The following is a 110791-nucleotide window of genomic DNA, read 5'->3' as shown; positions in this document are numbered from 1 at the left end:
CTTATGAAACAGGCATCCTAAACTCCTATTTTCCAAAAAAAAAATTTGGATTAACCAAAATTTCGATTATCCGAAATCACTTTGGTCCACATTATTTCGGATGATCGAGACTGTACTGTACTGCAATCGATTGCTGCAAAACCTGGCATCATCTGAGAAAATATAAAAGAATTATTCTTTCAATACGAGACATGCCTGTCCATTAACTATTCAAGAATTCGAAAGACAATACTACCCTATATTGTATCTGAATTAATAAGGGACTATGAATGCAGTCAGTTAGTTTATTGTGTTTATTATTATGTGTTGTGTATGTGCAAGAGTTGATACTCTTTGCTTAGGTATGTGTATGTGCCATGTGCGAGCAATGTATAGTATACAGTATGTATCGTATACTAAGTATACAGTAAAGGGATTCCAAACAGATTGTGAATGGGAACCGAGGTACCATAGTCTCACTCACTCTGAAACGCATGCATAGTGCTGTCGACTTCATACTCCCGGCTAAATAATTTTCATGTTTAGGGGATGTTTGGTCACTACTATTCGTCTGAATGGTGAAATATAACTGTTCATTTATTTTTTGTGCAGCTTCAAAGCATCTGGCAAGAGTTTTGGCCCATGGAAAGTGTCTGTTACTTATAATATATCTTCAGAATAATATGCTTTGAAACATATAAAAATCAGCCATCTGAAAATAAGTTAAGTAACACTTATTTTAGTTAACTTTGCTACCTGGTATCTGCCCAGGTGTCACTAGGCAAGCTCCACAAGTTCGCAGATATTCAAAGCGCATGAGACTCTACTGAGATCCAAAACTTTCATCTGTGTGAAAATAAGTTATGTCTGGACGCTCTGGGATCTTACTCTATAAGCATAAATTCGAAAAACTCCTGGACCAGAGAGGAAACACTGAAACTTATACTGGAGACTGGTGAAGAGATTTGCCTACTGTTTAATAAACATAAACATAGTCCGCCAGAAAGCCTTCAAACAGATATCCGCCTGGAGAATGAAACTCTAGAACAGGTCGAGCAGTTCAAATACTTGGGAAGCTTCATAAATACTAGTGCTAACCTAGACACGGAAATACAAAACCGTATCAATTCGGCATCACGGGCATTCTGGAAGCTAAAGGACAGAGTGTTTCAAAATCACGACCTCAATCTGAAGACCAAGACAGCTGTTTACAAAGCAGTGGTCCTCCCAACGCTTCTTTACGGAAGCGAAAGCTGGACGCCCTACAGGCGACATATTAAACAGCTTGAACAAACGCAACAACGTCATCTAAGACAGATAATTCACATTGGATGGTTCCACAAAGTTTCGAATGCAGAAGTCTTGCAACGCGCGAGTTGTACAACAATTGAGACTCAAGTAACGAGACTCAGATGGAGCGGCCATATTCTGAGGATGCAAGACACAATACTCCCAAAATAGCTCTGTATGGCGAATTGGCAGAGGGAGCCCGAAAACCAGGCGGCCAGTATAAGCGGTTTAAGGATATACTAGATCAATCGCTGAAATCGGTTAATGCCAATCATAACTGGGAACAACTAGCGTTAGACAGGTCACAGTGGAGGTCTTTGGTACACAGTTATTATGGAGACTCGAGAAAGATACAGCGGCGCTCAGATCTGGTTGGTGACCATCCATGCCCGGAATGTGGTAGGATCTGTAGGTCACGGTTGGGTCTCTACAGTCACAGGAGGGCACACAGTCGCAATTAGCCCTGAAAAATTATTAGTTTGATCGCATCGATAGTTTTATTTTTGAGTCTTTTTGTAGATTTATTCTCGGTAACGGGATACCGAATGAATGAATGAAGGTAACTTTTCAAGTCTGTTCGCGCCTTTTATTCTCTTTTGTTTTCCTTTTTTGTTTTTTTTTGTAGATTCATTCCCGGTAACGGGATACAGCAATGAATGAATGAATGTTTGTCATTGCCAAAGAAAGTGGGGCCTTCTGGCTGTTCTTTGTGATGCTGGTGCAGAGGCAGTGATGAAACATATTCTGTTCACCTGTTGTAGTAGCCTTACAGTGTTAAGGACAGCACATCTAGGAAACATAACAACCTCATTCTTATGATGACAAAAACTCCTCTCTGTCGAGCTGTGGCATTTTTGTCTATATGTTTATGATCATTGGACAACAAGGACTCAGTTCAGTCCAGATAGAGGGAGAAGAAGATCCCACCTAGCCCTCCCAAATGCACCTTAGTGATTTCCTCATTTTTTCTTGGTGAACATCAAGAGTAAAAGTAAAACGATTGGCGACGACTTCCGGTCGTCCAGCAAGCGCCACCAACCTTCGATTATGATTACCCACGGTCGAAACGAAGCCAAACACGACGGAGAGGACGTATCGATTCGGCGAAAGTGAAATGATCGATTCGCATATCAATATGTACAGGATAGGAAAGATAATGCGGATTAGTAAAAGTTTAGCGACTTAAGCGGATACCGCGCCAAGTGAAACCGAGTGGGGAACCCGAAACATCGCGCCAGCTAAGCCGCGTGTTTCAGTTGCTCGTGAATGCAACAGGTGACCGAAGTTACTCAGCAGTGTCTTCGCGCTTAACCGCTCTTACGGAAACGACAGACGGCAAATTCGATAACCGTCAAAAAGTGTGAACATTATTGTGCGGTTTCTTAGCGTTTATCGAGACTTTGTGTGGTAGAGACTATTAGGTTTCCCTTATTAGGTTGGTGTTGTGAATACTGGAAATATTGTGTGCGTTTAAAAATAGTACTTATCTGTTGCATTAGTGGATAATTCAATGAACAACGATTGTCGTCGATTGTGTGAATGATCGATTGACCATGGATTGTTGAAAGTGCAAACAGATGAGGATAATAGACAATGAGCTTCTTTGAAGGTAAGTTTTCCTACGAAGCACCATGCATTCTGTATTACATGAAAAAATTCACTCGAAAATTTCCGATACGGTCAGGTATTGAGTTGCGCTCAATCTACGAAACTGATTACTCTGAATTCTAGGCACTGACCTTTGCAGAGTTCGAAATCCAATTAATGATCTGCGGTTTTTGTATCGTTTTCTGTGTAGCATTTCGTTTTATGAGTAAAAAAACGTTAATTGTTCATATCATAGTAAGGAGACCGGCACCTTATAATTTAATGAGGAATAGTTGAACAACAATGATTGAAACTAAATGAAAAAGACCAACCCATTTCGAATGAAAAAAATGTTTCGCCAGTAAACTTTCGATACAATCATAATATGTTAAATGAATACTTCATTTTACGCGCGTTTACGCAACTCGCAATCAGTTCATCCAGATTATAAGCACTGACCTGTAGCACATCCGAAATCATTTGATTTTCATCTCTTTACCGGTTATTATGATTTTTTCCGTAATATGTCGAGATACGTCAATTTTGAATAGTAGGAAGACATCATCCACTATGTCAGGGCGAAAATACTATCATAATAAATATAAACTAATACAAGGAATAAGGTTCGGGTGATACATCATTTTGAAGGTTTTTCTATTCTATTCATGAATATGAATATATTGAAAAATTTCTGTTAAGCGCTCATTTCGGTGAAAGAAGCTTGTTGGAAAACATGGATGAAAGTATATCAAAATTAGTCGAGTTTGTGAAAGAACCCAAGATATTGGAATTGTTCATAATTTGCTTTTAGACAGTAACTAAATTCTTAATCAACATTTTGTGGCATTCAAGTTGTGATCAATAACGACAAACTTCTCAAAAATATCTTGGACATAGAATATATTGTCAGTATGCACCTGATACACTACACTTATTTGAAGCTGGCGCCTACTTAATTCAAAAACACTATTTTGTTTTTTGAGTTCTGAGTTTCGACACATGCTGGATTCTGATGAAAAAAAAAACAAATTAGTGGCACTAACACTTTTCACAGTTCTGGTGGTATTTTTCAATAAATGGGATACGGTTCTAGGTTTTAGAATTGTTGGAAAAGTTCTGCAGGAATAGAAAAAGAGAAAAAAATCAAAACGTACTTGGATACTAACATTTCGACACAAAACTAACAAATATTTCAGTTCTCCTAAGAATTGATATAGAATAATTCAATAGAAAAAGGATTTTTCCAATTTTCAGCTATAATAAGATCAGAAATTCGAAAAATTATTTCCACTTTGGGCAAATATTAATCTCAGAAAAGTTCTGAAATGGATTCATACTCGGGTTCATATTATAGCTGATAAATGGAAATGTTTTTTTTTTCCATGCCACTACCATAAGTTACTCAGAACTTCTGAGATAAATTTTGCGTGCTTCGAAATGTTGGTACTTCGAATTTCTCTCGGAATTTCTGACCGCATCAGAGCTGATAAAATGATAAAATCGTTTTTTTCAGTTGAACATATACATATTGTGAAACTCGCCGAGTGCCAGTTAGAACTGTGCTGAAATTAATTTTTTCTACATTCGTAATGTTGATTTTTCGTATTTTTGACCTTTTTATCGCTAGTTTGGTTTAATCAATAAAACTCAGAACATGAAAGAGACCTGAAATATCCTTCATTTTTTTTTCACAATAAGGTTTTTCCAGAGTCAAAAATAAATTTTCCTTTATTTCTACAAACCTTTCTTCAACAGATGTTCAAGAACTCCAGAATTCCTTTTTTGTGTCGGGAAATTCCACCAGGACAAATGGTACCGCGTGAAGCCATCACAACTGATTTGTTTTTTAACGAAGTCCAAAACTGTTTCAAATCTGCCCAGATCTCCAAAAAAATTATAGTATTTTTGAAAAAGTAGGCGCCAACTTCACATACATAAGTAAATGCTACAGAAAGTGAGATAAAATGTTGAACAAAGATTCCATCTGTGTATTTAGAAATGAACAGTAGGCAATTTGAACATCTTATTCATTTCTTCCATCACTACCCATAAATTTTTTTACACCGAAACGAAAGCAAAACAGAAATTTTGCCTTATTTATGTAAGCTGAATTGCAAAATCTTGTAAGTGATATATCACTCGACCCCTATTGCAATTTGAAATTCTTGAGGGGGTTGAATTCCCGTTTAGGGGATCGTTGTACACCCACCAATTAAAACATGCATTCCTACGGAAATATTCTTCTTGACTCTTTCATGGGTGTTTTGGGAATAGGTACAGCCTTAAAAAGTTGTCATTCTGTGGATAATCACTAAATTGTATTCAGGAAAATGCATTTCCGGAAGACTAAGGAAAATCAGAAAAGTTTGTCATAGTCCTATATGATATATTTTCTGGCAACTAAGACTAAACTCATTTTTCACTTCACAATGAATGCATCTTTCAGTGAAGTTTTTTTCTAAATGAAGAAAAACATAAAGGTGAACTCGAGGGTGAACTAGTTCCTGAATATGGAATAAAGTCACATTTCGAAATGTCGAACTCAAACTCTTGTTGAATGTAGCTTACGGCACTCTCACTATGTAATTATTGCCTTTCCCATCCTATTCCATAACTGGAAGAAAATATGGAACCTCCCATAAAAAAGACCTATAGTAGATCGAGGAAGTACAAAAATAATTGAACATTCAATAATTAACAGTTGCAATCGTTAAAAACATGTAATTAATGAACTGAAAACATAAATATGAACGGAACCATTTAATTAGTGCAGGAGAACAAAGTTCTTCGAGTTGGGAGATCTATACAGAATCTGTTCACAAGCGGACAACAGGATCACATTTCATAGAAGTGAACTATTATGAAACTACCAGGTTATTCAATGCTTATCCACGGTTTCCATAAGTCTTCGTAGCATGTTAGAAATTGGTTGATGGTTATTTCAATTAAGGTTTTCACAGAACCTTTAGATACTTTTTGTGGAGGTACCTCATCTGGAAGTGTGGTTGAATTGCAAAAGGCTGTGCACATAGCTCACCGTTTTACTTCGAATTCTCAATTTCTGCATTCACTTGTTACTTCGATACTCATCCCACACAAAATGGACTAAATGGAGCCCCACACTTGACATCACTCTGACCTTGCATCTATTTCAATCATAGTGTGAATTTCCAATGCGAAAAATTCATACCGATTTTTCCAATAATTTTCCCCGATGTTGATTGTTGTACATATGGTACGAATAGTCAAGTTTTTTCAACGAAATAAAAAAGGTCATTTAAATAAAAAAAAACTTGAATAGGTGTAATGATGGTCAGGGCTATCGGAGCAATATACGAATGACAAATGTTTCAAAGGCCTTTCTATTTCAGGAGAGACAAGGTTGAGTAGTTTAATTGAGAGCGATTTGGGTCAATCAAAATTATTTATAAGGCGAATTTCAAGTGAAAACAGAATCGAGATATCATAATCTACCTACTCTTGACATTCGAGATCGTTTGTTGTATTCGATTTATGGCGATCGATTACGGAGATGCAAACATAAATATGCATTCGTGGAATGATGATGCAGATAACCTTTCACCATAAAGAATTAATTCAGATCAAAGTTTCATCATATGTTGAAAAATTTTATCATAAGTTTCATCCCTTTATTTTTAGTCCATATCGATACTTGTAATAGAAGGACTGTTGTATATGGTGTCCCCATGAAATGAATGCAACAAAATTTTGCCATATTCTCGAGCTAATATTAATAGACCCCTATTTTTGATTTTTTCCAGAGGAGGACTCCTCTTTCGGAGTAACAGCATCCGGAAATTCGCCCTCAAAAACTTTTTTTTCTCTTCATCTCAGAATCTGGTCGTAGGAAAATCACTGAATTTGATACAGAGGAGTTTCAATAGTTTCATGATAATATGCAAAATCTGATGTCTTCGGAACCACTAAACATTAAACAGATATTTGAATTACTTGAAAACTGTTGAAACGTTAGATGTTCATGCAATTGAAAAAACATTCTTGAAATTTATTCATTCATTCAAGTGCAAGATTTTTGAGAAAAATCTAAAAATGTGATTAACATCCTTCCTAGCAAAATTCGAAAATAGGGATCCCTCAATGTTGTCTCGAGAAACGGGGAAACTGAGTATTATTGCATTAATTTGTTAACCCTGTAGACTGGTACAGGAGGGTACTGGGTGTCCAAGGTAAAGTGTCCCTATATCTTATTGTGGAAACTAAAGGAGCTAGAAGGAAAAGTTAAATACAAAACTTGTCTGTAATCGATTGAACTTTTATTTGTTATAACTCACCTTATACAGGGTGCTCCGTTTTTTCCCTGTTGGTATCAATCAACGGCTTTGATTTTTTTGATTAATTCAATTAACTAGATTGGCTAATGAATAAATAATAATAATAATTTATTCACCATGAAAGACAAAAAGACTCTTTTACTCATAATCAGTACCTGCTCCCAAAAAAATTAAATTATTTCAATATTAAAGGGACACTCAACTCAGAGATACATTTTTCTAAAAAAAATCAAGTAGTTGTCTGACGACACAGAAGAAAAGTCAGAAATACACAATTAGATAAGTGCTAGTTTCCATAGTTGCCATATTCTAACAGCTTAATTAATTTTATCGTTGAGTTTTATGGGGAAAGGCACTTTTTCGTCCATATTTTTGAAACTATTCACTTTACAGAAAAAGTTTGAATAAATTTTTTCCTCATTTTAACAAGTTCTACATGATGAACAAGAAAAAAATATAGGTTACCATTTGAAAAAATTAAGTTTTGATTGAACTATGATTCTATTTGAATTTTTAACTCTAATTCTTGATGATCCGGTATATCAGATTGCTGAAAGTAGAGATGTAAAGTATGATACAATATGTTGACAAGAGATGGGCACAATTTGGTTTTGGTACATTCATTAGAAAACTAGTATCAGCTATTTTAGTGAGCACCTATAGCTGTCAAAATTTTAGTGAAAAAAATCCCAGAATCGATGCTATATAGGACCATGGTTGTCATATCAAAGTTACCTTAAAATTTGACAAGGAATTCAAAAGTGCAATAATATACAGGCTGTTCCATTTAATGATAAAGTTGATACCAACAGGGAAAAAACGGAGCACCCTGTATTAAGGTGAGTTATAAAAAATAAAAGTTCAATCGATTACAGACAGGTTTTGTTTTTAACTTTTTCTTCTAGCTCCTTTAGTTTCCACAATAAGGTATAGGGACACTTTAACTCGGACACCCTGTACTATTCTTGTTTCAATTTTACGTTCATCCCATTAATTCGTTATTGTCACTTTAATTCAAGTTATTTTCATCCTTGAATAGGAAACCGAGTCAATCTTCTTAAGCTATCAAATGTATAAAAACCGGTTATTTGCCTGAAATTATTCTCCGATCTGTACAAGGTGAGATATTGTTTCATTTTTTCGACGACCTTCATTTGCGATCTCTTATTGAAGAGATACTTCGGTGGAGCAGTAAGATACAAGGTGACCGCAATATAATTGATCTTAGTAATTACGAACAATTACCAATTCGTACTCAACGACAATTCAATTCAATTGTATTCTAATTGGGTGGCTGAAATACAAGGGAGTATTGTAAAACATTTATGTTTATTATGATGCTCATTAATAGGTTTCAGTAACATTGAGATCTAATAGGAATTTCTCTAAAAACATAGAAACCAAATATGGTTTTCCTCTTCATTTTCAAGAGTTGTGAAAATGACAGTAGTTCATTGTTTCTGGAAAATTCAACTAGTAGTCATTCAAAAATTAATTCAAATCCAACATTGCTATATATTTACACTTTTCACTGATCCAACCATAGATTAACTCTATTCAATTAGTCTATGGATCCAACAACCCCATCGTGCTATCGTGAGATCTTCAAATTGCACATAATATGTTGTTATGTAAGTATATCCAAACTCAATGATATGTTATCTAGGTGAATAGTATTCCCTCCAGTAAGACGTCCTCTTTTATGAAGCAACACTTTTCTCTATAAATATATACTCTTATCCCTCAGCATCGACTATTATTTCTGAACTAAATTTTCAATTATGAAAAGAGATGATTTTGTGAATTTAATTTATTCTATTTGCTCGTCTATTTGTTAGAAGTATATATTGTTCATTTTATTCTCGAATAGGATATGATATTCGGACAGAAACTTCAGAAATGGAAACAAAATTTTCGTTCATCCTATCGAATTGAAGATGTCGTCATTCCAGATAAAACAAGAAGATTTTTCATTTTGAAACGTTTTGTGAAATAGGCCCTCAAACCTGAAGTTTTGCAAAAGATTGTTTTCTACGCGTTTGATCAAAGAGTGCTTTTACATTTGTTTGCCATGAAAAATAAACGGAACATCTATTCAGGGAAGTTCCAATTCCATTTAACCGCTTTTTTAAATCATTTTTGCGAATTTATTGTCAATAATGGTTCAGAGTAGTCGTTTTTCTGAACGATATTATCTAATACACAACTAGGTGAGAATTTGAATGAACCCTTTGAAATAGCTTTAAATTATTTTCGGAATATGTTGTGAATAATCTACTGATTCGTACATTTTTAGGACCCAAATCAGTACTTGAAACTTGAAATACAAAACCGAGTACCTACAAAACTTTATTCGGATTGACTAAGGAATTGATATTCGTATAATTGTCAGTCAGTATTCAATGAATTATTTGAATAAACTGTTTGCTCACCGGTTCTTAATATTCTTTTTATCGACTTCAGTTTCAGAAAATGTTATGTTATTTCGATGAAATAACGCAAAGGGTAGGTGGAATAGAGAACGACTTAAGCAATGATTGGGCATCTATACAGACAAAGTGACTTGTAGGATTATAAATAAGTATTATGATTCGAGCTATATCGGATGAATGGCAAAAAAAACAAACGAAAAATCATAAATATATTAATAATATTAACGTGAGTTGCTACGAAATTATAACATAGATTTACTCTCATCTGATATTTCAATTTCAAGTACATATGCACCTAACATTAAAGATTTTGAAGATATACTCATTCCATATGGTAATTCTGTCCCCTAAATACATGGTGAGTATTTAACTAGTACAAATATTTTAAAAGTAAATTCTTGAGGTCAAATACCATTTTTTCCGATTCGGCCCTGATTTGGATTAAGTTTTCATAATGAGCCGTGCCACCCCTGGAAAAACAAAAAAACCTTCAGAATAACTAGCTAAATTTGTGGATCTTACAGAATTGTATTCAGTCGAATTATCTAATTTTTTAAATTTCACAGATACTTTTCAATTTTTGAACATCAAGTTACTCGAAAACGGCGCATTATACGAGAAAATATGAAAATACTCATTTAACAAAAAGTGGGTGATATCTTGTGTTCGAAAAAGATTCATCAAATAAATGAAAAACTTTATTCCGAAAATTTCATTTGATGAAACCGTTTGTCAGATATATAGAACTAAAAAAATTTTTATGGTTTTCAACTGCCTGTATTTTTCAAACCGAGTTTCAAACCCAGCCGATTCGAAAAAAATGGAATCTTCTGTTAAAATATTTGTCAAAGACTCACCCTGAAGAGTTATCGAGAGCTCGATTATTTATCCCAGTTTAATTTTAGATGTCGATTTTTCACTAATGAATAATGAACTGTACTGTAGTACATTATATGCATAAACAAATACATGCAAGAACCTGCAGTGGTGAAATTTCATTTCACCATTGATAAAATTCGAATGATATCCAAGTATGTATTATCAATTATTGAGTTGGCATCTTTTTATCTATAGTTCCAAGAAAATAATCTATGAGTGATCATAACTTTTAAGGTTTTTTTTCACTCCGATTTATGAATTGATTAATATATTTAACTTCATATCACCCAGGCACTTGATTATACAGGGTGATTCCGGAGGAGACCGTCAGATTTTAGGAGAAGTTAGAAGATGTTTGGTTTATGCTGAGTTTATGGCTTCTTGGGGCCTCTATTGAGACTCTACAAGGTGATTTGTCCGATTCGACCTTTACCAATAACTATAGTTCTCATTTAATTTTGAGGAAATTTGCAGTGTAGTACAAAATGAATGAGTATATTCAATAACAATAACTCGTTTTTCAAATTAACCGGTTTTTATTGTTATAATTTCAGTTTAATTGTGCAGGTGCACATCTGTATTATCGGATGAAATGTCGGGAAGAAAATATTATTCATCCCTCAGAGGTGAGGAGGATGTGTGGTATGATAGAAAACTGACTACATGATGTCCCAAGTTCGAGTGCCTATTAGGCGTTTCTGGAGAACTGGACATTTGGGATAAAGATATTGTTCGACATCATCTACTGAGCTAAAATATTCTGGAAGTCTGAACACTTCCCTCCCAGTTATATACAGGGAAAGAAAATAAATTAAAAAAAATATTTCTATTGTTTCGTTTCTGATATCATAGGGTGTTTAATTCAGAATATATTTCGGTTCAAATCGTTGTATTCGTCTAAATGGTTTTTCAAACTTTCGAGAAAAAACTAAAAAATAACGGAAATAAGCGTATTCAGTATTATATTCTTAATTTCTATTCGAAATATCTTGAGCGCAAACCGTTTTCACATTTTTGAATTCGAAGAAAGAGGAAATATCGCACATTTTCTGCATTTTGAAAAACTTGCCACACGGTGTTCCGAATTTTGTGTAAAGAATTGGGACGAAGCTTTGCTTTTTTTCGTCACCCTAATTTGAAATGATTGCGTTGAATTCTGTGAAGAAAGATAATTATAGTGTTCTAATATGCCAATATTGTTTAAATGAATAATTCCTGAGTTATTTGGGATATTCTGAATTTATGTCGTACGTAGAGCACAATTCACAAAATCTGTTTCATATCAATAATCTATGGTCATACAAGATAAATTTTCCCAATAATCCACAAGTGACAGACCTCTTTTCTCAATTCATTTATTCGAAAAAAAAAACGCAAAATACAGAATTTTAATGAATGAAACAAAAATTTCAGATAAGATTATTAGATCTGTCACTTGTGAATTATTGGGATAATTCTCTCCTATGACCAAAAATTATTGATATAAAGCAGATTTTATAAATTTGACTCTACCAACGAAATAAATTCTGAAAATCCTAAATAACTCAGGAATTATTCATTTTAGGAGCATTAACATTTTAGAACACGCAATTACTTTTCTTCGAAGAATCCAACTCTATCGTACAAAAATGGGGTTCTCATTTTAAAAACGAAAGTTATGGGCGAATATTGATCCCAATTTTTGATACAACATTAGGAATACTCTTTGACAAGTTTTATTATTATTAATATTATTATTCATTAACGGCAGTAGACGGTGGGTAAGTATACAATATTTCCACTTCAAAAATATGAAAACGAAAAAGAATAGGAACGAATGCAACGATTTGAACAGAAATAAATTGAGAATAATGATAATAATAGATATTTATTCTCATAGAGAGTAAAATTACATGTATAGAGAATACGTCAATAAATACAGAGAGATTTTAAATTCATAAGATAACAAATGAACAAGGAACGTTCAGATATTATGTTGCAAGGAATTCCTGGACAGTGTAGGGTTTCATATCAATAAGTAACTCATGTAATCTAGATTTGAGGATGAGAAATCTATCTATAATCTGTATTTCTTTAGGTATGTGTAGGGGTGTGATACTCATATATTCGACATTTTTTTCAGTCAGAGTGAGAGAGTGAAGAGAATTGAATACTCTATCATATCAGAAACGAAAAAATGGAGAAACAAATTTTTTTCACTCCTTATATAATCGGAATTGCATAGGCTCCAAAAATATTTCAGCTCAGTAGAGAATTTCGAACAATATCATAATCCCAATTTTCAGATTTCAAACACATATGTTCAGATTTGCAAAAACGTCTAATAGGCACTCGAACTTGGGACACCCTGTATTATCGACAATATTAACCTGTACGATTTAAAGGAGTGTGATTTTTCATTTGTGTGTCAAATTCGAAATGCTCTATGGTCTATTGTCAATATATAATATCTCGTTCTCAAGTATAATCAGAATCCTACCCCTATTTAATTGAATAATTTATGGAATTCTTGGTCCTCAAATACGTAATACATCGGTCTAGAAGCTAGCGAAATCAAAAATAACTAAGACACACAGTACGAATGAAAAAGTTCCTATCGAGGTTCCTATAGATAGGGTATAGGAACTTTCTAGTCGGGTGAAATTCACCTGTCCGAACAAATATACCTCCATTTCAAGGCTCCCATTGTCTATGATGACTCAACGGATCACAAGTGAATACCATTGAAATAGGGCCCTTACAAAGAACCCATGAATTATAAAAACCACCTGCGAAGGTCGGTTAATCGGCATGCAGTTCCGGTCGTCCATTTCCTTCAATGAAGGATTCTGTAATTGTAGCGACAACGACCAGACGACAATTGTAACTGCGTATATAACAAATCATGATGGTAGTCGAAGAAACTGTGAATGCTTGTAGGTAGGGTAATAGTCCTTAAGTGGGAAATTATGTCTTTGATCATTATTTATGGATCTCCAGTTATTATTAGCAGCAGACATTTAAATAATGATACCTAACCGTGGAAAATTTTAAGGTTGGGTTGGGAACATTTTCGATGGTGTGGTTCTAGATCATGACAGTTTCATAGAATAATACACAGAGAGGGTGAATATTCAAATGTAAAGTTGCGATACTTATAATTCATTTAAGGGTGTATACGTCTCTTCGGGAGTTTTTTTCTCAGAAAGTAAAGATGAACGTGGCAGGTGCTATTATACAGAATGATTCATTGGGAAATGCGCATAAGTAGAGGTAGATGGACAAGGTACTTCTAAATACTAATGACTTATAGTTTATGGATCAATCGTCCTTTGTAACCAAAACAGAGTTATTTATTAATTTTCCCCTGTTATTCAACTAAGCATAACTCATGAACAACCCTTATACATATTTGGTCTCTATGTTCTTTGGCTACCGTATCGATTAACATAATGAAGAAGCTCAGTCCAGGTCCGGACTAAAAAAAAATTATAATTAGGTTTCAAGTCAAAGCATCATTCTGTATATGTGTGCTTAAATTTCATTTAGAAATTTAGAACATAAAGAGGTATTTGGTATTTGATATTTCCGAAAAAAATGTTCATTTATCAACTTCAGTCAATTTAAACGATAATGACAAAAAAATTCAAATCAAGGTCCCCAAATAATACTTCTAGAGATTCATAAAATCAACAACTACCTATTAATTTCTCTCCTGATTTCTGGATCTTTACCTTATCAAAAAAACGAGGAGACATCTATTTTCTAAAATGGATTTTGATTTTAAGTTGTGAGTAATAATTTAGAAAGTCTTTCATGTAGAGCAATAAAAAAGGGTTATGAAATTTTTTCACGTATTCAGTGTATTTGAAAGTTAGTTATTGATAATAAGGATTTGTGCCATAATCCCAGCCTTATTGATCAATATTATGGAAATAAGAAACATTTGATGATCAAGGATTAAAGCTAGAGTAAATCATTTGGAGAAAAGGATTAATTTTTGTTTTGTTTTGTGAAACCTTATCATCAACCAATCTAGATTTGACTCAGTATTCCGGAAATCTTGATCGCTAATTATTTCATTGTGAAAATTTTTCTCGAAATCCTTTCTCATTTCAGAATATTCTCGAAATATACATATATCTGATATACTTTTTTACTGCATTGGTTTGCTACTATTTTATATACCTTGTTTTTCTAACTATTGAATTTTGAACTATGGAATTTCGAAGGTTGGTTTTCTCTTTGAGTATTTTTTATTCTATGGGTTTACGCAGTGCTCAACTCTTACTGCTTCATAGTTCGTAGGTTAAAAGAAGTGTGAACCTGTCAATAACATTAATCTCACTAACTTGCTTAGCTTAATTTTCAAAGTAAATGAAATTTAGTGAAAAACAGTTTATATCGAGTTTGTGAAGTAGCCACAAAATGCATCCTTTTTTAAAAGAGTCTATGAAGAATTTTCGAGAATATACTACTACAACAACAACAAAAATAGTCTAACTGATAAAACAATGATGATGTACATCAAAAAAATTTTTGTTTTCGAACAAGATTTAGAAAGAATAAAGTGTCTTTTCAATTGAATTTCAACACCGTGTGAATTCGAAACGAAGCTTTTTTGGCCCATTAGTTGTTCAAAACAAATTTTGTTATTTCCAATCCATGGTTAATGTATGGAGGTTTTCTTTCGACATATTCTGTATAACGTATAACTAAAAAAAGGTCCGAGATGTCGAAACGAATTTTGAATGGGATAGGAACATTTTGACCATATAAAATTGTTCCCTTTCACATGTGAGAGGGAACAATTTTTTAGGGAGCTCTCACAACTCAGAAAGATTTATATGAAAATTGTGATGTCCAAGAATGTCAGTGAAAAATAACACACAAACATCTTTTATTTACTTAGAAAAATGCTTGAACGGGTCAATTTTCATTTCAAATTACACAACTTTTCATGCACAATTGAGAATATTGTCATGCATCCTACACTGTAATACTTTTTGGCCCAGAAATGTATAGACCTTTTGTTGTTGCTGAGGAGAATTCGATCTTTGATGGCGAGCATTTCTCTACAAAATAGTAACAACCAAAGATATGAATTTTGTGCGTTACTTTTTACTCACTCTTTATTGAAGTCCCTTACCAAAATTATAATATTATGTTTCCCATGCACGAAATTATCTGGTCATCGAAAACAATTCATTATTCTTGACAATAGACACAACGCCTACATATCCGTCATGTTATTAGTCAGTATTTCCTCCCTCGCTCGGCTTCTTCTAGGTGTCCATATATTTATTTCCTTATTGAATGAAAATTCAAATCATTGTCCATTGTATAATACTAGTATATGATTATAATGTCCTCATCTGATGTGACACGAACTCTTCATGTTCAGATCATTTTTCAATGGAATATTCGTAGATTCAAATGAATAATTCAATCCTGATCGGTATGAATATTCGATCTCTTAGAAATAAACCAAACCAAATCCATACTGAATTGCAGTGTATTTGTGACAAAAAACTTATGTTGAATCTCGAAATATATTCTTCACATCAATAAAAATTGAATAATATTTGAAAGTATCTTCACCTTTCGTCTAGATCCAACCTTTTACAGACAATGCAGTTCTTCGTCAGAAATTATATTCTTTAACCAACCCAATGCCAATAATAATTACTCTAATCGAGTAAACAATATTTTGTAGTATATGGGAATTTTTTCATTAGAAAAATGTTTTTCTGAAAAAATGAGTGGTTCCACTCAAGTCCAGCTGTGTCTATTAATAATGATTACGCAGGGTGTGCAAGTTATCTCTGGCCCCATTCCACAAAGTGATTCTACTAGCAATTTACGGGTGTGAAGGCAGCAACGGTTTTTTCATTTTCGCATTTACCATACAGATTGTAAAAATACCTGTTGTTCGGAATTTTTTGATATGAATGTGTTATTTAGAACATTATAAACACAGTCTATAGGGTGAAATAATTTGTGCATCGAAAACTACCCCCACCAACCCCCCGAAATTTAACTATCTTGATACACAGTGAAAAAACCCCGTTGCTCGGAGTTTTTCTATGAAAATGGGTTCTTACCCACATACTGAACACGATCTATATAGGGTGAAATAATTTGTGCATCAAAAACTACCCCCCTCCAACCCTCTGAAGTTGCAATATCTTGATACAGTAAAAAGTGTGAAAAAAACCCGTTGCTCGTAGTTTTTTGGTGAAAATGGGTTGTTACCAACATACTGAACACTATCTATAGGGTGAAAAAATTTGTGCATCAAAAACTACCCCCCTTCAACCCTCTGAAGTTGAAATATCTTGATACAGTAAAAAGTGTGAAAAAAAAAACCGTTGCTCGTAGTTTTTTGATGGAAATGGGTTGTTACCAACATACTAAACACGATCTATAGGGTGAAATAATTTGTGCATCAAAAACTACCCCCCTCCAACCCTCTGAAGTTGAAATATCTTGATACAGTAAAAAGTGTGAAAAAAACCCTTTGCTCGTAGTTTTTTGATGAAAATGGGTTGTTACCAACATACTGAACACGATCTATAGGGTGAAAAAATTTGTGCATCAAAAACTACCCCTCCTTCAACCCTGTAATGTTGAAGTATCTTGATACAGTAAAAAGTGTGAAAAAAAAACCGTTGCTCGGGGTTTTTTGATGGAAATGGGTTGTCACCAACATACTGAACAAGATCTATAGGGTGAAATAATTTCCATTCCCATCAAAAAACTACGAGCAACGGTTTTTTTTTTTTTCACACTTTTTACTGTATCAAGATAGTTCCACTTCAGAGGGTTGGAGGGGGGTAGTTTTTGATGCACAAATTATTTCACCCTATAGATCTTGTTCAGTATGTTGGTGACAACCCATTTCCATCAAAAAACCACGAGCAACGGTTTTTTTTTCACTTTTCTTACTGTATCAAAATAGTTCAACATTAGAGGGTTGGAGGGGGGTAGTTTTTGATGCACAAATTATTTCACCCTATAGATCTTGTTCAGTATGTGGGTAAGAACCCATTTTCATAGAAAAACTCCGAGCAACGGGGTTTTTTCACTGTGTATCAAGATAGTTAAATTTCGGGGGGTTGGTGGGGGTAGTTTTCGATGCACAAATTATTTCACCCTATAGACTGTGTTTATAATGTTCTAAATAACCCATTCATATCAAAAAATTCCGAACAACAGGTGTTTTTACAATCTGTATGGTAAATGCGAAAATGAAAGAACCGTTGCTGGAAACCGTTGCTGCCTTCACACCCGTTAGCAATTTGCAACAAAAAAGTTCCTCTATAGGAACTTTAAGTATGGTTCAGATCTTCCGTTGTTGAGTTATATGCTGTCTCTTTTCACAATTCCTCCATTCGAAACAAGGTTACAAACTATAACTTTACAGCAAAAAAAATTAGACCACAGTCTTTAGGAACTTTTTTGTAGTGAATTGCTTATAGAATCACCCTGTTTTGGCCAGAGATAATATGCGTACTCCTTATTCGACATCTACCAGATTGAGGACCGAGATATACAGGGCGAGTCTTTGACTCGTACAAATATTTCAACAGTAGAATTATATCACTTATACCATTTTTTCCAAATTGGCTCGGATTAAAAGATACAGGATGTTGGAAAACAATAAAAAGTATAATGGAATGATCACGCCTAAAGGCAATGAATTTCAATAATAAGGATAAATTCAGATGCATACCACCCGCCGATATGAATATCAACAAGTGTTACGATCTGAATTGAACTAGCCAATTTGCCATCTTCAAGGCCTCAAATGGAGTACACCCCATCGAAGAAAAGCAGATGCTGACCACGGTTTCGGTCTCATCTGACCTCATCAGAGCAACATAGAATTGCTCTGGGCGTACTCCATTTGGGGCCTTGACGATGGCAAATTGGCTAGTTCAATTCAGATCGTAACACTTGTTGATATTCATATCGGCGGGTGGTATGCATCTGAATTTATCCTTATGAATGAAGTGAATTTCGCAATATAGTTTGTCATTTATTTGTTGAATCGCCCATATCTTCCAGTTTTCTCATTTAACCATAAAAATACCAAATATTCGAAGAACCCAAATCTTGAAACTAACTTGGACGCTATCTAATGAATAGCTGAACGTTCTATAAATTAAAATTATTCCTCATATTTTCTCGTGTAATGCGTCGTTTTCTAGTAATTTGCTGTCCAAAAATTGAAAAGTATCTGTGAAATTTAAAAAATTGCGTACTTTGGCTGAATACAACTCTGTTTAAAAGGTCTACAGATGTGAAGTGTCACAGATTTAGCTAGTTATTCAGAAGGTAATTTTGTTTTTCCAGGGGTGGCACAGCTCATTATGAAAAATTAAAATGGCTATATCTTTTTATCAGGTATAGGAAAAAATGGTATAACAAAAAAGTGTTTCTTTCGGCCACAAGAATCTACTATCAAAATATTTATACGATTGAAAGACTCTCCCTGTATATTGACGTGAATTCGAATGAATTCCTGAAGGGAAACAAAGATACTGACCTGAACAAGTCAGAAACCGATACTTGAGATCGAATTGAACTTGGAGAAGATTTTTGACGTGAATATGAGTAAACTTGAGCATTCGATACATAATCGTTCTCATTGTTCTTCGTATTCGTCGGAACCAATTGCCAACGACAAGGCCATTTGAAAGGCTAAATTGATAGTTTGCTCCAATTAGTTTCAAGCTGAAAGGAAACTGAAATATCATCCATTATTGTTCTTGGTGTTTAATCTGATATTTTCAAAGAGCAATTTTGGTCGACAATAATGAGGATGCATGTAATCAGAACAAAGAACTGTGTGGGAGAGGAGAATCACTGATATATTGAATACTGAAGAGATAACGGATACAGTCGAAGACCTTACTGGTTCGTCGGTTAGATCTGGACGTTATTGAGGATGCATGGTACACAGTTTTCGCGATTGTTTAATCAGAATTCACCATAACAGGACCTGAGTCTGTATGCGGAACGCGAAACGCATAAAAGGTTGGGTTTTAGAGAACTGAACTGAAAAATCGTCAGGTTTATTATGACGAGAAGGCTGATGATCTCCTACATGGCGAAAAAACACACAAGTGCAATTGGATCTGGTGGTTTCCATGGTATCAGTTTTCATGATTATGCCTGTTCTAAGTTACGTTGAAATAAGAACATCTAGTGATAGTTTCGATAATTGATTCATATTTATTCAATACTGATTGAATTGCAAAATAATGTGTTGAAACTCCACGATATGTTTCGCTTATTTACTTCTTGCAGAGACAAACTACTTACCTTTTCGCAAATTCACTAGCACCTGTAGTATACAAGTTCAATTTGTCGACTCTGTAATTGATATCGTGAAAGTGGTAAGGTAAGGGAAATATATTTGGTGGATCATGAATATGTTCAATTACTAGGATGTATTGATATCTAGTTAGCCTAGACCAGTTCCATGCATAAAGAAAATATTGCGTTAACATAGCAACGAACAATAACTCATTAGAAGTGTCAGTGTGAAGTTTGAGGTCAAAAAAGTAAACTAGAGTTACGCAATAAACTGAAGGAAAAAAGATGTCCACCGAAATTGTGAAAATCGTAAAATTGGAGTATCGAGCTGTATTTAAAAGGGTTGAGAGGTAAGCAGATTTACGAAGATATGCTTGATGCCCTTGGTGATCAATGTCCTTCGTGAGCGACCGTGAAAAATTGGACTGCAAGCTTCAAAAGAGGAAAATTTTCCATTGAAGGTGATGACCGATCGGGAAGGCCAGTTTCTGTGTCAGTCCCCGAAAATATCGATGCAGTTCATGACATGATTTTATCAGACCGTCGAATTCGGTTAAACGGATATCTGAAGCACTGAATATTTCATACGAACGCGTTCATCATATAGTTCACGTCAATTTGGACATTGCTGCAAAATGAATTCCCAAATTTTGAATGTTGACCAAAAGCGTGCAAGGGTAGAAGCATCGCGTTCTATCTGTGCTCGATTTGAAAACGATGTATACTTCTTAAACCGAATTGTTACTATGGATGAGACTTAGGTACATTTCTACGATCCAGAAACAAAGCAACAATCGATAGAATGGCGGTACTCTGGTTCTCCAAGACCTAAGAAGTTTCGTGTCAAAAAATCTGCTGGAAAAGTTCTTACTTCAGTTTTTTGGGATTGCCATGCAGTAATCATGATTGATTTTTTGGATAAGTGTTGAATAATGACCGGAGATTACTATTCGACGTTACTGACCACTCTACGCGAAAAAATTAAAGAGAAAACAAGCGAAAAGCTATACAAAGGTGTTTTGTTTTTGCAGGACAACGCCCCTGTACACAAATCTCATTTGCCATGCAAAAAATTCGTGATTGAGGGTTTGAATTACTAATTACTAGAATACCCCTCTCATTCAACAGATTTAGCTCCATCCGAATATCATCTCTTTCCTCAACTGAAAAGAATTTGAAAAGGTCGTCAATTTTCTCTCAACGAAGAGGTAATAAAAGCTGTGGAGGTCTTGTTTTCGGAGCAAGAAGAAACATTTTTTTTAAAGGTCTAGAGACGTTGCAGGTTAGCTGTAATAAGTGTATCCAAATAAGAGGAGAACATGTTGAGTAATAAAATATTTTGACATTGAAATTTTGTTTGATTCTATAGTAGGCTAAGAATTTTTAATATATCCTCGTAGAAGCAGGAAAGAATATTGTTACGGTTGCATCTCATCTACCTAAACTCATTGCGTGTTACACATACCATCTCCAGAGGTGATTGAGGGTGGACAATATAGGCCAAAGAGGTGTTAGTTCCTAAACTAAGGCACCATTTGACTATCATGAGCTCAAGAACATGCGATGTGGGATCTGAATCAATCTGATAACAGGAATAGATAGAATACAATGAATTAATATAGAAACACAATTTTATAGAAAACTTGTTTAGTCTAACGTAACAATTCTGATCTAGCAAAGCTGGTATCAAAAGCTGGTTACAGTTTCAACCAACGTTTTTCTATGCATTTATGGGTATGTATTGGCAACCACTTATTCCTTCTCAACTTTACTTGTTTATGATTGAAGAAGTAATAAATAAATTAATTGGTATCGGGTCTCACTCAAACCACTTTTTGGTGTCGACAATCGCCTACTACCTGAGGCAAAAAGTCGTCGTGGAGCAACCAAAATAGGCATGCCTACAAAGTTCGACCACTTCGACTATGAGTCGGATGCTTTCTACATCTTTGGTTATGAAAACGGATATGGTATTGTGGATCATAATAGTCATCATTTTTCATTTACCATGTTCGGGTTGATTACTTGTGGGCATTCATATTTCATTGGGATACTATTTGTGGTTTTAGTCGAATGGATAGTACGACAATGGTAAAAATGAGCTTTCACCGGCCGTTTGAAGGAGATTTTCGTTTTTTAATCATTGTATCTCCCTCGGGGTATCTTGGGCGATTAGAAGTGAAAGCTTTTATGACTGCAGTGATCGTTGAAGTATAGAATACAAGAGGTGTATATTGTTCGAAGAATGTTTATTATTACCTTTCCTCCTTTTTCCTTGCAGCCTGAGGCGCCAGAAGAATGCGATGAGAAAGAAAATCGCACAAGTCGACCATTTTTTTTCTGTTAAAATATGCGCTCAGAAAATATTTCAACTATACTGCATTCACTTTTATTTTAGCACTCGGTTGGCAATGGAAATTTGACACATTTCACTCTGTATAGTACGAAAATGTGCGGTTATGAAGCTTGTCAAAACATTTTTGGGTTTTAAATCAACGCCATGTTGCCCGTTCTACGTAAAAGTTTCTGTTATTACGTATTTTATCACAATGTCGAATCAATTCAGAAAATATGTGACGAACATAATTGAAGTTTATACAAACTGATTGAAGGCATACCAAATCCAGTTATTTGCGTGGAAAATACAAGAGATCAGTATAATATCATAATATGCACTAGCTCGAGGAGAGTTAATGTTCGTTATCTTCTTTGGCTAAAGTTTGAAAACGTTACATCAGTTGTAGATTTCAAAAATATTAACCCGAAGATGAAATGCATATGATGCAGTGGTTGGGAATGGGTATCTCCCGAAGGAATTAACAGATAATTACAAGAATGTTGAATTCTTCAACAAAAATAATCTTGCATCAATGTAAGTGAAAAGAATCAAAGTTTCAAGTCAAGATGAACTTCACCGTTGAACAAAAATTTCACATGAATAAACAATTAACAGGACAACTGGCGCGTATTTGGGGCTGTTCATCTTAATACATTGATATAATAATAATGACTAGTTAATTATTGGTACCTTGAGATATTCACAATGTATAGGACAAGTCAAATGAAAAATAGAAAAATCAATTTTCGGGAACTTATTCTACGATGACATTTGTCGAAAATCCTGTAGTGAACTTTTCGCATTAATTCACTCAAACATATTAATAAAATTCTCAAATGCCACCACTTTTTTGGGTCTCCCAATAGAAGGAATTTCTTTGTCATCCTCTTCATTCACAATCTTTCTGATTGTGGAAATATTCAGCTGAAATATAAGTCGTTTAGATTCAGATGAAACATTATATAAATTCTCTTACATTGAATATGTTCGCTACCGTCTGACGTATTGTGGATTTTAGAATATCAGGGTATAACTATTTGCATGAGTGGATCTGAAACCCTCTCCCTTTTTTCAATCACTTTCGGCATTTTCGTAATTGACGAATCCAAAAATCTAGACGCCCTCTGCCGACTGAATTACGAAACTACTTTGTCAGTACTGCAAATTCAAAACAAGTTTAGTTCCTTATGTTTTTTCTTATCTCACGTTGTCCAACAAAGTATTATAATTATTATTGGGAAAAGTTATATTGGGATTATTGTCTGGGTTTCTGAATACAAATATTGATTCCGAAAAAATATTGGAAAAGGTATTTATACCAGTGCTTTCAACTGGCAGGAGTTAGGTTAAACGATTCTTCTTTGCGAGAGTTTTCTTCTAAATTCAATTGACGATTTAAAAATACAATTTCATAATTTTCATACTTCCAAATGAATGCTTTTTCTCATCTGTAGAACTTGTTCCAGGAGCTGAATCATATTTATGTCTCTTGAGATTTCAGTATGAGGAACACCTTTATCATAACATGGAATTGAAATACTTTAAATAGAAACTTCACAAACTCAGTATATGCTTCCTCAACATTATTAGCTAGGTTTAATTCAAGAATCTGTGAAATAATAGGATTATGTGTCTAGATACAGTGGATCACCAATATCATCGCTCGATTTTATTCCACAATTCATCCTTATCAAATGGAATATTTCCAAAGAATGTTGATCTTTCTTTACGAAACTAAATCAATCAATTTACTTCCGATAAATATCTTGATTTTCTAGAAAAACTCTGTTAGGCCGTACAAATCTCGAAAAGAGTACTGACAAACGTCAAAGTTTGTTTTCATTTCGCAGCGCCCTCAACGGTAATTGGATTCGCGAATTAAAATTGATATAAGTTGTGGCGTTATGACATTAACGACATTTCATGAGTGCCAACCTTACTCCGTTCTGGTTACAAAAATTTGAGAAAATTATTTTATGTCCAACCGACTGCTAAAATAAATCTGAATGGAGTATACGTATCAGTTTTTGTCTCAACTTCGTCGCAGATACTGGCAAATAATAAACCAAAGAATATATTAATTCTCTCTGGATCTTGAAATGAAAATAATGCTAAGCCACTTGTAGTCTTGTGAAAGAGTAAGGCAGAAAATTAAAAACAAAAAATATGCACTAATTTCTTGTCGAAAAGAAAATAGTACTGGCTGATATGAATTTGGAAAATCCAATAGCTACCATCTAGTATACTAAACCTAAAGAATCACTTTTCCTTGGTTATTGTTGGTACAAAAATTTTTTTATTCTTCGGTTCTTCACTCCAATTCAGGAAGCATTTCGAATTTCAGCGTTCTCACAGAAACTAAAACGATATTGATAAAATATAAAAATTGCGTTTTCTGTGTGATGAAGTTCTGCTCGCACAAATAAGAAATCTTTGTTTAACTCTCCTTGATTTCACCAGCACGGTGTTTTCAGTGCTTAATTCAATAACCTATTCAAATTGTTACGGTAAGATGAATAGGATACACATAGAGATTGTAAGCAAACATTGAACTGTCTGAAAAAACGACACAGTTGGTGATTTAGGAAAATGGAAATCTCGTACTTTCTACGATTTATTATCTGAATTACTTATCAGATGTCGACAAGTCTCGTGTTTGTATGTACATACTGTGTTAGCAAATGAATGAGTTTTCCCTGTCATAAGAAGGTGAATTCATAAAGTGAAGAGATTCCATAAAAACATCCAGATCTTATAGCTACTTTCCTATCTTTTCGATAAACAATTTAGTATCATATACTTGTTTTACTTTTTTCCGAGCTTCCGAATTGTTGGATATTTTGGTCTTTATTGACTCTCAACGGTTTTGACTTTCGCCAATAAATATTTTGGAAATTCTCACACCCAAACCCATACATTTTCAAATGATACTAAAAACAACAACTTGAATACTTTGAAATATTCAAGTATTCAAAATGTATTCAAGTATTCAAAATTAATCATCCTATTCAGAAACGAAGTTACTTCAATTATATATTGGTCGTGATTCAAAACAAGCTTCTGTGGCTTATGTAGGCTTCGCCGGAAAAAAAAATGCAAATTAATGGCAATTTTATGAGAAAAAGATGTATTCCAAATCGACAAGTTAGGCATCACTAACCTTCCATAAATTTATTTCAGGAATATTTACTTCAAGAAGTTTGTTTCGATCAGATACCAGAGTATGTTTAGTTGATATTCTTGTTTTTAGAGAAGAATGAAAGAATGAAGAGTTCCATAGAAAAATTTTATGATGAAAATTATATGAGAAATTCTAGATTTGAATGACAAAGAAAAAAAATTGGATGAGGGAAAATTGTAATTCTCCGGAAAGCTACTTGGTTGGTTGCTCGTCTGAACTAAAGCATTCTACTCTTCGTGGCATACTTTTGATGAGACAGTTTATGAAATTTTGGTCCGAATATACAGAGTTAGAAAACTGCTTCAGATCGTTAATCGGTTGTACTGGGAAGGACAGTTTCCTAGACATCTCTGTTCAGACATTCTCGATGCAATTCATGTCTGGAGAGCGAGATGGCCAGTACATCCGGTGAGGACGGTACTATTGTCAATTTGAATTAAATTTTCACTAATATCTGCCAATATCGGAACGATTATTGATTCAATTATCATATGGTTATATCTATGGACAGTAGAGAGAAGGAGAACGATCGCTGCTTTGAGACCACATATTATTTGTCCCCTAAAATATGTAGCAATAGGTAGTTCATGTTTTTGCCAATAGCGCTGGTGATCACGGGATGGCGAAATTTTGATTCAAACTAGTTGATGTTGGCTGAGTGAACTGTTTTCTACGCGTATGGTCCGTATATACACATTTGGTAACCGAAAGTTACCAGAGCGGTTACTCTGGTGACTGATATTGAACCAAATTGTCAGGAATTCAACATATACGGACCGCCCACTTACTAACCAGAAGTAACCAAAGTGTATATACGGACCACAGCCCTGATGACAGATGGTGAGAACATTATTATCTTCGATTTTTGATAAGAGAACAACATATGACCACGGTGAAATGTTGAAGCATGCGCTAGTGTAAAAAAGTTTTGGTATCGGAAAAAAATGGAGAAGAGATAAAATTTCAGAGTGAATTTTTGAGAGAAATTGGAAAAAACCCTTACCACAAAAATCGACTCAGAATTAATTTGTGTGTCAAAAGCACTTTCACGATGAAGATATCAAAAAAAAATTTGGATTCATTATAAACGAAATCGAAATTGTCATCCCTCGTGAGAAGTGATGGACTCTTCTGAATAAGAATATGTAACCAATAAAACTACATGGTTCAGAGGTAGATATTTTTGAAGAATTTTTTTGGCATAAAATAATACAGGGTGTCCCAAAACAATTGAATCAAACGTCACACCACGATAGAGTAGACCAAATGCTATTGAATGACACCAATATTAGTTCACCGAAAATGTACCGTTTCCAAAATAATCAGATTTTATGAAAATACCAAAAATTGCAGATTTTCGAACTATTTTTTTCAATCACAGGGCCAGTTTGTAAAAATGTTAGAGGTTTTAAATCATATTAATCCTAAGGTTATTGTTTTATCACACCTAATTAAAATTATTTCAAGTAGTTAATCGAAAACCTGAGTAGGTAAATGTGAATTGAAACATTTGTTTTTTCTACATAATTTTTATTACTCAGAATACACCCTCTATAGGGGTAATAATATGGGCAAAAAACGCTGTCCTCAATCACAAATTGGCCCTGTGATTACAAAAATAGACCGAAAATCGGCAATTTCAGGTTAGGTTATTTTGGAAACGGTACAATTTCGCTAAATTAATGTTGGTGTCATTCGATAGTATTTGATCTACTCTATCGTGGTGTGACGTTTAATTCACTAGTTTTGGTACACTTTGTATATGGTTTATAACGGTTCTCAGCTATTGGAAACAGAATCTACTCTAATAAGTGATAGATCTGAGATTGCTACCTTTTGTTGTCTTGATATGTTTTACTCCTCACTGCGAATGTATAGGTATATTTTGAAGATTACATTAAACCAACTAAAAATGATAAACATATGTCGGTATTATTTTTTGATCAGTGATTTCTTCTGAATTTCATTGATGTCGTCATTTATTATGAATGAATAAAGCTGATTACTTAGCCCCTTTTATAATATGAATAATAATATATTCATATAATTGAGAAAATTCATATTTATTATAGTTTTGAAGGAACTTATCTGGAAAATCATCAGAAAAAACTACGATAACACATAACCTAAAATAAAATAAAGGCTGTTTATTTCAAATTGACGCTTGAATCCCCACTCCGTATCGTACAACCTAGCTATCGCAGCGACTCCTATTTTCCCCGTTTTTGGAGACACATTTTAAGTATGGCGATCGTTCTCCTTCTCTATACTCTGCATAGTCATATATTTGGCTGGTCATACCAGCTTTATTCAGAACATCCAACTCTGTGCAACGTTCAAACAAAGGCCACCCGATACACATGGAACCTTCTCCAAAAAATTTTTTATTGTTTCTAGTCGAAGTGTCACGAAACGTTTTCACTGAGATAAAGGTTAAAATTCAAACAAAACACAGACAAATTTCCTTCATTTTCAAATTTCTTCTTCTGTGGAAGCTCATCAATAAGCAGACATTTTTACAGACAACAGACAAATTGCGGAAGATAATAATTAAATAAATTAACCGAAGAAGTGCCGGTAACTTCATGGGAAAGAAGAATGATTCCTCTTGCACCGTGCTTAATGGTATATAAAAGTCTATAGTTTTATGTGCGTCGACCGTCAATTTGTCACACACGCTGTCAAGTAGAAAGTTTCGTTCTTAGCCGCCTATCCATATCTCCGCAACATAATGTAATTTCATCATTACGACGCTGTAATGGCATCGACTCCGTCCTTTATTTTGAGATCCACCATGCGTTTCAACTAGGAACGGATTACTTTTATTTGGTACGAAATTCGATATCTTCCAAGGTGTATTGATACCAGTATTTTATTACTGGCACCCAATAACGTTTCTTCATTTCGTAACTAACCAACTGTGACAGATTGTTTATCATTTGTCCTTTCACTCTTCGAATGTCTGCCAATATAATCAAACCTTCTGTTGTAGAAATGGTTTTTTTTTTTATTCAAACGACTTCGATAATAAGCTTCTTTCACCAGACGTCCTTGATTCTGTAGTCTGATGTGAAGTCATACTAAAGGAACAGGTGCCATTGTTCGCACGTTGTAACCGATTCGGATTCAGGAAATTTCATCCACGTAATTCTGAGCTTTCCTATTCGTCGGTAGATAAAAGGAAAAAGGAAAATGATTTCGTCTTCTGATCGAATATATCAATTTTCTTTATTTCTGTGGCTTCAATCAGTAACCATATACTTATCACTGAAAGATGTGAGAGGATATCCCATTCTTCCACGAAATTTTCAATTCCATTTCAATCGAGAGGGAACAACTTTTCCGCTCTCGGCATCCCCGTAGCTGCTAGGTTCGTAGCTGCAACCTCCTAACGGGGTTGAGCACAACCCCTTGTTTTTGAATAGCGATGAGAGGTGTTGCGATACCTCATGTTGAAGATCTTATCGAGTACTATCTGATCCCGAAATTTCACTTCATAATGTTCATCTATGACGAAATGACAGGTAAAAATTGGAAGAGTATACATACTCACTTTCCAATCGATTTCCTACATTTCCATGTCCGAAAATAGATGAATTAAGTTTTCGTTGGACCACCCTGTATGTTGTCAGTGTATCATGTCAGTATGTGTATCATGTTGTCAATATGTGGATGTCATCTGGATGACATAGACATAGAGAAATGGATTGATCAATACCAGTATGAAATGGCTGTTTCATAGAAAGAGAGAAATGATCGTCAGACCCATAGACTTTAGTCTATGGTCAGGCCAATACCTGTTCCTTTTTCAATAAAAATTTTGCAAAGAGATAACTGGCTGCTGGCTGGCCTGATGTTCGGTTTCTCCCTTGAAACATAGATACAAGGAATGGAAAATAAACATTTGTTGTTGTCCAAAGACTGGAGTGAAATAGTTGCTTAGTTTCGCCAATCACAATTGAGATAGTTTGACCTGGCATCATTCTCACTTCAATTTTCCGTACAAAAAGGTAGGAATTATATAAATTTATTTATTTTACGCCACTGCCTTAGTGTCGCGCTAGACAGAGAAGCCTAGCATGTTTGTACCACAACAAATACATTCATAGCACGTCAATGTCCATTCCATGTATTTATGTTCTAAGGTTTCTCTCTGTCACTTTTTTTGATCTCATTTCATGCACATATGGAAAAGGAATGCTCAGTCCATTTCTCTATATCTATGCTGGATGAAAATGAAAAAGTATTGCCAACAAACAAAATAGAAGGAGAAAATCTCTCAAGATAATCAATCATTAATAAAGCTATGGAATTCTGAAGGTTGATATATCTCACATTTCTGATAGTTTGGTATTTCTATGTAGTTTCTTTTTAGGTTCATTTCCACACATCTTTCAGTTGACAATATTTATGGTAACATTTCGAATAATCCAGCGTTAGTCCCTGTCGTGGTTTCAGGACCACATGGAAACCATTTGATAGGTTTTCTTATGTTTGGATGTGGGCTTTTTTTCTCAATCTTTTACTATGGAAGTTGCAGGTTTACTTTATCATCTTGCCACTGGACAGACTCCCTGATAGCATTTATAATTGTTCAGACAGGAGACAACTCACTCAATTGCTGGAGGAGGAGACCACTTAATTTTTCGGATCAAAATTCAAAAATCACACACCTATGGGCCAAATGATATCGCTCTTGATCTGAGCAACAATCCCGTTAAAAAATATGAACCAATATATCTGATTGAAATACACTGCGCAAAAAAATTAACGAACATTCTGAAAATCTCAATTTTAATGAAAGTAAACTCTACATTGACTTTATAACTTATTTTTTATGTTCTATCGGGAAGGTTTTGAACGAAACAAGACACATTAAATGGAAGAAAAATTCAGGATTTCACCGAATCTTATGTGAAAGAAGAGAAATGAACAATTTTCAAAATACTGAAATGCTGATAAGCGATTTAATACTTGGTATTTCCACCCCTTGCGTTAATTACAGCTCGGCAACGACGGTTCATACTCAAAATGAGTGATCTTAAAATGTTCTGATCTAATCCTTCCCAGATTCCTAAGTCATTAAGAGTAGCTGGATGATTTTCTGAACTTCTCAGCCTTCTATTGAGGTTGTCCCAAACCTGCTCAATCGGATTGAGATCTGAACTTCTTGCTGGCCATTCCATTCGAGAGACTTCAACCTCTTCAAGGTACTCCTGAACGATGAGCGCACGATGGGATCTGGCATTATCGTCCATAAAAATGAAATTTTCACCAGTGTATGGGGCAAATGGCACTACATGCTCTTCAAGAATGTTCCTTATATACTTATCAGCATTCATAGCTCCATTATCAACTACCACTAGGTCTGTGCGAGCAATCAAAGATATTCCACCCCATACCATAATCGATCCTCCCCCGAAACCAGTAGTATTCAGGAAATTGCACTGAGCATATCTTTCATGTGGACGTCTGTATACAAAGGAACGTCGATCACAATGGTAGAGGCAGTATTTAGACTCATCTGTGAAGAGAACTCTTTCCCTATCGGCCTCTTCCCAATGGATATGCTCTCTCGCAAAATCCAAACGCGCCCTTCGATGGGCTGGGGTAAGAGCTGGGCCTCTTGCCGCGACACGAGGCCTTAAATCATATTCTCTGAGGCGATTTCTTATTGTCTGAGTGCTCATTTGCACCTCATGAGTTTGCTCAAGCTGAATTTGAAAGAGGCGGGCGGTTGCAAACCGTTGTCTCAACGAAGAAACTCTCAAGTAACGTTCTTGAATGGCAAGTTGTTACCCGTGGTCTACCCTGTCTTGGTCTTCGGACATTCATACCTGTCTCCCTGAATCGCTGCAACATTCTGGACACACTTGTATGGGAAACTCCAAACCTTTCTGCAATTCTTGTGTATGTCCACCCTTCTTCTCGCAAAACTACCGCTTGGGCACATTCCTCTTGGGTCAAATTGCGTGTTTCGCGTTGCATAGCGATCGAGTGTAGAAAATCAAACGGAAGAAAAACTATTGATCACTATATAGAATTGATCGAGAACAACTGATTCTAGAATGGAGCCAATACATTCAAAATCTGATAATATCATCTTTTTTTTATCCCTGCTGGGAAAAAACATCTGTATTGAAGAAAACCGTTGAAAGTGGGATAACATTTGCATGCATAATTCTGATAAAAATAATTATCATTGAGAACTCCTTCAGTTGTAGAATAAATTTGAGATTTCCATAATGTGCGCAGTGTAATTTCTGTTCATGTGATTCACAGATTATTTTGTCGCCTCTCTGAACCCACATTCTTCGAAAATATTTGACATTTGACATAAGCACATGAATGGACTGCGTTCAACGACATAAAATCGATACGAAAATCAGATGTATTTGTTCTAGAAATTAGCATTTGCCACTGGAACAAGAACCTATATTGAGCACACAACCAACCAACGAAGAATTGCAGTCCACCAACTCGCGTATCTTACGCAACGGCATGTATTTTGAATAATTACATGTTTCGGGCAGAAATCAATCCTACTAGGAGGCACTCGTGCTGTTCTTCCTCATATTTTATACAAATTAGGTCAACTAGGCAAATTATATCTTTCTCAGAAGATCGTTCCTCCATTTACATGCTTAGAAGGAAGCTCCTTCCCGCCGAAGCATTGCGATCGAATTGAAATATATAATTTTGATGAAATTAGAGTCTGAAGTAATGCGTAAATAGAAGATATTCTCCTTTCTGATAATTGTGATGGTATTTCAGAATACACTGTCGGTTCTTTAGGGGCCGACCATGTGAAGAACATTGCGAATTGCAAATATTCTTTGCAAGGCTTGGATTCCGCTAGTACTACTGATTGATGACAGCTGCTGCCAGATTCAAGGAGCTGCATCCTACACATCCCTAAACAACTTCAACAACAAAAAAACATGTGTATCAGAGACAGTGTCTCTGCTGTGTATTTTAGGGAAAAATTCAATTCTTAACAATAAGAAGTTGTAGAAACTGCGCAGAAACGCACAGTATGTTAATGGGAACTAGGAAGGTGGTGAGAATCAGCAAATCTCAGCTAATGCCAACGTTTCGCAAACATATATACTTCTACATCTTCATGAACACACGTTTGCGATTCAAAGGCCTTTTTCTCCACATGAAAGCTTGTTAAGTCAAGGAACTAATGAAGACCAAATGAGAACTCTCACCAGTCATCACACCTGACAAGAAATATTTCAACATTTATTACTCTATTAACTGTATTGGTTTCGTCACTTATCAAATACGAAATGAAGCAATTAATAAGGAAAATTAAGCATTCGATTTACACATTGGTACTCTTTCAGGCTAACATGGACGTAAACTCTTTATTTTAATTGATTGTTGAGCAAGTGAAAATGGATATAGGTACCTATGTTGATGTTCAGAAATAGATTTGGTAGTGGTGATCTCATTTGTTGAACGGGCGTTGCTATTCAACAGATCGAAGTTAAGGAAAATTTCAATTTTACAAGTTCATTCTTATCAAATTTTACCAACCTATTCGACCAAGAATAGATAACTTGGGAAATCCAGCTTCAAATTGTTATTTGAATTTGAGTACTCTTCCGAGAATCATTCTTTCGTTTTTCAATGATAATATAAGATGCTTGATGCGTGAAGCTCTTCCGGGAGAGAAAAAGTAGTACAAAGGACAAAACACTCATTTGAACATATCTGTATTATCACGTCTCATGAATATTCTATGTGAAATAATGATATTATGAATTATTCAACGCCTTTTCACTTTCTTTCATTAAGTACTCACGTGGACTTGATGTATTTCCTGAAGATCTTCACTTAAAGACTATGAATCTTCATCTTTGGACAAATTTTTGTACAGGTGGCTCAAAGGTTTCAGCACTATACTTTCTTTTACAAGGGTGCATCTGAAGATATTATTAATCGCAAAAGAAATGCAAAAGTTGATAGAGAGACAAGTAGTAACAACGTTTTTGCAGAAAACAGCACGAACGGGTCAATTCTAATTTGAAATACCTACGCAACAAAATAAGGTTGCCTTCTAAAAACCTCAACTGCCATGCATTTACCCTTGTTAAAGAGGCATGACAAATTTCCCAATCAGGTATATAGAAGTTGCGTAATTAAAATGAGAATTGACCCGTTCTAAAATATTTCTACTGATTATAGGTAAATAGCGAAAAAATAATTTTAACGTTACTTTTTACTCCAACGATTTAGATGCAGACAAATTCGAATAAAGTTGATAAAAGCGTGTTCATTTCCTGAAATATCAGTCGATAAATAATATAGTCCTTTGTTATGAAGTTTTACAATAGATAACATTGGATTCATTAATTCTCTAATATTTCAAGAGTATATTTTTGAAGTCAAAAGAAACACTTTTTCTTTTACCATTTTTTCCGAATCGGCTCGGTTCAAAAGCTACAGGCTTGAAAAATCATACAAAAATGTTATTTTTACTTTTATCCTACAAACGGTTTTTTCGAATCAAATTAATTTCGAAATATAGTTTTTCATTCATTTGAAGCATCTTTTTCGATTCATACGATATCACCCACGTCTTCCATTTTTCTCTTTATAACCATTACGTACTATAAAAATACCGAAAATTCAAACAACCCAACTCTATATATAAGTATTCTACATATTTTCTTCTATAATTCGCCGTTTTCGAGTAATTTGATGTTCAAAAATCAAAAAGTATCTGTGAAATTTGAAATTTTTTTTACTTTGGCTGAATACAACTCTGTGACACTACAGATGTGTAGTATCATAGATTTAGCTAACGTGCGTTCAAAAAAATTCGTCGTCAAGTAGGCTATGGAATTTTGAACGTCGATATTTCGTGCCTAAACGTAATTCTTAGCTCGTGCTATACTATTAATTTTCCAGGTGAACTGTCATTTTAGCATTTTGGATTGTTGTTGAATTAAAATTATCAGCAAATTATAAAAATGGTTTTTACGGACGTGTGAAAGGCTTTTACTATTGAATCCTACTTCAAAATTGGAAAGAAAATTGAAGGAGAATGGAAATATTCTGTTCCGGCGACTTCATAGAAGCCTATGTTGCTGTAGATTATTAAGTATGAATTTTTCCATTGTACTGTTTTGCGATGTGTTGACGAAACAGGTTTGTTCAAACAAAAAAGGAAGTGGTCAACCAAAGAAGAAAACTCCAGAGTTCAGCAATAATGAAAACATCATGACAGAAGCTTGACAAACCTCTGTTTAGGTTTTATCTCAAGTGGCTGGAGTATCCGTTGGCATATGCCACCCGATTTAAAAAAAAAATATCCATTTGTTTCCATAAAGATTGACATGTTATCAGAAAACTGAAAAGGTTGTGATTACCTAACCTTGTAGCATCCAAGAAAAATTGGAGTTCAGTATGCATCAGTCAAAGGCAAAATGTGGACCTACTTTCTTTTATGGAACTTTAATAGCAGAACGTGATGAAGGAGATCATGCCTTTTTAAATCTGCATTGAATTTTAATAAATTGTCCAATAGCTATTTTTATGTAATTCAGTTCTTTTAGTTTAGTCATGGATTTTCAGTAATGACTGAATCAATTCAATACCTATTTATAGAGAATTAATAAACATATTATTGAGAATCTTACTGTGATTTATTCATTTGACTGAAGTTAGCTAGAACCTTTTTACAAAAAAAAAACATAATATCACGATCAATTCAAGATTCATGTCTCTTACGTATGAAAATAGTGGACGGATAAAATTTTTACGAAGAATTTTTCTAACTGCCTCAGATTGTTCGGATTCTTGTCATCTTACTCAATGAAAGAAATGCTTTTCGAAAGTTGGGTGAAATCTACAGATAACTTTTCCTAAAAAGTGAATTTCCGTACAAAATTACGATATATAGGTTAATGTCATCATTGTTTACATTTTGGGAAGATGAAGTAATTCAAGGAAAGACATACGTTCAGCCACCGAACATCAGCCTTCAAAATTTCATAGCCTACTTGACGACGAATATTTTTGAACGCACGTTAGTTACTGGAAGGAAGGTAATTTTGTTTTTCCAGAAGTGGCACAGTTAATTATGAAAATTCTTTTTAACAGTGTCGAATCGGAAAAAATGGTATGAAAAAAAAGTGGTTCTTTCAACCTCAAGAATCTACTGTTAAAAATATTTGTACGAGTCAAAGAATCACCCTGTGAATGTGTTTTTATATTCTATACTCTTGACATCTATTTTCAAAATATACTTAAGGGTTGAAATGTGGGAATCTTCTTGCAATAAAGAGATACATTTATAATTGAACAATCCTCCTAAATTTTTCAACTGTTGTATACAAGGTGTTTCCTAATTTAATGTCAATATTTATGGGGGTGATTTTTGGGCCTATTTTACGAAAAAAAAAAAAACTTTATATGAACATATGTCGTAAACGTCTTACCTTTTGAGATACAGGGTGGTAAAGTTTTCCTAAATAAATCATTCATTATTAATATCTACAATGCCACTTCAGATATTTCAATGTAATTTGTCATACATGTACTATGAATCAAGAGGCATTTTTTAATGTATCACATTGTTTTCAATTTACACCAGTAGCGTTCGTACGTAATTTGACCTACCTATCTTGGCAGACATTGATGATACGCCACAGATTCTTCCTGAAATAAAAATTATTTTTGAAATTCCCAATCATTTCTTACCAAAGTTGATTACTCGACTTTTTTCAATCCGATTCACGGTTTCCGCTCAAAAAAATAAACCCGTTTCTCTACATGATCATTAACAATATCGTTGATGCATACATATTATGACGATATCACCATGCAGAGACATACGTAGATTTATTTTTTTTAGTACATGTATGACAAATTTCATTGAAATATCTGAAGTGGTATTGTAGATATTAATAATAATTGATTTATTTTTGAAAACTTTACCACCCTGTATCTCAAAAGTTAAGACGTTCACGACATATGTCTCTATGAAGTTTTTTTCTTAAAATGGACCCAAGAATCACCCCCATAAATATTGACATTCATTTAGAAAACACCCTGTATAACCCCAATGTGATAATGATCAATTCAAGCAGAGAGGAATTAAAATGATATATCACGTGCTCTGAACTCAACATAAAAAACTTATGAAGGAGTCATTGCCATTTTACCCACTATTACGGAGACTTTCCCATCTATTACTTCACTTTCGATGCGATAAAGGCAAATTAATCATTTCTCACCTGCTCAGGTGCTCTGCAGGTGCGTATTTGAAATGCCATCACCGTCAGCAGTACCATAATGGATTACTGCTATTACGTTAACTTTGAATTTTATCATCCATCAGTAGCCTTGATGAAGGCTGTGGCTCTTTTGATTTTTTGAAAAAGTTTTGTTTTCAACATTTGAAGTGACCAACCCTGATTTATCAGAAATAGTTCATTTTGGCCAAATATCATTTTTGGTACCGTAGATTCGGGTGACTTGGGACGATTGTTAAATTCAAATTATCATATTTTCAAAACGGTGAACTATTTTTATCCGAAAAAGAGGTTCGAATATGCTTAATGACTCAGACTATTGATTAGGATATATACCATGCTTCAGAATTCGGATATAAATTTTGAAAAAAAAATATATTTGTCCGAAATCACCCACCGATTTGGGAGGCTTGGGACACAAGTTGAAATCAATTGATTTCTCAACTTTCAAATGAAATAGGTGACGGTGTATAGTTTTGAAAAATTAGAATTTGTGAATATACAGTTGAAGTTCGGTAAGGAAAGTGAAAGTAAATGGTAAACCCCTATGACAGCGAAAGTAAATATATTGCAATTCAAATGTAAAAAACTAAACAAAACAAGGGAGCTTTGATTTCTTTCATTCTTTGGTGATTTCTTCGCGGAAATAACGTAAATAATAATATCCTGCAAAAAATCGGCATATTTCCTGCTGCCAATGAGCCGCTTGTATCTATTCGGCATTGTCCCAAGTCACCCTACGAAACAACAAAATAAATGAATGAGATCCGTGTTGCCGTTTGATTTGTAAACAACCTTGTTTCATGACATACCTTATATCCCAATATCCCACGTATCCAGAAAAAAAATTACATATGCACAAACTGAAACAAATGTACCCGCTTTCACTCTCCTGAATTCGTTAATTTTTCCTGTCAATTAAAACGCTCTGATCACGGCAAACTCAACAGGAATCAATTGTTAAACTTACCGAAAAGACGCTACACAATCTTATAAGTTTGTCCGTTCACTCATAAGTGGTAAGAAACAAAGAAATCTGCAAGGGGCGTAATTGTTCCAAGTTACAGGACTGTCGCAAGTCACCCGAATCTACCGGTACTTGAATTAACATACATTCTTTCACGAACTATGTCCAAACAAAATTGGGATGAACTTTTCATCCCTGCTTATTCTCCTCGAAAATATCTCGAAAGTTTTAACATTAATTTTGTTGATTTCATGTTGATCAAACTAGAGATTATGGTGTTACGCAGGATGCATAAATAAAATGAAGAATACATTAGGCTGTTGTCATGCTGCATGCTCCCCAATGTGCGTTGAATATCTCGTGAAGAAAATCGTATTTTTTGATGTTCAGATCGATAAGATTAAGAACCGCGTGCTCAGGTAACTGGGTCATCATCGATGAAGACTGCTTATGGAATATCATGAAGAAATACATGTTATGAGCTTGTTCATTTTAGTCTAGTGTTTGTATTTTATGGTCTGTTGTTACGCAGAATGAATTCAAATAACGTAATTCTTGTTTAAAATATTCAGGTCGTTCTTCTTAGTGGGTAATGAATTATTGCTTAGGTAAATCTCGATTATGAATCGGAGAATATTTTATGTACCTATTACACCAAAAAAACATCCTCGGCATTATATTCGTCATAGAATCAGAACGATAATAATTACATAATATTCATGAACATGAGGTTGCGCACAAGTCAGCAATTAATTATTATTTATTATTAATTGAACCTGTAGAAGCATTTAATTTTGGTGATCAATTATTTATAGTAGTAAAATTTAAGGATAAACAAATCTTTAGGTCAGTTGTAAGTGATATTCAAAGATGAAAAACTATTTTTTATTAATCCTTCAAGACCTAGAGTACAGGGTGAGCAGAATTCTATGCGATTGAATGGCACGTTTCCGACCCTGATTTTCGAATGATGGAAAATAGCCAAAACCGTATCCCTCTTCTTTTTTTTTTGTGTTCAAGTCTTTTTTCGGCTTTGAATTGGTGCCTCTATTTCATAAAGTTTCAGTGATATCGAAAAACAAATGTTACATTCTACAGAAACTTTTTCATTTAGAATGCAGTGGCGTAGTTCCATCCATTTTTCCTTACGGTTACAGAGCTCACATTCACTTCCATCGAATCTTGACACCATGTGCAGTGTTTGTCCTTGACTCCTACAAATATTTTTATAGTAGATTCTTGAGGTCGAAAGAAACACTTTTTTCCTTTACCATTTTTTCCGAATCGGCTCGGTTTAAAAGATACCGGCTATTGAAAACCCATTAAAAAAAATATTTTTAGTTCTATCGCACAAACGGTCTTATGGATTACATGAATTTTGGAATACAGTTTTTCATTTATTTGGTGAATCATTTTCTTGATTTTCCAACACAAGTTATTTCCCACCCACGTCTTCCAGTTTTCTCATTATGACCATTAAGTACCATAAAAATATCCAAAATTCGAAGAACCCAACTCTTAAAACTAAGTTGGACGCTATCTAATGCATATTTAAACCTTTTGTAAAATAAGTGTTCTCTCTATATTTTCTCGTATAACGCGCCGTTTTCGAGTGATTTGATGTTCAAAAATTTAAATGTATGTGAGAAATTTGGAAAATTGGGTACTTTGGCCGAATTCAACTCTGTTTGAAAGGTAATTTTTTTCCAGGGGTGGCACCGCTTATTATGAAAACTTAAAATGGCTATATCTTTTTATAAGGGCCGAATCGGACAAAATGGTAGGTATGGGGGGTTCTTTTGACCTCAGGAATCTACTTTCGAAATATTTGTACGAGTCGAAGACTCATCTGTATAGAGATACCTTTATTTACAGATGAGGGTTCTTGATTTCTTATTATCCAGGAAAAATTGAAGCTTTCTAATGCTGTTGATCCACTCGGTAAACTGAATATTTCATACAACAGTGGAATTTATATCTATCCAGTTCATCAAAAATCATATATTCATTTCATATTTCATAATACAATTTATATCAAAGTACCTATCAATTAAACATTTGTTATTTTATTTATCGAAAAATGTATTATAATTAAAATTATTATTTTAAATAATAAAAAACTTTCAGAAGCTGTCCAAAAAATTATTATTTCCCTGAAGGGTTCTAATATTGATTAAAGAATATTTTAGGAGCTGCTTGCTTTTCCCCAAAAATTCATTTCGATTTTTCTCTTTCAACACATAAGAGAAACAAGGAATTTTTAATTTATATTTTGATTCGAAATGAAATAACATTATTTCTTATGTTCCAGATGTTAACAAAGAAAATCCGTGAAAATTTTCAAAATATGGAACATAAGGATATCGAATAATATTTTTTAAGCATTTTGATTTTCTTTCCTTATGTTACAGATGTACATTGCAACGGGTTTCCTCTGTCAACATCAAAAAAAGGTATAAAAATTAAAATAAACAATTTTTTTCATACCATAAAAAAACTCAAAATAGGTAATCATTTTTCATTTTCAAGAAAAAAATGGAACTGTTCACATTATACGTTCGACTTTCACGCTTTCTCTGAGAATCTAAGTTATTCTATAAAAATTTTGAGTAATTCGAAAAGTTAAGCACTACAAAAAAATTAATAATCCTATTTAATATTTTTTTCTCCCCGATTCGTTGCTTTGAAAATCCCTTTCATAAGGGCAATGGAAATTTCAATTATTTTCACCGTTACACATGGTGCGATAAAAGTTTTTATATTTGTGATGATAATCTCCCCCCGCTATTTTCTTCCTCTGTTTCAAGTAATTATTCAGAAAACCGTCGAGCGTCGTGATCAAAATTCGATAGTTTTTGTCCGGAGAGATCATTAAAGAACAATTTCTGGCCAATATACTTCCATAATCCACTAACGGTGACGTAAAAATCCCCGTAAAACGTTAACAATGCCAGATAAAAATTATTGGCACGGTTGGGGAAGCAAAATAGCAGTGTTGCATGACCGGCACTTCCGTCCCGGCGAACCTTGACTATATAATAAAAAAAAACGCATGCGCGGTTGCCGTTCTCGTCGTTTGGACCGACATTTGAATAACTCCGTTAATGTTGGATCCATATTATTACCAAGTTGGTGTGTTTCATTATTTTTCTGTGCCGTATACCGTTTTCCCTCGATGAGACCCAGTTTGTGAGTAGAAAGGATGTTTGGTCGATAAGAATTAGGGATAAGTTATGTGGGACGACGGAGTTCATTTGGACGCAATGCGCATTTTCCTCATTTCACGAGTTTTTCATTTCTTGATGTGTTGTTGATTGATTTTATGATTTCATTTCTCAGTTTTTTCTTGGATCACGTTAGGATACTGGTTTATTTACACTTCGAATCGGGGCTATGAAAAAGTTGCTCATCTCGATATTTCATATTCTCGATCGCGATTCATTAATTGGATTGAATTCTTGGAATTAATTATTATAGAAGGTTTATATGTCATTTCCAGTAACTATGAAGGGTCCGCTAATTTAATTAAACCGAAAAAACAAATCCTATTTCGTAATGTAAAATCCATAAAAAAATTCTATCGCTTCTCGACTTATTTACCATTTATCTGTTCCGTACTACAAGTAATTTAGGAAAAATAATCATTCGAATTGTACAAACCTGATCCCTTAATAATTCTTATAGGTTTCTCAAATTTTTATCATATCATATCAGCTTTTGTTTAATTATCAGAAATATTATTCAAATTGTAAATTGAAACGTTTTACGATCATGCAACTAATTCTGTGAAAAACGACGAATTCGGAAAACTCTGACATTATTCTGTAGATAATTCTCGTTCGTTCAACGATCTAACAGAATTAAATTTGAATTATTTTTTGAATCGTACAGGAAAACTAGCTCAGAAATTTTTCGATAATGTACTAAAAGAATTATCTTGAAATTTGCAGAAAATCTCAAATCTTGAGAACTGTAGGATTAAAAACATTATATGACAAAAATCACTCTCCAACATACGTTTGTAATTATTAGAGACAAATATGCAGAGAAGAGGCTGTACCTAGTTGAGTATAAAGTTTGCAACCGTTTTGGTTAATAACCTATTGCTTATAATGTGAATAGATCACGAAGAAAATATACAGGGTGAGTCTTTGACTAGTACAAATATTTTAACAGTAGATTCTTGAGGTCAAAAGAAACTTTTTTCCTATACAATTTTTTTTCGATTGATTAAAAGATATAGCTATTTTAAGTTTTAATAATGAGCTATGCCACCCCTGGAAGAACAAAATTCCTTTCAGAATAACAAACTGAATCTATGACACTACACATCTGTGGATCTATTAAACAGACTTGTATTCAGCCAAAGTACCCACTTTTCCGAATATCACAAATATTTTTTATTTTTGAACATCAAATTATTCGAAAACGGCGCATCATACCAAAAAATATGAAGAATACTTTTATTTTACAAAACGTTCAAATATTCCTTGGATAGCGTCCAACTTAGTTCCAAGAGTTAGGTTCATTGAATTTATAATATTTTTATAGTAGGTATGTAATGGTGATAATGAAAAAACTGGAAGACGTAGGTGATATCTTGTATTCGAAGAAGATTCATCAAATAAATGAACAACTAAATTCCAAAATTTATTTCATTCGATAAAACTAAAAATAAATTTTTTCATGGTTTTTCAAGAGCCTGTATCTTTCCAACCGAGCCGATTCGGAAAAATGGTAAAGGGATAAAGTGTTTCTTTTGACCTCAAGAATCTACTGTTGAAATATTTGTACGAGTCAAAGACTCACCCTGTATATTGAAATTCTTAATGAATATGGAATCGACTTAAACGAAAAAAAATATATAATTGGCTGAAGTATTTCGATGAAAATTAAAGGAAACAATGTTTAGGCCTGCTGATTAGCTCGTGTGAGAGTAAATATTTTTGTTGCATCATCTATTGATCTATAATGAGATAATCTTGAAAACTCCGATATTCCAATTAATGTCAAACTTCCTTCCTAATGTCGAACCATATTTTCAGCAGACGTCTTCTGTAATCATCATAAATAATTCAGTTAGATGATTTGCTCTTAGATGAAGTACTTGAAAGATTGACTGATGAACGACGAGCTATCCGCATAAATCATTCTCTCTGATCATTAGCAGAATTCCTTGAATTAAATCCCTCGATATTGATTGATATGTTCAACAATTTCTTCATAGTCATTTCTCTATTTCAGAGTCGCAGAAATCATTTCTATGTTCGTTTGATTGGAATTTGCAATAATTTCGAATAAATTCAATCAATTATATAAAACCAGATCAGAATTGAAAACAATTTCATTTTGTACCAAGAGTACCAGAGTACAGGGTGGGCAAAATTTGTCTACTGCGGGGATCTTGAGAACTATAGCAGCTAGAAAAAAACGAATGGCACATTTTCATGACTAATCCAAATCCAAAAACAGAATCGGCCTTTTATTTTTAGATTTCGAGTTATAAACAAAAATTGAGATTTTGACGATTCCGAAAAGTTGTCATAACTTTTTTGTCTTTGAAGTTACAGATCTGAAAGTTAAACTTTCTTAGGCACTTTCATATGTAGAATCTACTGACAAAAGATTTTTTCCAACTCAAAAATAAAAAACTCAATAAAAGTTTGCATTTAAAAAAATTAAAGTTCCCCAATGATTCGAAATGAAAAAATATTTTGAGCTCATCAGTGGATTCTATGTAAAAAAAGTGCCTGTAGAAGATTCAAGTTTGTAACTTCAAAGAAAAAAGTTATGAGAACTTTACGAAATTGTCAAACTCAAAAACAAAGTATCGTAGAAAGCTGTGGTATTCACCATTCTGTGTGTCCGTTTTCTTCTAGCCGCTATAGTTCTCGAGATCCTCTCAGTAGACAAAGAATTTTGCCCACCCTGTACAGTTTTCAGGTTAAAAAAAAAAACATATGTGAAATTTCTTCACTTGTGCCATTTTTAGGCACATAAAATTTAGAGTCATAAAAATATTAAATTCAGATGAAAATTTTGTGTATTATGGAGACCAGGTTTGGATGGTGGATGGAAATGAAAAAGCTCTTGGACATCTATAGAAAAATTTAAATGTTTCTGAGAAAATTCAAAGGATGTATTTTATTGGGAACTTAACAACTAGAATCGGAATAGCTTTCATTTGCATATTCGAAATCAAGCAATGCAAGCTCTGATCAAATAGTTTTTTGTTTCTTTTTACTTTTTATTATTTCGATCTCAATTACTATCATAGAACTGAAAGGTTTGTAATTTCGATTCGCATTTTCAGTCGGGGAAGCAGAAACGTTAATTTTTCATTCTACATATTAAGTTGATTATCAGAAACGAAATTACATTGAGATTATGCCTCATTAGTATATCGTATCCGAGCTGAGGGATATCCAAACTACTTAGTTCTAAGTCCTTTCATCCATTAGATCTTCGTACGATATTTGAAGCAAAAAAACAACGACGACTTGCGCCATCTTTAATGATCCGAAGTTATGTACCGTTGAATTGAAAATTATCACTCGAGATAATGATCGTTTCACTTTTATACTAGGAAGCCCGTCCGTGTTTTTTCCTTTTGATACAATTTTTCTTGATCATTCTTGATCCGCAAAGATAATGAAAGCTTCTTGAAACCACACTCAATTATCGTCGTCGATATAAAAGCGTTAATTTTCAATCCACCGGAGGATTGAGGTTGAAAGAACAGATACCCAGACCATCTGTCGTGGCTTTGAACGCAGGGACCGAAGAAATTTAATTGGTAGCGAGTTATTGGCATGGAAAATTCGGGAAACTCTATTAGTACCTACTTCCGATTATGTTTTTTTTAAACTGCTGGCCCACTGGATGTGAAGAGTTATTTTGCAATTGTATACTACGAACAATAAATCAAGATCACTAGGCAAGAGAACTCTCATCTCTACTTCAATACCAATCGGTTATTTTTCCAGTATTTCCTATGAGAATAGATTTGACAAAATCAGGAAAGCACTGACAAGAACTCAGGAGCTTTTCTGACCTTCTTTGAATTCTCAACTGATACACCATCCAGATTCTCGTTCAACACTTTTTCCCACAATATACAGGTTCGATCAGGTTGAAAACTAATACCTACTTTGCTGTGAATAACGTTTTTAATGTTTCTGATGAATTTGAGCTTCATCTGGCGTATATTTTCTGAAATAAAATTTTTTTTGTATTTTCCAGTGATGCGATAAAAATTTTCCGAAATGTTTTTTCGAAAAATGGGTATTAGCATTCAAAGATCCAATTATAATTCCAGTATGTAGATAATTTCAATTCGGAAACTTATAAATAAGCTAATAAAAAAATTAATATTCATTTTATATTGCGTAGTACCGCAAAAAGAAGAGTTTTTTGAAGTATATTTCTCCTGTCATCGGTTTGAGTTTTTTTTTCACATTCATTATCTCCATATTCAGAATAGAAGTACAAATGGGTTAAAATCACCATTTCACCCATGTGAAAGCGTTTTTCGAACTATTTACTCAAATACTTCAAATTTTCGAATCATAAACCGTGGATGACTATTAAAACCCCACAATTTTCTGCTTTCTTGAAATATAATGATACGAAATTTCACTTTGTGACATGAAAAGTGTGTCATTGTTAAGAGTCAACAAGACGTGATGCATTATTAAACATTGTGATGCTTTGATTTGAAAACTGAAAAATGCAACTCTCAGCTTTTGAAAATACCTACATCTGTGGAAGAATGTAACGTGCGTTCAAAAAAATTCGTCGTCAAGTAGGCTATGGAATTTCAAACGTCGATATTGCGTATCTAAACGTAGTTCTTAGCTTGTGCTCTATTATTATTACAGGTTAGCTGTCAAGTTAGCGTTTTGGATTGTTGTTAAATTAAAATTACCAGCAAATAATAAAGATGGTTTTTACCGACGTACAAAAAGCATTCATTATTGAATCCTACTTCAGAAATGGGGAGAAAATAGAAGGCGAGTGGAAATATTCTGTTGAGAAATGTCTCAGCGACTTCAGGATCGAGTATCCCAACGTTGCTGTAGATTACCAATCTTTCCAGAGTACTGTTTCGCGATGTGTGAGCGTTTTTCGTGAAACAGGTAGCGTTCAAAGAAAAAAAGGAAGTGGTCGACCAAAGAAGAGAACACCCGAATTAATCGAAAATGTTGAGAATGTTATGACAGAAGCTCCACGAACCTCTGTTCGGGTTTTATCTCAACTAGCTGGAGTCTCTGTTGGTACATGTCACACAATTTTGAAAGAAGACATCAATTTGTATCCTTATAGATTGACATGTTATCAGAAGATTGAAGAAGTTGATTACCCTCGTAGAATGGCCTTCTGTCAGTGGTTTCTAAACGAATTCATCGATAACCTGAATAAAGTTTTCTTCTCCGACGAAGCCTGGTTTCATCTTTCTGGATATGTCAACTCCCAAAATATGAGAATGTGGAGCAGTCAAAAACCGGAAAATTTTTACATTGAGACACCACTTCATTCTCAGAAAATTGGAGTTTGGTGTGCTATCAGTCAGAGAAGAATTGTTGGACCTATTTTCTTTGACGGAACTTTAACAGCAGAACGCTATAAAGAGGATATTATCATGCCTTTTATAGCTGAATTAAATTTCGAAGAATGGTCATATAGTTATTTTCAACAAGATGGAGCCAGAGCACACACAGCTGTAGAAACATTGGCTACACTAAGGAATATTTTTCAGGATCGACTCATTAGCCTCAATACTGAAAATGAATTTCCTCCAAGATCGTGTGATCTTACACCATGTGATTTCTTCTTATGGCCTCATTTGAAGAATTCTATCTTCCAATCACCTATTTCTAATCTGGATGAACTCAAGACGAGGATCATTGAAAAAATTCATCTAATTAACGATGATCCTTTTATATTGAATAATGTCTTTGAATCTCTCAAAAGAAGATGTGAGAAGTGTTTGGAGCAAAGAGGAGGACATTTCCAACAGCTACTTTAATTATATAGAACTCTTAAACGTGAAACTCATTGTAATGAAAATCCTATAATTCAGTTTCTTCAGTTATGGCAGAGACTGCCTCTGGTTATGGATTTTCACTGTCAGCGTCAATTCAATATTTTATTCATTGAGAAATAAACATATTCTGAGGTTCTTAGTGTGATTTATTTCTATTACCTACTGTTATAGGTACAACCTTTTCACATAATTGTGAGTACAAAAACCATAATACTCGATTCGTTCAAGATTCATGTCTTTGACTTATGAACTCAGGTTAATTTTTCCAATCGCCTCAGATTATTTGGATTCTTGTAATCTAATTCAATGAAAAAATGCTAATAAATCATTATTGAATGTGCAAGTAATTTTTTCTGAGAAATTGCCTTTTCATACAAAATTACGATAAATAGGTTAATGTCATCAATGTTTACATTTGGCTGTGATGACTGATGAGTGTGATGTAAGGAAAGAATTACGTTCAGTCACAGAAAATCAACCTACTCAATTCCATAGCCTACTTGACGACGAATTTTTTTGAACGCACGTTAGCTTGCAAACTGTGAAATAACAATTGAAGCAATATACACTTTCTTGCGTTTTTCGTTCAAATACTTATATGGAATCAGTTCTTGAAAATGTTCTTCTTTCTTCCTCTAGAATTTCAATGCAGAAGGACTGTCTAGCGATATATCATTAATAATTAGTCTCCTCAATCCACAAAAAAGTAATTGTAGAAATATATATTCATCAACGGACAAAGTAGCAACAATTTGTTATAATTTTTTCGTATCTCATCGTTGTCTGGATGATATTTCTTTTTCTCACAAACATTAACAACAACAATAAATTAGATTTATAACTGATGAATGTAAGAGTTTAACTCCTTGTTCCTGAAATCTTCCGAGATGTTAGGCCGGTTAGGGATACATAAATTTGAACATAGCTCATACCATTGTGTATTGTTGGTGGGACTTGATTTGGGCAGATTATTTAGGCTAATTCTCTCCCCTTTTCACTGAAAAATCATCCATCCTTTTATATTAGGTACTCGGTAGAAATATTTCAGTTTATGTTTCTGATTATTCATTTTACCGAGGAATGTAGATGAAAAAATATTTTCATCGGTTATATTGCCAAAAAAACCCTTCTCAAATTCAATGGAATGCAGTTGTTAAAAAAAAAGTCGGATTATACTGAGTGAGTGAAACGTGATGCGCAAAATTAAGTCATTTCTATTTTGTGGAAAAATGCCCCAACAGGTAAATTTTCAATTCAAATTACGCAATTGTTCATGTACAGGTTGGACAAAATAAAATTCATTGTCTAATGAGGGGATCTCAGTAGTGAGAAATGGCCATTTTCAATAATGCTGAATTATAAATATATGTAGATGCATAGGAAAAGTGGAAACACCGAAGATTACGTGCGTTACTTTTTACTTATTCCACTCTGTATAATGGTGTTTTAAATTTTTAAACATTCTGCAGTCTGTACGAATCATAGCATAAGAATTCGACTTTGATATAGAGGATATAATTGTTGTCGTTTTTTGTATTCGAACATAAAGTCAGCCGATAGATGGAAACTGAAAACAAGCATTACATTCATTAATGTCAAAGTGGATCACTCACGTTACTATACGTTCTTCGTAGATATTCACCGATAATTACAATTTATTGATCCATAATCCTGCATCATTTCATTTGGTAATTTTACAGTTATGACCGTGAAGTTAGCATCCACTTTTTCGAAAATGAAGATAATTTTTTTTGCTTTCGTTGGTCACCCGTTAGTAACTATTTGTAACAACAAAAATTCCGTTTGTACCTCAAAAATAGTGGTAGAAAAACACCGCATTCCGTTGGGTGCTAACTTCAAGGGCACCCACTATTCGATTTTTTGCGAAAAATAAAGTACAGGGTGGGCAAAATTGGTGATACCTGAATTACAACTTTTTCAACTCAACGAGATAGAGGAAAACGCATGGCACATTACGGTCGTCTTTTGTCAAAAAACTAATAATACCATCGACTGCATTACTCTATCTTCTTTTGTTTTCTAGTTATAGGTCACAATTACATAAAATTTAAACTTTGGTCATTATCTCCGTTTCTGTTGGTGCTAGGATGTTGAAATGAAAATATTATGCAGACACTTTTTTATAATAATTCAGTGACGTACTATGATTTTTTCCAACCGGTATATTTGCTGAGCTATAACATGAAGATGTATTTTATCTTATGAAAACAGTAGTTTAAAATGACTGAGGGTGATATATAATATATTTCTGAAACGGTAAAAAACTGGCATTTTGTCATTTTGAACTACTGTTTTCATAAGAAAAAAACAACTTTATGTTATAGCTCAGCAAATAAACCTGTAGGAAAAAATCATAGTACGCCAGTGGATTGCTATCAAAAAAGTGTCTGTATAGTGTCTTCATTTCAACATGTTAGCACAAACAGAAACGGAAATAATGACCAAAGTTGAAGTCGCCAAAATTTGAATTTTGTTGAATTTTGGCCTATAACTCAAAAACAAAAGAATATAGGGGAATGCACTTGATGGTATTATTAGTTTCTCGAAAAAAGACGACATGAATGTTACATCCATTTTTCTCGTTGGGTTAAAAAGTTGTAGTTCAGGTATCACCAATTTTGCCCACGCTGTACAGTTGATTAGTTTATCGTTAGTAACTATTTGTGACACGAAAATTTGTTTGTAACCTAACCTATAATGGAACATTATAGCACCGACATTTTCGAAAATTCTCCCCATTTCTTTTTCTTCTGATAGCACTTCGTTAGTAACTATTTGTAACGACAAAATTTTCATTTGTAACATTATCTATATTGGGATAATAACATCTCCAAAATGCACAGTTATCGCTCACTTTTTCGAAAATGGAGAGAATTTCATTGCATTCGTTAGTAATTCGTTATAAATAGTTACTAACGAGTTACTAACGAATGCAAAAAAATTTTCTTTATTTTCGAAAAAGTGGATGTTAACTACGTATTTTGAGGGTGCCATTATTCCATAATAGGTAAGGTTACAAACGACAATTTTGGCGTTACAAATGGTTACTAACGAAGTGCTATTGGAAGCAAGAAAAAAAATGGAGAATTTTCGAAAATGTCGGTACTAACTTCACATTTTCAGTGTATCGTTTTCACATTATAGGTTAGGTAACAAACAAAAACTTTTGTTTTACAAATAGTTACGGCTTTCCAAATGTGAGTGTCCGAGAAATTTGCACCCAGCGGAATGCAGTGTTTTTCTACCACTATCCTTGAGGTACAAACGAAAATTTTGGTGTTACAAATAGTTACTAACGAGTTACTAACGAGTGCAAGAAAAATTATCTTAATTTTCAAAAAATTATGTGGTAACTGCACGCAGACTTCATAGCCAGCAAAGGATCCAAATTTGGCTAAAGGCATATTAAGAGGTGAAATCTTGCCGATCTATGATAAAGAAAGCGAAATGGGTTTCTTATGGTGGCGAGCACCGCTCCGAATTCTAGAGGCAATTAGGGAAAAGGTCGTTAGTTAACCCCCTTTGCTATCGCGTTTCTTCCGGCAGCTAACCCTAGTAATATTTATAATGATAACAAATGAGAAGTGGGAAAGTAGCACGGGGCGCCTAAATTTTTAATCAATATTTAGCTCGGCTTCGACGACCTTCTGCATTGATTTCCATTGGAAACGGAAGAACCAACCCTCAACGAAAATACTTCCTTGTATGCACTATTTCGGTAGTAGGCATAAGTAATATGGAAAAGAACCAGGGTTGGGTTTGAAGAACCTCGATGATGTCGGAATAGAGGAAGATTTCTGAAGTTGAAACACTTATACGAGGATATATTGAAAAACGCTTAGCCTACTATAGAACCAAAGAACATTTCATTGTCAAAATATTTTATTACTCAACATATTCTATTCTTAATTGGATACATTTATTACAGCGAACCTGCAACGTCTCTAAACATTTAAAAAAAAATTTTCTTCTTGCTCTGCAAACCAGACCTCCACAGCTTTTATTACCTCCTCGTTGGAAGACAATTTACGACCTTTCAAACTTTTTTTCAGTTGAGGAAAGAGATGATAGTCGGATGGAGCCAAATCTGGTGCTTAAGGGGGGTGTTCTAGTAATTCGAACCCTAAATCACGAATTTTTTGCATGGCAATATGAGATTTGTGTGCAGGAGCGTTGTCCTTCAAAAACAAAACACCTTTGGATCGCATTGCGCGTCTTTTCTCTTCAATTTTTTCCGTAGAGTGGTCGGTTATGTCGAATAGTAATCTCCGATTATTGTTCCACTCTTATCTAAAAAAATCAATCATAATTACTTCATGACAATCCCAAAAAACTGAAGCAAGAACTTTTCTAGCAGATTTTCGGACACGAAACTTCTTAGGTCTTGGAGAACCAGAGTGTCGGCATTCTATCAATAGTTGCCTTGTTTCTGGATCGTAGAAATGTACCCAAGTCTCATCCATAATAACAATTTGGTTCAAGAACTCTACATCGTTTTCAAATCGAGCACAGATCGAACGCGATGTTCTACCCTTGCACGCTTTTGGTCAACATTCAAACATTTGGGGATCCATTTTGAAGCAATTTTTCTCATGTCCAAATTGACGTGAACTATATGATGAACGCGTTCGTATGAAATATTCAGTGCTTCAGATATCCGTTTTAGCCCAATTCGACGGTCTAATAAAATATTTTCGGGGATTGACACAGAAACTGTTCCCAATCGGTCATCATCTTCAATGGAAAATTTACCTCTTTTGAGGCTTGCAGTCCAATTTTTCATGGATGCATACGAAGGACATTGATCATCAAGGGTATTAAGCATATCTTCGTAAATCTGCTTACCTCTTAACCCTTTGAAATAGGTACAGGTACTTGATGTTGGCTCGATACTCCAATTTTTCGATTTTCACAATTTCGGTGGACATCTTTCTTTTAATTTATTGCATAACGCTGGTTTACTTTTTTGACCTCAAACTCCACACTAACTGACACTTCTAACGAGTTATTGTTCGTTGCTATGGTAACGCAATATTTTTTCTATGCATGGAACTGGTCTAGGCTAACTAGATATCAGTACATCCTCGTACAGTGCCAGTATGTACGAGTACCTAACTTGGAATAAATTCAGTAAATCAGAGTTTTTTTGTGCTGGGCAGACTGATCAGTATTGGGCTCTTTTTGATGGGAGAATACAGCTAGCAGCTGTATGACGTCATCGATTATTTATTTAAATGACAACCCTAATATGCACCCCTTCGGGATGCGAGATGTGAAATAGACAACTCACGTTTTCATTGATAAAAGATAAGAGGAGATAAGATATTTCGTTAAAATTTTCGGAATTTTATTAGTCGTTCATCATTCTAAACAATAGAAAAAGGTCAATGGCCTACTGCTTGTTCTAGAGGTGTGTTTAGAGGTTACCACCACCTTCTTAAACCACTCGAACTGCACGAGTGATGCGAATTTTCAACTGAAACCTCATTTTTTTAACGATGAAGGCATTGAAATAATTTTTTTCATTTTCAAATGTCTTCTCAAATTTTGAGAAAGCAGCGCCTCATTATGCTCGATGCGGGATTGTCGCTGGATCACGTAATTGATCTCTTCACAAATAAAAAAGGTTGAAAATTCGAAAAAAAAAAAATTTCTTTCAGAGATTCAAACACTTCTCGCAATATAAATAAACGGAGAACATGTTTTTTCTTTTTGTTGAGTATCAGCTTTTCAGTAGGAAAAATGTGGTCCTTATTCTTTCAATTATTTGATCAAATAAAACCAAAAAAGGCTGTTTGAATAAATTTTAAACTGATCGGGTTTTTGTGGGTATACATATATTGAACTGCAATAGGCACACTCAACATTATAGGTTTCCTCGATATTTCCGATTGATTGCTTGACTTTCAAAAAACCGCTAAGGGCCCTTTTTTTGTTGTTTTTTCAAAATAATGTCAAGAACGGAAAAGAAAATTTCAAAAAAATTTTCAAAAAATAATTGCCTATCGTTGTGGAGAATTATTCGAGTTTCCGGAACCCACCACCACTTTTATGTGCGATCATTGATTGTTGAGTAATTAATTATCACAGACAAAATGATTTTTTCCATTAAAAGTCCGATAGCTCCGTAAAAACCGATACTGGATCTGAATAAACAAGTTATTCTTTCCATATTTGTTGCTATTGAGTCGAGGAACAAAGGATTAGAGAATTTTTTTTGTCAGTGCTTTTTCAAAACTACTTGAAACAAATAGGAATTTTTTGTTTGAAGTTACAGTTCTAAAAACAAAAGTCACGTGGAACTACAATTTCCTCTTTTAGATATGACTCTAGATGAGTTTTCTCTGAATTAAAGCCAGTTAAAATTTACCTAAAACTTCTAATTTTTTTTTGATCCGTCATTGCCTGCTTCAAAAAACAATTTTTTTCAGCTTGAGCTTCTGCATCTAGAGAAAAATCCATCGATCGCTTTCATGAAATTCCTTTCATGATTCATCATTAATTTATCAATACGAATGGTTAGATATTCCGGCAAATATGAATGTTGAACAACACTTGTGTTCACCAACTAACGAGTCGATTTACTGCATATCACATTTCAAATATTGATAATATCTCTGGAATGTTAGGTCAATTTCATGCGGGCACAAATCAACCTTTTTGCGAAAAGTGTGATGTTGGAAATGAGTGTAGGCCACCAGCACCGTTGACCTTCTAATGTCATGCTCCATATAGACCATATGTGAAGTGCAATCAGCTCTTGACGTCTGTTGCTCAGCAAAAAGCGTGGAATGTTAATCAATCCTCAATTGGTCTAAAATGCCAATATTGGCAGTAATGTGGGTAATGTAAAAACGGAGATCTGATATTATAAGATCTGTAGGATAATTCATTTTCGTTTTTTGTCCATTTCAATTAGGAGAATCTTGAAAAAATCATTATTTCTCACACTTCATAAGAAAAGAGTAAGTACCAAATTTTACACTTTTGAATGATTTTTCAAAAATCCCAGGGAAATTAATTTTTCTTATGTTAGTAGGTACCCCCACTATCTTCGTACAAAACTCGATTTTTATAGAATGTTTATTTAATTTATCTACATCAGGAAGAGATTCTTTCAAACTATTATTTGAAAAAATATTATGAAAGAAAAAAGATATGCGGGTATGACTCAATGTGTTACATTTGGATAGTTTTTGTACTACAGTTTCGAATGATGAAAGACGAGTTTCATTCAACGAAAACTAAAAAATAATAAAAGAAAAAAATAAACTCTGAAGTAAATTAAATCAGTGATTTCCTACATATGAATATACAAATTCATCTCGTGACAACTTCTTATATCCTATAAAATCGTTAATTATTGCTCATTGCTGGCATTCTTCTCAACATGCAAAGATTCTCCAATCTTTTTTCTTTTCATATGTGAAGAGATGCTTTATTGATGAAGCGCAGTCTCATCGAATAGTATAAAAACAAAAATACACCACCTTTCACATGTAATTCAGATAGAATTAGCCATGAAATCGAAGCACATACTCAAGATCGTATGGTATGGTGGTAAAATAATCAATTTTCTGGTAGAATTATTATCTCTCGAGGTAATAATTTCCTCTGGATACAATTATATCGGGGAATGGAATAATTGATTCGAACAAATTGCCTGAATGAAGTTTTTTTTCCCATAGGACAAAATGATGGCTGTCATCATCATAAATATATCCATGTCTTATATGTTTTTAAGTACAGGTTAAAAAACCTTGCAAGTCTTATATTTTAAAATAAATTTCAGACAATTGCTACGAATTTCTGAAGATGTTTTTATACCCACTGGTTTTGCTTTGGGGATTTCTCCAACTTTTAGAATAGGTGTGTGGTTTCTCTTACCACAAATTTCGAGGTTAGCAGCTTCTGCAGGCTTGTTTGAATTCATAAGCAGAACGGTAACCTATCCTTGTACTGAACCCGTCCAAAATTCAAATATAGCTTCCCAGAGGGTGGTCAAAATTGGTGATACCTGAATTACAACTTTTTCCACCCAACGAGATAGAGAAAAGTGCATGGCACATTACGGTCGTCTTTTTTCGAGAAACTAATAATGCCATCAACTGCATTACTCTATCTTCTTTTGTTTTCGAGTTATAGGTCAAAATTAAAATTTCAACTTTGGTCACTATCTCCGTTCCTGTTTAAGCTAGAATGTTGAAATGAAAACATTATAGAGACACTTTTTTATAGCAATCCAGTGGCGTACTATGATTTTTTCCAACAGGTATATTTGCTGAGCTATAACATAAAGATGTATTTCTTCTTATGAAAACAGTAGTTTAAAATGACTTAGAAAGACTGAGGGCGATGTATGATATATTTCATAAACGGTAAAAAAATGGCAATTTTTTCTAAGTCATTTTAAAATACTGTTTCCATAAGAAAAAAACACAACTTTATGTTATAGCTCAGCAAATAAACCTGTAGGAAAAAATCATAGTACGCCACTGGATTGCTATCAAAAAAGTATCTGTATAATGAAGAGTGATATCGCCTTTACGACACTGAATAAATTAATGAGGATAAATTCAGATACATACCACCCGACGATATGAATATCGACAAGTGTTATATCTGTATAATGTCCTCATTTCAACATCCTAGCACAAACAGAAATGGAGATGATTACCAAAGTTGAAATCGCCCAAATTTAAATTTTGGCCTGTAACTCAAAAACAGAAGAAGATAGAGGAATGCAGTTGATGGCATTATTAGTTTCTCGAAAAAAGACGTCTATCTCGTTGGGTTAAAAAGTTGTAGTTCAGGTATCACCAATTTTGCTCACCCTGTAATTACTGATTGTCCCTTCCACCAGTATCTACTAAGTTCACGAAGAAGTTGTGAGGTGAAGCTCACTCTCCAAATCCGGTCTTCGTAGAAAGCTTTGGTTTTTTCGAGGTGAATACTTTCTGAAGTCTTCTAGATTCAGCTTCATCCTGTTTAATATATAGAGCTCGACTCATTCCACGGAATAGGAAATCAAAAGTGGATTCAGCATAGTCAGGCGATACACTACTTGAAGAAATAAAACATGACTCATCCGTCATGAAAAATTTTACTGAATTGCAGTTCTAGCCATTGCATGGTAGACGTGCCACTAATAGTTCTAGAAGAAATGAAGTCTTGGATGGTCTCATCAGTACTCGAGAACCGCCAGCTCTATATCGTCATATTTTGTATTCTTAACTAGATAGTTAGCCTTGAATCACTCAAGATCTATGTTCGTCTTATCAGCTCCTCTATTGACTATGCAAGGTGTCCAATCAGTTGTTGTCTCTAAAATATGTACATAAGTGTTTTTTATTTTCCTTTCAACAGAGAATGTTTCTCCAACATTCCGCCCTTTGTAATTAATTCCCCTCAGATTTCAGACTGTTTTGGGTAGTGTGATGTTGAGGTCAATTAGGGATCTCCATCAGAGCTGTTCTCGAAGTTATACCATCTACAGTTCACAGCTCGCCCTCAAAGTAAAGAGTTTCAATTAACAACAGTATCTGGGATGGCTGCGAGGAGATTACATCGTTGCTTCTTCTTTTTCTGTAACCAACTGATCTGGTGTTTCTTCCTCCTCCACACAGAATTTTCATTTGCAATTTTAAGTTGTTTCCCGAGGCAAGAGTACCCTCTAAGGAAGCTAATGAAAAGTTGTAGCATATCTAAGATTCAGAAACTTTTTAGATATGGCATTTTTGAAGTTTCCAAGAAACTTATTGGAATGCTGCATCCCTGAATGATTTTGCCAGATAGTTTTTCTTTCGATTTCGACTTTTGTTGAGACTCTTTTTTGTAGGTGTTTTTTCCTATACCACAGAAAGGTTCTGGACCAATATAAATCTTCCCTGCTGAGTATATTGGTCTCCTCTCTTGAAGGAGAATCTAGGAACATAGACAATGAAGTGATAGTGAATTCTTTAGGGGGCATGTGGAGGCTTTCAAGATGGGGAAGGATGATACTGCATCCTTTCTCCAATAAGGGAACTGAGCCCCCCCCATCTTCTGCTTTGACGAACCCTACAGCATTCCTGATATTACCTCTTCAAGCAGTATCCATTTGGTTCGCCGATGGCTCTGTGATGTCAACTGGGACTGGTGTGGAGATTGTAAGACCTTGTTTCCACCAGTCTATCCCCCTAGTAAAAGGACTATTCCATAGTGCAGGATGAACTGCATGCTGTTCTTATCTTCACGCTCGAGAATCATCAGTTTTCTTCGACAATCCCATATCATCTTTGAATCAATGTCACATCTGTGGTACTTCATTTCAACACATCAATTGCAAGTATTCAAGAAACCCCTCAACATTGATAACAAATGCTTGAACAAAGCAGCAGCTGCTCAACGGAGCTTCAAGGCTAATACTGGTGCAGTAATAGGTACCAAGTAATCCCCAAATTGCATTAACATTTCTAGAACACGATAAGATAAAATCGGATTCAGTTCCTGTAGGAAACCCACTTTTTCAGCTAACATCGATCAGTGCTCCCCTGTAATCAAAACGGAACAAACGCGATATCCCCATTCAGGCCATTCCCAGCGTTACCTTCCTCCCAGCACGGGCGGAGGCAACTCCAACTGCCGGTGCAATTATATCGTGACTTACTTGACGTCATTTTTGATTGTTCCGTAGATTAGGTGGCTATGTGCGTGCATCCAAACATTTAAACATCGCGGGGCGGGACTAGCCCACCTGACCTGCGCCGTTTTCCCTTACGAACTGACGTTTGATATACGATCGTCGGATTTCTGGCAAATATATTGTTGTGCGACCGTCGTCTAAGTGTGCCCTGGAAAGGGCTCGAGGTTGCGGTGAAGGTGTTTGATGGAAATTGGGGGAAAGTCTGTGAAGTTCCAAGGTGTATGTAGGATGAATCATCATCGGTAGTCTGTTTTGTGTGTACGCACATTCGTTAGTCATTCAGCATGATGCCATTTCTCAGTTTTCATTAACATAGAGTCAATTTTTATGTTCACATGCACCGGGTCTGTGGTTCAGTATTTTGCACAAAATTTAAGTGGAAATCGTCGTCTTTCAAGGTACACCGTAGGTTGTCAATTAGAGTGTCCCTCAGGAATTCTACGTTGTTTTGACCAAAGTGTTATCGCTCTAAAACTCGCGTTGTTACAAGCACAAACATGCCCATTTTGCGAAACTTTCATTTCGGCACGTTGAGATATTATCATCTATTATGCATGGTATAAATGAATAAATGAGACTTGATTGTGTTCGTAATGTGGGTTTAAGACAATAATGAATACGTTTCAATTTAATATGAAATGACCAGGAAGATGGAGATTCTACTCCTCTTATTCTGAACAAAAAAAAAACTATCAACACCAAAAAAATGCTGCAAACGCTGATAATAGGAAGAAAGGTTCAAATGCATATCTTAGAAATGAAATGGTCAAGTTTTCTCACAAATCATCTTATATGTGAACTAAAGCCAGTCATTGGCTTTTTCTACCCATTATATTTCCTTTCGCTTGTTCTGTGCTATTGCCATATCAAGGCCAAAGGTATTATGATGAGGATAATGCATTTCAAATCAAACGAAAATTTCAGTAATGAGGAAGAATTTCACTTCAACATTTGAAGGAATGTTTTGGACTGGAATCTACATAATTTTCAAAAGACAAATCGTCCAGCCGAATATTTTCTGGAAAACCCTGTGACCGATCAATTTTTATTTGGTGGGGAATATATCCTGATTGTAAATTTGGAGGTGATACTCTATACAGGCTGAGTCTTCGACTCGTACAAATATTTTAACAATAAATTCTTGAGGTCAAAAGAAATACTTTTTTCTTATACCATTTTTTCCGATTCGGCCCTGATAAAAAGATATAGCCATTTTGAGTTTTCATAATGAGCTACGCCATCCCTGGAAAAACAAAATTACCTTCAGAATAATAAGCTAAATCTATGGATCTGTGGATCTTTTAAACAGAGTACAAAGTACCCAATTTTTAAAATTTCACAGGTACTTTTCAATTCAAATTTCTCTGAAACGGCGCATTATACGAGAATATATGAAGAATACTTTTATTTTACAAAACGTTATAATATTCATCAGATAGCGTCTAACTTAGTTTCAAGAGTTGGGTTCTTCGAATTTTTGGTATTTTTATGGTACGTAATGACCATTATGAGAAAACTGGAAAACGTGGGTGATACCTTGTGTTCGAAAAAGATCAATAAATGAAAAATTATATTCCAAAATTAATTTCATTCGAAAAAACCGTTTGTGAGATAGAACCAAAAATAACTTTTTTTGTGGTTTTTCAATAGCCTGTATCTTTCATACTTAGCCGATTTAAAAAAAATGGTAAGGAAAAAAAGTGTTCTTTAGACCCCAAGAATCTAAATATTTGTATGAGTCTAAGACTCACCCTGTATACTTCAGAATTTTGGAGGCTTCGCAATCATTTTCAACAATTTCTCGTACATTTTATAATAGTTCTTGCAGTTTATTCGTTTGTTGTTATTGGTTAGCTTTTGATCGTACCTTAAGTTTCACAAAATGTTTATAATAACCTATGAACTACTGCCTAAGAGTAAGTGAACGACAAAGTAAACTCTCAATACTTAGGATTCCTTCAGAAACTAGACCATTCAGTGCACGTCAGCCATCACTTCATACAGATTTTTACATCGAAACGAACGCCGAACAGAAATCTTTCATATTCTTAAATAGAATTGAAAAACCTTCAAAGCCATATATCACCATATTGACATCTATGATTCTAGAGGGGGTTGCTTCCTCGCTCAGGGAAATGATCGTACATCCACCAATTTGCAATCAGAAGATGAACTACTTCAACTTAAAATTTACTTGTCGTGACGTTTTTCGGAAAAACTTATACTTTCGGAAATATTTGGCTGGGCTATATTATGTAGGCCACCTTGTGTATAACATAAGTTACTAAAATGATTCACTGCGTTTTCTCATTCTGAAATGATGAAGTTTCACACATTAGAGCATTTTGAGAATCCTGGCAGCATCATTTTTGAAGATCTCTGCTCTTGAAATTTTTTATGGTTTTACAGGGCCACCTGAAATATAAATAAGGATGAAAATTGTTGTATACATTATTTACTTATTCGAAAACAATTTTGTGCAACTAATAATATCGAAATAATATAAATTATTGAATAATTCAATTCAAGATTTGTGAAACTTTATAATACTTCATCAGAAAATGAATTAAAATCTCCAGAGATATCCTATTGAATTATCAGACTTTTTCATTACCTCGTTTTTTTTTTTGGAAATTACACAGAAACGCAGAAAGAAGCAATCTGTGCAGTTAAAAACTTTTGTTCCTTGTGTTTTCGCTGTTTGGAAAGACTCATAAGAGTTTCGAGTAGAATGTATGATCCTCTCAAAATATCCTTCAATAAATATCCCTCAAGACACTGTGCATTAGGTTACATAAAATATCCACAAGATTGAGGCACAGCTGAGAAGGAAACTATTTATAATCTATAAATTATCATCAGTCCGGCTCTGACTGAAGAATATTACCTATTCAGTTCTTCGATCTTATTACATGAATTTATCGTCAGCAGTTCTCAAAAATAGTTTCTGCATCGGAAACGGTTTGTTTTTTTCACAAAACTTAACTATGAATATTTCAGGGGGCTTATAATTTTAATTTTTTTGTTACGTCTCATTTTTCCATTTTTGAAATTCCGAAGATGTCTGAATTCCATATAGGGATTTCAATATGCCCTATAAAATTTTTTGTTCCAGTACTTTTTTATTTGAAATATTAATTCCAGAATTGCAACCATGTAACGCTTTTTTTTCGGAATGTTAAGTTCTTATTACATATTCATTTTTATTTATAGCGTATTGCAGCTGAAACATTACGATCTTTATACACTTCATACATTCATATATTTGTTTTATGTCCCAACCCTTCTAAACAATCAATTTTTGTTAGAAAAAAGTCGTGTTTTGAAGACGGTTGCACTTTCTCAACTTCAACCCTTTAGTTTTCTAAGCTTCCCCTCGAGTTTCTGAACAGGGAATGTAGGTCGAATGATACAGCTTTCCAGGGCTATATTCAGTCGGTATATAATCGTTTTTTTGTCGGAGAGCAGTAGTAAAATTATCGAAAAAACTATTCACCAATGTAATCAATCAATAATAGATACTTTATGATAATACTCAGTGATTCACCGTGATGACCTCTTAGACGGTTATGGAAAATTTATCACAATTTTGTGCTGAAAATTTTCATGGCGAGGTTTCAAATAGCACACCCAGTATATCTTTACATGATTAGATAGCTGATTTGATAGCAATTTTAACAGTATGCCGCGCCTTGGGTAAAAAATCAACGGTTTATGAGTTATTGGGTTCTTGGCTGATTTTACGGTCTTGCATAAACCTTCCCGTAGATATTTTTGGAAGATTTGACGGGACGCTCGTTTGCTTCAGCAAGGATCAAACAGTAATCATCATAATACCGCTTTATGGACTTCGGAACTTTTGGTATTAATGAGTTAATTAGTCTCCCCGCCGCTATGGCTATATTGAGTGAGTTAGCGGAGGTGAAATTCAGTGCGACCCAATTTATTCACCTCATAAAGTTCGGAATTAAATGGTTCATTGATGGGAGAGGTTTGCGAATTATCTCGTTTGTGCTCTCAAAATACAAGTTCAATACCATGTATGTGGTACGCTTTGGAATAAGTGAGGTGAACTGTTCACATACCTGTCCTGTAATCATAGTTCTTATTAGTTAGTTCCAGAAATATCATTAGACATCACAGATTCCCACAAATACAACCAGAGCTCGAAATAACTACGGTGTTTAACGTAGAAGAAACGTTATATTCAGTATTCTTTACAATAGACCTCACATTATTTGGTATCAATGTATACCCCTTGAAAATCTGGCATTGTTCCATTTTCCGATTTAAGACCGAACTCAGCTAGGGTTCATCTGACAAATTCAGTAGGTAGCTCAGCTCATGAATTTGAATAAAATTCCAAAGTCCGATGAGATAACGAAGCAACGATGACATTAATCTATCTAGATATTATCTGAAACGTGCAGGCTTCAAATTGATATAATAAATTTAAGTGAAATGAGGCAGAACTCGTAGAGCATAAATCAGACAGACCTAGCTATTTTCGCTGAAATATGGAAGCTAGAGAGGGCAAAATTTACACCTCGTTCTTCATAAGGCATGCCAAACACGAAGATTGTAAATCAGCATCCTGTACGAATGACGAGATTATGATCACATAAAATGAATCAAATAAGGTTGACAAGTGTTCAATGGGTTTGGTGCATCCATACGACCAATGAATTTAATAGAGCACTAGTTTATTCTCGATGGTGATTCTGGATTTCTCAAGGTATGCTTAAAATATTCAAAAGAGAGGAATATATTTTGTGATGTGTCGCTTTTAAATGACGTATATCGTTTGTGGATAGAATTGGAGAAACACAAAATCTAGTAGGCTACGGGCTATTGACTGTGGTGTGTTGTGTGTATGAAATAACGGTAGTTCATCAAACTGTCCGATTCAGTAGAAAAAGTGGCACAAAATAATGCAGTACGCAGAGAGCATTTATCTTTCAATTCTGTCACAGAAATTGACGAAAAATTTAAGCGATATATATGTAGATGAATGTTTGAAGGTATTCAGTCTCTTGATTTGATTTGATTGATGTGTAAGAAGCAATTTTTAGGATATATTAGTATTTTTCTTGAGTTTTGTTTATCTGTAGATTTAATTTTATTTGTTCTTTTAGCTTCATCTAAGACAATTCCCGTTGTTTTTGCTGCATTTTTAGTTTGAAATTTTTCATTCAACTTTCATCAACAATAGGTAATAGTAATTTTCTGTTGAAAAATTCGCTTAGAAAATAGAGAATTTAGTTGCTAGTAGTAGTAGTAGTACTTCTTATTGCCCTACTACATTGTTACTACTTTCGTCATAATAAGATGTATGGAGTATTTTGAGAACACATGAGAATCTCTCTAATCATTCAACCAATTTCTAGCCCTTTTTTTAATTTATGTAGAATGAAACTCATGTCATTTTCTTTTTATTATGTATGTATTTAAAATATTTGTCCAACCCTTGGTGTATGTATGATTCATTATTCATGATTTTCATTCATAACCATTATCATTGGTGAAAAAACTATATTACTATAAAAATATAAACGATTATTAAAATTTTTTGGAATTTCAAACAGAGTACACAAAATCTTTTTTTAAACAATAGATATGTTTAGGCTATAATGGACCAAAAATAACAATCTGAGTACAAGTTTTCGTACTTCCTCAAAGCTTATAATGAAAGTGAAAATGCTCTCAGTCATCTGAAATTGCTTCAAAGTGTTTGATTGGTAACAAGTTCTATACATCCAGTTTCGGAGTTTCTATTATGTTGCTCTCATTATAACTGAGTAGGTACCTCATATGCCAGAAATATTTGAATTTTTTCCTCGAATAGTTTTTTACTATAAGTAATAATTATTTCAGAATTCTGTCCCTATCATTTTAATTTAAAAGAGCTGATGTTTTAAATACTCGAAACAATGTCTACTATAATCTACACCTAGCTCTGTGCTATACTCATTTCACTTCAATGCCTTGTTTTTTTTTTCATTTCCGCATCACACTGGCGATTTCAGAGGGGGGGGAGAATCTGGTAATATCCCCACTCTAAGAATTTTTGGTTAGGTCATATTTTTATGGTGTTTTTTTATATTTGTGAAATAAAAAAAAATCGATTTTTTTTTTAATTAACTATTTCTCTAAGACAATTATCTGGAAACGCATCTCCTGCATCATTCTTTTCCACCCTTGAATGATTTCCTATTGCACTTTTCCTAGGGTTCTTCATTCCAAAACTTCGTTTTATCTGCATATTTTATTATGAATTTTATATTCTAGATATCAGATTTGATGGATGGACAACGCTGAGATTTATACTGTTTACGGACCTTGGCACTGGAAGAATTCACAGATTGTATTTGAATCGTGGTTCTTTTAATGCCATATTTTGTAAGCAGCCTCCAACAAAAAATGAATGCAATTTTACTATAATAATATTCAATTGTTCTTTGTAAAAGAAAATATTCATTTAAATTTACATGAATTTCTTGAAAGAATGGATGCATCTCAATTAATAAGTATCTAATAATCATAGATATCACTTTATGTTTTTATTTTCTCAATCGATGTTTGAGTAAAATAATTCTCGAGAATTTTCGGTTTATAAGTAATCCATATTATGAACTGTAAAAATATTCTGTTAATTGCACCAGAAAAGTTTATTATATCTCCAATTATGTTTCATTATTTCGAAACATACATTATTTCGTCAACAATTTTTGCACATTAAGTATCTACTATGAAAAATGGCGATTTGTATCATAAATGGCGATGCCTTGTTAATTGTGTTTATTATTGTAAATTATAGAAGCTATTTATCAATAAGCAGAAATATTGTTATTTATAACGATATAATAGTTCGTCGAAATCCTTGATTTGAAATAAATTTTCCTTATAATAGACTTTTTGTTATTTCAAACTCCCTTTAACCATCCAAGGAATGAAATAAAATGAAAAAATTCGATACAGAATTGAAGCGAAAAAATTTCATACTTTTGAATGCATATTTTCGATGAACGAATATAATGACACAAGATGAAACTTTTTGTAGAAGTATTTGTTGACTATAAATTATTACTGACCTATATCATACTTGTCAAATGAAATAATTTATTTTTTTATTAGCAATAAGGAATAAACATAAATCAAAATAGATTTATTCGAACCGAATTTGCTCCGGAAGTAAGATGCACAGGTTGGAGAATTTATATTTCATTAAAATAAAATTAAGAAATATATTCATGGATTAGATATTATAATTTCATTTTTTGGATGCTGGGACGATCAAATCAAAAAAAGGGATGGTATGTATGGTACTCTACTCATATTCGGGCATATTTTTGCTTGACCAGTGTTACTCGACATCATTCTGGAGTTCTTACGAAAATGGTGAAAAACATAAATAAGAATTTTATAGTGAGTAGTGTACCTACCCATAAGATAAGAACAAATTTCTTGATTTTACAACTACATGGATAAGAGTACAAGACTCTAAGAATGAAGGAGACGGTCATTTCGAAGAATTACGATTGTATGGAGAAAAGGATGGAAAAGATTACGATTACATAAGAAACAAAACAAAACGCCCAAGGTAATGTTGAGAAGGTTTATACTTCGCGACAAATCTATTCATAAGAATTTAAACCTTTTTCGATTACACGTTCAAAAATAATCAAAGGTCACAGAGAACTCAATAAATAGAAAGATATCTATTGACTTTCTACTAAAAAAACAGTAACTTTAGTTACACTGATATTATAAAAGTAATGTGTTCAGTGCCCTCTGAGGGAAATTAGAACAAGTAATGTAAAGGAATTGGTGGTACATATTTGATGCTGGATGATTCTCATGACCAACACTCGGAAACTGACTGAATTATCAACAAAATCATAATTCCGATACCGGGAATCGAACCCGAGCCTCCTGGGTGAGAGCCAGGTATCCTTGCCACTAGACCATATCGGATATGCAAATATTTATTTGAAAAATATTTCGCAGATAATTCATGTGTATTCCTCATCAATTAGATCAAATGAGAGAGTGAAACCAAAAGTTATGATGTAATAATAATTTGTTGTTTTTTTGTCCGAGTAATCTGAGAACAGAACCAAACTGCTAAGAATTTTAGTCGAAGAGAATTAAAAAACACTGAATAAATTAAAAATTTCCTAACGCACCTTGTCCTAAGAGTACCTACCTACGTTATTAAGGTGACAGTCCAGCAAAAGACACCAAATATCTTCTTCATTCTGAAGAATTCAATCGAAATTTAAACATACAAGATTTATCGAAACAAATGACGGTAACTGATGAACTGACTGGAAATTATCTTTATCTACAACAGCTGAAATTGATTTCACGCTGTGTGAAGTACATTACATTAGAAATCTTGGATTTGATTTCCTTATCTAGACAAAATAGGCACTCCAATCACTTTTATAAAAGCACTCGGTTGTCCATGAAATAATTTTCTTAAATTTTTTTAACTAGAACGGAGTTGGCACTCATGAAATTTCATCGATGTCATAACGACCTTGCCACAACTAATATTGAATTACAAAAATGCCGAAAGTGACTGAAAAAGAGAAGAGACAGAGTATCAGGAAGTGCTATTTAGAATTGACGGCTGTTCATTCAAATAGTAACCCTGATATTCTAAAATGTACAATATATCAGACGGTATCAAGCATGCATATGCAATGTAAGTATATTCATATTGTTTCATCTGAATCTAAAATTTTAGCTGAATGTTTCCATAATCAGAAAGATTGTGAATGAAGAGTATGACAGAGACAACTTTTCTCTGAGAGTGACAAAAAATTTCCTTCTATTGGTAGACCCAAAAAGTTGGTTGCATTTGGGGACTATTATTAGAAAAGACCTGCAAGAGCCATAAATATGAGCCAGTTGTTTTCTCAATTCTTAATTTATGTGAAATTTTCGTTTAAAAATTAAAGATGAAATTCCTCTTTCCTTATAACTACAAATCCCCTTCAACTATTTTGACTTCCATTAGTGCAAGATAATTTTTTTTGAAGAAATCAATATTCTTGTTATTATCCATTAATTCGTTTGAGAGATACCCACTGCATCAGATACATTTCATTTTTGGTTTGATTGTCTTTCAACAACTGGTGTAACGTCTTCAGTCTCTAGCCAAAGAATTTGACTAATCTTCATAATATGCATTTGCATATTTTATGTCAATAAAATGGCCGTTTGCACCGTTTGTCTAAACAACGATTATATTCTTAAACAACGTTTAATTCCTTAACCGGGTTGCACCATTCCTAAACGTTGATTATAAGATCCTTAAACATCGTTTAAACTAAACGCTGAAATTTGCCCGTTTAAAGCTCGATTAAGACATTGATTGAAGTAATACTTCAAATTCGATTGACAACTGTGTTTCCTATTTGTGTTGATATAAAATTCGAATTAATAATTAATAATTTGGAAGATGATATAATAAATTACTTGATGATGATCTTGAAGCACTTGGCAATATTGAATTTGGATTTCCCAGACGCTTCCTCGGAGAAGAAATTATTTCGAAGAAATGGACAACCTCATTTTATTCAGAAAATTTCGTTTGACGAAAGAAACCGTGTTATTTTTGTTGCCATATATGGAAAATGATCTGGAATTTAATAATTAATTATAATATACAAATATAGATATTTTAGGAATAATAGTGTTGCAGCAATATATCGATTGATAGCTACATTGAGGTTTTATGCTAGTGCTGGTCACTTGGCTTCTGTTGCCAATTTCATAAATGTAGATGTATCGACAGCATCAAGAATTATTGCTAAATTTTCATTAGCTTCTTTTCCTAGGTCCTAGACTAATAGAATGTGTCGATGCTACCCATGTTCGCAATTCAAATTCGAAACACAACATCGAAACTCCAAAAGAAATGTTCAAATTTCCCATCTTGACAACAGAAGTTTAGTCATAAAACCTTGACTTCTTTTTCTTTTTAATTTATCTTCTATGATGTGCTTGGCTGAAATTTTGGATTTTTTATGCTGTGAGTGGTGTTGCCAAACCTATCGATGATTAAACTAAACAACGATTATGATTCCACGGTGCAAACCGTCAACCGCAACGTTTAAATATTAAAGATCGATTAGTTTAACCATGGTTACCATCGAAACGGTGCAAACGGGCATAATTCAATTTTCTTCCATAGAAAAAATGAATATACTTATTTATAAAAACTGACCTCACGTCCTTTCTATGCAAATAACTATATTTGGATTCCCTTCAATCAATTTGTATAAATCTCAATTATAATCATCACATATTATGGAATTCATATTTTCCGAAGTAAGTAATTTGACATTGTGATAAAATACGTAATTACTGAAACTTTTGCGTATATCGTACAACATAGCGCTGATTTAAAACCCAAAAATCAAAGATTATATAATAGATTATAACTCTATAATCTTTGCCAAAAATGTTTTGACAAGCGTCATAACCTCACATTTTCGTACTACACAGTGGTCGAGTTCGGCTTAGCGACTTTTCGACTCTGAGCATAGAAGGGAAGTTTCCCTTCTATATGGGTGTGTTCTGTGCTTCGTGAATCCCGCTCCCAACGTCTATTATTTGTGTTCTGTGCGTCTCTGCTAAGAATCTATGGCACTAAAATTCATTCCATTTCACTCATTGAAAGGAGATAGAACTACATACCATACTCTTTAACCCATTGAACTCTATGGGAACTCCATAGAGTTCAATGCTTTAACCCTACTCAAGAGGAAGGTTACGTGTAGTTACGAGGTTAACTTCCTGTGACGTCATTGAAACGTCATAGTTACATGGTTATCATCGCCAAAATCTGGTTACCCAAGTAACTACAACCTAACCATAGTTAACCACTAGCGCCAAAATTCGCGTATTTTATATAAGTGTATTTCAATCGCGTTCGACTTCGATCTCTGAGTATTCCCTTTTCTGTTCGGGTCGAGACGGAGCATGTTCTCCGATCACGCTCGCACTTCCCCGAGTTTGCTGATAGAGAACGATGGGGATCTGTCAAATGTGAAGTTGTGACTGCCGTCAGTGACAAAAACTAACGAGTACCTCTTCGAAAAACTGCCCCTGCCGCCGTAATAGAAGACAAAATGATTTTTTCGGACGGTTCAACTGAATATGAAGCAAAAATCTCGAAGTTATTGACATTAGAATGATGCCCTATTTGAGAAAATTTGAAGATGTTTTTCAGATTTCAGAAAAATTTTCTGCGGAATCATGGAAGCAATGTAGAATTAAATCTGATATTGAAGACGAAAGTTGGTACCATTTCAGATGCCTTTAGATTCCTCTTCCTCATAATCCAAAAAGAGTTCAACACCAAATCTTATAATAGCATGGATCAAATTCATTTAGCACTTTCAAATATCAGATAAACTTTCAAACAAACAAAAATCAAAAAGTACAAATAATACCATATAAATAAATGACTAGGATATTACTATTTATTTCTTGGTACATAATTAAATCACACAAGCTAGCAGCACCTCTAGTCAATGGTGACGGCAAACTGAGCTCAGCACAATGAGGCCAGTACCCAGTACCAAATTTCTGTTAAACGTTGGTCGTTGTTTTCTTGAGCTCCGAGGAACTGCGGGAATCTTGAAAGCACCCAAAACAATTTTCAAATCTTCTCATTCTCACATATGTAGTGTTCCACCATATTTCGAAATGATCACTAATTGTTTTTACAAATTGCACTTATCGAATGCATATTATGCATATTACGTCGTTGGTTTTCACCAATATTTCTATAAAATTATTTTCGGTGTGCCAAAATAGGACGCGGCAAAAAGTTGTCAACTCGTCTTGACAACCATTTGAAACTCCTAGGTGATGTCGACAGGGAACTCCAAGTACGTTCGGGTTTGAAAATGACCGGGAACGAGATAATGACGTCACGTTCCCCGTGCTCTCTCCGTTCGATCTGTAGAACTTCAAGCCGAACTCAGCCAGTGTGGAATGTGTCAAATTTGCATGGCCATGGAAAGTGAATGGAGCAAACAATGTCATTGTATCATCGTCAGTCATATAAAATACATTTTCTGATAAACATATTAGATAAGTAAGAAAATAGTTCAAATAATTTTTTTCTAACTTTTATCTATTAGCTTCAATATATTATTCAAGTTAAGGAAATATAGAATATTCACAAACATAAATAAATTTATATTGATGGTATGGATTTATAGAATTTTCTCCCAAAAAAACAATGTTTGCAAATATACAGCTTCTGTGCCAAACTTTGAAGGTTATCAGTTTCGAAATATTTCTTCCTTCTTCAGTTTCGACATTGCATATAGCCATTTTGAAGGCGCTCTCTACAAAACGATTAATACAAGTCGTACGATCTTATGTGGATGAACACCAATCAAAACGGGATTCAACAACATTATTAGCCACGGTCATTCAATATCATAATGATGCTAATAAAATATTAATTTACGACTATTCCGTTTGATTCCTGTTGTATAAAACGACTCTGAAAGAAGCTAATCCTTCAGCATTCACAAGAAAGAATATTCGCCCATAGGTGTGCAAATATACAAACCGCCAAACATAGCACAGAAACACGAAACCTATTAAACGATCATTGTTCGCAATAACAATGAAAATTCGCATTCTGCCTAACGAGAATATAAATTAATTCATAAAATCTTACATACGTTCCGATGTTGAAGTGCTGAATGATCTTCTGATGAGAAAGATAGCGTCGCATCGTCCTGAGATAAGATCAGGGAAGAGAAAAAGCGATCTACAATGACTAACGGAATAGATTGAATTCAGCGTGGATGGCTATTATTTCAGGTTTAATGAAACAATACCTACGTGCTCCTACACAAAAATATGATTTAACGGCTGTACAATGTGAAGAAACAGTAGGTCGCATATCTGGGACTTGTTATTCATTTTTGATGCATTATACATATTTTGATATCAGAGTTAATTAAGACAAATTAACATTCGTTGTATGCATAAAATTATCTACTTCTAATATAAACATCTCAATTAAGCACAATTATTTTGACTCATTAAGAGCGTATAAAATTACACAGCGCTTTTGTTGAACCAGATTTTTACATTTTTGTGGTACTATGAACTCAGTAGCTGGTGATAATAAACTTCGTTGTTTACTCAAAATATTTTTACATACATAGAATATTGAGAATTTCATTTATTAAATCAGTACATTTTGTATTAAATTTTGTGTTTCAATGATTACAAAACCCGATATCTCAGAAAATATTCAGAAATTGGCACCAATTGCAATAATCTATTCTGGCTTATACAGGGTGAGTCTTTGACTCGTACAAATATTTTAACAGTAGATTCTTGATCTCTTCATAAACTTTTTAGATCATATTTGGATCAATTTACTAAAGAAGGAACTGTCATCCGGTAATTTCAAAATTAAATGAATCAACGTTTCTATGCAGTCTCTGTTTCTGTGTGTTGACAAAATGTCAAACAAAAGCCATAATTCAGAAGATTTTCAAAAATAGATTTTTCGTCTGATGAAGGAGTCTGATATAGACTCCGAAACGTTACAACTTAGAATTATAATTTCAACGTTATTTATTTTGAGTTCATTGTCAGGCAACAATTTTTTCTAGTCAATTTGCTCCTGACAAATTAGTGCAAGAATTTACGCAGGAGCAAATCGTTTATTTCATTTTTAATTGATTTTGTTTCAGAGATTGGGAGTGAAAACCCTAAAAAGTTTATGAAGAGATGCAGAATCCTCCCAGAATAAATTTCAATCGATATCCAGTAGATTCTTGAGCCATTTTTTCTGAATCGGCTCAGTTTAAAAGATACAGGGATTATCATAAAACAATGATATTTTTAGTTCTCGCAAACGGTTTTATCGAATGAAATGAATTTCGGAATATAGTTTTTTGATTTAGAGTCATTCGGGACAATTGTGCGCACTTTTGCCTTTCAAGCCATACCTTGTAGAAGCTAGGAAAATTAAAACATATTCAGAAGAGAGAGAGAGAAAGAAGAGAATTTTCTAATCTATAAAAACACATCAAAAAGCAAACAAACAAAAACGTTTTTTCTCCGCAAAAAAAAATTAATAGTGAAAGTCGTAGTGCGTTCACATGCCCCGTATTGCGGGTAAGCAGTGTGCGCACCCTCACGGGGTAAGCGAACGCAGTGCTTAGTGAACCACACAATCAAAACAAATTACAAAATAATGTCATCAAAATGTTACATTACTAAAGAAATGCTGTTTATTGTCAATACAGAAGCGCCTTTTTACAAGCAGTACATTATTGTGCCACCATTCATGGTGAACACAACACTTGATACATTCCCCTGTTGGTGGCTCTTCGTATTTTGCTGAACAAATAGGATAATATTAATCGAGTCTTAACCAAGAAAATCAACAATGTCATAATTTATTCCTCACTGAAGTAATGCCCATATTATCGATATGTATTTGCCAAAGTGACGTAAGTCACCAAAAACGATTTTGCAGAAAAAACGTGTTTTTAATTTAACCTGGTTAAACTTATTTAAATTGTACAAAATTTTCCAGGGTGATTCTTTGATGTCCACAGTTAATTAAAAAAAAGAATTTCTTATGTTTTTGTATAGGTTTAGTGGTTATTTGATACTTACGTTACTTTACAGGATCATAAAACTCGAAGTCTTGATGAAAAATGTAACGTAAGTACCCAGATACATCAGTTTAGCGGCAAATTGTAGCACAAATTATTATGGAAAGAATTAAAAGTTATCGAAGTCTTGATCAAAAATGTAACGTAAGTACCCAGATACGTCAGCTTAGCGGCAAACTGTAGCACTTAAATTATTATGGAAAGAATTAAAAGTTATCGTTTATTATAAAAAAAACACATAAAATAACGTTACAGAAATCAACTGTTAAATTCTTACTAAGTAGTAAAAAATACATATTATTTTTTATTAAGATTCGGAGCTTTCATCCTTTTTGTCATCCTCTGCATCACTCTCTGCTAACTCATCTTGAACAGAAGACTTTGATTTCAGTTGAAAAAATTCATCGTGAAACCTGGCAGGTATGACATTGTTTTTGCAAAGTTTATCCAAATCCCTTCTTTTTAATTCGGATATTGAAAGCAGTTGCTTATAAATTCTTTCAGATTCAGAAAAGGCCTTTTCTTGTCGTTTTCGACCTTAAACAAAGAAAAACTATAGGATAACCCGGAAATATGTATTAATTTTCTTATTTGTAGTTCATTGACAGTAGTTTGGCTCAAAAATATCTAAAAAAAGTCTGTATTTAATAAAGTCTTAATAACACGGGAATTTCCTATATACCTAAACGCAAAAGCTTATCCAGTGTAAAATTTTCTTTTGTTATTGCATTAAAATGTGTAACATGGGCCAACTTACCAACCTTATTGTAGTTCAACTCAAAACACAAATCGTATTCAGGACTTCTGTCATAGGAATATTTGACTGCGACTTCCGGTGATCCTTTTTGAAAAAAGCTTGTCTTACACTATTCATTTTTAGCCCTGTTTTTGTAAGGACGAGCTGCTCATCCCCTAGCTTCTTCCAATTTTTGAACTCAAAGTGCTCAAGCTTTATAACTTTATATGGCCTCGGGTTAACTCTGCAATTTCCTATAATGGTGCTCCACTCTGAAGGGGCCCATATAATTCTATTTTTGATGAACCTTTCGATAACTGCGTGTATGGAATCCACAGGCATGTAGGTGTGCCCCGGTAAAAGAAATACAATTTTGATGGTTTTAATATTTTTTGATTTTTGCAAAAATAAGTGAATCATGACCAACATTGCTCTATTTTTATTTTGTCCGGCGCAGCTGTCGCAGTACAAAATAACATGTCTAATATCTCTATCATCTATATGAATATGAAATCAAGTTTTATACATAATGCTAGTTAACGTTGTGATATTTTTGAATTCTAAGTACAAAAAAACGCTTTCCGTTATTTTACTTACCTAAAATCAATAATTTTAGTCGATGGTAGCACGAATCTGTTACTGTCGTAAGCCAAACACTGACTGTGAAAAACGGACGTAAGTCGCAGAAACCGCCCGGGATTTACGTTATTATGGCGGTAAAAAACGATAGCTTACATTACTATGGTGAAATTAGTGTTGAACTTTCGTTTCCATGACGGGTATGATTAAAAGAATTCTGGACATACGTTTTTAAAATAGCTGAAAATTAGGGTTTAGAGTAATTCTAGGCTTACTACACTTTGGCAGTACCTTCTTAACAATAAAAGCTTTACGTTAATGAAGAAACATGATTTTCACCAAAAATGTCACTTACGTTACTTTGGCAAAAATGCATCGTTATAATGAATCTATGCGCACACTTACCCGCGCACACTTTCCCCAGTAAGCCAAAATTTGAATTGACGTTCTTATGGAGTTGAGCAGCTAAGAGAACCTAAAATTTTTTATTATTTATTTAGATTATAATGCGCATGATCAAATAAAATATTAACACTGTTGGACTCGGAACTTGGACCTGGCAGAATTTGCAGAGATGCTAAAAATTAACAAGAAAACTAGTTAATTTGATTGATTGAAAATGAAAAGTTAACGAAACTTCGGACGGCGCACTTCTATTAAAACTAATTTGGCGATTCTGCGCCCTTGCTTCACCCAAATGAACCCCTCTTTCATACATTGCATAGTCGAGATATACGCACTGCGCACACTTACCCTCTGTGCTCAGTTACCCCGAATGACTCTATTTGCTTATTTTGTTCTAATACAATACGTTTTCCAGTATTCTCATTATGACCATTGCGTACCATAAAAATACCGAAAATTCAGAGAACCTAACTCTTGAAACTATGTTGGACGCTATTTATTAAATTAAATATTTTAACGTTTTGTAGAAGAAAAGTACCTATTCTTCATATAATTCTCCTTTAATGCGGCGTTTTCGAGTAATTTGATGTTCAAAAATTAAAAAGTATCTGTGAAATTTGAAAAATTGGGTACTTTGGCTAAATACAACTCTGTTCAAAAGATCCACAGGTGCAACTAGTTATTCTGACGGTAATTTATATCTTTTCAACAGGGCCGAATCGGAAAAAATAGTTTGGGAAGAAAGTGTTTCTTTTTATCTCAAGAATATACTGTTGAAATATTTGTACGAGTCAAATACTCACCCTGCATAATGAGAGTTCTAGTTACTAATTAGTTTTTGTTGCCTGATTTCTGTTTAAAACTAGGAACTTTCAAAATTCACAAATGGTGGCTCAACTTAATTATATGGAATCATTAACTAATTGAGGTTTCTGTGCATGATTTACCAAATAATGCATAGTGAATAACGGCAATTTTGAACTGTTTTCCAGAAGAATACTTGGTTTTCCTCACCTACAAAGCAACATTCTGAATGTAGTCTACCTCCCAATTTATGCTTACTTATGATACAACAGTGTGTTTATGCTTAAAATGGTTTTAGAAACAATACTTAGAATGAGGATTAGTTAATTGAGGAAAGAAACATCAGGGAGATAATATTACCTGTCCAGGGCTATACAGGGTGTTTACTAAAAATGTGGCAAAATTGAAGAGACATGAGGTCCAAAATTAATCCCTTTTAGATACGGGGTGGAACTTTTTTCAACTTATTATCATATAGGATATTGGCACTAAAAATAATTTTTACACGCTTGAGCATGAAGCGTTAATCCGCTACATAATGATCATATGATGAAATCCTCTATTCAGAATGAAGCTTTATCAATAAAAATTAAAAGGAAAATAAATCGTCTTCAACAGACGGTGTTTTACCACTTTTGTTCAACACTGGATATCAGGGGTGGACTTGAAATTCTACTTTTCACAAAATACCATAAAAAATGTATACGAGTTGACTTCTTCTCTTCAAGTATTTATCGATAATGGGGAACCTCATAAAGTCGAAATACCTGACGAAATGTATATGAATGACAGAAAAGATTCTTTAAATTCACATGTGATTCAAACGAAATGGTTATGGATATAATAAAAGAACCCCGTATTGCTTCTCTCTCTTCTCATATACGTACACTCTGTACCTCTTTATCAATAATCTCAATACTAGATCACTACATCTACATCCTACATAAAAAATTCAACCTACTAACATACTCGCGTTATCTAAAATAGGAGAAAGTAGAGTATTCGAATACCTGTCAAGTTTTTGTTGTACGAACAAATCCGAGGAGTTGCACATTTATAATAAAAAAAGTCTATTTACTCGAACCATAAACTTATTAATTGAGGAAATGAGAAGTTAACAAGCCATCCTTACGGGAAGTTTCACGCGGCATAAATCATAATCAAATCAGAAATTTATTTCTCAAATCTAACCAGAGGAAATGACTATTAACGGTTTTAATAAATCGAAAACCTATCTGGCCAGTCTACTCGAATGGCTCTCAGAATCACAACGGTGAATCACCTCCGCCAAGAGCAATGATACCCTGAAGATCACTTCCGGAATCACCGCCTACTGGGCCTGTCTCGAAGAAATGAAATAGATCTCCACCACAGCATGGAGAAAACGCTTCACGGTTCCCTGGAAAAACAACGTAAAACGTGACTGAGGTAACTCGAGTTGTTTTTGTACTGTTTTGACGCGAAGAACTGTTGCGTCGATGAAGAACGATAACTATAGTCAGTATTGTGGGTGACTACAAAGGATTTATTGAAGCCTTTCTCCAACAGAAAAATCACATACAACACGACAAATAATAAATGAAATTGTTTCATAACAGGAACGAGACTAGAAAGTCTAGGAAATTCACCTGCTCACAACTCTGTCCACTTGAAACTAGTGATTTTACCCAATAAACTCGTAATTCTCTTTGTTAAGAGTAACTTTGTGTTTTTCACAAATCTTTCTTTCAATATTGCCTTCTCATCTCACTTAAGACATTCAGCAAAGTCTTTGCGCAACCAAATCAGGAATTCTGAAAGTCGAAATGTTGACAAAAACACGCGTAGCACATCTATTTAAGATATTGGAGAATTTGAATTTTTCTTGTCTTGAGAACCTTAGAATTTATTGGGAGTATCACTTGGTACACACCATAAAAAAAAGCTTTGATTGTTCTGAATGTCTCTGAGTGGAAGATAGTTTTGGTGGTTACAGAGAGGTTAGATTAATTTCATTCAAAAACCTTGTTATCTACTGTGTTCTGTTCAGTATCTTAGATTATGTGTTAACTAAACTACATTCGTAGGAGGTTCTTGTTTTTTTGTCTAATTGAAAGAACACTGCAGCTTAAATGCATCGACTGCTTGTGAAAGAGGTGACAAGGCTCCAACTGATACTGCTTTGACGTTTCGAGATTAGTGATTTCAGCGTTGTGAATAAGCTTCTTTGTAGGCAGACGAAAAAACTCGAAGACAAAGAATTGGAGGTTTATAAGTAGATATAGGTAATTATGGGACTTATCCGATACAGATATTTACAGATCTGTAAGCTACTTTCCTTTTTACCTTGAAAAATCCATTCCTAATCTGGAGTGATTCCATCCATTCGGTATTCAATATCGAGAATGATTCGTGAAGCATTTGAGCTGAAAGAAGATAGTTACTCATAAATATATACAGGATGCCCCAGATAAGATGCGAAACATTTTAATGTGAGATAGAGAACACCTAGAGAATCACGAAAAACCTCCATAATATGTACCTATATAGTATCGACACAAGAGAAAAAAATTAATGTCACTACCAACTATCAAAAAAATTAGGCAAATTGGACACAAAATAGATACTTTTAAATGAAACTCCCTGTATACTTTTACGTTAAATTTTCGCTATTTTTTTCTGAATACATTGACGTATCACAACCAAATCTTTAATAAATTTCAGCTTCAAAAATCAGAACAATCCATATTGATGTTTGTTTTTTCGATAGTAGGCCATAATGTGCTTTTAACCTATTTATTTCATTATATTTTAAACATCACATCAAAATATCATTCTTCAACATAAACTTGTAAATGTTAAAAATATGTAGGGGAGACTAGGGAGCATTGATACATGGGGAGGCTTGATACAGGCTTATATCCGCGATCAGTAGCCGTTTTCAAAAGTATTATACTAGTGAACACTATTCTTTGGCAGAGGGCATTGCGTGACGTTAATCTGTAAGGCTAACAGTAGTTTGTTTGTGAAATATTCAACGAAGAGTGTTTCGAGGTGAGAAATTGTAAGTTTTTACTCAAGTTACCTAAGGGTTTTATGATCATGCATTAATTCTTCGGCATAAACAAACATTTCACTGGGAAATATGCATAAAACTACTCAATTTACAGTTTTATTCGCTTTTCAAAACATATGAGTATAAGATGAAAACATAAATCACTTTAAAAATTGCTTTCAGGGAGGTTTGAGACATTTCTCGTGGGGAGACCTGATACATGTATCATCTTCAAAAAATATTCCGTAGCTAGTTGGATAGGCCTACATGAAGGCGTTTTCACCACCAACATATCAAAGGGATTTTTAACAATTGGAATTTATCCGTACAATCCCCATGTATTAACGAGGCCGACTTTTCGTGTGCGGAAGTGACTAACCGACCATTTCCTGATTTTTCTACACCTATGGGTCTAAAGCAAGCCAGTATCATTGCTGACCTACCTTCTGATTTGAATAATCCTCTCGATTACTCTCCCAGTACATCGTATCAATCCTCCCATATGTGGGGAGGCTTGAGACAGTTTGCATGTTTTTGTGTTCAACGTTCTGTACAGTATAAGAAGTTTGTAATAAAGCACCCCAGTATCTCGATCAGTAGAAGAGCGGCTTTCCACTGATCATGGGGTGATTATTTTTAGATGTTAAATACACAAAAATTGAAGGCCCTCGAAAGGGGCAAAATAATGAGGATCCGGCCCGTCGCACGAAGGACAGGTCTTGAAGTTGAATATTATTATTTCTGGGGAGATGTTTAAATGAAACTCATGAAAAACTTTAACAATTAAATCTATTGGAAAAATAAAATTGGAACTTCTCTACAAATACGTACTCGGTCGAAGACGACCAACAAAAAAATCTTCAATTTCTTAAACACATGCAAATAAGCGCAAAACCATAAAACATACTTTCATAACCAAAATCTTGGGTTAAAATTCAACTTCCCAACTTAGCGCTCAATAATAAATCAATACTTTATCAATGAATTTTAGAGGAGCTTTCAAAACTCTGGACGAATAAAAATTGGAACTTTCTACCTTTTCTGCGACTGCTGTTTGTCTGACGCTGCCGATGAAAACTTTTCGACACCAGACTTTACCCGCACTTATCGGCGAATTCTTTACACTCAACCGAACTTCCCGCACTTTTCCGTCGCAAACGTTTTTCGCTTTAAGTTTCCCTATCTAAAAATTTCAACACAAGTTTATATCTGGTCTTACTACGAATCAAGAAAATTAACGATCACTCCTCGAATGTTACTTTACTGACTTCCGATAAACTGACTTTAACTTCAAATTATTTCCAAATTTCTTCAACTACCTAATTCCCGATATTCCGTTTCTACTTGAACAAAATCAACAAAAACAAAGGACTGGACTTTTCTTTATACTCAACTTTTCCAAATATTTATGAGCCGACCGAGTCTCCGATTCTCTTCCGTGATCTACCTATACTTTTCTCTTACTTCGTGAAAACTTATTTATTCTAAGTCCCTTTTCTCTTTCTTTAATTACTGACTCTACAATGACTTATAATTTCTCTACTTATCCGTACCGACTCGAAGGGGTATATTTTCGATATTTTTAAGATCACGTCCCCGGACCGACTTAAAGGGGTATTATTTTTGATCACGCTCCCCGGACCGACTGACTGACTTTTTCCGATGTACTTTTTCCCCGGTCTTTCTCTCCCACGCTATGGGTGGTACCAAAACGTCCCAAAATCGAAATCATTGGACGATCATTCTTGCTGAGTTGAAAAATCAGCGTTCCCAAGCTCGGCGGTTACAAGAAAATTTCGGCTACTTCGGATTCTGAGAACTGTTTTCCTCTCAGGGTCTCCAGACTAATAAATCTTTCTTAATCTACATGACTAACCATTTTCGCTTGTTCCGAAGTCCCTATCACCGGATATTGAAATCAATTAAAGATCTCCTTACTGAGTGTCATGAAAAACATTTTCAACTCTTATCGGTCAGGTTATTATTTAAATTCCCGCGACTTAATACCGTCTGATCTCAAGCGCCTAAAAGTATCATATTTCCGCATAATTAATGCCTCTGCAGCACGGCTGCAACAATGTATAAAAATTCTAGCGATACCTCTTTCGAATTATGCCAAATTTATTCGGAATCTCGTATTCCGATTTATTACAAGTTTATGTTTTGAGACTTCTATATTTATTTTGTTGAACGATTAATTGAAGAATTATATAATATAAGAAAAGTCCTGTTTCTTCATATAATTCAGTTTCCAGAATAAAAATTCCAAAAAACGTATCAACCCTCCCCAGTCTCCCCTATAATTAAATAAATAGGTTTAAATCACAAGTAACAATTCAATGCATGTATAAAAGAATTCATGGCCTCCTATTGAAAAAACAAACATAAATAAGGATTTTTCTGATTTTTGAAGCTAAAATTTATTGAAGATTAGGTTATTCAAAAAAACAATTGTAAAAATTTGACGTTAAAATATACAGGGTATTCTGTATTCTGTATGTTTTACAAAAAAGCATGGCTCCATCTTTAATAATAGCTGAGATACAGTGCAGACGCAACCAAAATGGGACAGGGTGGGGCAAAATTGGCGATACCTGAACTACAACTTTTTAACCCAACGAGATAGAGGAAAATGAATGTGCCATTCATGACATCTTTTTTCGAGAAACCAATAATGCATTCCTCTATCTTCTCTCGTTTTTGAGTTATAGGCCAAAATTCAAATTTGACAATTTCAACTTTGATCATTATCTCCGTTTCTGTTTGTGCTAGGATGTTGAAATCAAAACATTATACAGACACTTTTTTGATAGCAATCCAGTGGCTATGATTTTTCCAACAGGTTTATTTGCTGAGCTATAACATAAAGTTGTGTTTTTTCGTATGAAAACAGTAGTTCAGAATGAATTAGAAAGAATCGCCATTTTTTTATCATTTCACATATATATCATAAGTACATCGCCCTTAGTCATTTTAAGCTACTGTTTTCATAGAAAAACACATATTTATGTTATAGCTCAGCAAATATACCTGTTGAAAAAAATCATAGTACGCCACTGGATTGCTATCAAAAAAAGCCTCTGCTTAATGTTTTCATTTCAACATCTTAGCAGAAAAAGAAACGGAGATGAGGACCATAGTTGAAATTTCAATTTTGGCCTATAACTCCAAAATAAAAGAAGATAAAGGAATGCAGTTGATGGCATTATTAGTTTCTCGAAAAAAGACGACCGTAATTTGTCATACATTTTTCTGTATCACGTGGGGTTGAAAAAGTTGTAGTTCAGGTGTCACCAATTTTGCCCACCCTGTACAGGGTTATTTCTCGTACTTTTAAGAACTGTCCAATTTTATGTGATACGGTCCTGCAAATCGAATAATATCTGATTGCAGTAGTCTGGAACCTAATGGAAGCTACCTTCATTTCAAATGAGTCGGTGATTCCTTTCTGGAGATAGGAGATTGAAAAAACCCCTCTCAACCAGAATGGGGAATTCTCCTCAATTTGGGTTAGGTATCACAGAATATGCAAGTTTGAACTGAACATGAACTTTTCAAATGCACCGCTCTATTCAAAATCATTCTTCAAATATGACGTTTTAAAATTTAAATCGCTTCTTTTCTAGTTTACGATGTGGCAACAGGGCCGACTAGAAAAAAATAAGAAAAATGACTTATTTAAAGAATAACAGCTGTTGATTTATAGCCATCATAAGGCGCGTACTCACTGTCTAGCCTCAACAGCAACCGGCCATAAGAAATCCCATAAAACTTTACGACCTTCCTCGTTCGTCGCAGACTTCATAGACAGCCAGCTTGGTCTATCTCATCAAGATAGTGTATTTGTTGTCCTTTATTATCAACGCATATTTCAGTCGATGAAGCCAACTTGTGCAATAGAAACAAAACGCTTTAAATTTTAAATACCCATTTTAATTTTTTATTTTTAAGTACTTAAAATAATTTTTTTGGGAAACGGTTGAAATGGTTATTTCAAAATGTTACGTTTCAAAGATATTTTATGAGAAGTACATCATTTTCGTCAGAAGGAGTATAACCTATTTAGTACTCCTAGATATATGAGGATTTTTCGTGATCCTCTTCTAGGTGTTCTCTATCTCAGATTACAATATTTCCCATCTTATCGGGGACACATAGTATAAACGAAGGAAATAAGCGTATAATACCGTTTTAGGTACCACTAGGGAATTAGGCAATTCGGAGATATCGAATTCCAACCGATCAACCGTGGAACCGTTTAAGGTTAGGGAGAAAGTCAACATTGCGGCCGAGGATCATGCGGAGGAACGTTGAAACTGAATACAATCAGTTTACCTACCCACCGTTTCGATATCAATAATCGAACCACGGGTACTGTTTAGTGGCAGGAAACACGAACCAACATCTATTACACGAAACAAACGCTTCTGACCCACATTACGAAGTCGAAATAATTATTTGCAGTTGTGCATGAAATGCTAAATGCCCCGTTTAGACGTACACAACGATTTTAGAATTAAGGTGATGTCTGGGAAAATCGAATAGATCGGGGACTTAGCCATGAATTATTTATCTATCACGCAAAGCGCAAGGCGGAATACAAAACAGGAAATGAATTGCGGGTTTGGATGTATTTGAAAAATCAGTAATGGTATGGTATCACATTACTATGTTTCTGATAACAAAAACAAATCAAACTTCTTCTTCCAGGATTAGGCAATTTGCCTGTTCCGACTTCACCACCTCATTCTCGACCTGCCGAGGTTTGTAAGTTAGCATTTTCTTTGGAACTCTTTCAGATGACATTCGCATCACATGTTCCTTCCATCTATCCTTATAGTCCTTTGCTAGATCTTTTATTGGCTGTACCTTCAGTTCTTTTCTGATATCATCGCTTTTTATATGATCTAAACGTGTACAGGGTGGACAAAATTGGTGATACCTGAATTACAACTTTTTCAACCCAACGAGATAGAGGAAAATGCATGGCACATTATGGTCGTCTTTTTTCGAGAAACTAATAATGCCATCAACTGCATTCCTCTACCTTCTTTTCTTTTCGAGTTATAGGTCAAAATTAAAATTTCAACTTTGGTCATTATCTCCGTTTCTCTTTAAGCTTGGATGTTGAAATGGAAACATTATTAACTTTTTTGATAGCAATCCAATGGCGCACTTTGATTTTTTCCAACAGGTTTATTTGCTGAGCTATAACATAAATATGTATTTTTTCTTATGAAAACAGTAGTTTAAAATGACTTATAAAGACTGACAGTTTGAGTGTGATGTATAATATATTTCTGAAACGGTGAAAAAATGGCGATTCTTTCTAAGTCATTTTAATCTACTGTTTTCATAAGAAAAAACAAAACTTTTCGTTATAGCTCAGCAAATAAACCTGTAGGAAAAAATCATAGTACGCCACTGGATTGCTAACATAAAAGTGTCTGTATAATGTTTTCATTTCAACATCCTAGCACAAACAGGAACGATAATGATCAACGTTGAAATCGCCCAAATTTCAATTTTGGCCTATAACTCGAAAACAAAAGAAGATAGAGGAATGCAGTTGATGGCATTATCAGTTTCTCGAAAAAAGACGAGATGAATGGTACATTCATTTTTCTCTATCTCGTTGGGTTAAAAAGTTGTAGTTCAGGTATCACCAATTTTGCTCACCCTGAACAGTCTTCCACCGCTCTTAAAAATTTCATTTCAGATGTTTCCATTTGCCTGTAGTCTTGTTTTATCGGCGCCCAAGTTTCCGACCCATATAGTAGCGTGGGGATAGCCATCACTTTATAAAATTTTATTTGTGTTTCTTTACTTTTAGCGTTCTTCTGATGGTTCCACGAATTCTTTGATAGTTGTTAGCTTTGTTGCTGATATCTTTCTCTTGTTCATATGTGGTATTGCATCCTAAATATCTGAAATGTGATACCTGCTCTAAAATGTGATCACCGATCACAATTTTTGTTCTAATAGAATCCTTCCTCAGGAACGTCATAGTTTTTGTTTTCTCCAAAGAAATTTCCAGATAATATTCCGCAGACAGCAAATCAAACTATACTAGATATTCTCAAAGGGAGGCTTCTATTTTGGACAGAAGGTATAAGTCATTTCACCAAAATTTGTCTATATAAAATATTCAAGATGCCTGATCTACAACCCCTGGAAATTCGACGAAATATCATCGAATTTCAAGTACGGGACTGTGCAAAGTGACTCCGGCATCGGAAACACGAAATAAAATATAAACACATGGCTGGACAATGAATGGTTCGCAACTTCCGAACCTATCTGATTAGTTGCATTAGGTCAGGTGAAAAAAAATGTTGTATCGTGCAATTTAGGGTGAAAAAAGTGAAAATTGATGCAGATTATTGAAAGTGCTTATGTTGACCGAGTTACCCTATTTCATCCCATTTTGTTTGAGTGTTCGAACAAGAAGAAGATTGTGGAAGACTGTGAATATCAAAGACAAATTTATTTGGTCAGATTTGGAACTAATATTCCATTTTTTACACTTGGTGCTAACTATTTTTCTGTCAGTTGGTATCGAAATGAACCATTTTATAAAATCGTTCAAGTTACTGAATAATGAGAAAAATTAGTCAATCCAATTTCCATTCTCATTCCCACGTAAAAATCGAACGGGCCAATATCCTAAACGAAACCATATGGTTGAGTCAGTCATCACGAGATAAGTTTTTTCCCATTGCTTTGCGATAATTCAGATAACAAATGATCACGATCTATTTCAGTACTCATTTTAAATTTTTTTTTCAAATTTGTCAGTTTGAAATCATTGTATGTATATAGGTGATTTTTGGTGAAAAGCTTCATTTTAATCTTCTGTTAAAAAAAAAACTCACCTTTGAATACACCCTGTATGGGAAAAGTAGATTGTTTGGAGTTTTTATAAGAAATTTTGCCCTTCGGTTCTATTGTATCTTCCATCAGAGCTTCCCCCACCACTGCAACATCTACAGCTCACCCTCCAGCACCTGCTTAGTTCTAATAAACTCCAGTATATGGGGTAGATTCAAGGATACTAATTTTCATCACGATGGACAAAGTATCTTGAATTCACATAAAACAAAAATGCAGTAAATTATATTGGGACTACAAAGTCGTTCGGAACGTTTTGAAAAAGTTTCAAAAGGAGAAATTCATAGACTATGGAAGGGTTCCTGAATATCTTAGTACTATGGACTAACATCATGGTTACATCAGATATTGGCCCTATGTGGAGGGTGTTTCTTGATGAAACTCAAGAGGCTGTATCTGCTTAAGAGTAGATAGAAGACCAGATCTTGAAACTGGTGAGACAAAAAAAAATCATTGTGGCGAAAACATATTCGTTCTGAATCGACTGTAGACTACAAAAATCACTGGTCTCCCTCGAACTTCGTGTTCTAATCCATATATGTTCTTCTTCATATGAAAAAAAGGTCACATCCTCTTGGATGTAACAAGAAGAAGCTTTAAGTATGTAAGATCCTCAATGAGTTGCGAAGTCAGCATGCCTGCTGTAAAAAATCAGTTAGGTGAAAGGTGTACCTGATGTATGTCTCAGAGATATTCGCATCCTCCTCCGTAGAGCTACTGGTGCTATTCCTACCCCTATTGTTGACCCCATCACACAATAACATGATAACTTGATCCCTCCAATTACCGCCAAATTAGTATCCATTCATCCGTTTCGAAAGTTTTGGAAATAATTATATGCGACCGTCTGCAGCAGTTTTGCTCAAATAACGAAAAATTCCTAGTAGGTAGGTACTCAACATGAGTTTCTTACGCATCGTTTCACCACATCAAATCTACTGCCATGCATCGCTAACTGGACTAAAGCATTGGACTTCGGATTATTGGCAGTGGCAGTTCTGGTCTGTGGAGTCCCATTCCCCGAAAGCATTCAAGAACAGTCTAGAGTCTAGACACATACAGTCTACGTTAATTTTGCTGTTTCTCTCGTTAACTCCTTTTTTGCAGGGTTGTTTCGCAGAAATCGAAAATTTGCCCCCATCAAGAATCGCCTCAAAAAACAAAACATCTATTTGAGGTGGGATGCGGGATTTCAAAATTGCCTGAGACATGGAAAAAATTTGTAGTCAACGATAGAGATACTTAGAATGATCTGTTCATTTAATTTGTTCTGCATTTTTGATCATAAAAAACGGACCGACCAATTTATATCCCAATATATGCTTTTGAAGTTCTTCAGAAAGAACTGATAAAATAGTTTCATATGAATAGCAATATTTCCAAACTGCATTTTGTGGTAACATATTGCCTATTGCCCACCTATATTTCTACTAGGATGACCCCGAGCAATAAAGATACTGGGCTTATGAAATAATAATGATGAAATTTAGAATCTTTCCCCATGATCAATATGTGTTCACAGTAAATAATTAAAATCTGTATCAGGACAAGGTATTTGCATTTTTTCGTATCAATTATAGTTCTTGTTTTCTACCCACTGGATTATTTATCGATCAAATGAACAAAAATTCCCAAAAGTCATTATTACAAGAATAATTGAGAGTGATTAGGAATCCAATTTTATACATGTATCCATTATATCTGCCTCCCTGATTACGAGACATATATGAATATATGCTGACTCACTCATAACCCTTGCACATCGATTTCGTATCAATCAACGTCTACCCTCAAAAGAACTCGAAACTATAAAAAGAAGTATTTTCAACGTGTATTGATGATTTCATAAAAAATTCATGGTGGTAATGATATTTCCTAGAACGAGAAAACATCGGAATGAATTACCGGACATGTTCAGAAAATGAAAGAAATTAATCATCACCATTGTAGTAGCTGTCGAATTTTTGTTGATGCATTGATACAATTTTGGAGAAATAATACTAATTCCATATCGATGGAAAAGTCATGGATAATGTTATAGATGATATCGTATCCGATATCATCTATAATATCTTATAGTTCGATTGCATAGTGAATAGCATTAATCTATACTCCATTCACTTTTATTTTAGCACTCGGTTGGCCATGGAAATTTGACACTCTGTTTAGTACGAAAATGTGGAGTTATGACGCTTGTCAAAACATTTTTGGTTTTCAAATTAACGCTATGTTGACCGTTCTACGTAAAAGTTTCTGTTATTACGTATTTTATCACAATGTCGAATCTCTTCGGAAAATATGTGACGAACATAATTGAAGTATGAAAAACTGATTGAAGGCATATCAAATCCAGTTATTTGCATGGAAAATACAAGAGATCAGTATAATATCATAATATGCACTAGCTTGAGGAGAGTTAATGTTCGTTATCTTCTTTGGCTAAAGTTTGAATACGTTACATCAGATTTCAAAAATATTAACCCGAACATGAAATGCATATGATGCAGTGGTTGGGAATGGGTATCTCCCGAAGGAATTAACAGATAATTACAAGAATGTTAAATTCTTCAACAAAAATCATCTTGCATCGATATAAGTAAAAGGAATTAAAGGAAATTTCCAGTCAAGATGAACTTCACCTCTGAACAAAAATTTCACATGTATAAACGATTAACAGGACAACTAGCGCGTATTTGTGGCTGTTCATCTTAATGCATTGATAAATAATAATAATAATTAGGTATTTATTGGTACCTTAAGACATTTACAATGTATAGAACAAATCAAATGAAAAATAGAAAAATCAATTTTCGAGAAAATCGTGTAGTGCACTGTTCGCATTAATTGACTCAAATATAGAATTCAAGTTTCAAGTCAAGATGAACTTCACCTTTGAACAAAAATTTCACATGAATAAACAATTAACAGGACAACTGGCGCGTATTTGTGGCTGTTCATCGTATTACATTGATATAATAATGATAATTAGGTATTTATTGGTACCTTGAGACATTTACAATGTATAGGACAAGTCAAATGAAAAATAGAAAAATCAATTTTCGGGAACTTATTCTACGATGACATTCATCGAAAATCCTGTAGTAAACTTTTCGCATTGATTTACTCAAACATAAAATTATCAAATGCCACCACTTTTTTAGGTCTCCCAATAGAAGGGAATTCTTTGTTATCCTCTTCATTAACAATCTTTCTGATTGTGGAAATATTCAGCTGAAATATAAGTCGTTTAGATTCAGATGAAACATTATATAAATTGTCTTACATTGAATATGTCCATTACCGTCTGACGTATTGTGGATATCAGGGTGTAACTATATTCGAATGAGCGGACCTGAATTCTAAATAGCACTTCCTGAAACCCTGTCTCTTTTTTCAATCACTTTCGGCATTTTCGTAATGAAAATTAAAAATTTATATTAGTTGTGGCAACGGCGTTATGACATTAACGACATTTCATGAGTGCCAACCTTACTCCGTTCTAGTTAAAAAACCTGAGAAAATTATTTCATGGCCAACCGACTGCTAAAATAAATGTGAATGCAGTATAGTAGAATCATGAACAAATTTTTATACAACCGCATCAAAAAGTCACGTTTCAAGCAAGAAAACTCGTTCTAAACATATACTGTGCGCGCATATATCATATTTGCGTATTAATCTTAATTTATTATTTTATTTTTCATATTATTATATTGATTTCTTTTTAATTTATAGTATTGCAAGGGTGAGTCTTTGACTCTTACAAACATTTTAACAGTAGATTCCTGAGGTCAAAAGAAACACTTTTTACCTCAACCATTCTTTCCAAATCAGCTCGGTTTAAGAAATAAAGGCTGTTGAAAAACCATAGAAAAATGTTATTTTCAATAAAAATACCAAAAATTCAAAGAGCCAAACTCTTGAAACTTAGTTGGACGCTATCTAATGAATATTTGGACGTTTTGTGAAATAATTTTCTCGTAAAATGCGTCGTTTTCGAGTGATTTGACGTTCAAAAATCAAAAAGTATCTGTGAAAATTGGTAAATTGGGTACTTTTGCTGAATACAACTCTATATAAAAAATCCAATGTGTGTAGTGTTACAGATTCAGCTAGTTATTGTGAAGGTATTTTTGTTTTTCCAGGGTGGCACAGCCCATTATGAAAACTTAAAATGGCTTTATCTTTTTATCAGGGCTGAATAGGAAAAAATGGTATATGTATAGAAAAAAGTGTTCTTTTGACCTCAAGAATCTAGCGTTAGAATATTTGTACGAGTCAAAGACTCACACTGTATATAGGGTTATCGACGTGACACTTAACACAATGAAATTAACAGAAATATAATTTTCTTCCGTTCAAAAGTTTTTGTCTCTGATTGTCAAAATGATACCGTCAAATTATCAGTGAATCAATTCAAATTTACATCGTTATCTTTCAGATTATCCTTTGGTATAATAAGATTTAGATGTTCGAATCAAATTTTATGCAAGTCTAATTGGTAGATCGTGAACAAACGCCTACAAAATTCGGGTAAGCGTGTTCAAAACCTTGCGTGCTTCTTTGAGCTAGAGAATGGGGGTATTTGCTGATGTAGATTACCATAACTACCGTAGTCGGCTATATAGGGAAAAAAATTTATATCCAGACACTGAACTACACGTGCTGCACAATAAATTCTGTTAGGGGTGTTTTACCCAGACATTTTCTCCGATATGGTATTTCCAAGAAGAAAACGATTCGGATTAACACGAAACTCATATCTCTACTAAACGTTTGTGATTATACAGAGAGAGTAATTCATCACATTCGTAAAATTATTTTATTATCCATCTTCACTTTCACCTAAATCAATAACTTCCTGAACCCGCAATAGATACAGGGTGCATTTAATCAGTTGTCCGATGCATAGAGTACAGATGCAAATTCTTGACATAGGTTGAAAATTCGTAGTCTTCAATTCAAACTTATAAAGTAACCCGAGCAGAAAACAAATAATTAAAATACAACCTAAACCAATATGGAAAAAACTCTCGATGATATAAACAAAAAGGGTTAAAATCCAACTTCTACTAAAAACTATCATTCTGATATCACAGAAAGATGCAGCAACGCTTAGTTGATAAAATAATTGTATTTTGCTCGATCTATATTTGTCCCTGTTGAAGCGTTGAATTCAATACAAAATTTGAGTTCTCAATCTCATTTTGTAGTTGAGATTAACTCAATGCAGTATTTACCTATTTAGGTTAGAGGCCTCCAAAATATTGTCCGAGTGTATAGGTATTCGGTATCCGAAAACCATATTTGGTACTATATCTGGGCTTTTAGAGGGCCTATTGGAATAGATCACGAATAAAAATACCTGAAATTTTCATAGTCTTAAACTATAAAAAGGGTCCAGAATTATGTACATTCAATTTTAGAAGTGATAGTATGTCGAAAAATAAGAGTATTATTAGGGGTTGAAAATAACAGCCTCTTATAAATTTTCTTCAAAAATTGATTTCGTGGGATAGATTTTCGAAAAATAAATTCTGTTATGGTTTCTCATTCAATTCTGGAAACAAAAAATTTTGATACAGTCAATACTTTTCTCGGAGAAATAAAAACTTACAAGCAGTTCTGATCACTTTTCATTCCATTTCATGGTATAAGACATACATGTTGTTATTTTCAACCCCTAATAATGAAGTTATGAGATGTAACATCTACTTAGTGCTTCATATTTTGTATTGTTTTATGACTCAGTGTTTTTTAGAACCCGTAAAAAAATTAAAAACTATTTATAGGAACTACCCCTGTTTATTTTCATCGAAGAATCATTCGTATTTGTTTACAGACACCCTGAATAGGAAAAAAGGAGTGTATATGGAATCGTTTTGGAGGTGATAAAAATTTTTTGGATATAACATACATCCAACTGTTTTCCGAATGTAGTTTAATTTAAAATTGCTTGGTTTTTAGCCCTTGAGATATTCCTAGTGACTCAACAGTGATTCACTTGAGTGTCCAGCCATTTTCACCATGTTTCCTATTGGAAAAATTGGTCCACACGAATTTGATCTTCTGATTGCTGTTTATCACAACTGGACATCATGAAACGAAATGTGATCCCCTTCGAGGCATTTAAACCAAATAATTCCATAATTTTTTCATATAAAGGAACTTTCTACACGAAATTGACCTCATCTGCAGGCGACTGTGGGAAAAAACAAAACCGAAACTCGAGAAACCGGAATTGCAGAAAATGTCACCGCGTACCTGCATAATAAACCAAACTTCATAATGCTCATATGCTAAAAGCGACGGGATTAATTAAAACCCGCCACTCGGGAGTCTTGTTATCACTAATGGGGACAACAGAAACGAAATAAATCGTAAAAATATGGGGTCAGTTTTGCACGCCAAGATAAGGCATGAACTTAACCTAAAAAGATATTTTGTCTGTTGGATTGTACGTTGAACCGATTCACAGGACGCGATGTTGTTGTTGGTCATTGATAATATTGTAACATTTTATCAGTTTGTTTCTATTTGTGGTACGCGTCGTTTCTAACCAGAGTACTATTTTCCGTTTCAGATGGGACCGATAGAGAATGTGCCCGTCCATGAATTTCCCGCTCACGAGAGCGTGGAACTGAGGAAAGTCGATCGATCTAGAGATCTTTTTGGAGTACAACTAGAGGTGAGTTTTTGTACTTTGTATAACACGAAATACTGAGCTTCAAGCGGTGATTAATCTGCATGGTCCATTTGAAACTATATGAGGACAAATAGCAGAACCTAGAAGGTACTTTGTTTTTCAATTTATGTTAAATCGATATTGAACAGCATCAAAAAACTCTTCGTCAAATAGGCTTAGTTCTTCAGACTTACCAACATGAATGGTTCCCAGATTTAACTAGCACGTGGTTTCTAAATTCAAATTACAAGGTATTTGTGAATAAGGGCGACTTCATAGACTTCATAGAAAGATTATATCATTTTGCTGTTCAACTTTTGTCCGCAATTGCATCGTTTTCCGATATACAGAGTGTTGAAGTTTTTGTTGAAATCTGACCATTTACTGCTCTGAAAACGATAGAGATGTGCAAATGAAATTGGATGTATCTCTAAAAGTAGCTCTTACGCATTTTTTGACCATCAAGAATTTTATGTTCATCATTGGCGCTTATCTGGGTACCTCAATTTTCAAAAAAAAATTGTACGCCACTGAGATATTTCAAACTAGAACACATTTTTGAAATTGTCGTCCCATTTTTGGTAAAAATCTCCCATCCCTTTTTTAAGTATCGTGTCGGAGGAAGATAATTTCAAACATTTGTTTCAAGATTTGCGTTAAGATATTAAATTTTTCGCATGAAAATGGAGCCTCCTACGAGAACAAGGCATAATAGTTTTTTTATCTCAGATTGAACGAGTAATTGTGTCGTCTGGTTGCAAAACCGGCCAACTCCTCAATTTTCGGAAAAAATGTCTGTTTATTTCACTAAGTCCTTAACTAACATTTCCACCCATTGGCAATGAGAAACCATAACAAAACCGGTCAACTCCGCGCGTTTTGGGGGTTAGAAAACTCCAATGTGCTGCAAAAGCGGCCACATCCACTCGTCAGTATATTTTTTTTATAAGTTTACTCAACCTAAAATAAAGTTCAGTTACACAGAAACATTGTGAATGATTTTTCTTGGCTAAAACCCCGCTATTTTATAGATATTTTAAGCTTTAGTTTGTTGCAAAACCGGCCAACTCCAAAGTGGGTTGCAAAACCAGCCAAATCCTAACTATAATTTTGAATTTCTCCCTCCCAGCACCTTCCCCCAGATTCTCTTATGTTGCTCTGAAACCTACTATCCTAGTGACACATTAATAACAAGAGATTTGGATCCTATCTCTAAATCCCTAGTTTTGACAAAAAATCGTCTCTCCTGAAAAATTTTCTGTTATGGAGATGACCGGTTTTGCAACCAGACGACACAATTCAAAAATTATTTTTAGTTTGAAATGTCTTAGTGACGTACCATTTTTATACTTCAAAAAGTTTAGATCATTTCCCAAATATGTGCCAATAACTGCATATCAAAAGATGTGCAATAACTACGTCTTAAAACCCACCAAATTACATTACAATATCTCGATTGGTTTGAATGAGTGAAGAGTTCAGTTTTTGAGAAAAAGCCACCACGTTTCTCGAAAAACGAAAACTTTTTTTTCTTTTTTATGCAGAATGTAGAAGTTTTTCGCACTTATTCACTTACACTCTCTTTATCTTTGAACATGTCAATGATATTAGCCCTTAACGTAATTTACGATATTACTAAGCAAAGGGTGATTCTTTAGCAAAAATTAAGGGGGGTATCTCATATCACTTTTTGTTCAACAGCCTTTTCCCTCCAAGTTAAAGCCCTTTAAAATTAAAGGTTTATTTAGTTCTGAAAAATGTTTAAAGTCATTATAAAACTGTCTAGAAATTAGAGGAAATTAGGACAATAAAACTATTTGTCATATAATTCACTAGACAGCAGCTTACTTGATTTTTTTAATGAATGACACCTCTGTGAATTTATGGAAAAAGAATCTGAGCAGTATTTTATTTTTTTGTGATTAAACTAACGACTTTATGATAAAAAGTCTAGATATAAAAAAGTTGCAGATTGAGTCTTTCTTTTTGAATGGTAAAAAAGAGGCGCGTTAAGAAGTTCTGATACAGAATATTATAGGGCTTATTTTTTCAGCCCTTGTGATTTCTTTTTAGGGTAACAAAAACACTCAAAAAATGCCATTTATTAGCATCAGTTATCTGGCAAATTTCATTCTTCAAAATTTTTCCAAAGTGGATATGTATATTGAAGAAAAACCATTTTTTACCTGATTACCAAGTGTAACTTGGAGGGAAAAGGCTGTTGAACAAAAAATTATATGAAAGACCCCCTTTGATTTTTGCTGAAGAATTATCCACTGAAACCTCTCGCATCAATTCAGAAACACTCTGTATATCTCGATTATGGAAATCTAAAAACTCATATACCCAAGTCAGTTAACTTTCCACTGTCGGTGATAAGATTCTCATTGAAGAGGAAGCGTGGGTTTATCTGAAGAATTTGATACGCCTTTTTCGTAAACCACGACCAAAATAATTTCCTTTGTGCTCGATTACACAGATAGATTATTGGAAATGCAAAATTCTTCTAGGAACAACTTCCCGAATCGCCGTATAAATGGAAAAATATAAAATTCCGTCCCACTTTGATTTTTCTTGTAGACGAACTCATGAAAAAGTAATGGTCTGGTCCCTACGGTCACGCGATCCATAATGTTATTTTCCGAGGAAGTGAAACATAATTCAGCGAAATTATTCAAATGACTACCTGAAACATTTTTTCCCGATGCAAAGAAGAGTATAGAACAGATTTATCGTCCGTACTTTGTGTCAACTGTGGTCCCTATTAAATCCGCTTCAGATTTGTCGATATTGGGTCCCACGCGAAAAAAAAAAACATAAAAGCCAACAAATGCTGCATAAATTAGGAACACCGATAACACTTTGGTGGTAATTGCTGTGCGGCCCTATCAGGGTAGACGTATTATGGGTCGCGGGAGAAGCAGGGGTGGACTGGAATTTTTGAGCTAATAAAGTGATATCGCTGCAATAACCTCCAAGTCAAAAAAAATTTCCAACTCCAATCGTCAGCAAGTCGTTCATAATTCCAATTATTGTTGAGCTATACTGCTCTAAACCAGTTAAGGAAGTTCAGAAATTTTGAGACTGTTTTAAAAGTTTTTTTTCAAATATGAGAAATCTAAATGTTCACAGGTGACAATGAAATTTCAGTATTCGTAGCACAGAGATCGTTCCTATTCTCGGAATCCTTTTAAAACGCAGTGACTGTAGATGAAGGGGAGTTTATACCACGGGACTTTCTCGCTGTATAAGGCGTAAAGGGGGAAAGACTACCAGAATGTGGGATGTTGCCAGAACACTTGAACAATAAGTAGAAGTTACGAATATTACAATAGTTCCCACTTTCGTCGGAAAGATAGCAGCACTTAACGAACGCAATTTTTCAATTTCACCAGGATACGAATTGTAGCCAATGACAAGACTTTTCGAGAAATTTTTTCATGTGGAAATTCATAGAAGAGATAATTCCACCTCGGAAAGTTAATAACATGAATATAATGTTCTTCAGTGCAAAAAATTTTTTATTTTTTTTTTCTATTCTGACATTCCGATTGAATTGAATTATTATGAAAACCCCATATAAATTAGTGGTTTCTGACGTAAGATATTCATTTTCTCTTTTTGAAGTGACCACCAAAACAGTGTAGACCTCTCTCAACGCCTCGAAGAACTGTTTCAATCGAAATCAAAACACCAGAAGCTTTCGAAAGCCGATCTCGTGCAGAAGTGGTAGTTGACTGTGAGAACGTAAAACAATAACTGATCCGAAATTCTCTGAAACGCAAACGACAACATCTGAAATAACGACATTTCTCATAAGTGGGCAAGAATCAGCAACTTTTGAAACGGTCACAAAATTTTCTTGACTTTTATGAAGCAGTATACTTATGCATATGCTCAACGAATCGTATTAGACATCTGCACCAAAAAAGTGCTAAACTACACCTGGAGCATTGAACTATTAGGTAATACAGATACTTCATTGACCTGCACCGAATCAGAGCAATACTGTCCAATTTTCTCTAAACATTCTGTGTTTCAAATTGAATTTTCTCGGCCCTTTAATAACCAGACCAACCTCTGTTGATGGTGGAACAATGTTGAGATTGACAATCGAACTTAATCAGACTAAACGTCAACAAGATGCAGGTTCGTTCCTCAGCCTAGTTTAATGTTACTTCATGTGATGATGCATAGATGAGTTTAGGATAGTTGAGTTCTAAAGAAGTGATGTGTTTTACTTATCTCCTCCTATGCAAACAATTGTAATGCGCGCAAATTCACATCTAGTATCTCATAATAACATGAAATTGCTGCTAGTTTTTGAAATCAACCAACGGAAATTTTCTTTCATTCCCCAACTAATACATCTCTGTGAGAAAACAAAAAATAAAAATGCAAATGAAAAGAATCGGCATATCTGCACTATGAACGCTCTAAACCACGAAAAGGTAGCCAAGCAACCGATACAAACACACGGGGTAAAGGATCGATTCTGTGGGAAAACTAGCTTGAACCGGTTATGAATCGATAAAGCACCATTCCTAGGGTTCACCTGGAAAAATCAATTTATCGACGGAGACGACAGTGCGGGTGTAATGGATACAAAAATAAATTACTATTCCTATCCAGTTCATTTTCGATGGCTATTTATGTTCGATGGAAAAATAATAGACCGATTTTCTGTCTTTCAAGTCTGTGGAAGAAGTTGATGGGAAAATTAAGGGTGGAAATCTGATTTTGATTTGTCATTTCCTGCAATGAATTCTTGAAAACGAATCAACGAAAACCCCTTTGATACCTACGCTGTGCGTGACAAAGCACCACCTTATTCTATTTAATTGTTGCACCAAGGTTAGTTGATAGTATAGGTATATAAATATATATATTCTTTTGAAAGGGAGTAAGTAAATAGTAACAACATGAACATGGTACCATACATATCTTCGTATGAAAACATGAAAACAGATATGAAAACCTCAAAAAAACTCTCTGTCTAAGTGTAATGATAATGAATTTGTGTAAAGAATAAGCTGAAATTACCATATTGAAGGATATCTTCTTCATTTAAAATAGGACGAAATCCAAACTTCTTTCCCCTTCTTTCTACCATGGTGTTCGACGAAGTGAGAATTATATGAAAACAAAAAGATAGAAATAACAAGAGAAGCATTGAATTTTATATTTCTCCTTGAATCATTTTGAAATTTGCAAACCATCCCGAAATTTATATTTTGTTTACCAAATGGCCTATAGTTTCTTCTCGTTCTCCCAACAGCAATTCATCTGAAGAGCATGCTATTACACCGGCCAGTCCTTAGTAGATTTAGCCTACAAATTTTTCCTAGTTCAAATCCAGGCACTTTTTTTGAAGGAGCAATAATCAAACATTTGTTAGAGATTACACGAATTACATTCTGATTGCCAAAATTCTTTGTGACTATTACTTGAATGAAGAAAATCATTAGTCCATAAAGGTTCACAAGATTTCAATCTGGCACTTCTAGTATTGTATATATGATAAAATTGGGAATAAGTTTGGGAAGGAATGGAATTTATTCCAAGACTTCGAGACTGCCACCTGTCGGCGAGGTACTATGTTTGAGTAGAGTGTCGATTTTATTGATGTGAGCAACAGTACTCAGCAGCTGAATAAAACTAATATACATGGTGTTTTCAAAGGTGAGGCTTTTTTTGACAGAAGGTAGAACTCGTCAAAATAAGTCGTTTAACCAAAAATTGTCTATATAAAATATCCAAGATGGATGGGATACAACCCCCTAGAATTTCATTGAATTTCAAGTACGGGACTGTGGAAGGTGACTCCGGCATCGCAAAAACTAAACAAAACATAAACATATGGCTAGACAATGAATGGTTCAGTACCAACTTCATCGGATTAGATGCATCAGATCACCTTTGAGAGAATCGTAATTGTTGTATCGTGCAGTTTCTTGAAAGTGCTTATGTTAGGTATGTTGAAAAAATGCTATAATGTTTTCCCATTTCATCCCATTTTTACGACGATTGTTGGAATGTTCGAACAAGAAGATTTTGATGCCCATTGTTAAAAACTTCGTGAATAATTTAGACGAATTTTATTGCCGCGATTTTGAAGTACTATTCTATTTTTTACACTTGTGTCCTAAGTTCCTTCTGTCAGTTGGTATCGAAATGAGCCATTTCATAAATTCGTGTAAGTTACTAAAAAATTATGAGATCAATTCGGCAATCCTAAGTTTCCATTTTCATTACCACGTAAATAATATCGAACGAGCCAATATCCTAAACGAAACCACATGGTCGAATCAACAGATAAGATTTTTCCCACTGCTTTGCGTTAATTCAGCTAACAATCGGTCTAGTATAATATTAGGATCTATTTCAGTAATTATTTTAATTTTTTTTTCATCTTTCCCATTTTGAAAGTTTTGTATAGGTGAATTTTTGTGAAACGCTTCATTTTTACCAGTTCTACCTTCTGTTGAAAAAAAAAGCCTCAGCTTCAAATACACCCTGTATAAGGCCAAAGCTGCCTTACGAAGTGTGATGGCATCAGCAACTCATGATGAACCAGCTAATTTCTGAGTATATTCCTCGATTTTAATTTCAAACGTAAACCTTCCAAATTAACTTTAAAATTCCATGAAGAATCTAATATTATTCCGAGATATTTAGGATTATAAGTATCTATGTTTTGAAACATCATCATTAACAGTAACTCAATTTTTTATATTTGTGTTGGGTATTTAAATGGAAACAGGATGTTTTATTTGGATTAGGACATACATGCCATATAAGGAAATAATTTTTCAGGATTTCTAAATGTGTGGGTTAAGTACCTATTCTGAGGTTCAAATTCATATGCTAACGAACAATTCATTTTTAAATTTAAGGTTTCTGATATAAGAAGCGAGTAAATTAAGGCGAAAATTTTTTCTCTGTTATTTAATATTTTGTAGAAAAAAAGGCAATTTAATTGATCCTTTGCCATAAGGAGAGGGTTGATTGAAATTTCTTTAACTGACGAAATCATCCAGAGGAACAAAAGATCTGTGCAATTCTGGCACAAAAGTTTGAAAAAACTACCCTCCACTTCTCGTAGGGGGTGCATGACAAACTCCAGTATTTTTCTATGGAACAGTCAATCAAGAATTAATTTGATGTCTCAATTTTATTCACTTATTAGTTCATATTGTGTGGAAGACTCAGACAAAATTGAAGGCCTTGAAAAATCACAACCTTTGAGAAGAATATATTTCAAATCTTGAAAGTTTCGATCATCATGATTCATCAACAGATATATTTATGAACTGAACTGAAGATATTCAGTTCTCATCCACTCTGAGACTCTTCCTTAAGTAACCTCTACTATCATCTAGAAATCATTCATATGGGGGCCTAATTTCAAGAAAAAATATCCCAATATTTTTATTTTTCAATTATATCAATTGTTCACGAATATTATGTTCCGTTCTCAGCCCTTGAAGTTTTTCCTCTGCAATTAAAACCTCAGACCAGTTTTTAATACAATCAACTCGTCTAATATATTCCGTCTGTTAATCCATGAATTAATTACGAAAACCACAAAAATGGAATTTCCAATATTAGCATATGTCACGAATCGTGTTCGGCAGACGGTAGGCATTGCATTAGCTATGCAAATAAAAATGCATTCATTAAAGCATTCAGAATAATAACAGGGAAGTGAACTACACGGAGAACAATACCTGCGAATAAGGATGGCTCAAAAGTTCTAATGAAAGGTTCTAGATGGATTAGTCAACCCAATGAATTAGATAATACGACATGAGAGGTATGAGCATGAATTGAGACAAATTGGGTATGTTGTAAGTGATCTATTTGCGTTATTCATAAGAGTATCGCTTGGGAAAGTTGCTAGTTATTTGTTTAACCGTTGCACTGTTCAACAATTGTAGTGGGTAGTAATAAGCTAGTTAAAAAATTCATGTGGCAAGAATAACGATTTTGTGAAATCAATAGTTCACTTTGTATTCAAGGAGTTTTCTTGCCGGACGATTCATTACGTCGTTATAGTCTTCAGAAGGATGTTAGACTAATTTATTTTCAACCTCATTTCCTACAACCTACGGAAAATCCTGAAAAATTATTTGATACGTACAACTCACAAAATTTGGTTTCCACAGGTTCTGAAATGACAAGGAATTAATGGTCAAATATTTGTAATTTTTACGCGGTCTTTCCAACAATAGGGTGAATTTAAACATTGTCGCAGCTAGGGGTTTTATAATTCCTTCTTCCCAAAGGCTGTAAAAATTCGCGAAACCTTCATTCTTCAATTTGTTATATGTAAACAATTTTTTTCATTATGAGTTGAGAATACATATACAGGGTGTCTGTAAACAAGTGCGAAGGTCTTGGGGAGAAGATTCTTCGATGAAAATGAGCAGGGGTAGTTCCTATAAATGTTTTTCGAAATCGAACTCCCTTCCAAGATACAGCCTTCAGAAAGCGATGACGAGTTGACAGTTTTTATTTTTTTTTACGGGTTCTAAAAACACTGAGTCATAAAACTATACATAATATGAAGCACTAAATAGATGTTACTCACACAATTTTTTTAGATCTCATAATTTTATTATTAGGGGTTGAAAATAACTACCTCTTATAATTTTCCTTCAAAAATTATTTTCGTGGGATAGATTTTCGTAAAATAAAATCCTCTTATGGTTTCCCATTCAATTCTGGAGAAAAAAGTCTGTTGCAAAATTTCTATACAGTCGATACTTTTCTCGGAATACATAAAAACTTACAAGCAGTTCTGATCACTGTTCATTCCATTTCATCGTATGTGTTCCATAGAATGACTACCTCCCGCTAAAATACATGCATCAACTCTCTGCCTCATAGACCTTTGTATTCATTCTATAGAACACTTATACGATGAAATGGAATAATTAGTGATCAGAACTGCTTGTGAGTTTTTATTTATTCCGAGAAAAGTATCGACTGTATCGAAATTGCACAAGAAACTTTTTTTTCTCCAGAATCGAATGGGTAATCATAAGAGAATTTCATTTTTCGAAAACAATTTTTGAAGGAAAATCATAAGGGGTTGTTATTTTAAACCCCTAATAATAAAGTGATGAGATCTAAAAAAATTGTGGGATTTACACTGCTAATTTTCATCGAGGAATCATCCCTCTAAGTCCTTCGCATTTTTTTCCAGACACCCTGTATTTCAAGTGATTTTCGATACAACTCCCCTGCCAGAATTTGGGCTATGGCACTGAATTCGATTCAATTTTCTTTGTAGAAAAATTTCATTCTAGGTACCTGCGATACAAATAGAGGTATAAGTTTTCCTATTCATAAATTTGGGCAATGTGGACATTTTTCATATGTTGAGATGAATTCATTGATAATATTGTGAAATTTATTATTCTTTTACATTTCGGGTTTTTCATCCAACAATTCGAGAAGCATTTGTCTAGGCAGAACAATTTTTAATCCCTTACCCAAGCTATATTGTTTGATATCAATGTGTTTCTCATATCCAAAAGAATATGTATACCTTCATCAGGAAGAACATGTCAAATCTAAGGTTTTTGATTGGGAAGGAAATGCCAAACACTTTATCAATCCTTGAGCAACTCCGAAAATAATAATCTTTTGCGACATTACCGAACTTCAAAATGCGAGGTTTATTTAATTTACTACCGTTTCAAAGTGACGAATAATGCCATATTTTGGTTCGAAAAACTTGCGAGATCCAAACAGCAATTAAAACAAGATATAAATTACTTCGTCTCAAGAAATAATAATCAATTTGCATGCTTGTTGTCGGTTCTGAAACGCGGCAATTAAAGATCTCATAAAATAATTTATTTCATCACTTCATTTGCAATGCAATAACTGTTCATTAGTTTGACATTCAAGAACGATATAAACTCGTTCAAATCTTCGGGTATGTAACAATGTTTTGTCACCTGTACTTTTTCATAGAACATCATTGAAGCTGAATGTATTGTCAGTATCTATGTATTTTTTCCCATCCCAAGAAAACGAACCGACTTCGATAAAATCTCTATTACAATATCATTATATTTCATTCACATCAACATTTTTTGATCCAATCTAAATCAGATTATGCATACGTATACATTCTTCCTCATTTATCAAATAAACACAATAAAATATACTAGTAGCTCAGCATGAAATCAATACCTATAGTCATTTCCATGGTAATATACTCAAAAACGCTTTACACACATGAACTTCCGTGACTTGAAATGAAATTCCTTCATCATTTAGATCCTTTTTTATCGTTATAAATTAAATCAGATGCTTTAGAGGCAATTTTCTTTTTCCATCTTCGTACAATATATAGATTGCGAAAACTCTACTCCGAACATAGGGAGAAAGAAGAGGACTGTAGAAATGCAATCGCCCAGTCATCTTTCTGAATCAGTTCCCACTACGCTTTGTCATTATAGTGGGAACTGTGAATTCGTGGCCAGTGAGGTTCAAGAAAAAAATACAAGCAGCTCGTAGCCCAGCTCATTCAAATGAGACAAGTCAAATATGGAGAGGTCCAGTTGAATTTAAAAAAATTCCTCACCTGTAATAAAATTCTTGTCATCCAAGGGGATTGCGTTTTTACAATCCCATTCTTTCCCATGGCATTCCGTATGTTCGACGTTAAATTTTTGTAATCTATATATCAATTCTTGGATTATGTTTCACTGGGCCATTTTTTTCAATGCCTAAGGGTTTGTCTAGATTTCGTATTAATAAATGTTAGAACGTGATTTTATAGGTCGAAACGTGGCTTAAATTTTTCTATTATTCTGAACAAATTTGACAGAAAGATATGAGATTCAGTTTAGGTTTTTTGGACGAGACAAAAGGATAAGACAAAGCCTGCGTTAGAAGCGCCAACATGCAAAATTCTCAGGACTAACTTTTTATGATAAATGATGTGGCATTAAGAGACTTTTTATCCCAAAAATTTCGTTAATCGTATCAGTTCGAGAAACTGAATTTGACTACGTTTTGAACAGTACGAAATATTTCCATCAATATTTGACTAGCTCACAGGACTCCGTATATCCTACTTAATTTTATTTGCAGTTCTTGAGCCTATTTAATAATTCTAATAGTTCATTATCATGAATACAATATCATAATATCAATCATATGATTCAAATGAGAATATTACAAGCCCGGCGCATTCGGCAATTTGTTGAACAACATCTAGAGCAATATCTTTGAGAATTCGAGTTAATACTCAAGGGCGATATAGATATAACACTTTTGAATTTAATAAAATCGTGAGAACAGAGTTTGTAGTGAATCAAAACAACAATATCCAGTTACTGTAGGTTATCGGTCGTTATTACGATTAGGTATCAACAAAAATTATCGTGAAAATTGACCCGAGATTGTCTAATTTCTATAAATGGCCTATATTATAATTCAAAAATATTGGGTACATACCTTCGATTTTACAACGCAAAATACCGAAGGTACGTACGCGACATTTTTGAATTTCAATATGAGACATGTGATGGAATTAGACAATCTCTGGACAAGTTTAACGAGAATCTACAATATTTACGAAATATTTTCAAACATTTTTGTGTGTGACGTCAACGCTGCAACTCCAAAATACGTATTTTTCTCGTTTACATAAATATACTTGTGGAGCCAGCTATGCTAAATCGCGATATACTCTAGCATCGTGGAGACCGAGTGGATTTTGAAGATTAAATGGTAGAAAGAAAAAAAGGTTCTATGATGTATGCACTTTCAGTACTGGGGAAAGCGTCTGTAGGTTTTCAAAGATAAAAAAATCGTGAGGTGTACATAATCGAGCTTGTCAGATTAAGACATTAACATGTTTACCACAGTTTGCGCGGTGGGGCTGGCCGTACTGAAGAGTTGAAAATTCCAGCGTGTCAGGTTTTTGGAGGATATGTTAATTGGACCCAAAGGAAGCTACTTTTCAAGGGACCGACAATTTGGACGTGACGCAAGGTAACAGCGGTCCTTTGAAGATGTAAAAAACATCGTTACTTGTACGAACATACTCGAGCTTGTCAGATTTTCATACAGATGATTAATCTTGGTGTTGTAGACGTGTTGACCTATTAATCTGACACTTATCAGGGAGGGTTTTCTTAATCTGACACTTTGAAGATGATGAAAATGCATTTTTTTCGAATATCTCCTTGCCTGTATCTCTAATCGTTTTTGTATTCATCATGAAAGGTGTAGATAATAAAATTCTATACAACTTCCGTCTGAAGCAGTTTTGCCTACTCTGTACAGTTTTCGAGTTAGAGGGAGATAAGTGCGAGGAGCTTAGCCACACATGCGAAAGGCCAAGGTCACTGTAGAAACCCTGTCTGATGTACATTAATCGCCATATATTTCAAAAAGGTTTGAGCGTAGAAAAAATTGTTTGAGACAAATTTTGTAAGTAATGTTATGTTCTACAACTTTTATAATGAATGCGGAAAATATTTGAAGCCCAGAGGAGGAGATAATTAAAAAAACTGATTTTTGTGACCTTTATGGCCAATTTTATTGTTTCGGATTGCTGAAACTGTCAGATTATATTTTTTCCGTTATTCTTGAATCATTAGCTTCAAAATAAAAAAAATCGCCAACGCGCTCGAAAATGTACACGTGACGTTTTTTTTGCAACTTTGGCGCCCTCCCACACATTTTCGGCACGCATAAATTGTCAGATTAAGAGAATATATACTTTTCAACATGTAATTAACCACATATATCTCAATCTGACACGTTCGAGTATGTACAATGATCGTTTTTTTTACTATTCTGACGGTCTGTCCTAGACAATTCCCCCAACATACAGGTCTAATTTTTGGTAGAGTACCTACAGGGTCCAAGGTATCTCTCCTTGTGTTAATTTGACACACTCGAGTAAATCCCTAAGTTCTCTCTTGGGCTCCCCAACTAACAGAGTAGTGTTTTTTTTTAGTATGATGAAAGTTGATAAATTGAATGGATTTCTTTGTCAATTACAATTGATATTTTCTGAAATACAATTGACGGTTTCTGAAATACAAACAAATAATCTGAATTATAATTGGCGGTTTCTGAAATTAAATTGACTTATCTGAATTACATTTGATCTTTTCTGGAATAAACACGACTAACCTTAAATAAAATTGATGGTTCCTGAATTAATACTGGAAATGGTATAGTCTTTATCGAGACAAAGTCAGTACTCGTGCACATTACCTTTAGCAACATTCTTCTCCATAATCTTCAGGTCAGACATACAGATTTCTTCCTTCTCTCTAACATCCAGTCTCTAGCATATATCTTGACCGAGCCCGTTTAAAATGACATGTAGATTATGAGTATATATCGGAATCGATTGGAAATGATATCGCCCAACTAATCGTACTATATTATGGCCATTTAAGACAATTTGCAACCTATGACTATCATTCCTCCGCTCTAAACTTTAATAGCCACGCATTATCCGAGCCTGAATCGCATCATAAATCATCTCTGCTCATTGCGCTCCTCTCGGAACCGATACGTTCCTCAAAAAAATCCGATCGAGAATTTCTAATTATCATAAATCGCCCTGTATGCCGAGTCTGCGTTAGAACAGGATAAATCGCAATTATCACAGTTTCGCACGCAAAAACGTAATATTTACCAGCAATTACGAACGGATCGACAACAAATTTTAATTCATGTCAATTATGATGCAGGTCACGAGTCTGCTGCTTGAAGCAGAACGACGGAAGTTATCTGTTCTGCAGAAAGAACTGCAGGTTGCGCTAGAGGAAGGAGGTTCGATCAAGGCCAAAGAGCACCAGAAGCAGGAACTGATTACGACGATAACGTGAGTATCTGTGGTGAAGGGTTCGAGGCATAGACAAAATGTCTCTGGTTCGAAGATTGCTACTTTTATTGAGAATAGAAAGAACTTTGATCATTCCCGTGAGAAGATGATACTCTCAAAACGGGCGCAGTTCATATACAGGTTGAGTCTTTGACTCGTACAAATACACTGCTCCACATGAGTTAGGGATATTGACTTAAATTGCACAAAAATATAGTTAAAATAGATTTTTGTGATGAAAATTTATATTAATATGATTTCAACATGCAAATTAATTTTAGCCTGTAGGTCTGCAGTGTATACAGGGTGGTTAAGAAAAATCGAGTAAAAAAACGAAATTTCATTCCCAGAGAATTCGAGCATTTTAGACTATCAATACAATGTATGGCCTCCAGGGGCATCAATATCAGCTTGACATCTTCTTTGCATATGCTACGAGGTTGTTGAACATTTCTTGAAGAATTTGGTTCCATAAACGGGGCAGAAGGTCTCACAGATCATTTAAGGATTCTGGGGTAAATTGATGATTATCTGATCTTCTTTGGAGCATATCCCATGCATGTTCTATGCAATTCAAATCTGGTGAGTGCGGAGGTATTGGTAAATGTGGAATACCAAGCTCCTCGCGCGCATTCTCAGCTGTGACAGCACGGTGCGGTCTAGCGTTATCGTCTAGAAAATGAAAAGTTTCACCAATAGCAGCGTGAAAATTTGGCACAACATTTTCAATGACATGCTCCCTATAGTGTGAGGCAGTCATATTTCCAGGAAAAATGTGTAGATCTGTGCGCCCGTTGAAACATATCCCGGCCCATACCATAACACTACCCCCTCGGAATGGATAGACTTCTTGGACATAGCTACGATTACGGGGTATGCGTGGGATTGTCCATACCCTTATTTTTCGAGAATCTGAAAATCGTCCATATCTGGATTCATCAGTGAAAAGGACACTACGCCATTGATCGTTCCCATTGATATGTTGCCTTGCCCATTCCAGTCTTTGACGCTTATGGTCACGTGTTAATGGAACTCCTCTTAATGGACGTCTAGAACCTAGATTTACCTCTCTCAAACGTCGTCTGATCAGTCTGATGGTTTCGATGGAAACTTGAACCCCATCTGTATTTTGAAGAGTATTCCGTAGCATTCTACACGTAGATGTAAGGTTTCTTCTCGCCGAAACGGTGATGAAACGATCCTGAGCAGGTGTCGTTTTTTGTCGCCCATCAAGCCTTGGTCTTTCCAACACGGAACCTGTCTCCCTGAACCTATTCCAAAGTCGAGATATCACACTTTGGCTGACTTTGGTTTGGAGCCTTTCCGCTACAACAACCTGAGTTAGGCCAGCCTGTAGCATTCCGATAGCCCTATTAGCCTCAGCGTTTGTTAATTTACGTCTTGGCATTTTCAGAAAACTCGTTGCAAATCGAAGCCGTTGATAAAGGAACTTCATTTCAAAATAAGAACATTCATGAAGCATATGCAAAAAACTTCAGTAAAAAGGCGACAAGATTGACGAAATGTCTCATACTGATTTTTATTGGATCGATTCAAGTTGTGATTGAGTTTAAAATGATTTTACGGCGATTTTCTCGAAGATTACATACTTTTAAAAACGATTGAATACGATATCACTAACCCTTGTGGAGCAGTATATTTCAACAGTTTAGATTCTTGAGGTCAAAAGAAACACTTTTTTCCTTTACCATTTTTTCGATTTGCCCCTGATTAAAAGATATAGTCATTTTAAGTTTTCATAATAAGTTGTGCCACCCCTGGAAAAACTAAATTACCCTCACAATACCTAGCTAAATCCTTCAACAGTTAAAACCGTTTGTGAGATATTCCTAAAAATAACATTCTTTTATAATATGTTTTTTCAACAGCCTGTTTCTTTCAAACCGAGCCGATTCGGAAAAAATGGTAAAGGAATGAAGTGTTTCTTCTGACATCAAGAATATACTGTTAAAATATTTGTACGAGTCAAAGACTCACCCTATATAATTTATTGGAACCAGAAGAAATCATTGGCTTCCAAGTCCAAAGCCAGTAAGGCGGATTACACATCAATTCCGTTTTTTTGTCCATATTCCCGCAGATTTTTTGCAATGTGTGTATGAGCTCAAATTTTTCCTCAAAATCTGTACTTTAAGCAAGAAATTACAAGAGCGAATTAGTTCAAAATGAAGCTAACAAAAATAAAATTTATCGATGGTTTTATATAAATGAGGAAAAAAATTTGAGAGTGACTTTTTCTACCCCTTGAAAGTATAGAGAAACACCACCCTTTTTGTTGCCTTCTCGCCCCCATAGAATACCTGCTCAATTTTATTTCTGTCGATTTGATTCCATTTTTTGGCTGAGATGGAATTATCAAGTTCTTGTGAACGAGACAAATACAGGGTGTCCGCGCCATGGGGCAGCGGACGATTACTATAATTCTATTATAGTAATAATACAAACACAAAGTGTTTCGTTTCTTCTGCACAAGTATCAATTTCGTTATTTTTAATAGAACACCCTATATATTTAAACATTTTTGACTTCTATGTAATTGATTCAAGATTCAAACTTGGACGATGTCTAGTCAATAAATGATACACTAAAAATTTTTTTGTAAATAACCATATTATGTACAATGTTTAAATAATGAACAGAAAAAAAATAGGTTATGGGTTGCCATTTAAAAAAACGAAGATTTCGATGAATTTCTGTTTTGATAATGGATCTACGTTTTCGTGGACCTTGTATATAATATGGTTATTTACAAAAAAAAATTTAAGTGTATATTTGTTGACTAGACATAGTCCATAGTCCAAATTTGAATCAATTACATAGAAATTTAATTAGGTCAAAAATGTTAAAATATATAGGGTGTTCCCTTAAAAATTACGAAATCGATAGTTGTGCAGAAGAAACGAAAACTTTGTATGGTTCTTAATAATTTTAAGAGATGCTCTACTTAAAGAGAGGAAAGTTTTATTTGAAACTCTCTTTTGTAAAGTTAACAGAATTAGAGTAATCGACCACTGCCCCATGGCGCGCACATCCTGTAAAAACACTTTGGTTACCTATATAGTATACAAACTTTCAAACTCCAAGATGACAATGGCAGATTTCCCCTGGCAATAAGAGTGTTGCCAGTTCTCAATGCATAAATAGAAACTCTCGTAGGTCGTAGGAGTGAACCAGTACTAGTTTTTTAAGAAAATCGAAATATGTCACTGAGGTACAGTCACTATTATAGTGTCTCAGATTTTTTTTGAGAATTTTTTATTCTTCATAGTCTTAGGTAATTAGAACAAACTCTATAGGCAATAGGATCATTTTTGGGAGTCAATTAAGACGCTATTGTCCGAAAGAAAAATTAAGTAGGAACTTGACACTTTCAGTGTGAATTTTGGGTCTCAACTGAATGCACATACTGAAAATTTCATTTTTATTTTCCATTCGACTAATTCACCCCTGAAAGGTTATGTACAATCGAAGTGGTGGAAGTCTCAAAAATTATTTCTGATGTATAAAACAAACAATACCACAATTTTGAGCCTTCAATGAACAATGAATGGATGCTTAATTCCCCTCATTGGTAGACAACTGCTATAACACAGTGCGTGTATTGTGTGTTGCAGACGTATCCAGGCGCAACATGATCACTTGGACAGAGAATATCGAGAGTACGCACTAGGAGCGCTGCTATCAGCTAACACAAGGGGATCTGGAAAGGTAAGAAGTGTTCTTTAGTTGCATATTGTTATGGTAATTAGGCGTAAGCATTCCTTAGAGTAATGTAAACAACCTCGAGTGGAGTTCGAGGAATATTCGTATAGCTTTTAGTCAGCAGTTTTCGCTTTCCTCTGGTAGAAATGTAGTTTTGTGATTCATTATTATTCAGACCTGCGTGAAATAAACTTGCTTCGAGAAATAAAGTTGTTTTTTTAAAAAAGTGAACTTAGAGCTTAAAAATATAATTGGCTACTAGGATGGGATTTTACTAGTGTACCATACCCAAAGAAAAGCTTGTGTACACGTGAATTTAAATTCTTTGAGTAAAAATCCAAGAACAGAGATTTGTGTTGGTGCGACGTTACCTTCAACAGAAAAACCGAGTACTAGAGAACTAAGATTTGAAATCAAGTTTCATAAGCATTTCCAATCTATTTCTGAGAAAACTTTTATTGAATTCTAGAATCTTAGCAACATCGTCGCTAATAAGATATAAATGATTTTCCTTCCTTGATATCATGATCATTTTGAATCCATTCACAGTTGTGGTTGTAACAGAAATATCATCAATAAATCGAATATCATTTGCTTCATTCAAGTTGAGGATTTCAGTAAGCATCATCCATTGCATGTAATCAAACGAAATGAACATTTTTCCACCAAACATCAAAGGGTCTTCATTCGTTGACAGCTTCACTGAGGGTTCATAGTTTCTCGCACTACTTAAGCCACAATCGATGTTATATCCTCCTGTTCTGAAATTTGTATTCAAAACAAATTTTCTTTCGATATCAATCATTTCAGAATCGTAATATGGAGATGGATTAAATTCACTCTCTTGACAGTACATGTTGCTGAACTGAAGATCAAAGCGATACTAAATTAAAAAATCTCTATAAACGGTTGGATTTATCTATCCATGAATCATGTGACTGATCGAATCCAAGCCATCTCACAAGTACTTTGTTTCCCCGCTCACATAGAATTTTTTCAACTAAATATATATCTGAGTTTGAAGCGCTTTGAAGTTCAGGCTCATAAAAAGCTCCTCGGATTGGATTACCTTGTAAGTCATCAAGAAGGTAAGTTACTGGATTAGTAATTTGTATCTTACTGATTTTGAATATTTCTGTTGTCCAATTTGGTAAATAACCCTTAGAGAAAACATGTTTGAATTTACTTATACGCACAGTATCACCAACTTTAAATTTTCCTCTACCAGCTATTTTGATGTGATTGAACCGACTTCTAAGTAGGAGTTTCTCATTTGACTTATTTACTTCAATAGGACTCATTCCAATTGTTCTATGTTTAATTGTATTGTAATCAGCGACAATTTTCGGTAGGATTTGCAACCAATAGTATGTTCCATTCAAACTGAAATACTTGAATAGTTTTTCTTTAAGAGTTCGTATTACTCGTTCAACAATTGCTGCTTTTTTCACAGAATATGTATTGTAATAATTGATCTTATATTTTTTCATTAGGTTTTTGAATTTAAAATTGAAAAACTCTCTTCCTTGGTCAGTCTGTAGGTTCTTGGGTCTTCTATTACTCTGTTTCAATATTTCCGAAAACGCCTTAGTAACTTCTTCGGCACATTTCGTTTTCAATGCTTTAGTCCAGACAAATTTGGAAAAGCAATCAATCACAACGAGAACAAATGTATGATTTTTGTTTTCATCAGCATAGGAGTCCATTTGCATCAAATCACTCTGCCACAAATCATCTATACCCTTGATGATAGTACGCCTTCGGGGGAAATTTTTTCTAGCTGGTCTATGCAGCTCATTAACCACTTGAACTTTCTCCTTTGAGTGCTCCATTGGAAATGGTCTTTTTTTTTAATTGAGTAGGATAACTATCGAGTCAGTTGTAATTGTAACTAGTCTATTCGTAAAGTTAAAATCTCAATCAATTCTTTGTGACCTTCTCACTACACTTTATAACAAATGATCTGAAATCTTCCCTCAGTTCTTGTTTCAAATCCTGAAGACATTTTTCCTGGTTGGATAAAACATCGGAGATAATTTTCTCATGGCTGAGCTCCAACTCGTTTTTGATACTTTGGACTCTGATTC

The 110791-nt window shown here is 34.2% G+C and overlaps 1 protein-coding gene and 1 non-coding gene across 2 annotated transcripts; one reads left to right on the top strand and one right to left on the bottom strand.

Annotated features, from left to right (window-relative positions):
* The first annotated feature begins 2461 nt into the window (after positions 1-2461).
* Positions 2462-108728, top strand: LOC123322946. Its single transcript, XM_044911037.1, has 5 exons — positions 2462-2878; positions 39951-39992; positions 91004-91108; positions 104848-104981; positions 108617-108728. The coding sequence occupies exons 2-5, from the start codon at positions 39951-39953 to the stop codon at positions 108726-108728; spliced, it is 393 nt and encodes a 130-aa protein (XP_044766972.1). The 5' UTR covers positions 2462-2878.
* On the bottom strand, positions 65193-65264 carry Trnae-cuc. Its single transcript has one exon. It is a non-coding gene; the product is annotated as a tRNA-Glu (tRNA).
* Positions 108729-110791: the final 2063 nt, after the last annotated feature.

This window comes from Coccinella septempunctata, chromosome 1 (genome assembly GCF_907165205.1).
Source record: "Coccinella septempunctata chromosome 1, icCocSept1.1, whole genome shotgun sequence".
Lineage (NCBI taxonomy): Eukaryota > Metazoa > Arthropoda > Insecta > Coleoptera > Coccinellidae > Coccinella > Coccinella septempunctata.
The sequence above is the reverse complement of the archived record's forward strand: the minus strand, read 5'-3'. Positions and strand labels throughout refer to the sequence as shown.

What these genes read in the sequence shown, in the direction of transcription:
- LOC123322946 (XM_044911037.1), top strand. Translation starts at nt 39,951, where the DNA reads ATGTACATTGCAACGGGTTTCCTCTGTCAACATCAAAAAAAG. An exon ending in TTTTTGGAGTACAACTAGAG is followed by an intron (nt 91,109 to 104,847) that starts GTGAGTTTTTGT and finishes ATTATGATGCAG; the next exon opens with GTCACGAGTCTGCTGCTTGA. An exon ending in GAACTGATTACGACGATAAC is followed by an intron (nt 104,982 to 108,616) that starts GTGAGTATCTGT and finishes TGTGTGTTGCAG; the next exon opens with ACGTATCCAGGCGCAACATG.